General features: G+C 37.8%; 4 protein-coding genes across 5 annotated transcripts in view; 3 read left to right on the top strand and 1 right to left on the bottom strand.

Moving 5' to 3' along the window:
* LOC149847672 (putative prolyl 4-hydroxylase 9) overlaps nucleotides 1-9,971 on the top strand; it is a 16,467-nt gene extending 6,496 nt beyond the window's left edge. For both annotated transcript variants that reach the window (XM_090009178.1, XM_090009179.1), the window contains exons 5-8: nucleotides 1,841-1,936; nucleotides 8,668-8,733; nucleotides 8,843-8,962; nucleotides 9,661-9,971. In XM_090009178.1, the coding sequence (XP_089865304.1) occupies nucleotides 1,841-1,936; nucleotides 8,668-8,733; nucleotides 8,843-8,962; nucleotides 9,661-9,750 (372 nt within the window). In that variant the 3' untranslated portion in view covers nucleotides 9,751-9,971. The remainder of the gene's footprint in view (nucleotides 1-1,840; nucleotides 1,937-8,667; nucleotides 8,734-8,842; nucleotides 8,963-9,660) is intronic.
* A 27,925-nt stretch (nucleotides 9,972-37,896) lies between these two features.
* On the top strand, nucleotides 37,897-48,310 carry LOC149847671 (uncharacterized). The gene is made up of 10 exons (XM_090009171.1): nucleotides 37,897-37,996; nucleotides 38,985-39,137; nucleotides 39,425-39,640; nucleotides 41,724-41,906; nucleotides 44,200-44,421; nucleotides 45,913-46,029; nucleotides 46,130-46,273; nucleotides 46,778-46,879; nucleotides 47,040-47,108; nucleotides 47,840-48,310. Exons 1-10 carry the CDS (start codon nucleotides 37,982-37,984, stop codon nucleotides 48,056-48,058), a joined length of 1,440 nt encoding a protein of 479 aa, XP_089865297.1. The 5' UTR covers nucleotides 37,897-37,981; the 3' UTR covers nucleotides 48,059-48,310.
* A 10,621-nt stretch (nucleotides 48,311-58,931) lies between these two features.
* Nucleotides 58,932-86,208, bottom strand: LOC149847670 (casein kinase II subunit alpha-2-like). The gene is made up of 10 exons (XM_089986778.1): nucleotides 85,952-86,208; nucleotides 85,705-85,834; nucleotides 65,239-65,433; nucleotides 63,859-64,016; nucleotides 62,595-62,685; nucleotides 62,393-62,458; nucleotides 60,730-60,812; nucleotides 60,500-60,563; nucleotides 60,313-60,381; nucleotides 58,932-59,261 (listed from the first exon to the last, which is right to left on the bottom strand). The coding sequence occupies exons 1-10, from the start codon at nucleotides 86,035-86,037 to the stop codon at nucleotides 59,202-59,204; spliced, it is 1,002 nt and encodes a 333-aa protein (XP_089842904.1). The 5' UTR covers nucleotides 86,038-86,208; the 3' UTR covers nucleotides 58,932-59,201.
* A 16,386-nt stretch (nucleotides 86,209-102,594) lies between these two features.
* On the top strand, nucleotides 102,595-134,282 carry LOC149847669 (uncharacterized). The gene is made up of 4 exons (XM_090009157.1): nucleotides 102,595-102,987; nucleotides 119,767-119,986; nucleotides 133,630-133,754; nucleotides 133,844-134,282. Exons 1-4 carry the CDS (start codon nucleotides 102,631-102,633, stop codon nucleotides 133,940-133,942), a joined length of 801 nt encoding a protein of 266 aa, XP_089865283.1. The 5' UTR covers nucleotides 102,595-102,630; the 3' UTR covers nucleotides 133,943-134,282.
* The last annotated feature ends 9,897 nt before the right edge of the window (nucleotides 134,283-144,179 follow it).

Below are 144,179 nucleotides of genomic sequence, written 5' to 3'. Positions count from 1 at the left end.
TGCTCATGCTGACATCGTGGCCATCTGATTTGCATTTTAAAAAGCTCAAAAGTCAACAAAACTACGTGGCATTCATCCAAAATGCAAACAGATGGTCACGATGTCGGCATGAGCAAAAACGCTCATCTTTGGCATGACCTGATCTGCTTCCCTCCCAACGTCTCTCTAAGGAGACCCCTTTTGTGTTTATAAGTAGGGGTGAAACACCCCTCTCAAATGTATTCTTCTAGCATGGTTTTGATCAATAAAATATTATTTTTATTCCTTGTGTTTGCTCCTTTAGTGGGTATTGGTGTGTGAACTCATTTTGTGGCTTGCGAATGTTCTTTTGGTGTATTGGTGAAACTCTTTGAGTGTCCATTTTGTTGTTTTGGTAAATACACTTTGGAGGATCTTGTTTTCTTACATGGTATCAGAGCTTTGAGACCAAGCTGATTTTTTGGTGCATTGGGAAGTGTGTCAATCAATATTTTGAAAAGATAAAGTCTCTTTTGCAAAATTTATTCAAGTACTCGTGTGTCCGTAGTGCTTTCTTGGTGGTGGAGTGCTCATATTCTTTATTGGAGGTGCTCTCTCGGTGGTAGAGTGCTTGTGATACTTTTGTTTATCTGCTCTCTTTCTTACTCCTCTCTATCTTTCTCTCTATCTTCTTTCTCTTAACCCTTTAACATTGATGACAATGATAATATCACCCTAAAACCCATCAAACTCATTGACAAACTTTATAACATGAGTTTCAATCATAAACCACTTCATATGGGAGAAAGGATTGTGGGGATTAGTAAATGAGTCGAATTTGGAAGCCAAACTATTTTTTACTAAGAAGAAGAAAAAGAGGTACCTCTTGCGGAGACAGAAAAAGACTAAGGTTATAACTGCGTATAAGAAAAAATGGAAAGAATGAAGAATGAGGCATGCCAAGATTATATCTTGGCTCATTAGTAGTGTCAATATTATGAAATGGTCGAGTCTAGCTAAGTTTGAACATGCAAATAAATCATGAGAATATCTCAAGAGAATGTATTCTCTTAAAGATATTGCCCGCATTTGCAACTTACAAGACAAAGTGCGTACCATGACTCAAGGAGGAAAAAGTATTAGAGAATACTTTAGTGAGTTGTTTGACCTTTGAAATGAGTTGGCTCTTCTTGAGCCACAATGGCATTGACCCAAAGACACAAAACTCCGTCAAAGGCAAATAACATTTTTATCCATTCATCAATGGTCTAAGGTTGGAGTTTGAGTTTGCAGTATTTTTTTAATTATTGATATTTTGAAACTATCATGGTATTTTCCCTTTCTAATCAAGTTTTCATTATCTTGCAATATTTTCAAAATATTGGTGATGTCTCTGAGGATAGTTCTTATGGGTCACATAGTCTATCCAACCTAATTACCTAACTTACATTGCTAAAATAAAGTTTCTTTGTCATTTCTTGTTTGTGTCAGATTTTATTGTCCTTTTATTTCTTGTAATATTTTACTCTTGTAGTGGCTGTGCTTGATTTAGTTTGTCTTGATTTTACATTTCTTCTTGGATTTCTATACTGTTCAGTGCGATCAGCATTAAACTTGTCTTTTTTGGACATAAATTTGGTCCCATTCTGCTTGTGACTTCATCTGATTGTGTCTTGAGATCTTTCTTATGTGTTTTCAATAGCTTTTGTGGCATTTCTTGTATTACTGTTGTCGTCGACTGGATGACATATAAATGTTGTTAATTCTTACACTTATCAGTGTTTGACAGGCTCGTAACATCTGAAGTTGCTTTTCTTGTGAGTTTGACCACATATAACTTAATATCGCAGTGTTTTGATTGCCGGTATCATTTGTTTTTCAGGCTTTCAATATTTTACGTTATGAAATAGGACAGAAGTACGATTCTCATTATGATGTTTTCAATCCTGCTGAATATGGTCCACAGAAGAGCCAAAGGGTACACATCAACATTATCAACTCAAACATTGTTGAATATGCGTTCTTCTGCATTTACTTTCCATCGCTTTTTGGGCTCCTATATGCCTTTTGATGCCTCTTCTGTATGGCAATTGTTTTCAGTTCTTTTTCTTGTATATTGTATTTTATGCTAAGCATGTTGTTGTACTGGAATAAATTCACATGTTCTATCCTTTATGATTTAGTCACTAAGTTTTTTTATTGTGTGCCATATTCCTTCATATGTTTCTCAAAGGTCTTTACTCAAACGTAAGGAACAAATTGGTCTTGGGCACTCTGAGGCATAATGCAGTAAAACAGGAATTTCAACATGATAAACTGTAAAAATGTCTACAACAAGACAATACTCCTACAAGCACTAATACTTCACAAAAGAAGTGCACAAAGGCACTCAAGCGACACTTGAACAAATACGCACAAAGGCGAAAAATAATGCAAACATGCACAAGTGCATGTAACGAGAATATATTACAAGAGAGGAGCTTGAGACTCTCAAGCAATACAAAATATAAGGGGAAGACCCCTATTTATACACCTTTAGAGGAGCCACATAGGGGGCTCCCAAAGGAGTGGTTGGGAGCCCCCAACGGTCACATTTGTGACCGTTGGGGGCTCCCCAACCACTCTTTTGGGGAGCCTCCCTAGGTGGCGCAAACCACAAAAAGAATAAAAAGAAAAAAAGAAAAGAAAAAATAAAAATAAAAATAAAAATAAAATTACAATCATATTCCAAATGGAATATGTGTAAAAAGTGAATTTATAGAAATACCCTTTTCGGGTATTATAAGCTAAAAATATATATATATATATAGAGAGAGAGAGAGAGAGGTACATATACATAGTATATATGAATATGTATCTCTCTCTCTATATATATATATAACGAAAAGTATGATTACATTTTAACACCCCCTCAAACTTATGGTGTGATGACCGCAAGTTTGCCCAAAAGAAAATTAAATCTGGGGGAGCAAAGGGCCTTGGTGAAGAAATCTGCTAGTTGATATTCAGATGTCACATGTGGAAGATCGATGACCTTCTTCAAATATTCTTCTCGAACATAATGGCAGTTCATTTCTATGTGCTTTGTGCGCTCATGAAAAGTATGATTCTTGGCAATGTATATCGCACTCTTATTGTCACAACATAGCTTTGTTGGTTCTTGAATATGAACTCCCATATCTTCTAGCAGACGCCGAATCCATACTATTTCTATGGTTTTAGATGTCATAGCTCTATACTCAGCTTCGGTAGAGGATAATGATACATTTTGCTGCTTCTTGCACCACCAAGAGACAAACGATTCACCTAAAAAGATACAGAAACCAGGTGGAGTGACGATTATTAGGGTCGCCTCTCCAATCAGAGTCAGTATATGCAATTAAATTTAATTCAGAGGATGAAGAAAGAAATACTTCCTTATTCGTTGTTCCCTTTATATATCGACTGATTCGAAGGACTGCACTCATGTGAACCGATGTAAGAGCATGTTGGAATTGACTTGCAATATGAACTGCATGAGATATATCAGGCCTAGTGATGCTAAGATACATCAATGACCCAGCCAACTGTCTGAAAGGAGTAGCATTATCCAAAATAATTTCATCATCGATCTTCATCTTGGATCCAACAACTTCGGGTGTTTCACAAATTTTGTCATCAATAATGCCTGACATGTCCATTATCTCACAAGAAAGCTTAGTTTGAGATAAAAAATATCCTCTATGAGAGAAAGCAGCTTCAATGCTCAGAAAATATGTCAGAAAACATAAGTATGACATTTCAAACTTTTCAGTTAGCACAGACTTAATTTTTTTAATTCCCTTGATATCATCATCTGTAATTAACATGTCATCAACATATAGCAGCAAGATTACAATTCCTGCATCGGATTTCTTTACAAATAAGGCAGTGTCATTATAGAATGAGAAAAAATCCATTTTCTATCATTAAGTTGTTAAATCGGTCATACCAAGCTTTGAGAGCTTGTTTTAGACCATAAAGAGCTTTTCGTAAACGAAGCTATTTACCATTAGGACAATCCATTCCAAGAGGAGCAGTCATATAAACTTTTCCATTTAAATCTCCATTTAAGAAAACATTTTTAACATCCATTTGATAAATGTTCTATTTTTTAATTGAGGCGATGGTAATAAGGCATCTAACTGTAACCATTTGAGCAACGGGGGCAAACGTTTCATCATAGTCTACCCCATATTTTTGTCTATATCCCTTAGCAACTAGACGCAACTTATATATTTCAAGAGTTCCATCACTTTTGGCCTTGACTTTAAAAACCCACCTACATCCTATACTTTTCTTTCCTTTAGGAAGATCCTGAAACTCCCATGTTCTAGCTTTCTTAAGAGTTCTTAGTTCATTTTTCATGGCTTCTACCCATTCATTCATCTTTTTGGCTTCTTCAAATTTTTTAGGCTCAACGTATGAGTGTATGGCACTAAAGCACACTCTATGTTTGGGAGAAAAAAAGTCATAAGATATGAATCTAGAAGGAGATCTCCTATTTCTCTCAGTTCTTTGAGAACTTTCACCCAAAGTGATTGTTTCACTAGGCTCACTATATTTTTCTATAGCACTTTTAAAACTGCTTTGGTCTCTATGTCTGTATACAACAGGTTCCCTAGAAGATCTATTATCAGCCTCACGATAGATAAAAGGTTGAGGAGGATTGACATTCTCTTCTACTTCATTTTCACTTGGTGTGGATTCCTCATCACTGATGTCATCATCCCTTGACAAAAGATCAAATAAAAAAGAATAATCTATATTTTCCTCATGAGATTCAGATTTTTCAAACCCACTAACATTTTCTAGAAAGCTTGCATTTCTAGACACATAACTTATCATTCTTGATATCGTAGCATCAAAATCCTTTTTGAGTCTCAGAATATCTAAGGAAGGCACATGGAATGGCTTTAGGAGAAAGTTTAGCATTTTTATCTGTCAAAATAAAATATTTGCACCCAAAAACCCTTAACCTACTGTAATCGGGATCTTTTTTATATAAAATTTCAAATGGTGAAATTTTACTCAAGTTTTTGGATGGAAGACGGTTGATAAGATAGACAGATGTAAGGGCAGCTTTGGCCCAAAATCTTTTTGAGATGTTTTGGAAAATGAGCAAGGTTCTGATTGTCTTAATAATGTACCTATGTTTCCTTTCGGCCAAACCATTTTGTTGGGGTGTTTTGGGACATGATTTTTGATGAATTATCCCATATTTCTCAAGATAACTTTTAAAATCATTTGAAAGATATTCTCCCCCAGAATCAGTTCTAAATTTTTGTCAAATTGATTCTTAATCATCATATGATAAGATTTAAATGTTGCAAAAACCTCGTATTTATATTTGAGGAAATATATCCAAGTAAATCTAGAGAAATCATCCACAAATATCACATAATAGGAGAACCCTCCTTTTGAAATAATGGGTGTCGTTCCTCAAACATCTGAATGAACAAGTTCAAAAGGTTTTGAAGTAAACATGGATCTTTGATAATATGGCAAACTTCTCATTTTTCCAAGTGTGCAATCATTACAAACAAAATTTTCTTTACATAAGTGTTTGGCAAACTGAAGATACAAAATTTTTGTGACATTGGGGTGGCCAAGTCTTTTGTGCCATACATTAATGTATTTGTGATGCAGTACATTACAAAAAGAAATCTTTTGGAATTTGAAAAAAGTCCACATAGTAAATATCTCATTTTCTAGAGCCTTCCTCAATCAATTTCCCGGACCGACAATCTTGTATCCAACATTTATCAGATGAGAATTTTATATCACATTCATGGTCCGAGAGTTGAGAGACAGAAAGCAAGTTTAAATTTAGTTTTGGAATAAATCTAATTTTAGGAATAAAAAATTTATTTTTCTTCAAAATTTCTAGTTCCTTTAATTTCAAGAGAAGTGTCATCGGCAGTTGAAACAAAAGATGGTAATCAATTCTTTAAAAAATCGGATAAAGAGCATATGTTGGAGGGCATATGAAAAAAAACACCTGAATCTAAAAGCCAAGAGGTCTTACCAGGAGAAGAGCAGGTAGATGTAGCGGCTCCAGAAACAGCTCCCTTAAGAAGTCGTTGAAGCGCTTCCACGATCTGATATAGAGAAAGAGCTTCATTCGAGGGAGTCACATTTTCTTTCTTTTGAGATGTGGTGGCCATGACAAACAACTTCTTCCATTTTGGGCAAACAGGTTTGATGTGCCCGGGTTCCTTACAAAAATGACACACAATTTTGCTGTAGTCCTTTCTTCCTCCTTGACCACTTGATCTTTGATTTTGATTTTTGAAGTGAGGAGGCTTATAAGTTCGAACATTGTTCCCCGATCTTGAAATGGCATTAACGGCATCACTTTCTTCATTAGTTGAAGTTGCAAGAACACTCAGATTGTTTTTGCAAGTATTCATACGCGTTTTCTCCCCACTAAGCTTTGTAATGACATCTTCAAGCGAGGGGAAAACAAAAGAGAAGAGAAGAGAAGAGCAGACCGAAATTGCTCGAACTCGGGTCTAAGCCTATTAAAAAAAATTAAAAATGGTTCACTTCCAATTGTTTGTACCTAAGCTCAATGGCTTATCCACTCCATTTAGGCTCAAGCATGGCGAGTTCATCCCATATGGATGATAATTACGCAAAATATTCTCTTATAGACATTTCATTTTGTTGAAGGGTCAAAGCCCTTTTTTAGAAATAGTACTTGTGAGACAACTCTCTTGACGTGTATATTTTCTCAAGATAATGCCAAGCTTCTGATGCTTTCTTGAATTTAATAATATTGGCATTGATCTTAGTTTCGACCGATGAAAAAATCTAAGAAAGAATCTTGAAATTTTTCATTTTTCATTTCTCATTCCTCATGTTTCTTGGAATATTCTTCAAGAACTCTACTTCTTTCTTCTCCTTCGAGGATTTTAATTTCACCTTTCTCTACCAAAGTAATCTTTGGTTCGGGTTCCGGTTCCAGTATAGAACCAAGAATGTATCCCCAAAGACCTTTACCTTTTATGTGAGCTTTCTTGTTCCCGGCCCAAACATGATAGTTTGAGTCATTCAACTTGAAGCCAAGAGAGAAGTGAGAGTCTTTTTCGCCCATTGGAGAGAAGAGAATAGATAAAAAATCACGTACCGCAATGAGATTTTAGGTCTTGATGTAGGAAACTTCTAAAATATTGAAGGAAGAGAAGCCCTTACTCCAAACTCCAAGATGCCAAAGGCACGTTTTTCGAGGCACCCAAAAAATGAAGAATCACACGATCTTCAATCTTTGACCAAGCTCTGATACCATGTAAAAATGTCTACAACGAGACAATACACATACAAACACTAATACTTCACAAAAGAAGTGCACAAAGACACTCAAGCAACACTTGAACAAATACGCACAAAGGCGAAAAATAATGCAAACATGCACAAGTGCATGTAACGAGAATATATTAAAAGAGAGGAGCTTGAGACTCTCAAGCAATACAAAATATAAGGGGAAGACCCCTATTTATACACCTTTAGAGGAGCCACATAGGGGGCTCCCCAACGACTCTTTTGGGGAGCCTCCCTAGGTGGCACAAACCACAAAAAGAATAAAAAGAAAAGAAAAAAAGAAAAATAAAAATAAAAGGAAATTACAATCATATTCCAAATGGAATATGCGTAAAAAGTGAATTTACAGAAATACCCTTTTCGGGTATTATAAGCTAAAAAGCTATATATATATATATACAACGAAAAGTATGATTACATTTTAACATAAACATCCTATTCTTGGCAAAACATGGTTCATGGAAGCAGTGTGTCTCAGCATACACTGGAGAAACTGTTACTATAGTTCTGGGGCTTAGCATTTATTTCTAAATGTGAACCCTTAAATGTGCATAGAAGATGCATCTTTTCTCACTGTAGTGGCATGTGTTCACCATTGCAACATCTGACAATGGGAGTGCTCTACTTGCAATATTGAGGTAATAAACTAATGCAACCTGTTGACTCCCCCACTTAAAATTTTACCATTTCTTCATAGACATTGTATCCGAATTCTACCTTAGGTTCCTGTAAATTCTAAAATAGTCTTTGTGATTTGGATGTTTATGGATATGCACATTCTACTTTGCTAGGCCATGTAGCAAATTCAATGTCCACTATGATAGAAGAGAAATTATGTGCATGTGTGTGTGTGTGTGTGTGTGTGTGTGTGGTTTGTGGTTATCTTGAACAATGTCATCAGCTGGACTAAGATCTTTATTCAGTTGCGTAACTGGAAGCCATCATGATATCATTTCCTGCTGTCATAATTTTTAGGAAACTTTATGCGATCCATTTTATAGTTTCCCAACAATATCTAACATACCACATGAAGGATTTCAATATTGTGCCACTCATCAATCTGTTTAGAAGCTATCTGATTTTCTTTTGCATGACTGTGTAATTTGATAGATGCCATGAGAATATGTTGGTGAATGATTAGTTACTCCTTGGAAGTGTCCATTTTTTTATGCATATAATTTGATTAACTGGTCTGATTGTTTGAACTCTTCTATTGGCAAGAGGGGCAATTGATGCAAAGAGTATTGTTCTATTTATTTATGCTGTACGAATTTCTGGATATCATTGCTTTACAAATTACAATTAAAGCCATAGCTAACATGTTGGTCCATTGCTGACAAAGAGTGGAACATTGTTAAATTTGACCAGATGGCTTCTTTTCTGTTGTATCTAACTGACGTTGAGGAAGGTGGAGAAACAATGTTTCCTTTTGAGGTAGTTTTGAATAATTGCTCTCTTTTTTTTATTTAGATTTTATTTTATTGTTCAATTGATTTGTACTGTAAATTCATTCCAGTAATTGCATTGTCTGGTTGTTGTACAGGATGGCAAGAATACTGACATTGGTTATGACTACAAAAGGTGTATCGGTTTGAAAGTAAAGCCCCGACAAGGGGATGGACTTCTTTTCTATTCACTTTTCCCAAATGGCACAATTGATGTGGTAATGTTGCTTTCGTTATTATACTCCATGAGATATTGTTTATGTCCTATGATTGAACTTTAGTTATGGTCAACATCATTTGGAGACACCAGAGACTGAGGTGCATCACCAAACCAGTCATTGGTTGTTAATTAAGTATATCATTGATTTTTATGCAGTATTAGTAGTTGCAATCTCACAGAAGACTGCGTCTCTTTAATTTATGGGTCTCAATTTATATTTGTGGTGTTCTCAGTTAACATAGAATCATGACTGTTGAACTAGACATCTTCACAAGATCCAAGATTTTTTATTTTTGCATTATATCTGATGTTTATATGGTCTAAATGGCATCCGGGATTTCTTATATCTATGATTGTCATTATCGAGTTAGTAGTGCTTCTATTATCTCTTGCACTTTGCGGATGATACATGTTTCCATCAATATGTTGAGGTTTGTGTATAGGCAAACTGGCAGAGTTAGCCGTAACTTGTATCATCTATAGATGCCTTGCAGCACAACCTGCATTCGTGAACATTCTGAACTTCTAACTGTATCATCCTGCGTTTTTGTTATTTGTAAAGTTTCTTATCTGAGATTGTTTTTGTTTTGCTTGCAGCATCATATGTAGAGTTTCTTATATGTGACTAATGATTGAAATGCCTGCATTGTCACATGTAGGTTTCCTTATTTCTCAATTTGCGTGTTATTTTTGCAGACATCTCTACATGGCAGTTGCCCTGTGATTAAAGGAGAAAAATGGGTGGCAACAAAGTGGATCAGAGATGAAATAGACAAAGCAGGTTGAATTTCTATCAGCAATTTTTTGTTTGGTCATGTTTGTAGGCTCTTGCCATTTTAAGGTAGAGAGAAATGATGGTTAGTCTGTAGCCTCTTCATAATTCAGTTTTGTTTGTTATTTGTCATGCATTGTTGTCATCTGTAAATAATAAAAGAATGAGATGATGTGCCGTACACCATCTTTGAAGTACATTTTTCAGAAATGATGACAAGATGAGTTCATACCAATTATGTGATGTTGCCTCTTGGTTGTCAATAAAGTTCTTGATAAACTAGATAACTTAAACAGACTCATAATTGGTCATGTCTCAGGGTGACTTTTGGACTGTTCGTTTTTTGTCTTAAGGTCTTAAATAAACCCGACAAAGCTTTACAAATGCAAGAATATGAACATTTAAAGAGCATTTATACAACTCTATCTACTAACTCAACTTTCTTTATAAAATCCCTACCTTATACCATTTTGCAAATGGGTCCCTACCTTTTTATTAACCCTTGCCCCCTGCCTTTTTATTAACCCTTGCAAATTAGTCCTTTAAAGGGCAGACAAATTGATGACTTTTCCCTTACAAGAGAACCAATTTGCAAAATGCTAATAAGATAGGGACTAATTTGCAAAAAGTTAATACACTAATAACTAATTGATGAAGGGCATCTCGGTGACCAGTTAACCATGGTCAAACTAACAGCTGTTGACAGAAGGGTCAGTTTGTAATAATGGTGGGAAAGGTGAGGACTGATTTGCAAAATGACATAAGGCAGGGGCTATTTTGCAAATAGGCTATAAGGTGGGAACTAATGAGTTTTTTTCGCAAATTGGTCCTCAAGGGTCTTTTGCAAATTAGTCCCCACCTTATAGCCCATTTGCAAGATAGTCTCTGCCTTGTACCATTTTTCACATGGGTTCCTACCTTTTCATTTATCCTTGCAAATCAGTCCTTGAGGTTGTTAGCTTTCCGACGGTAACTGTTAAAGAGCAGACAAATTGATGGTTTTGCCCTTACAAGATGATCAATTTGCAAAATGCAAACAAGTTAAGGATTAATTTGCAAAAAGTTAATACATTAACTCTTTGAAGAAAGGCAACTTGGTGACCAGTTAACCATGGTCAAACTATTAGCTGTTGATATAAGGACCAGTTTGTAATAACAATGAGATAGGCGAGGAATGATTTACAAAATGATATCAGGCGGGGACTATTTTGCAAACGAGTAAAAGTCCGAGACTAATTTCCAAAAAACCCACTTTCCTGTCAAAGGGACATCCATAAGAGAGTGCTTCCAAGTGGGGGAATGTGTGACTTGTCATAAGAAAACAGGGTTTTGGTATTGTGTGACTTGTTTTTTCGACAAGAATTGACTTAATCATCAGGAGCATGCCTATTTGTAGGGACGGTTTGATGTTCCTTATAAACAGGTTGGACAAAAGTGGCCTTAGAACATTCCTCTGTACTTCTTGGTCTGCATCTCCCTTCAGTTAGACTTCTCAGACTTCCCCTGAAATTGTCATTGTAGGTTGTAATCACCACTTTGTTTGCCATTGAGACTGGTTTCCCGAAGGCTTAACTTCAGTAGCTCCATCATTGATTGCATGGGATGGCCCCTCACTTGAATGGCACCTGCTCATTATATAAGTTTCCAAGCTGTCTCGAACAAACACAATAAGCTTGCCTCAAGTAAGGCCCAATCTTCCTCGATGCAATATGCACCTCCACCTCCTGTGGTGCCAACTAGGACCCTGTTCTGATTCACACCTTCAAATGGCGGGCCTGATCAAGAGGCCATTGGAGCTTGAGAAAATTATCCACGAAAGCCTGCCATACCTCTCTTTTCGTTGCTTCCATCTGTTGGGCGATACCCTGTGAAAACAAATAGACAGGGAGCGTACCTGGATTCGCCATTGATCGTGTAGGTGATTCGGCGTTCTCCTCAGCCGGTCGACGCCCACAATGAGCCCAGGCCTTATGTCGACGGTGAGCAGGACCCTGTTCTGCTTAAGCTTGAATGCAGAAGTGAATTTGGGTAGGATATGACTATGAACTCTCACCAACTTCGTAGCCCCTAACCCCATATATATAATGGAGAATCGGGCAGTTACGTGAATGTGGTCTCTCCACATTCACGTAACTCCCACCCACTACCTCCATTATTCAGTCACTTACGTGACCCACTAACATGGTGTCAAACCGGGTCAGACTGCGGGTTGGACCCGTAACCCATAATGTCCAACATTCTCCCACTTGACCCATTGACACCAAAAGTGTACTAAATCGAGGTGTATACCGTTATCTCGATTTAATTCTTCATGTGGGTTCACATGCCACCCTTTATCACAAGGATGAATCGTATGAGTCAAGGATATGAACACCTTTTTATGAAATGTCATATTTCCTTGTACTACACTACAATTCACCTTCAGTGCTTAGGCATGTAAAGAAATTACCTTTATGAATAGGTTGGTCTCTCACCTATTCTATTGGTTCTTTAATATTGTTATTCTGCTATTCTCTCTAACCCATATGAGAGATTCTTTATGCAAAATCAACAATAACTCAAAACTTTAGAGAATCAAAACATAAACACAAATGTGATTACATAATGTATTGTCATACATCAGAAGGAATAAAAAAGACCCATCCCCTTCACATGTTGGGAATACAATCCCGGTGCTAGCCCTTTAGTAAGGGGATCCGCAGTCATTTCTTTCGTCCCAATTGTATCAATACATACCAGATGATTCTCAGTCCTTTCTTTAACAACAAAATATTTTAACTCCATGCGTCGACACGATGTTGAGCTCTTGTTGTTATTTGAAAAGGACACGGCTGCTTCATTATTACAAAAGATCTTTAGTGGTCTCTCAATAGAGTCCACTATACCAAGACCCATAATGAAGTTCCTTATCCAAATGGCCTGTGACGAAGTCTCGTATAGAGCAATAAATTCCGCCTCCATGGTATGAGCAGCAGTGGTAGACTGCTTTCCGCTTCTCCATGAGACAGCACCACCCGCTAGAAGGAAAATGTATCCAGTAGTGGATTTTCTACTGTCAATACATCCTCCTAAGTTTGCATCAGAGTATCCAACGACCTCTAGGTAGTCAGCTTTCCTGTAGGTCAACATATAGTCTTTCGTTCCTTGTAAATAGCGCATGACCTTCTTCGCTGCCTTCCAGTGCGCAATGCCTGGATTTGACTGATATCTACCAAGCATTCCCACAACAAATGCTATATCAGGTCGAGTGCAGGTCTGCGCGTACTGTAAACTCCCAACTGCTGAAGCATATGGGACATCATCCATCTGAGCCTTCGCAATATCATCCTGAGGACAGTCCTTCAAGCTCAATTTATCCCCTTTCACTATAGGTGCCGAACTAGGAGAACAATTCTCCATCCCATATCTTTTAAGAACCTTAAGGATATAGGATTTCTGAGATAGGCCAAGGACACCCTTACTTCTGTTACGACGGATCTCGATTCCAAGGACATAAGTGGCCTCACCCATGTCTTTCATATCGAAATGAGAGGAAAGAAAGTCTTTTGTTTCATGTAAAATACTCAAATCATCAGTTGCAAGAAGAATATCGTCAACATATAAAACCAAAATTATGAACTTACTCCCACTAGTCTTAATGTAAATACACTGATCAACAATGTTTTCAGTGAATCCAAAGTTCATTATTACCTGATTGAACTTCTTATACCATTGGCGGGAGGCCTGTTTAAGTTCATAAATTGACTTATTCAATTTGCAAACTAAGTTATTTGAGTCATCTATACTGAAACCAGGAGGTTGTTGCATGTATACCTCCTCATCCAGATCCCCATTCAGGAAGGCAGTTTTCACATCCATCTGATGTAGCTCTAAATCAAAATGAGCTATGAGGGCCATGATTATCCTTAATGAATCTTTAGTTGAGACAGGAGAAAAAGTCTCATTATAATCAATGCCCTCTATCTGTGTGAAACCTTTTGCAACAAGCCTAGCCTTGTACCTCTCCACATGACCTTTAGAGTCTGTTTTGGTTTTGTAAACCCATTTACAACCAACAGGTCTAACTCCATCAGGTCGAGGTACAAGATCCAACACTTGGTTCTTTGCCATAGAGTCAAGCTCTTCTTTCATGGCATTGATTCAATGTGTTGATCTTTCACTTTCAATGGCTTCTGCAAATGTGAAGGGATCTTCATCAATGTCTATGAAATCATTTCACTCTTGTAAATACACCACATAGTCCGGATGGATAGCAGATTTTTCAAATTTAAACACAAAATCAAACTTATCAAGTTTTGATATTGAAATTAGGCTCCGACTATAAGATGAAACATAAAATGTATCGACCAAATCCAACATGAATCTCGACTCCAACACAATTCTGCAGGTCCCAATGCTCTTGACATGTGAACGCATCTTATTTCCTGAGAAGATGCTTCTTTCATGCTCCGTTGGTTCCCTTTTGTTCAGAAATGCCTGCAAAGAGTTGGCAATGTGCACCGTGGCACCAGAATCAATCCACCAACTATGCAATGGAACATGAATTAGATTGCACTCATGAGAAACAAATGACTTATTACCTTTATTTTTGAGCCATTTCTTGAACTTCAAACAGTCCACCTTCTTATGCCCTTTCTTTTTGCAGAAGAAACACTTTATAGAAGGGCCACCAAACTGGGATTTGGCTTTCGCCTGAGAGTTTGAACTCTCCCCAGTGGCTCTTTTCTGATTCTTCTTTTTGAAGGAGCTTTTCTTTGGCCTCGACCTCTGTTTATCCTTATGAGAGGCCATATGTGCACTTGGCACCCTCTCACCCTTCAACCTCTCCTCTTCCTCAACACACTTACTCAAGAGGTCATTAAAAGACCACTCATCATTATGTGTGTTGTAGGAGATTTTAAAGGGTCCATACTCAGTAGGTAACGAGGTTAAGATCAGATGGACTAAAAACGAGTCAGAGATGGCGAACTTCATGTCATTCAGTTGAGTTGCAATATTCTTCATTTCCAAAATATGCTGTCGGATGTGACTGTCACCAGCATATTTCATAGACACTAATTTGGACATGAGAGTACTGGTCCTTGCCTTATTATAAGTGACGAACTGAGCCTCAATGGCTCCCAGAAATTCCTTCACAGTCCTACAATAAGGAATTGCGTCTCGAATGTTCTTAGCCACCCGAGATTGCAAAAGCAACAGGCTAAGTCTGTTCGAGCGCTCCCACTTCTCAGAGGCAGCCTTCTGATCGGCTGTACTCTGCTCTGTAAGAGTGGGAGGTTCGTCAATTCTAAGGGCCAGATCTAAATCCATATAGCCCAAAGTGAATAACACAATTTCTTTCCAATCAGAAAAATTCGATCCGTCTAAGATAGGGATACTACTAGAACCGTCGATATGGAAGGAACCTGATAAATCAAAGGAACGAAAAAAATGGAAAGATGTTACTATTATTGCTCAAACGAGACTCGTGTTGAAAAGGTAAAAGTGAGACTTTTTATTTTCACCTTTTTTGAGACAAGCATAGTTGAGCCATTATCGTTTCACTTTGGTGAAAACGACAATACTCATAATTGCTCTGTTTCTTCAATTCCCAAGGAATTGACTACAGTTGGTGAAACTAGTAGATCATGAATCCAGAGGCAATTCAGCACTGTACCTTTGGGTACGAACATGCTTCATGGGCTAGAATGCATATCTACTATCACACCCTGTGTAAATTTGGAACACAACGACCTACCTTTGGGTAGAATCGATGTTTCATAAATTCACACACAATCATAATTACGAATCTTAATACGGTCCAACGAATCTTTAATTAACACGACTCAGATCACTTTGGTGATTACATGAATCGGTTAATCAAAATCTTTTACCGAAAAAACTATTCGTATTATGGAGCACACCCATGCACACATTTTAATGCATGTATATTCATGACATAATATCAGTTCATACTACAACACAAATACATAAACTAATTGTCATAAATTTAGTTATAATTCATGCTTGAAATCAGTATGCATAACTTAACCAACGCTAAATACATGAATTAACATGCATAAGTCATGCATTATTCAAAATAAATACTTTATAAAGCATGAAAAATAACAAAAGCATGCTCATATGGGTAAAACCCAGGGTCCACATGTAGGAACCGGTCTAAAAACACTCTTATAACCGGTCTGAAACCGCCCCGAACCGGTCATCTAAGGGTCCGAACTGGTTCTGAACCTTATAAACCGATACATAATATGAACAAAAGTTCATAAAACCCTATAACCGTATACCAAAATCCCTGTATTTCTTTATATCTATGAAAACAGGGTCTCAGCAACCCGAAACCGGTGAAAACTGGAAAGAACCGGTAAAAAATGGCTCCGAACCGGTTCCGGAAGGGGTCGGATCAGGTTCATGATCCAATTCAGTCTCAATAGTGTTTGGATTCTGTTTTTATGGATCCAACTCAGTTTTAAATGGGATCCGGGTCTGACCCGACCCATACTTAATACGGATCAGACCCGGCCCGAACAGAACCTGGGTTAGACCCGGTCTTAAACAGGCCCGGGTCGGACCCGGTCCAAAAACAGACCCAGGTCGGGCCCGGTCCAGAACGGATACCGGGTATGACCCGGTCCTTCATGGACCCGGGTATGACCCGGTCCTACATGGACCCGGGTATGACCCGGTCCTACATGGACCCGGGTATAACCCGATTCTACATGGACCCGGGTATGACCCGGATTAAACTGGGTCCGGATCCGACCCGGTCCTTAATAGTCCCGGATCGGACCCGATTCAAAATGGATCTGGATCAGACCCAGACCCGGTACCTGTATGGGTCTGGGTCAGATCCAAAAGGTAAAAGTGCAGACCCGATCCACCCAAAAGGGTTTGGATCGGATCTGTCCATGGGTCGACTCGCCGGACCCGATCCGATCCAATTTTTAAAACCTAAACAGAAACCCGATGGTTTCTGTTTCTGTTTTAGGGAAACCGAAAAGGGGGTTTTCGGTTTCCCCCTATTTCGGTTTCACGGCGACCCACGTCGCCGTTACGGCGACCCACGTCGCCGTTACGGCGACCCACATCGCCGTTACGGCGACCGGTGCCGGTTGCTGGCGACCTGCGTCACCCCACGGTGACGCCGGTCCGGCGACAGCCCCCTTTCCTCGTCAGACGACGTCGCCCCACGGCGACGATGGAGGTGGAGCCGATAGCTGAGGGGCATGGCAGTGCCTGCCAGTCCGGCGGCAGCCCCGGCGACATCAGCAAGAATGCCGCCGGTCAGTGGCTGCCCCTCCACTGCGAAAACCCACCCCCTCCACGGCGACAGGTAAGGGTTTTATTTTATTTTATTTTTATTGTTATCGCTGGTTTTGCAGGTTCCTCCGACGATAGGGTGGGTGATCCGTGGCACCGACGAGACCGCCGCTGTCACCTGCAGCTTTCCGGCAAAAAGTCCAGACGCCGGCCAACCCGACGGCTCCGGTGATGATCCCGGCGACAGCAAAACCTCCCTGCAGCCCAACAGCCACAGGTATAAAACGCAAAAAAAAAAAAATTAAAGAGTTTTGCCTGAAACCGGGAATGTAATGTCGCCCTTTTTCCGGTGACATTTGCCGGTGATGACTGTCGCCTCATAGCGACAGTCTTCGGCTAATCGGTGGTTGTCGCCCCACGGCAACTCCACTGATGCCAAAACGCCGTAACAGCCTACACGGCCACGCGCAGCGGAAATGCGTGGCTGTGGGCCCATAACCCAATGTTGGGCGATACCCTGTGAAAACAAATAGACAGGGAGCGTACCTGGATTCGCCATTGATCGTGTAGGTGATTCGGTGTTCTCCTCAGCCGGTCGACGCCCACAATGAGCCCAGGCCTTATGTCGACGGTGAGCAAGACCTTGTTCTGCTTAAGCTTGAATGCAGAAGTAAATTTGGGCAGGATATGACTATGAACTCTCATCAACTTCGTAGCCCCTAACCCCATATATATAATGGAGACCACATTCACGTAACTCCCACCCACTACCTCCATTATTCAGTCACTTACGTGACCCACTAACATGGTGTCAAACCGGGTCAGACTGCGGGTTGGACCCGTAACCCATAATGTCCAACACCATCTCCCACAGACAACACCTGCTTCGTAGAGCCCATAACTTCCATATCGTCGTGTGAAAAAACTGCTTCCAGCGGGTAATGAGTCACTCTCTCCTACATTCACAGGTAAACCACCTCAACATTCCTGCATGGGGATCTTCTCTTCCCCTAATTTTGTCACACACATTATCCCTCACTCATCCTACACCCAAATAAGATGGGATGGACATTTTCAGCTTCCTGTTGGCATAAATAACATCTATTGGCTAGAGCAACGTCAAACCTTTGAATTCTTTCCTGCGTTGAGTAGACGAGATCTTCACAGGCCAGTTTAACATATACCATGAAGCCCGGGGGAGTAAGAGCTTACACCAGACCTGTACTTCCCGTTACTCTCTGATTGCTTCCCACATGCTGGATCTTGACGCGATCTTGACACCACCCCTCTCCGATTGTTACTCCACAATATAAGGTCCGGTTTAGAGGTGAAAATGACATCTTGAGTTCGTATATTCTCTGGCAAGGGGATAAGATCTGATCCTTCACCTTGCAGGTATTCAAATGCCTCTTTAACTGAGCACCCGATAAACCTCTCAATGGAACTGTACTCCTCTAATTTCCTGCAATAAAATGCATCTCCCCCAAGGTTCTGACCAAAATTTTGTTGTCTCGCCATTTCCCACCTCCCACCAAAGCTCACCCTTAACTGCTTGCCAGCCCCATCTAATTCCCCTCCATGACCAAGAGTTGTGCCTCCTAGTGTGCATATTCCACAGGCTCTTGTGGTTCAGGTACTTGGCCTTTGTGAAGGAAGCCCATGCTGAACTGGAGTGAGGGAGGGTTCATGTCTGAGAGGCCATGTTGGCTTGATTGGTCTCCCCCAATCTCCTAATACCCACGACCACTTCCACCACCAGTTTCCATAGTTGAGGCCAAGCAATCAAATGGGGGTTGTGATTCGTACCTGTAGAGTTCCATAAGAAGTTGGCAAACAGGCTTTTGATATTGCCTTGGCAACTTGAATGACAACATCCAAAATAGGGGCATTCCCAAGTGGACGTGCTTCACTAAACATAACCTCCCTACATAAGACAAAAACTGGTTCTTTCAACTCTTTATATGGTTAGATATTCTGGAAATAATGTCTTGACAAAGATCAGTGGTAAGATTCCCAACAAACAAAGGTGCCCCCAGGCAGGGGCGTAGCTAGGATTCATGCGAGGGGGGGGGGGGCAAACAGAGGTGTAGAAAAAAAAATTGTGTGATAGTCGGGGGTTCGGGGGCAGCGCCCCCAAAAAAAATTTTTTTGAGATAAAATAAAAAATGGCTACAATTATTAATAAAAATCTATTTCATATAGACAAATCAAACTATTTGCTGCAGTCAGGGCTGGGCTAAAAAATGGATAAAAATCTATTTCATATGGAATCAGGGCTGGGCTAGGACTGGGCTTTTAAAAAAAATAAAAAAAATTAACTGTTTCGGAGCCCAGTCCTGCCCCCCTTAGCTACGCCTCTGCCCCCGGGTACGTGATAGGCAGCCTCCCTACTTTAGGGTTGATTTTCCTACCCGCATGAATTTTGAATCCCTTTAGGATGGAGTTCAATTTTTGAAGGGACTTTTTGGTAGCTTTACAGACCATCATCAACATATCATCGACAAAAAATATTGAACCAACGGCCTCCGTGTTCCTGTACAGCTTTGGAACTCACTTGAACAATATCCACAACATACATAAGTCCTCAGGACAAGCACTCCATAACCACCAAGAACAGATAAGGTGACATGGGGTTACCTTGCCGGCTAACTGTAGAATGTGTTGCCCGGAGATCCATTGACCAAGACTGCGAAGGAAGTGCTCACGCATAGCATGACCTGCTGGACCCACATTGTGTGTAACTCGATATAAAGAAAGGTGTGCTTTAAGAAGTTCCAATGAATCTGTTCCAGACCGCCATGTTTTCACCTTTCTGTTCCTGATGTAAATACCTCTTTGACACTATCGAGTGTCCCCAAAAGGTCTTACAGCTTAAGAACCCCATGAATTGGTCCCTTCTCTTTCTCTCTTTATGTACTTTGCTTTCAAGTATCTATAAAAGAAATTTTATGCATCCTTGCTCACTCTGTGTTTGTGCATGCACGTACTCTTGCTTTCGATATTTGTGATTATCTGAAACTACGTCGTCGGGGCCTTCGCTTCTAAGCATGTAACAAGTTGGTAACAGAGCTTTGTTGACATTGAGATTGACAATAGCATTGAAGAAGAATGTCATGACTCTTTCAGTCTGTATGGTTTCTCCTAAATAAGACTTTAAGATCGATGATCGGGTATCAACCATCTCGCGTAATGTTGTCGAGCTGTCTGGGACAGTGACCAATATGTAGAAGTTGGTCAATGGGATTTGTGTTGCTTTTAAGGATCTCAACACAGAGATCAAGATGGCGGTAGAGGGGGTGAAAGACTTTGTTGAAAGTCTTTCCACTAGATTTGGTTATTCGGTAGATGATCTTGTCACTAAGTTGGATGATTTGTTGAGTCGGTTCAACATCATGGCCGTTGAATTGGATGTTGTCCGATAAAAGAATGATCAGTTGGAGCAACAGTTGAAGACTATCCCAACTGGTGCTGCTGCGACGCACATGGATATGCCACGTTACAGGTTACCTGAGCCCACAAAGTATAAGGGCACTTGGGACTCAAAGGATCTCGAGAACATTATTGACGAAATGGATCAATTTATAGAAGCTATGAGAATAGATGGAGATGCAGATAGATTGTGCACCACAATAATATACTTTACAGATGAAGCGACTCTTTGGTTGTGACATCGCTTAGGTGATGTTCAACGTGGGCTGGACGCCATAGTCTCTTAGGAGGACTTCAAGAGAGAATTATGCGACTACTTTCTGCCTAATAACCAAGAAAAAATGGCCCACAAAATGTTGCTGGCATTGAAGCAGACAGTCAGTTCGTGACTATGTCAAGGCATTTTCTTCGATAATGTTGAAAGTCGAAAGGATGGATGATCAAGATTGGTTGTTTTATTTCAGAAACAAGTTGCAAGGATGGGCAAACACAGAACTCATTCGGCATGATCCTTCAACGCTAGCTGAAGTGCTAGTGGTTGCAGAGAAGCTTGTCGAGCTTGATAGGATCAATGCGGCATTTCAAGGCAAACAATAGGAAAATGATCGTAACAATCAAAAGGATAATCGAAGGAACAATCATGCGCAGAATACTAGCCGTGAAAACCAGCATAATCAAGGCTGACATAATGGCCAAAATAATAATCAGAATAGGAATAACTTTCAGGGCGACAACTATCGTCATTGTGATTGTCGTATCTACCACGGTGATCAATGGGATGATACATGTCCCAACAAGAATGAAGATAATTGTGCACCCCGAACTATGAATGCCGTTCAGGGTGAGAAAGTTCATCAACCTGCAGAGGCATCAACAATTGATGCAATGCAGATGATGAATGCAGTTAATGTGACAACTATTACAGAATCGATCATATGCAAAGAACTGATGTACTTAAAACTTCTACTCAACGAAAGACTCACCAAGGCATTGGTAGACACAGGTGTCATGCATAATTTCATATCGCGTGAAGAGGCAGAACGGTTGGGACTATAGTGAGAAAAGAATGAGAGTCGCATAAAAGTGGTTAACTAGAAAGCTAGGGCCATCTACGGCGTTGTTCGTGATGCGCCAATGTGGATCCATAACTGGTAAGGAGTGATTACATTATCAGTCGCACCTATGGATGATTTCAAAGTCATCATCGAAATAAAATTCTTGAGAAGCAACAAGGCAGTGTTGATGCCTCACCTCAACGCTGTCAGCTTTGAGAGTGAGAATCGGCCCTGCATAGTTACTATGATACCAGTGAAGCCTTGTGAGAGTTTTGTGTCCACGCTCCAATTGAAGAGATGCATGAAAAGTGGTGATGAGACTTTTCTTGTCACAATCTATGTCACAGCTGAAGTGGGAGAAGCCACTGATGTCACAGGGGCCTCGATGCCTGTATTAGAGGAGTTCGATGATGTTATGCCTGCCGAACTGCCGAAGAAGCTACCTCTAAGGCATGAGGTAGACTACCAGATTAAGCTAGTGCCGGATGCACAGCCACCCGCATTGGCTCTCTATTGTATGGCAATTCCTAAGCTATAGGAATTACACAAGAAATTGAATGACATGCTCGAAGCATAATCATCCAACCATCTAAAGCTCCCTTTAGAATGCCCGTGTTGTTTCAAGCAAAGCACAATGGGTCAAAGCATCTGTGCGTCGACTATAAGGCAATGAATAAAATGACTATTAAGAACAAGTATCTGCTTCTTTTGATCACAGACTTGTTTGATCAGCTCGAAAAGGCAAAAGTCTTCTTTAAGTTGGATCTCAGATCAGGCTATTGGAAAGTCAGAGTTGTTGAAGGTGACGAACCAAAGACTACTTGTGTGACATGATATGGGCCATTCAAATTCCTTATTATGCCATTTGGCTTGACGAACACGCCTGTCACCTTCTTAACCCTGATGAACAAGATTTTCTACCTGCACCTTAATAAGTTTGTCGTGGTGTACATGGACGACATAGTGGTGTACAACAATTTTATCGAACAACATGTTTGACACCTTCAGATTGTGTTTCAGACTCTGAAGGACCACGAGTTGTATGTCAAGCGGGAGAATTGCCTATTTGGTTAGAAAGAAATTCACTTTTTTGGCCATATTATGGGAGGAGGCACATTAAAGATGGACCACAATAAGATCGAGGTTATTCAAGCTTGGAAACTGCCTGCTAAGGTTCCTGAATTATGCTCTTTCTTGGGACTTGCCAATTACTATCAGTGGTTCATCAAAGGATATGTGCAGATCGTTGCGACACTCACAGGTCTACTGAAGAAAGACAAACCATGGCTATGGTCTGATGCATGCCAAAAAGCTTTCGATGGGTTAAACTATGCCTTGACAGAAGAACCAGTGCTAAGGTTGCCCGACTGTAAGCAGTCATTTAAAGTGCAGATTGATGTATCTGACTTCGCAATTGGAGGGGTGTTGCTCCAGAAAGGACATCCCATTGTATTTGAGAGTCGAAAGTTGAACGACGTTGAGCGTCGATATACTGTGCATGAGCGCAAGATATTTACGATCGTGCATTATCTCTGCACATAGCGGCACTATCTTTTGAAGCCACAATTCATTATGTGCACTAACAATATTGCGACAAGCTACTTCCAGACTCAAAAGAAGCTGAGTCCAAACAAGCTCGCTGGCAAGATTTCTTGGCAGAATTTGATATGATCCTTGAGTACAAGCCTGGCAGGACCAATGTTGTTTTTGACACCTTGAGTTAGAAGGCGAAGCTTGCGACTTTGATCGCTTAGGACAACAATGTTAGCCAATCGATGAGCGACCTTCTCGAGCAAGTTTGAGAAGCTTTAAAGAGTGATCCAATGACTCAACAACTGATCGTGTTGGTAAAGGAAAGAAAGATGTAGAGATTTTGGTTGGAGGATGATTTGCTCTGCTCAACGAGCGATCATCTATATATCTCTCGACAGGATACTCTATAAAAGCGCTTGATGCACGAGTGCCATGATACCACTTGGGCGGGTCACCCAAGACAACAAAGAACATTGGCGTTGCTAAAATGCGCATTCTATTGGCCGCATATGCACGACGATGTCCATACTTATGTGCAGACTTGCTTGATCTGCCAGTAAGACAAGCCCATCAATGAAAGACCTGGTGGACTACTATAGCACCTACATGTGCCAAGCCATCTATGGGAGTGCATAACCATGGATTTCATCATGAGCTTGCCAAAAGCACAAGGTTGCAGTTCTATTTATGTGGTTGTGGACAGGTTTTTGAAGTATGCTATGTTCATGCCTGCCCCCTGCTCAGTTGCTGATACCGCCAAGTTGTTCGTGCGGAATGTGATTAAGTATTGGGGAATCTCTGAGAGCATCGTTAGTGATCGTGATGCTCGCTTCGCTGGCAAGTTTTGACGAGAAGTATTTTGCTTGATTTGGATAAACTTGCATTTCAGCATAAGTTTTTACTCCCAAACCGACGGGCAAATAGAGAGAATCAATGGCAAGCTGGAGGAATATTTGTGACACTTTGTTAGTTCCAACCAAAGGAATTGAGTCGATTTACTTGATGCGGCTCAATTCTTCTACAACCTCCAAAAGAGTGTGTCATCCGGCCATAGTCCATTCAAAGTTGCAACTAGACAACAGTCGCAGACTCTGCACTTGCTTGCCCTGCGAAGACGTGACAAAGCGCCTTATGCATACCAGTTCATCAAGAACTGTCAGGATTATACAGAGTTAGCAAAGACATATTTGAACAAGGCAACCAAACGCATGAAGAAGTGGGTAGATGAGAAATGCCGACCAACAGAATTTCATGTCGGGGACAAGGTGTTGACGAGGCTTTTTTCCAATCGCACGGCTATTGTTTGAGGCCTCATTCGCAAGTATGACGGCCCCTTCACCATCACCAAGCACGTTGGGAACTTGGCATATCGATTAGACTTACCATCAAACTTTCAGGTGCATCTGGTCTTTCACATATGTGACCTGAAGTCATTCCACGAAGATGAAGAAGACCCTCAACGTATCATGCATCAATGTGTTTCTATTTTATAGCGCACACCATCAACAGTCAGCATCTTAGACAGAGAACCAGAAGTCATCCTCAATCACTCCAACAACTATTTTAGTGAAGTCAAAAAGTACCTAGTGCAATGGAAAGGTCTGCCAGAATGTGAAGTCACCTAAGAGAAAGTTGCCTACATGTTTCAGTATCGTCAGCTTGTGGAGGACTATCATGAACAATTGACATCGAGTACTGTGCCAACTTAGGTGGGGGAGTGTGTTTCAGACCGCCATATTTTTACCTTTTTGTTTCTGATGTATATATCTCTTTGGCACTCTCGAGTGTCCCTGAAAGGCCTTACGATTTAAGAACCCCGTGTATCGGGCTCCTCTCTCTCCCTCTTTATGTACTTTGCTTTCAAGTATCTATAAAAGAAGCTTTATGCATTCTTGCCTCTTTGCTCACTCTGTGTTTGTACATGCGTGTACTCTTGCTTCTGTTCCTACGTGTGTGTTGTAAGTTGCTTATGCACTTAAAAGTCCTGCTTTCAGTATTTGTGATTACCCAAAGCTACGTCGCGGGGGCCTTCGCTTCTAAGCCCGTGACAGAATCTGATCATAAGCCTTTGACAAGTCCATTTTGAGGTAGACGGATGAGACGTGATGTCGAACAAGAGTCTAAAACCTCAGGGGCAAAGAGGATGCTCTCTTGAATATTGTGTCCAGGAAGAAGGGCTCCCTAATTGTTAGATAGGACATGTTAAAATTTCTCTCATATGCATTACCATTGGTTGCACTTTTTTGCAATGGTATTTTTTTTTAAACATATTTTTTGATAAAAACTTTGGAAAATTGACAACCAAATAAATAAAAACTGACTTTCTACTTTCGTGGCGAGTACGGGTCAAATCCTCAGGAAACAAGATGATATTCTATGTAAATCTAAAAATTTCAATTTATTAATATCACAAATATCTACAATGAATTAAAACAACTACACTTAAGTTACACACTATAAATAAAAATCAAAGCAAATCCTAAATTAAGTTGCTCAAGCCTTCTCCAGATCATAGGGGCATTTCTGTTATTTCATTAATTCAAGCTTTCTCGTGCTTGATGAAATTAACCTTTAACAGGTAGCTTGCTTGTCAACCTAAAACACATAAAATAACAAGTCAGTAAATAAAACTGTAATAATTAATTCAAAAATTATACTCAAACTAATTTTAAAAATACTCAGAAAACTAAATTGTAACTAAAATAAAAACAAGCTAAATTATAAATGCTAATTAAACTAACTAATTTATATTAAATCTAACTAAGCTAACTATTGTAATTATACTAACTATTATGCAAAAAAATATAAAGAATTATAGAAAAATAATTAATTAAGAAAATATTTGTTTTGCCCTCATTATAGTGCATAAATTACTTTCTAACATATTTTAAAAAATAGACAGTTTGAAGGAACAAAACAGATCCAAAAATTCTAAAATTTATTTTATTCTATTGCTGACACGTGCAGGAATCAGACCCTTTTTACAGAGTCTAAAAATTCATTTGGAAACTTCAGATATAAGTGTTTCAAAATCGAGAAAATTCTGAAACTTGCCTGTCTCGAAATTCAAAATCTCGAAAAACCAGTTTTTGCAAAATATTTTAAAACCTGACGAAATCAACTCCAATTGAGTTGAAATTTGATCTGTAGACAGATAACATATGGATGTAGAGAATAGAACCAAATTTTTTGAAAAACTTCAAAAATTTATGCATAAAATGATGACTGCTAAATACGGTAAATTAGGGCTTCAAAGTTCAATTCACTTTTAGGCAACTGACAATTAATTCATGCACTATTGGCTTTATGAAGTTGCAAATAACAGACATAACAAACCTATACTCTGCTAAACTAACATCAACAATGCTTAATGATGCTAACAATTAAAACTACAAATAAAACCTAACCTACACAAAGAAATCAATTTTATGAAGCAAATGAGCCAACCGTGAAATGTATTGAACAAACCTAAGTTAATGTTAATAGTGACTAACCCTAAGTACACCTTTATGTTAACTGTCTCATATGTAGGACCTAGTTCAAACTTAAAAGAAATATAATACCGGAAATGTCAAGATGAATGCAAGCAATTTAACTAACTACACAAGATTTACTTAATGTAAATGCATGCTAAAATAAGTCATCCCCTATGTGGGACCTACTTAGTGATTAGGTAAACAACTAATGCACTAAGATACAGTCAACTACTAACCTAACTAACATGCAATGCTAATTATCAAAGACTATGCAATAACAAATCGTCTATGTTAAAATTTCCTAACTTAGAAAATATGTCATCAACTATATTAATCTAAATACTTAAATGAAGGAAGGCATTAGTGTAAATTGGCTACTTTGGAATCAAGTGGGCCCCATTCAATCTTACCTTAAGAAGGAGTCTTGACTTTTCAAAGTCAAAATCGCCAGCCCTATTGGGCCCACACGATTTGGTTAAAGCTTGAATTCAAAATCCTCTAATTATGAGGATATCTTTTTAAAATCAACTTGATTGGAAATTTGGGGCAAGAGATTTAAAAATCAAATCAACTTACCAAAAAAATGCAAAATAGGAAACCTTCTATGGGCTGGGTCTTCAAGGAAGACCCAGACTTTCCAAGTTAATACCCCACAAAATTTGGAATCCCTCTTTTACTACCAAATTGCTACTTGCTTGAAAGACCAAAATAGCCCCCCATTCAAAATTCGAAAATCCTAATTTGTACTAACTAAACTAACTACCACAATACTAATCTAATTAATATTACTATTCCTAGCATGGGTAAACTAGTACTACACAAAGAAAAACATTAGAAGCTCAAAAATTGACAATGAAAAAAAAATCTAATTAGGGTAACTATTAACTAACCTAGATACAATGAACCTAGATTATGAAAATGAACTTTCCTAAATCTAATCAAACCTTCTAAAAGTTAAACACACTCAGTTGAACCATCAATGGCTGCCGTCCTCTTTGAAGAAGACGACAACCCTTGAACTCAAGAACCCGATTTTACCTATACTAAGAAAAATGATTTTTTTAATGAAGAAAAATTTGTAACCAATCAAAAGTTAGTTTTTACTTACCCTAAATCACAACTAAATTCGACCCTAAGTAATTAAAATGGACTGTTAACCTACTGTAACCAACAAAAAAATCAGAATGAACAATTTACTCTAGACTTCAAAAAATGACTAAACCTAATCTATCCGGTTTTCACAATAATTAAGTAAAAGCAAAAATACAAAAAAAAAATTGTTCCCTAAAAATAATACTAAACTCAATCTTAAGGCATGAACAACAAGATTTTTACTTCCTAAATGCTAAAAAAAATGCAGAATGCAAAGTGACAGGAAGATAAAAAATGGCTAGCTATAGGCTAGCCGATTTTGACAAACTAGCAAAAAAAAATCAAAATAAAACAAAATAAAAAGAAGAGGAATGAGATCTTACTGGACGATCGTCATTCGGTACCATATCTGAGGTCTCCCATGACTTCTTCTACCTCTGCTTAAGTTTGCAACTTTCGGCAACTTGATGATGGAGCGGTGATGGTGGTTCGAAGGACGGTAGATGGGAACAAAGCGCTAGCTCGAAAAACTCCTCGGCTCGCGTAAGGGCCCAGAAATCTCCTCGATCGGACAACACCCAGAAAGCTCCTTGATGCGAAGATCAAGCTCCATCAATGGCTGCCATGTTGCTGCACAAAAAAATTCAGAAAGTGAGAAGAAGCTTGACACAAATTAATAAAAATAACACAAAGATAAATGGAAAGGAAGAAGATGATGACGCCCTAAAAATTCCTCGGTAGTGCAACACCTGGAAAACTCCATGGTGTGATGAAACACGGGTGAGAGGTAGAAGATGGAGGTGGTTGTGGTGTGATGGAGATTCTCTAAAAAATCTGGATAAGAATTGCAGCAAGGGGTGTACCCCCCTTTTTATGAAATTTTTACAAAATTCAAAAAGACTCTTATGAAAGAGTATTTAAAAAAACACTAAAAAATTTTCAAAAATTGCTGGGCACCCCTTTTTTAACAAATGAAAATGGATCTTGGGTTGGTTCAATATGATCCAACCCTGATCCAAGATCCAAAAAAATTTTTCTAATATGGGTCTGGATCTGGATCTCGTCGAAATTCGCACGTACCCTTTCACGAAAATGCTCATAACTTCACCAATTTAACTCAAAATTGGAAAAAATTTGAAACGTAGCTTCTTATGACTAGACTCAACATAAACATGGGTTTTAACTCTAAAAATATGAATAATGGCATGCATATTATGTTAATTTTATAATGCATTTCATGCATTATCATCCATCACTTTAGTTAGGGTCTTATATAGGAAATTACATAGTGAAAATGGCTAAAACTCCACTAAGTTGGTCATGCCAATGAGAACAATGTATGTAGCATTAAACCTTACTAACTTCTCTTCATAGAAAAATCTTGCACCACTCTCGTTACATCTCCCTCTCCCGCACCCATCTTGGGAAAAACCAAGAGAGGTAGTTGTCGAGCAGCAGCAGCAGCAGCGCTGGATATAATGTGAAGTTAAAACCAATGGCTACAGTGGCAACGGAGAAGGAGATGGGCGCTGCAGTGGTGATGGAGAGAAAGGGAGAGGGGAGGAGAGAGTTTCAAATAAAAGGGTTGAAAAGGGGCTTTAAATTCCCCTTTTCTTTACCATTGGATCTCATTCAATAACCAAGATCATTATGTTGCATTAAGCACCAACATCATTAGGTACATACTCATTTCTCTCTCTCTTTATATATATATATAGTGGTAGTTGTACTCAGCTACGGGCGGGATGACGTTGAGCGATGGACGCTCAGTGTTTTTTTTCGTCGAAATAACTTTCTAAAAATCTGGGACCTTTAGTGGGGACTTGTCACTGCTAAAATCTTTTAGCAGTGAGAAAAGTCACTGCAAAAGGTCCCCGCAAGACTTTAAGCAGTAACAAATGTAGTCGCTAAAAGTATTTCATAATGGACGCTTCTAATGATTGCACAACTACCACCTACTTTCTCTCTCTCTCTCTCTATATATATATATATATATATGTGTGTGTGTGTGTGTGTGTGTGTGAGTGAGTAATGCGCTCCTCCTGCTCACCTTCTTGTTATGCTCGTTCTGTCCCCTCGAAAAGGTCATTTTTGGGTTTCTTCTCACATCTAACACCATAGATGTGATCTATAGGTTTTGTTTAGTAGGAACTGACTTCTAGATCACCAGAATCTAACCTGTATACAGGTTTTTTTGGTAATCCAAAATCAATGGCTATGAAGGTATCATAAAACACTTGAAAACTATGGGGTAGAACAAAAAATGGGGCCTAACATGTTAAGTTCTCTCTCTCTCTCTCGATATATATATATATATATATATATATATAACGAGAAATGGGTTTTTATGCTCTTTCGGTGTTTTCTTCATAGTTCTAACCCCATAAATGTGTTGGGCATGGTCAATTTATGAGGAATCCACATGTAAGGTTCCCAAAGTTTTTGTGTTTATCTCCAGTATTTTATGAAAAATTCATCGACCATGAATAAATCGATAAGCATTTGGATGTTAAAAAGGTATAGAGCTTAATCAAACCCGTTATGGATCAAGATATCAATAGAGGATCCACACGGATCGACATCCATGAAACCCGATTCTTACAATACATTTGATACTTGTGAGATTCACTGAATCTCTGAATTTATTATGTTCAGATTCAGTATGGATCTGAGCTTATCGAGGATATAACAAGGACTCAAATCCATTTAGTGAACCTGATCTAGTTCAGAGTATTTCAAAAAGTACAGAACTCTGGGAGATCCGGAGCACTTGAAACTATTAAGACATAGGTCTGAATCTATGAGATTGAACCAACCTCAAATTAACTAGGATCCAAACGGAGTTTTATATTAATTTAGAGTCCAGAATTGGATCCAGAAATAGGGATCCATGCTGAAAACACACGAAGACCTATATATATATATATATATATATATCAAAACTACTACATAGATATGTGTGTTTGGATCTAAGATCTAAATGAGGCGATATGGATCTCACATAAAATATTTAGGGTTTGAGTCATTTCGAACCCAAACTGATTAAAAATGCAAACACCATTACATGAGTCGGTATCGAAATCCAATTGTGATCCGATACAACTGCAAACCATTTCTTAAAATTCTCTTTTAAGGTTGTTTTTTATTTGGATCTTTGGAAGATCCAAATCCAAAATACAATCTTTGCCTTTTGTAGATATAATATATAAAAATATATATAGTAGAGTAAGGATTGAGTTGGGTCCCTTTGGACCCAACCCAATCCAAAACTGAACCCTTACCCAAATCTTTGGGGTCGGATCCAGGTTAGATCCAAACAGAGATGTCGACATCCCCTCTCTTTTCCCCCATTTAAACTCCCTACAGGAGGTTTTCCTTTTATGTTGAGCTCTCCCTCTCTTTGAACTCTCACGCTCCCCCCTGTCTCTGATTTCTCTATCCTTGCTCACCTCTCGATGAGCCATGCCGGCCTTTGCAGATGAGCTCTCTCTCTCTCTCCCTCTCTCATCTCTGTTACTAGCAAGAGGGCGCCACCCCTCATGTCTCTCTCTCCTCTTTCCCTCTATTTTCTAGTGGCAGCCTATGGCAGTCACTGCAATGACAACAGGGAGCTATCATTGTTTGCCACTGCCATCAGCTGGGGCCGAGGAAGGGCCCTCCTTTTGATTTTAGGTATGTTCCTGGCCACCCCAACGGTGGTGGCCGGTCATCTTGAGCCCAAGCCAGGCTCATGTTTCGTCTGCTCTGCTGCACCACCAGAGGTGGGCAGGGTCTTTGGTCGTGCTCCACCCCTCTTCTTCTTTCTGTCATGGCTGGCCGCGATAGCCACTACCTCCGACAGTGGCCTAGCCGCTGGCTCGCCCCCCTTCTTGTTCTGGTGACAACAACAACAACATGTTGCTAGTGTCCCTTTGGCTAGCCTATTGAGCTGAGCTCGGTTTCCTTGATATGAGGACCAAGCCCATGATCGATCATGTCTCATCTAGGGACCAAGCATGCTTGGCCTGACCTCCGAGCCCTCCTCCTTCCTCTTTGTTTGCATGAGCAGCAGCAACAACTGCTGATGCTACATGCACAACTCTGCCAAGTTGAGATCGATTGGAACCGAGCTTAGCTCAGTCCATTTTTTGTTTTAAACCAAGCCAGCTCAATTACTAAATTGAGCCCAGCTCGGACTTGCCTTAAGCCCTCCCTTGGCTTGGCTTGGCTGGTCATGCGCAACCGAGTTGAGCTCGGCTAGTACCAAGCCCAGCTCGGTCTTCTTAAATCGAGCTTGGATCAGTCAAACCAAGTTTGTCTTAATCAAACTCTGTTCCTTATCGAACCAAATAGACTCTTTTTATGCCTCATTCTTCGGGCTAGCCATCGAGTTCAACTTGGTCTGGGACCTTGGGTCCCCTATCTCCTTTTTGCTAGCCGAGCCGGCTTGACTTCTTGTACCGAGCTCAACTCGGTCTGGTTGGCTCAAGCTGGGTTTGGTTCGACCCCTGCAACACAATCACCTTTTCTACTAATATAAGATTTTTTAACATTATTCTTTATGCAATGCAATAAAATCCTTTTAGCACATCATATGGGTAAGATGGACGACACACTTATTAAGGCACGAGCTTTTAAGAACCTATGCTCAGAATCGTCAGAGATTCTGACCATCTCCAAGGTAGGAAAAAGTTGCACCCGATGATGATGATGGAACATTTATGATATACACTTTTAACTCAAGAATGCAATTTTGTGTATTATTGTTTTATTTAAATTATGTTATTTACTTTGTCATCGGGCTGTAATGTGCACAGGCTTCTGCTTTATGCAGTTTATTTAGCTTGATGTGTAGTTTCATATACCAAGCCTTGCTTATGTAATTTACTTAGCCCGATGTATAGTTTCACACATTGGGCCTTGCTCTACGTCATTTATTTTGTCATCATGTTGTTATGTGCACATGCATCTGCTTTAATATATATATCCTATATATATATAATTATTCATAGTACACTGTTTTGCATACTCTTGCTCTATTTCAATTACGTACGCATTTATTTAGAGTACACAACTTTGTGTACTCCTGTCTACTTTAAATTATGCCAATATTTATTTAAAGATGCAAATTCGTGCATCCCTGCTTTAACTCAATTTTAAAAGCATCTTCATGCAAGTTTTCAAGTTTGCATGCCCCAATGTCTTGCAAAATAAAATAAGTATTTTACGCTTGCATGTTTGTGATATTCAACATATACATGTGCCACTTATACTACGAACAAAATAAGGCTCTCATGCACGCATTCATCAAGGTTGTTGTGTCTGTTCTTATCAGACATTCTTAAATGTTTTAGTGTTCTTCAAAAACACCTTTCTAACCTAGTTCAAACTTTAACATAAGTGGAGATTGGCATGACTCAGGCATTCACAACTAAGTCTTCTCTTTGAACCAATTTAACCCAAAGACTTCGACGACATAGACTTCGATCGTACTTAAGTCAGGTCCTTCTTTGTTGTATCTAGAATAACCTGGATATGCCCCCAAGCCTAAGGTGCTAGAAATCATGATTTCTAGTGTTATGATTGGTCTTCCTTCTAATAAATCAATATATTTTCATCGTTGTAGTACTACTAGGCGTGCATGATATGCTCGTACATCTTTGAATGATTTTGAGGTTTATGACAAACATCATTCTACGATAACGTATTATTTTATAAAAAAAATCATATAAACTGATATGATTGCCTTCATAGGCAAGATACTCAATTTGGTTTAAAAGACCAAAGTATATTAAATGGGTTGTCAGATAAACAATACCTAACGAACTCATTCATCATTTGGTTCTATTAAGAAAGAGGATGAGAGATACAAACTTCGATGAACAAATTGTTAACAACTATACTCATCGAGTGACAATAGCTCGACATCCCCGGTCATCAGAGTTAGGAGACTAGGCTACCAATTATTATCCTAGGTAGTAGATCCCATAACATCTGTAGAAGTTCGAATGCATCCTTCATTTACAAGTGGCCTCCGGAGAAATTTTTTCAGTCATTATACTGTCCACTTTGGAGCAAATTCAACTAGTTATCTAGGATATTAAAATACATAGAATAATAAACCTCTGAATGGTCTCAGTTGTTTATGCATTTTGTCCTTTGAGTACCCACATGGCGTTAATTATCGAAACAAGATTATGATCACTTATTTTCCCTTAAAACCAAATATTGTGAAATATGATAATGCATATATTAGTCTTATTCTAATGTCTGATATCGATGCACCTACCAAGCTTTCATGAGTCTGGCCTATTTTATGGGATACATGTGACAAATAAGTTGATGTTGTAGGTGATGCCACGATGATATCAAAAATCTACTTTCTCTCTTATTCGCTCTTGAGCATAATTTTGTATAAGGGCTTTTATAATAACTCTTTCTATCTAAAATCTTATTTTAAGTCTTCATAGTTTTGAATGAATGTATGAAAATGTGGACCCAAAGCAAAGACATTTGGTGACTCAATTTGCTGAATAAAAATTTTGCTTGTAATCCACCCAAGGTTCGTCGGCTTATTCTTTTCAAACATTGTCTTCGATTGAACTATCATTTTCAATTCTGAATAATGATTGATTGTTAAAATTTTAAAAAATTTCTAAAATTATAAGATCGGGATTTTAGGGTGTTACAGTTTTGGTATTAGAGCGACAGAGAATACCATGATTCTTGATCATCCGACATCCACATCACACTATGAGTATGTATTCTAAATTATTATCTATGTGATAACACAATGAAACCTATTATGACTTAGAAATGCTAAAAAATGTTATATTCTTTCAAGTAGATATATGACAACAAGTCTGTTGAGACACATGCGACAACCATGTGAGGCATGAGTTCATATGCCTATATTGAAAGAGATAACCTCAAAGCAATCCATGGAGAAATGACTAGTACGGGTGGAGCATATATGACCCATGGCCGCTCAATGAGGGGTAGAGGGTCTATTATGGAAAATCAAGGATGCTCGATGTGTTGGTCAGACTATTGGGCCATCAGACTGCCTCCACATTTCTTTAGGGATCCTTATAGACTCATACTCTCTTTTCCTTATCAAGCACCGCTAGCTGCGGCATGGGCTGCAGTGCACTTTAGGAAAGGTGGTTCAATCCCGTCCCAAGTGCTGATGGATCAAGAAAATGCTATAGGTGCACAAGAGGATGAAGGTTCCACTTACACTCAAGATTAGTGTCTCTACTATAGAGAGTTAAGGCATTTTTTCAAGGCATGTCAGCTAAAGGAAGGTCATGATAAGAGGCAATTGGTCGTACAAGGCCTTGAGGACGAAGCTTCCTCAATATGAGGTTCTTCTGATATACTCAGATTTGTTGAGATCTCATCAAACTCAATAGGTACATGAGGCATCACATCACCCAGCTACTCGTCGGACTCACCACATTATATGCCAACAATTCCCCCTATATGCCTGGATCACCTATTGGCACTCTGACTATACCCCCCCTCTCCTCCACATAAGGTTAGGCGCATGAGTATTGTGAGGAGTTGTGTTAAGCAGTACTTGAACTGTACTTAGAGGAGAGTAGAGAATGTTAGGGTTTTGGTTTTGTTTACGAAGTCAGTGAACTCTTATCTGGCAGGTTTCCCCTTTATAAAGCATTTTATTATAGATAATAATATGGTCTTAATTGTTTGCTATAAATGCTTTATCGAATTCTGACTTAATCATCCTTTGATGCAAATAAAGGATGATATGATATATAAATGGCAAATCACCTGACAAATGGTCCAAACAATGGGGATTCATCATTGATTCCCTCAACACCTTGACCAATGTTATTAAGAGCTAACTATGTGCCCAACGGAAACCTGTTGCACCCGTAGGAATGAACCATCACAAGGGTGTGATCAGATTCGAGAAATTTCTAAAACTATATCCCTCGACCTTCGCAGAAAAGGTCGATGCAGAGCTCGCTAAGAGTTGGATCGAAAAGATTGAACGAGCATTACAAGTATTGTTCATAATGAAAGATAAAAAGATCGATTTTGGCACATACCAGTTAAAGGACAATGCCTGAAAATGGTGGGATACAACTTGAGAAGTCTATTTTCCTAGAGCAAAAGTTATTCCCTAGAAGGCATTTCGGAGAGCCTTCTTAGAAAACTATTTTTTCTTATATGCCCGAGACAAGAAAAATATTGAATTCTTGAAACAGTGCCAAGGAAACCTTACTTTGGTAGATTATACTACCAAATTTCAGAACTTGGAGCAATATTGCTCCAGTCTCTTCACTGGTGACCAGGAAAGATCAAACAAGTACATATAGAGACTTAAAGAAGGGCTCAGTTACCTAGTCATGACTAGCATGCCCTCGACCTTCCTCGATGACATAGCAACAATAACCTTGTTGAGCAAGGAATGAGAGCGAGTCAAGGGAGGATGAGATAAAAAGTTTGTTGAGAATAGTGGAGGAAACAAACGACAGCTTGTTGATGACAAGATACAAAGACCCCTATTCAAGAAGCAAAATCAAGATAGAGGAAACATGCCACAATAGTGACCAAATCAAATATGTCTTAAGTACAACTACATTCATCGTGGACAATCATGCCCCCGTGACACTGGAGGTTGTCTCTGTTATGGAAAGATGGGGCATTACGCCCACAAATATCACAAGAATACAACAGATTGGCAGAGGTGAACCGCAAGAGAAAGTCAACAACATCAACCCCCAACAACCACAAAAAGTGGTGGCAGGCCGTGTCTATATCACCATGATCGAATAAATGAAAAATAATGAATAGATACTCTAATAATCGTAGGTTAAGACTTTTTGTAATATGATAAAATTGTAAATTTTGCCTAACAAAATTAAATCAATGGAATCACATATATATTTTGTTTCACTAAGTGGCTAGCTCAAAACCTTTCTCAAGAACTCATTGTGAGTTGTTTTGATCGTTATAAGGGCTTATGGGTTTGGGTTTGGATATACAGAGTGTGTGTATCCTCATTGACCCTGATTAGCTTAGATTACGATCTTTACGGATGACCCTTAGAAGAAAATTTCGAGGACAAAATCTTTTTTTGACGGGTAAGATGTAAGGTCCACAAAATTTCTATGTTTATCTCTATTATTTTATGGAAAATTCATCAACCATTAATAAATCGATGAACTTTTGGGTGTTAAAAAGGTATAGATCTTAATCAAACTCGTTATAAATTTAGATATCAATAGAGGATACACACGGATCGACATCCATGAAACCTAATTCTGATGGTACATTTGACACTTGTAAGATTCACTGAATTTCTGAATTTATTATGTTCGGATCCAATATGGATATGAGCTTATAGAGGATATAATAAGGACTCGAATCCATTTAGTAAACTCGATCCAAGTTTAAAGTATTTCAGAAAATAAAGAACTTTAGGGAGATCCGGAGCACTTGAAACCTTCCATAAGATTGATCCAACCTCAAATCAACTAAGATCCAAAAGGAGATCCATATTGATTTGGAGTCCAAGATTGGATCCAAAAATAGAGATCCATGCTCAAAACATGCCAAGACCTAGTTTTATTTTTATATATATATCAAAACTAATACATAAATAACCAATTAAAAACGCAAACACCAATACATGAATTGGTATCGGAATCCAATCGTGATCAGATCCAACTATAAATCATTTCTTAAAAGGATTGAGTTGGGTCCCATTGAACCCAACCCAATCTAAAACCGGACCCTTACCCAAATCTTTTGGGTTGGATCCAACCCGGATCCAAACAGCATCCCCTCTCTTCTCCCCTGTTTAAACCTCCTACGGAGGGTTTCCTTTTAGGTTGAGCTCTCTCTCTCTCTCTCTCTCTCTCTGATTTCTCTCTCTCCTCTCTCCCTGCTCACCTCCCGGCGAGCCACTCCAGCCTCCTCAGGTGAGCTCTCCCTCTCTCGTCTCTCTTCTCTGTTACCAGCAGGAGGGCGCCACCCCTCCTGCCTCTCTCTCGTCTCACTCTGTTTTCCGGCAGCCACCGCAACGACGGCAGGGAGCTTCCGTTGCTGTCCACTGCCGCATGCAGTGGCCCAGCTTGGGGGGGGGGAGGGGGTGGAGCCCTTCCCTCCTTTTGATTTTAGGTATTTTTTGGTTTGTGGAAACTAAATTTGGTAAAGCGCCCTTGTACATTACAAACGTGTGCAGAATATTGGTGTTGTATAAAATGGAACTTGGAGCTGGGGCTACTCTTAGAATGCATAGTAATAGTATTCAAGTGTCCCACTTCAGAACAAGAATAGATTGCTTCAAGGGGATACCATTTTCATCATCGAATGTTGCTTTCCTGGAGTCTACGAAGCATCTTCAACGACACCAACGTTTCAGAATCAGCACAAATGATGCGCCAATGCCTGAATCAGAGGTACTTGTTCGCCTACGTTCTGTGTTTCTGTGTGTGTGCGTTATGTGCATGCGTGCGTTTGTATGTGTGAGTTCAAATTCTAAAAAGAGTAATATTTTGGCAATGGTTTTTGGTAAGCTGTGAGGTTTTTTGGTGGTTCTCATAGCTTAATGATTTCAAGCAGTTGATTTGAGGGCTGTAGTTGTGGCTTTCCTGCATGCACATGCTACTAGTTAACGAGATTAGCATAAGGGTTATTGGGCTTCTTCTTATTTTACAAGTCTCAACTTTTTTTTTCTTTTAAAGGGGAATGCTTCCCCTATGAATCTTATTGATATAAAAGTCGGTTATAAAACATTGGTGAACGAACATAATCTGGAGGTTTTTCCTTCAATATGTATGATGTGCCAAAAAAACAGATTTCTACTTATTTCTGAGAATATAGAGCATTGAAAATGCTTTTAACAGAATGTGCTTCTTTCATGATTGTTAGCCTTTAGAATGATGTTATGACAACTTAGTTGGCGCAAGTATACATCTAAATTTTTTTGCTTCAAATACGGAATATACCTGCTAATGATTGCGTAAGATATGAGAGGAGCCAGCTTTCTCGACAAGGTACCTACATGATCTAGTCAATGAAGTTGCAATCCTTTTTCTTATGGAGTTGAAATTGGACCTGCAGTTTCTACACTATAAGAATATTCTCAGCTAAATGGTTCATGTTATTAGTCGATTTTTTTAAGATATGTTTGTCCATATCAGTTGGCATTTAAGTATGAGACCACAACTAGTTTCAGGCATTCTTGGGTTGCTCCTGCAAATGATTGATATTTCTTTTTTTGGGTATTATGATGATGAATTGGCAATTATCTTGGTTGACAAACCATCCAATGCAAGGTTCTGTTCTTATTTACTGGTAGGGATAGTGCACATTTACATTTCTTTGACTTTATGGGTTGAATGATGTTTATATTCTTTCTTGCAATTTTTCTTCCTTTTTCTCCAGATGAGGAAGTTGTCTGTTGAATACCTTGATGACCTCAGCTTATCTAGCTTGACAGCAATTTCTCCTTTGGATGGGAGATACTCCGAGAAAGTTAAGGAGCTGCGCCTCTTTTTTAGTGAATATGGTCTAATCCGTTACCGTGTATTGGTTGAGGTAAACACTCATTTCTTATATGCTGATGTACACGATTTTCTTACAAATTTATGGTTAATGATATAGTGGTTATAGTTTTCCTTTTGTTTTGATTTCTTTTATTAGACATGACAGTGCATTTCTTTATGGTATGTTTTTGTGTAACTGGTACGTAAACATACCCATATACTCTGTCATGTCTTGTAAAAGGCCATATATAGCTTCTTCTTGTTCTAATCATGATAATATTGTCATCGTTGTTTTCTTTAACTTGGCTAATGAGTGATGACATGGTCGCTCTTGTCAAGGTCAAATGGTTGCTAAAACTTTCAGAAATACCTGAGGTTATCGAGGTTCCCAACTTCAGTGAGGAGGCTAAATTATATTTGGAAAGTCTAATTAAAAATTTCAATACAAATGATGCCTTGGAGGTGAAGAAGATAGAGAAAGTGACTAACCATGATGTCAAGGCTGTGGAGTATTTCCTGAAGCAAAGATGTAGTTCTCATCAAGAATTTGGAAAGGTGAGTATCTGGTGTTTTCTTGGATATAAAGTTGGAAATAAGGCTGTTTTCTTGGATATAAAGTTGAAAATGAGGCTTACCTTATTTTCCTCCAGTGGGTTATATTTGTTGTATGAAGTCTTCATGTTAAATTGTCCTCTGTAGTTTAATCATTTTTTATTTACTATTTTGCTTGTGGAATTTATGTAATAGTTCATAAGCCTATACCTAATGATGTTGAACCATAAAGATAAAAAATAGTCCTTATGCAGTTCAATAATTTTTTCTTTAACTCCTTTGCTAGTAGAATTTCATTTATTAGCTCATGTGACATGCTGACCCTTTCTTGCGAAAGTGGCCTGGGCAATCCGTCAACTGCCTTGGCAATCACAGATCCATTTCATAACGATTGCCTGCTGCTCTTTTCCATCTTTATGTCTGTAATATTTTAAACTGTTTTTTTTCTGTACCACCAGATGTTTTAGGTGTGATACCTCATCACACTCACACATCTCATGAGTTCTTTAACGCTATATCAATGGAAATTTTTATTCTCTCAAAAAAAAAAACATTTATGCATGAAGATATTATTTCTTTTCCCGTTCTAACCTTTTCTGATAATGATTTCACAAGATTTTTATTTCTATCGAAAGGTGTGCAAAGGTGTCATGATGGAAAAAACAATCTGGGGAGAATGGGCTGTGAGGGGGTTTGAAGGTGAGAATTTGTGAACCTAGCAAGTACAAAGATAGGATCTTATACTAGGTTTGTCTTTCATTGATGGTAAGATCTTGATCATAGTTCACAAGGTCATGGTTTGTACATTGCTGATTAATATGATCTATGCCGCATAATGACAAATGACTTCTATTGACTGATTTGGATCATTATGTGTTAGTGTAAAACACTAAAACATACCACAATATCATTCCTGTTAGAACTCCTTTACAAATATGAAAATTTAAGAATATGAATACAAAAGAGAGGAATAAAGCATCTTCTTTACAAGTTAAGAAAAGAAGCTAACATTGAATCACTATATACAAGAAAAAGGCAAAATATTTTCCACGAGCAAATAAAAATATAAAAGATAGACAAAGTGGGTTAACTATGGGAAATCTGTGTATTATAAGAGCGTGTATACACGTGGAATAATTAACAGGGGGTGTGGGGTGTGCTATGAAATAGTCTTTCTGAAGAATTTAGCTAGCTGCAAATTAGTTTGAGCTTAGGGTCAAGAAGCTACTCTCTACAAGTGGCAATCCATGTTTAACACTTTCTGTATTTTTTTTGTGTGCTCAACAAAGTCATTCTTGCTGGCAAGATGAATGGTGCTCTTATTATCACAGAACAACTGACTGGAGAAGGAAGAGAGGCCAAATGTTGGCAACATGTCACTGCAACCACGCAATGAAAATGTTTTTCCATCAGGTACAACCAAATGCTTAGTAAGAGTGCATCTAGCACAATAACTTATTGCCTTTTATGGCTTTGACTATGTACACATTGTTAGGATTTCTTCATTTTCTCGTTCTCCTTGTGACCCACATTAAACTATGTTAATTTCTGCACTTCATATAAACAAATTTCTAATCATTTTATATCCTCAAAAAAAAAAAAGGAAAGGAATTTCTTAGTTGACTGAGAAGCCAAACTGCTCTGGTTTGGTTGGAGTCAGGCCCTTGATTTAGTTCCCTTTCTAGTCTGATCCAGTCTCGTGTTTGAGTCCCTCTTCTCATTGCTCCCAGGGACCCAGCCAGAGCTGTGCATGCTATTATTTACAGAATGCTCTGAGTTTGCTTCCCTTTTGTGACTCTTAGTAGCTTCTATTTGCATGTTCTCCAGTCAAATCTTTTGATGGTTTTGAAGTTGATACATTGTATTTCATGAATATTTGTGTATAAGTTGCAATATGTGCATTTTGTGAATGCTGCTATACTTGTTTCTTTAATTATATCATTTTTCTATTTGTCCTCTCAAGTAATAGCAAATATTTTTTGACATTTGATATACTTTTGTATGATGTATATGTTCTTGTTCAAAACTTTCATCTGGTTTGATATCCTGTCCAATGTAAGTGTCAAAACTTCTTTCTATGCTCCAGGTACTTGAGTTTTTCCATTTTGCTTGCACATCAGAGGACATTAATAATTTGGCCCATGCATTGATGCTGCGTGATGCATTTAATCTCGTGATATTGCCTACAATTGATGAGCTGATACATGTTGTATGTGAAATGGCTAAAAGGATTTCCAGTATTTCAATGCTGTCTCGCACCCATGGGCAGGTAAATGAACTTAAATTCAATGATGGAAAATTTAATGAGCTTTAGATTGTTGATTTACTTAAATATGCTATAAAATTTAAATGTGATTGCCTTGGATTGGGATAAACATTATGATATGTGGTATTTGGTGCTTCCACGTAGGATTGCTAGAAATATTTGAATCTGGTAGAAATCAATTTCATTGTAACTCCAACAAATGCTGAGTAATAATTAGCACTTGAACATGTTGGCAGCTTCAACCTTTTGAATTTATTGATTAAAATATGCATTTAAATACCCCTTGTCTTTTAAAAATTTATCTATTATCTTATTATTTTCTGAATAATCCATGGGCAAAAGGTTGGCCTGGCCCATAAGTTTGAAGGGTGAGTAGTCATGTGATGGACCATGGCTTGGTTAGTCATAGCCCACCAAGGGCCAGGTTAGGTTTAGATGTTGACCCAAATGTCAGCCCATGGTTGGGCCAGGTGGACTTGGGCCCTTAAAATTTTCAGTATAATTCTAAGGGTAGGAATGAGCTGCTCATCTTGGTCTGTAGTTTGGACAAGCAGGTGGAGTGTGTGACAAGCTGTGACTTGGTCAAACCCATCTTGCCAAAGGGCAGGCTTGGGCCCAATCTTGTCAGACCCAGACTCAAAAACTAGGTCCTAACCCGTCCAAACGTAGTTAGACTGCCCATCGTTTTTTAATTTCATTGGGAGATTACTTTTATTAAGAAGATACCAATATTGATGATGATAACCCTATTATCTGGAGTTGATTTCTTGATTGGAGTATTATGTTTGACTTTGAAGCATATTATGATAGAGAGGAATGATGTAGCCAACTTCATTTCCAGCTTTTATGAAATAAATAAAGGGTTGGCATCAGAGATACCGGAAGCTTCATAGATATGTGGGAAGTGCGCTTTTCAGAAACTCACTTCGGAAGCGTGATACTCTTTGCTTTCGAAACTTGATGGGAATCTCGATTCTCCCATGCTTCTCACACGTTTCTTCCCTACTTCCTATGTGCTTCTCTCATGCTTCTTTTCATGTTTTCCATGTGCTTCCCCACTCACTTCCCGTGCACTTTATCTAAATTGGTAAAAGACGCTTTTAGATTTTGATAAGAATTTAATTTTTATACTATAAAATCATGAAATTTAAAGTCATTTTTATTTTAGTTTTTATTCTTTTCCCATTCAATTAGTATTCACTTCCCATTTGATCCCATATCCCTTCCTTTTTTATTCTTAGTTTGCTTTTAAATTGATTTCCCGCTTCCTACTTCTTATGAATTTTAAAATACTTCGCTTCCGCTTCTCATTTTGTTTCCCGCTTCCACTTCTGAATCTGGTAACCATGGTTAGCATACATGAGAAATCATTATTGAGGAAACGAAAGTGCTCGTACTTATGTAGAATTCATATGAGTAAAAACTTATTTATTGGTGAAAACAGCCTTACAAGCTAAATGATTACAATGTTTGATATTCTCTGTCACATAGGTACAGTACAGGGTATGACATAAAGGGTACGACTCAGGAATTTTGAACACACACACACACACACATATATATATGTGTGTGTGTGTGTGTGTGTGTGTGTGTGCATAGGCATATGCAAACACATGCAAAAATACACAATTATGCCACATGTTACCAAATGCTTTACATATGAGGTTATATACTTCCAGTTACGAACAAAAAGTCTAAAGCATCAAGCATATATAGTTAAGGGTCGACACTTTTGATGTCAAGCTTTGACTACAAAATGAGTGGATCATAAGATGGATAAAAATGAGTCCAAGTTAAATTTCAAACCTAGTTGGCCTGTGCATAATACCAGTAAGGGTACAAGATAGGTATAGGGTCCTTGTAGAAATACCCATTACATAGTTAATATTTATATGAGACATCATATTGAATCTTGCATTGTTATAGGACTCACTGTATGAAATTTTGGTAAAGATAAAATGTTGAACGTGTAGGTTAATAATTTCAAGGAAAAATCTGATCATGAGTGAATATGGCTGTATGATCTTGTAGGTTAAGGATCATGGTTTTTGAGGGCCTGAGAATAAAATGCTTATGAGAGGACTCACCTGATAGTAGCTTAAATAGGATAAGTTGAAACAAGTAGACATGCTCTAATGAAAATGTAGTAGGTAACATTTCTTTTCCAATGATAGAAGCAAATTATCTGCTGCATTAGCGCTATTGGGTTTTGCCAGTTTGTTTTGGTTCTCTTCTATAATATATCTACTCCCGGTTTATGTGTTTACACATTGTCTGTCTAACTATGTTATTACAGATAGCTTCACCAACTACACTCGGGAAGGAATTGGCTGTTTTCTGTTTTAGACTTAGCAAACAAAAGGAGAAGATTTCTCAAATAAAACCATTGGGGAAGTTTGCTGGTGCTGTTGGAAACTATAATGCCCATCTTGTTGCTTATCCTAACATCAACTGGCCGAGAGTTGCAGAAGAGTTTGTGAAGTCTCTAGGGATAAGCTTCAACCCTTATGTGACACAAGTAAGTTTATAACTTTATAGTTCTTTTATGATAATTTGGTTTCTATTTACTCCTTTTGTTTTGCTTTGCTTTTTTTCCGGTCATATCATGCAGCTTCTCTTAAGCTATTATTACTTTGCCATGTTTGTTGACACAGTTAACTGGGTTGACAACTAAGTTAACTTGGTTAGCAACATCCCAGTGACATGTGCACACACACACACACACAAAGGTAGGGCATCTCATGACTGGAAATTCGATAGAACAAGCTGGAAATGTTTATTGAACTAGATATAGACTGAAGTTATCTCGGAAAAGGATAACCTTAGCAGCAGTTCATGTTATCTGATGATAATAATGTTAAACCGATATATAGTCATTGCCCAATAGGCATAGATCCGATGTATGGTCTGCTTCCTTAAAGATGCAAACCATTATTTGCAATAACAAAAAGCGAATATCATATTCTGAGCTTTTCTTTGTTTTTACTTTTTTTTTCCTGTACTGCTTATTCGCGCAATGAGGCAAAAGCTTAAAGAAATAAAGATATTTGTGGTAGAAATTTTGTTGGAATCAGATTCTTGATAACGATTTCCATTGGAGCATCCCATCCCCCCTAGTAAGTGACTCCAAGTGATTTCTATGTTATTTAGTTGAAATATAAAAAACATGATTTAACTGGTGCCTATCTACAGAGTCAGCTTTGGGTCGCCAATATTACATTAATTTATAGCTGGGTTCTACTCAACTATGTTGCTTGTACTTGGTTACTATGTAACTGAGCTGACAAGTTTCATACTTTCATCCAATCAGGGCCTGAAAGAGCTTGTCAGCTTTCTGTATGTGTGTGCTTAGGGTTTCTTTTGCAGATGCATTTTCTTTCCTTGGTGAGGCAACTTCCATATGTGTGCTTAGGGTTTCTTTTTCAGATGTATTTTCTTTCCTTGGTGAGGCAGCTTCCATATGTGTGCTTAGGGTTTCTTTTTCAGATGTATTTTCTTTCCTTGGTGAGGCAGCTTCCATATGTGTGCTTTTGGGTTGTGTTCATGGTTGTTCTTGTTTCCCTTGGTAAATGTAGCCTTGAATCCAGCAAGAACTGCTCCCAAGATTCTTGTTTCGTATTTGCCATCCAATTGGAACTACCTACCTTTGCCCCTTGATCCCATTTTGGCTGCTTCTGGCAGGTAGGGCAAAAGAAAAATGTGAAGTCTGAAAAACTGTGCTGTGCTTGATTTTCTCTCGTTTGTGTTCCCTAATGTAGTGTTGCTGGTGGTATTACCAGTTTTGAACAATAGTATGCTTGGAAATGAATTGGCTGGATAAATAATTTACAAAATGAAGAAATTGATGCCAAGACAAGATAATCCCCATGTGTGTGCATTAATAGTGCTTAGATGAGAAAATTCTCCCAACTTTTTTTACTACTCTTTACATCTCATTGGCGTTGTTCCTAGTAGAATTCAAAATGCCTGCATTTAAATGGATGTGATGATCATGGGTCAATATTTGCAGATTGAGCCACATGATTATATTGCAGAGCTTTTCCATGCCATAGTCAGACTCAACAACATCTTGATAGACTTTGACCGAGATATTTGGGGATACATATCATTAGGCTACTTTAAGCAGGTGACTATACTTGTGTACACACACAGAGAGATGAATTTTGTTTAGTTTTTGTGTTTTGCTTATCAGAATGCTATTCTGTTTGTGAAACTATGTTTTCCAGATTACAAGGGCAGGAGAGGTTGGATCTTCAACTATGCCTCACAAAGTCAATCCTATAGATTTTGAGAACAGTGAAGGTAATCTGGGTTTGGCTAATGCAGCTCTCAACCATCTGAGTATGAAGCTGCCTATTTCACGTTGGCAGGTACTATTTTGAGTTATTTGATATATCTTTGGAATGGTCATTATCTGTGATGAAACTGATGTAGACCTATTTATTTTGGACTAGGTTTGATTTTCTAGCTGGAGCTAGGCTATTATCTATGTTGGAGTCGGACAGATTACTTCATGTTGACTCCTGAACCAGTTTCTTGTCAAGTTCTATTCGTTTTGGATAATTCCATTTAACCATTTCCTACAGTTGTATCTGTGCGGCAATGGCTATTGGTGTTAACATATCCCTTGCCTTTTTGGGGATTGATTTCTCAAATGTTATATTGTGCTGCCTGTAAATGTTTAGTGGCCATATAACAGTTTCCACGTCTCCTTTTCTGGTCCCCAGCTTTTGAAAATAAAGTCTAGCATGTTAGGAAATGATGCTGGCCTCTCTCTCTCTCTCTCTCTCCACACAGGCACACACGGGGAATAAGCTAGCTGAAGCTTGTCATTGATTTAAATTATTTTCTTATACTACATTCTTTAATGGCAGCGAGATTTGACTGATTCAACTGTTCTGAGAAATTTTGGTGTGGGACTAGGTTACTCTCTTCTTGCCTACAAGAGTGCTCTACAAGGTATTAGGAAGCTTCAGGTATGCTTGGTGATAAAAAAATTTAAATAATCCCCATTTTTCAATTGTTTCTGTTCAACAGTTATTTTCCCAGTTCAAATTGTTTGCTTTTCATATATTGTTGTTTTCTCTGCTATCACTCGATATGCTGTTGAATCTGATTAGGATGTCTACATTGCAGGTAAATGAAACTCAATTATGCAAGGACTTGGAGCAGTCATGGGAGGTACTTGCAGAACCGATACAGACTGTAAGTTTCTAGTTCTACTCTAATTTGATGGCCATCTTGTTTTCTTAATTATGAGATAAATATGATTATTTAGTTGAAGGATAACAGACGTCACAATTTCGAATTGATGAATCATCTAACTAAACAAGCATGATATCCAGAAAGAGTAAAATTTCTTTGAAAAGGTTAATACGTTCAAGGAAATTCCATTGTATTGATAATCATTTACCTGCTTCTGTTTTGTTCTTGTGAAAGTGAATGGCAGAAGGAATTTTTGTTAATGATACTAGTTCTGATCATCAGTTACTGCTTTGGAGGGGATTCACTCTGACACTGGATTGGGTCTTACCCAACCAAATCCGATGCCAACCCGGCAGTATTAGGGGCTGATCCTACTAAAACAGGTCCAGATCTGATTAGGTTTGACTCAAGTTTTTAGAAATACATGGACCTGAGTTTGGTTTATAAGTTCATAGATCAGATGGAAGCTGATCTGAGAATTGATTAACTTTTGTCAGGTCTGGCTCTTACCATCCATACCTCGATCTGAATTTGTTCTTTACTAATCTAGGTTTGATCAGACCTGGGCCAGACCCAGTATCAGCTCCTCAAAGCCAAATCTGATAGGGCCCAGCCTACCTGTTTGTTGATGGTTCTACCCATGCATATCAGAATGTGCATTTGAATGTTGCTCAAATATAGACGTGGTTGTCATTCATTGAAGTTGGCACCATCTGCTTTGTGGTTTTCAGGTGATGCGGAGGTATGATATTCCAGAGCCTTATGAGAAACTGAAGGAGTTGACAAGGGGGAGGGCTGTTACCAAAGAAAGCATTCAAGAGTTTGTTCAACAACTAGAATTGCCGGAGGAAGCCAAGTCCAGACTCCTCAATCTGACACCCCAATCATACGTTGGTGCAGCAGCAGAACTGGCGAAGTCTGTTGATGTTGCCATAGGTTCTTTGGAATGATGAGTGTCTGTGTGGTAGCATTGGTCTTTCATCAGTCATCTGATCTCCTTCATACCTGTAATGGATCTGCTCATCATTGTGGATTTTGTAGCTGGTCACTCAAATTTTACTACATACATCCATTGGTTACACTGATTCTGATTTAAAATAGAGCATTTCTTCTGCCTCTTGAGAGGTGGTATTTTGATCGCTGTTCTATTTATGACATCAAATGATTTTAATGGAACAGCAATAGCAGTCCTTTTGAAGAAATTTAATGAGGTCTTGTGCTTGAATCAATGTTATCAAATTGATCTGACGGTCTGAATTGGCTGGCTGATTCAGATCAAGATCACAAAAAGAACAGGGGCTGAATCAGCCATTTCAAAGAATCGGCTGATTTTGATGGGGAAGTTGATTTTGAGGAGAGCTTTGATGCAAAGAAGTGGGAGCAAATGGCTATCCAAACTTTTTCATGAAATTCAGCAATAGGTCGAAGCATAAAATCCACAATTAAAACATCTACTTCAATTGTTTTCATGCAAGTCCACTTGCTTCATCATCGTGATCATCATCAAGCATTATCTCAACTATATAAGGTCTGTTTTACAAGTCCTGTTTCTCCATTCATGTCTATTTAGAGTTAAAACTTCGATCACTTTACAATCTTTCATGTCACTTCTAACTGCCTCTTTCAAAGTCCTCGTCTTTTTCAAGTTTCTTATACTTGTATCATGTCAACCTTTCTCATAAGCGCCTTAAGAGGTCTTCGTGCCACATGTCCAAACCATCTTAGATGGTATTCACTATTTTCTTATTGTTTTTCAGTTGCCCAACATTTAGCTTCATATAATAGTGTTGGTCTTATTGCAGGTATAAACGTCATTTCAGTCATAAAGTTACTCTTTTATTACATAACACGTCACTATCTTATATCCACTTAACCCAACCAGCATTGATCCTATTAGAGATATCTTTTTCGAATCCCTCATTTTGTTGTAGGCCTTGAATACTGAAATTTATGACATTGTTGAAGAGGCATATCGTGTATTCTTATGACATTGTTTTCACTAGCTTATGTAATAAATTTGCACTTCATATATTCAGTTTTTATTCTACTAATTGGTAAACTATTTTTTCAGTATGTACATCCAAAGTTCTAGTTCCTTCAAAGAGCATACAAACTTTAGCTTGGATACAAGATGTTAATTGATATATAATTAAAGCGAAAAGGTATGGGCTTAAAGCGGACCCTTGGTGTAACCCCCTAATCGAAAACAACCTTGTCACACCACACATAGTTCTAACTAAAGCAAGTCCACCTACTTATGTAAATCAAATACTTATGTCTCTTTAAACAAAACTTCCCATAGAACATGATGGTTCCCACAAGCAAAGCATCATAGCCTAATCTTCCCTTGTGATCTCCTTGGTGGGAGACTGAATAAAATCAGCTGGAGGGTTCTGGCCGTCCTTTTCGCTTAGGCAGTCTGGGTCCAAAGGATTCTCATCCTTGGTAGATCCTTCTGACCTTGAGCTCCTCCGAGATCTGGGGTTGTAGGACAAACTAAAACCAGTGTCAAGTAGTGGATTAGTTGTTTCACAAATATCTGTGATATTTTGAAAATATCATTGATTTTATTGCAATATATTCAAAAAATGATAAAATCCTAATAAATTGCAACACCTTTTCAAAACATTGTTCTCTTATTGCAGTTGAACACTATTTATTTTTTTATTTGTTCTTTATGTTTATTTTTTTTAATTATTCAAATCTTACTGCCAATATTTTCCCAAGATTTCCTTAAAAATCCTAATTTATTGCAACATTTTCCCTTTCTGAGAAAGTCCTGAGGTCAAAATTTGTGAGGTTGGATCACCACTGAATGGATTTAAACCTTCTGTGGGCTTCCATATGCTCGACCATTACAAGTAACACTGGGAAAATGTTTTGAGCAGGGAAAAGAAAACAAGGAGAAATGCCTGGCACTCTATGTGCATGTATGGGTGTGGGAAATGATGGAAAAAATGCAAGTAGGAAAGAAAGAAGTCAAGACTTTCCAATTGAACCAAGCTAGAAAAATTTTTCATGTGAAAAAAAAATCTAAAAATCCAAGCTTTTCATACCAAAGATTTCTCCATATCCGGAGATAAAATCTTTTCATGTGACCAGCTGCTCTCTCTCCCTCTCTCATGGCACACAAAAGAAAAGTTTTCATATGAGAACTCTATGCAAAATTTTCTTTTCTTATGAGACTTTTTCTCACTTCCAAGCGTGGCCTAGAAGAGTTCACAACTCAGCCAAGAACCCAAAATCTTCAAAGAGTATCTAAAGTCTTTGCAAGGCTATCCTTGGCCTACAAAGACATTGACCAACACGGCATTTCATTTAGCTCATGGGCAGCATTAATGTATCAAGCTGTGAATTCATCAAATATACCTAGAACCATAATAAAACGCCTTGGCTACAAAATGTTGTCCTACCATTTTTTATTGAAGTAAGAAGTCTGATTCATGTTACCCAAGCCATCACGTATAAGTCATATAGGAGTGATCCTACATTCAATCCAGCCAAACCAATCGTGGGTTCACCTATGAACGACTTTCGAATTTGAAACAATGTTTTGGCTTTTTTTTTCTTGTTTGGATCATACCCAAGTCCTGGATATTTGAATTAAACAAACGTTTTAAACAAAACCATCTTTTTGAAATCGTATTCGAGTGCATCCAACCCATTAAACAGAACTAGTTGGGGGGCTGTCATAACTCCTCACACGAGGTTGATGTCAGAAAGACTATCTCTCAAGAGCCACAACCAGATTTGTAGAAGTTGAACGTTAAGTTCTACCTAAATCGTGAGTAGGGTGCGTTTGGATGTAAGAACATGAGAGAAAAAATGTCTGAAAAATAAAAAGGTATAATTTTTTTAATTGATCCAAACAAGAAAAAAAAACTTTTCACATGATTTTTTTTTAGTGTGAAAATGTCTCCATCTCGGAGAAATTGTTCATATGACAAGCTGCTCTTTCTCTCTCTCTGTCAATTCAATCTTCACGTCACACGAAAATTTTTCATACAAGAGTTTTGTTTTCTTCCAAACGTCACCTAAATGCAAACAGAAATGATCTTTCTCCAAGGGTGAAATCCTTAAAAAAAAAAAGGAGACTTAAGGTCTACAAACGAAAAAAATAAATAAATTTAAGACGTGCATGATATATTAGTGAATTTCCTAGAAGAACCATATTTACTTTTATTGAGACGAGAAAAGATTGCAAAGGATATATTCGTGATATATACATGAGCTTAAACAGAAAGCCAAAAGAACCAGACGACAAAATGGACCACATCATAATTACTTTTCCTGACTGAGATGCGTGGTGGTGATTGAATATAACCTGACCATCGATCATATACCATATGACCGTAACTGCTCTCTATGGTAACTGGATTTATGCCGCATTTCCAGCTCTTGCACTTTTTCTTGTAATCGACTTTCTCTTGGGTGCACCTGCATCATGATCATTTTCATGATACTTCAATAGCGAAATCTTGCGATAAATTAAAAAATTTGTTTTTTCAAACAAAAATTATTGAGAAATATCAGCATGTATTAAAAAATTAAGGGATACAAAGAATGTAATGCAAAAAATACGAAACATGTTATTACCACATCAATGTCCAGAAAGAAAAAAAAAACAAAAGATATTATCAAAATAGGCAATATTGTTAAAATGTCCTGTATTTTCAAGAATGTATCATGATATCATCTGAAAACATCGCATCAGGTTGCAGCAGAAATGGAAGAAATTGATGGAGCGTAAGCAGAGCAAACAGATGATCTTTCCTATATTTTGATTATTGGAAGCATGGTCATCAGGTTTTGGCTACATGCCAATCAAATCACTATTCGAAAACTGTTTTCATAATTCTGTCATCAGCAAGAAGCTATTTTGCCACCACCAATCGTCATCTGACTCCTCTTTGGTCTCAACTCTCGAGTCGCTAAAGTTCTTATCTGACATATTAAAGCCAGGTTATGCAGAACACAATTACAGCAAGCATAGACAAAATCAGTACAGTTGTTTCTTTCACTTCCACACCACTCAATAATACCACCTTCAGAAGCAAAATTTTCATCATCTGCCTGGGTCCTCACCGATTAAAAAGAAATGACAATTTCAACTTCTATAGATAAAAGGGTGGCATTCCCAGCTTAAACGACACTGACAAATCAGATGTTGGTAATATTCTCTACGGAAGAAATAGAAAGGAAGGCCGCACGTCCAACAAATCCAAAAATCCCAATGAACCAATTTCTTGAAAGACAGAAACATTTATAAGTGCAAAAGCAAGGCCCAGATCCACGTTCTGCATTATGAGAGGTAATTAGGTAGTTTAAAGAGAACGGGACAAGAAAGAGAGGAAGAACATTGTCGGATGTTTGGTTAGCCAATGCCAATGAGATTCATGCTCTCGTTTGTGTGAGAGTCTGAATCTGGTGAGATTCTGCAAATGAAGAGCATTCACGGCTGAGAAAAAGGCCAACCTTGTGACCAACTTTCACAAAATTTAAGGCCAAACCAGTCACATGTAGCGATCACAATCACAACTTTTGTCATGTTTCACTGACATTGAGAAACTGTTGTGATTGTAATTTATGATCATAGAATCTTCAGAAAATTCAAGAATCACAAGGCATTGGAAACTTGCTCCATTTTCCTTAAGAATCACAATCTGAGCAGAAACATGCCCAAGGATTCACACTGTTATGGGATAAAAGCGAAGGCCCCCGTGATGTGCCCCGATGTACCTCAACACTGGAATGGCCTTTCAAACGCACAATGAAACTTGAACTAAACATCGCTTGTCAAGCTCACGGGCACAATATTACAAACACATGCACACACAATCACATAAAGAGAGCATAGAATAAGGCAAAAATGTAGAGACTTCTATTAGCAAGTTAACGAGTACAGAGGAACTCCAAAATCACTTTGCATCAGGGTTCTTAGTCCAAAGGCTATTACATGCACCACAAGAAAGCAAAAGAGGTAACTACATCGAGCAACAAAAGCAAAGAACTTGACGGTCCGAAATACTCTCTCGTGCCTAAGTTGGCGCCATCTTCAGTGACAATCGTGAGTGGTACTCCTCCACAAGTTGATGGTGCTTTTCACATGCTAACAACTTTCTCTAAAGTAGCTTCACTCTTTGGTAGACTTTTTTATTGCACTAGGTACTTCTTCACATCACCAAGATAATTGTTGGAGTGATTGAAGATGACTTCTGGTTCTCTATCTCGAATGTTGGTTGTTGAAGGAGTGCACTGCGGGATCGGAGCATGCTAAGATATGCTCTATTATGGATCTCAGTCATCTTCGTGGAATGACTTCAGGTTGGACACATAAAAGACTGGATGAACTTGAAAGTCGGATGACAAATCCAACTTGTAAGCCAAGTTTCCAACTCGCCTCATGATGGTAAAGGGGTCATCATATTTGCAAATGTAACCTCGATGGCGACCCCGAAAGATAGCAGTGCACTTATGGTAGAACTTTACCAACACTTTATCTCTAACGCTGAACTCTGCAAGTCGACGCTTTTCATTCGCCCATTTCTTTATGTGCTTCGCAACCTTGTTCAAATAGACCTTCACCAACTCTGTCAGTTTCTGACAAACTGGTATGTGTATGGCACTTTCTCATGTCCACGTGCAGCAAGAGAGTGAGGAGTCTGCGGTTATTGCTCCGTTGCAATTTTAAACAGACTATGGTTTGATGACTCACTCTTTTGAAGGTTGTAGAAAAATTGGGCGACATCAAACAAGTTCGCCCGATCCCTCTAGTTAGCACTCACAAAGTGTCGAACATACTCTTCCAGGATGCCATTAATTCACTTCGTCTGCCCATAAGTCTAGGGATGAAGGTTGGTGCTAAAATGCAAATCTATCCCCAGCAATCAGAATACCTCATGTCAAAACTTTCCAGTGAAGCAAGCATCTGGATCACTACAATACTCTTTGAGATTCTTCAATATTTCACTATATTCTGCACAAACTTTATAGTATCGACAACAGGTGGCAGGGGTAGGCACGAAGATAGCATACTTCAAGAACCAATTCATAACCATAAGAATTGAACTGAAACTCTATGTCTTTGGCATACTAACAATGAAGTCATGGTGATGCACTCCCATAGACGGCTCAACACAAGGAATGGATCCAACAATCCTCCCAATCTCTAGTTCACGACTTTATCGAATTGGCAAATCAAGTAGGTTTGCACATAGGCATCTACGTCATCATGCATCTATGGCCAATAATATGCACACTCCAATAATGTGAACGTCATTTGTTGTTCTGGGTGACTAGCCCAATGTGTGTCATGGCACTTCTACATCAAGCATCTTCGCAAAGTTTTCCACTGTGGGATATACAGACGATCTCCAGTGGTGTAGAACAAATCATCCTCAAACCAGAATCTCTGAGTCTTCCCTTCCTTTGCCAATGTGATAATTTGTTGGGCTATCGGATCATTCTTCAATCCTTCTCGAACCTGCTAGAGAAGATCACTTATCGGTTAGCTAGTGTTACATTCCTCCTAGTGCAATGTTGTGAATTTTGCCCTTCAACTTAGGGCATCAACAACAACATTGGTCCTATCAGGCTTATACTCAAGGACTATGTCAAATTTTACAAGGAATTCCTGCCAATGAGCTTGCTTCAGACTCATTTTCTTCTGAGTCTAAAAATAACTTGTCACCACATTGCCAGTGTGCACAATGAACTGCGACCCCAAAAGATAGTGTCTTCACACATTGAGGTAATACACGATAGTCAACATTTATCGCTCGTGTATAGTGTATCATCACTCGATATCCTTCAGTTTGTGGCTCTCAAAGGCAATGGATTGTCCTTGCAGCAACACTTCTCCAATCGTGAAGTCAAATAGATCAGTCTGCACTTCGAATGGTTTGTGACAGTTAGGCAACTTCAGCACAAGCTCCTTAGTCAATACACGCTTTATCTTGTCAAAAGCTTCTTGACAAGAATGAGACCACGCCCATGGCCTATCCTTCTTCAACAGACCAATGAGTAGGGTGACGATCAAAGAATATCCCTGAATGAATCACTGATAATAATTGGTAAGCCTCAAGAAATAACGCAACTTTGGGACCTTAGCAAGTGGCTCCCATTCTTGAATTACCTTGACCTTGTGGTGGTTTATCCTCAACATGCCTCCTCTTATAATGTGGCCAAAAAAATACACTTTATTTTGATCGAATAAGCACTTTTGCTTCACATATATCTTATTATCCTTCAGAGTCTAAAACACAATCTGAAGGCATTAAATATGCTCCTCCATAGAATTGTTGTACACCACTATGTCATCTAGGTAAACCACGATGAACTTGTCAAGGTAAGAGTAAAATAACTTATTCATCAATGTAGAGAAGGTTATGGGTGTGTTCGTGAAGCTAAATGACATAACAACAAACTCGAATGCCCTATATCGTGTCACGCATGTGGTCTTGGCTTCATCCCCTTCGACAATTCTAACCTGCTAATAATCTGATCACATATTCAACTTTGAGAAAACACAAGATTTACCCAACTGATCAAACAAATCCATGATCAAAGAAAGTGGATATTTATTCTTCACAGCCAATCTATTTAATGCTTAGTAATCCACACACAAGTGCTTCGACCCATCAAATGATCATAGCTTTTACCATGTTATCTAATTGTGCTTTGGACGGTCAAATGATCTTGGCTTCTACTATGTTATCTAATTGTTTATACAACTCTGCTAGTTCGACAGTCACCATGTGATATAGTGCCATAGCAGGTGATTGCACACCCGACACCAACTCAATCTCATGATCTACTTTTCTCCGTGAAGGTCGCTTCTTCGATCACTCGATGGGTATAACATTATTGAACTCCTTCAATACTGGTGCTAAGGTCATTGGGATGCCAACAATGCTCTCTTATTCCTCAATCTCGTGAATCGTCATCAAGGAAGGTCTCATCCCCTTTCTTAATACCCTTCTTCAACTGGAGTCTGGACACTAAGTACTCACAAGGCTTCACCATAGGTTGTGCGATAATCCTGCAAGGTTGTTTCTCGTCTTCAAAACTAACAACATTCAGATAAGGCATCGGCACAACCTTGTTGCTTCGAAAGAACTCCATACCTACGATGCCCCTGAAATCATCTATTGGTACTATAGAAAATGTGGCCCTTCTAGACCAGCTCAGGATTCTCACTGATACATCGCGAACAACTCTATAAATAAGTTTGGCTTTAGAGTTTCACCTTCATCTATCTCTCTTACTTTTTCCATTGTAGCCTCAATTGATTTGCTTCTTCAAGAAAAATGAAGTTGTGTGTGGCACCCGTGTCAACCAATGCCTTGGCGAGTCATTCATTCAGAAGGACTTCCAAGTACATCAACTCTTTGCTCATGGATAGTCTGACAATAGGTGTCACCTTTATCACATTTATTTGCATAGCCTCAACAGTCGACTGCTCTTCAGCGGCACGCCCAGCTTCAAGTTGGATGACATTCACAACTCTAGGCTTGCGGTTATCTTCGTTCCATAGACTAGGATTTATGTTCGGATAACGGTTTGCCCAGTGATCACCATGACAGATGTAACAATCTCAACTATGATAATTTTTTTTCTCAGTAGTTGTTTTTTGTTGGTTTTTATGTTGTCCCTTCAGTTGGCCACGATTCTGCTGGTTATCATCTTTTTGGTTTCCATTACCAGCATTGTTCCCTCTATCATTCTACTGATTATCCCTTTTATTATTGTTATGATCATTCTCGAATTGTCTTCCTTGAGATGTCATATTTTGCCTATCAATTTTAGCGAGCTTCTCAGCAATAGCAAGTGTCACATCAAGAGTTTGAGGGTATTGTCAATTAAGCTATATAGCTGCCCACCCGTGCAGTCCATGCATGAAGTGAAACAACTAGTTTGGATCGCCCATGTTATTAATGTCTATCATTAGTGAGGTGAATGCTTTGACATACTCATGAATTAACCTAATCAGCTTCAGAGCCAACATCTTATTGCGGGCAATTCTACTCTTATTCTTGGGCAAAAAGAAGTCACACATTTTCTTCTTGAGGTATGTCCATGAGTTTTATAGCAGGATGCCTATGCTCAACATTGCCTTTATAGCGTCTTTACCAAAGCATAACATCATCAATAAGATACATAGTTGCAGTGTGCAATAAATCTGCACCTTCTGTCATACCTCCAACATCGAGATACTAGTCTATCAAGTAAATAAAGTTATCGAGATCTCTCAAGTTTCGAGTATCTTTGTACTTTGTAGGCTCAGACAACTTAATATGTGACCCCACGTGCCACTGCTCCACTAGCTGAGGCATTTCTTAACTGGTCATTCTTTCATCGGACAATATCCAATTTATTAGTCAAAATGTTAAACATTTTCTTCATATCATCAAACTTGCTATTAAGACTACCAATAGAGTCTTCATATCTAGTGGCAAGATATTCCACATAATCTTTTGCTCCATCTACTATAGTCTTGATCTCTTGAACAACCACCCCAAAAGCAATATTAGTATCATTAACCAACCTTTCCATGTTGATCATGGTCTTTGTCAACTCGACGACATCATGCACAAAAGTTGTCACACGGTTATCAATCATAAACTCATCTTTAGGAAGAACCTGATTACCCGAAGGAATATCCTTATGCTTCTTCGAAGACATTCTCAACGAAAAATATTGAATCCTTGTCTCAAACTTCAACAAAGTTTTGATACCAACTTACCATGGGCTAAAAGTGAAGGCCCCTATGACGTGTCCCAATGTAACCCAACATTGAAACAACCTTTCAAACGCATGGCAAAAATAAAGCTAAATATCGTTCCTTAGGCACAGATGCAATAATACAAGCATGCACGCACACAATCACATAAAAAAAAACATAGAAGAAAAAAAACAAAGACTTATATTAACAAGTACATAAGGACCCCAAAATCACCTTGTACCCTAAAGTTCTTAGGCCAAAGGCCATTGCATTTACTACAAGAAAGCAAAAAAGATAACTACATCAAGCAATAAAAGCAAAAAACTTGGCAGTCCGAAACACGCACCATCATTGAACATATTTTTACCGGCATATTACCACTTTCGCAAAAAAGTTTTTATTTTCCCCACCTGGCCATTTGACACGGCCTCCAACCCCAAAGGTAAGGAAAGAAGAACTAAATTCAAGGTTAAATAAGCATATGTTTGTAGAACTCCAAAAGCGTTGTTGCGTTGGTACCAAATAGGCACATAGACCCTTATGTATCTAAACATCGTTTATCAAGCCTATCAGTATCAGATGCCAGTAATAAACGTGTTTCAAAACCATAAATAAAAGTATCAAATGTTTAATAAACTCAAGCCGATTACTTGAGAAACTCAGCGTCTTTAGTAGAAATGTGTTTCTACCACAATATAAGTATCAAATTGGTATCTATCAACATTCACAAATAATTACAGAGTATTTTCATTGAGAATTTCAAATATTACAACTTATAAAAAAATAGAAAATGATGATCAAATGAGCAAGTTTAACTAATTTAATTTGTCGGTATCTTTATGAAAAATTATACAGTATCAATTGTTTAAAAACTCAATACAAATTCTTTTCAAAATCGTACCAATATTTACTAGAGAATTGTATCCAAATCTTCTGAAAGTATGCGAGCAAAAACATATCTGAAATTTTTGAAATCCTCACCAGTACCAGTACCCATCCCATTACCTGTACCCGTTTCCTGCAACTATGTCCAAAAGTGCATCTGCTGCATTTGCACCTAAAATTGCACCAATCCAAGAAAAAGAAGAATTCCAAACGGACATATATGTTTATTTAATTTGATCACGTATGATAAGGGCTGCCTAATACACCTGTGAAACAATTTTTAGGTATCGCATATTCAAGCATACCATCCCTGATGTACAGCAGACCCTTAAATAGACAATATGCTAGCACTGCTTTACTGGAATACATATCAGGGAAACAAACGCCCAACAGTTGGCAGTTCAATTAAAATCTATAGTAGGATAAATCATACACAAGATTGTGAATCTAAAAAATTGACTCCAGTGAATCTTCAAATGACACAATCATTGTGTGCGAGTTCTGCTGTTCTCTGCAGCCCTAACTTGAATAAAATAGGGGTGTGCCTGCAAAGGATGGAAGCCAAACATCATCATTCAGGATGCAAATATCCTTAACAAAGTACCACGAGGCTAAAGTTACTCCTATTAGAGACAGAGAAAGTGAATTAGTTCTACAGTGCATGGCTAAGCCACATCCAACTGTAGGAAACAGAGAGCAGTGCATGTCAGATCTTACAAACTGATTTGCAAAATCGAACCAGGTTATGTCGACTCCACTGTGAGTTATCAGGTGATGGATCAAACACCAACGCATAAACAGATTTTTCATATGCAGTAGCCAACTGGCATGGCCCAGTCACATTAGCTGTATTGAACTTGGACGTAAATACTGATTCTCTATCCTCCAGAAAATGATCCATATGTTTTTGCTGTTCGCAACTTGGCAGGAAATAATAAAATAGAAATAGATGAATGATAGACTCTTGAAAGTACTCTTGAAAGTAGAAATGATGAAAGCACCCAAAAACCACATTAAACCCATGTGAGAAGGCTGCATAGTTTCTTATATAAAAAAAGGTATAAAAAAATTAAAGCACTTTTAAACATTTAACATTAGTAATGAAAAGAACTCTTACTGGTATTTGACCATTGAAGCAACAAAAGAACAAATATTTTTAATGGTGGTCCTGCAAAATCCATAATAGGGAAAGAAAGAAGTTAAGAGTAAAGCTATTTTACACAAACGTGCATGTGGTAGTGATAGCACAAATTCAATTTTGTACATCACCAAAGTTTTCAAGTAAAAAAGGGACTTGTCATGTCCAGGAACTGGTTTCAAGCAAGGATACTATCAAACCCTCTATCATAATCCAAAACTAAGCCTCAAAAGGGTACAACTGAAACAAGAAGGGCCTCAAAAGGCATCCAAGAAGGTTATTATATTGAATATGCATGAAAGGGTAGCTCAAATAGCAGAGAACAGGTGCAAATCAGAAAGAGGAAAAAGGATTTCAACCGGCTGATAATGGAGAAAATGAATGAAATTTGAAACATAACCAACTCAGCATTAATATAAATCAGTCAGAACTCAGAAGTCACAGTCAACTAGAATTACCATTGCTTCCCGTGCTGCCAGTCTATCTTGCTGATCATAACGAAGAAGTTTATCAAGAAAATCAATAGCCTGTATGTCAGAAGCCGTTAAGTTAGCTGACAGAAGCAAAGGACAAGATTATCTCAACCTGAACGGATCAAATATGAAGGAAGAAATAAAAAACGTGACTCTGAGAAAACAATACAACCTCTGGGGAAACCAAATGCTGATTATCCACATTGATAAATTTAGACCAGGGCTTTCGGCTGTGCCTGAAAAGTGTGCAGAAAGGAAGAAACATGGTCACAAATTTAGCAGTTTTTTTCATAAGGTAATAGAAAAGCGCTATCCTATTCTGTGCAACTACTTTAGATTATCAGGTAAAATTAGAACATTCTGTACAACAGAAAGCAGCTACATCTCTTGTGCAAATGATACCTGCCAACTAGGGCATCCAGTTGAGGATCAAGTTCCAAGCGGTATTTGTTTAGGTAAGCATTTAATTCATCTGTACCAAGTACCTGAAAGGAATTAAACAAAAGAAACAAAATTTCCGACTGCAATAAAAACAGCTAGTAGCTAACCCCAAATCTTAGGTGGTGAAAGAGTTGTGCAATATTATTAATGCTAAATGTCATTTAACAGGATGTATATCAGTCCTGCAGCAGAGGAAAAATTTAGAATAACATGCGAATAAGATTGCAAAAAAGCATCAAAATTAATCATTTAAAATATTTAGATTTTTCCCTAATATTTCCACCCAATGAAAAATGAACCACTTTGAGTCTTTGACATTACAACAAACCAAAAAAGTAGCAGCACTTGCAAATTTGGGAAAAATAAGATGTTATTACATTAAAATCCAGCATTCTTATGCAGTTGCTTGTGCTTTCAAATGGAATCTTCATACATGTCGCTAACTATTTCTGCTAAAGAGGGAGCATTTGAGTTAGGGATGTAAATGGGTCGGACTCGGGTTGGATATAGGGAATACCAAGTTCGATCTAATCGGATTTGGATTCTCGATTCAGAGTCAGATGGGATCAGTTAAAACTTAAAACCGAATCTGGATCCGACTAACTCAAAACCCAACAATTAAATGTATTTGGATTCGGTTTTTAGTCAAATTCTGAGCTTAGTCAAAGTCAGACTCGGATTCGGATGAGAAAACCAATACTGAGTCTGGATGCAATTATCAATGGGCTCCTACTTTGGCTACTGGATCCGACTAATCAGATTTGGATTCAGGTCAGATGTTGGATAATATCCAACCCATTGACATCCCTAATAGGAGTAAAAAATGTGGTATTTGAAAAAAAAAACAGTTCTTATCTGGGGTAAGAATTCCAGTCGGTCACTAGGAAGGTCATGGAAACGGTTTGTAATCAAACCCAAAAAGGTCTTAGGCTCTTAGCCCAAATCCAGCCCAGCAGCTTACTGGGATGGGCATTGTCAGGTTCAAGCCTCTCCAAAAGCTCATTAGGTTGAACCCTAGTCTCCAAGCTTGACTCTTGTTGACAAGATAAAATAGTGGCTAGATGGAGTAAATAAGTTTGTGTATGTGTGTATTGAAGTGAGATTAGGCCACAATAACCACGAGAACTCTTTATTCACCACATCCCCCATGGTGACCTCCATCAAATCACAAAATAGTCTAACTGCGTGGCACTTCTTACAACCATGATCATTCAACAGGCAACCAGGAAACAAAACCTGGAGAGGGAAGCATTGTTTAGAACACAAATGACTAACCTAGTCCTAGCACACTCCCCCTTTATCTTCTCTGCCTACTGGCATATTGCAATGACTCGTTCTGGAGGGAAAAGTGAGTGAGAGACCTTTTTTCCAAATCGCAGCAGCCACCACTGAAGGCTGATGGCTGGAAATGTCATGAAGGGGGAGATGGGATTCGGCATAGGTGTGGTGGACATTTCTAATTAAACCAATATATAATATTATAGATTTGGAATAATTCCTGAACACATGCAACATTATGATGTTTCCAACCATGAAGGGTCCATTATGAACATAAGTATAGCAATGCCCCAAGAAGAAACAAATATCTGTGTGGATAAGAATGGGATTTTCCTTTCAGAAGTACCTTCGCAATCTTAACAAGCTGATCATGGTTATCATGGCCGTAGAAGAAGGGCTCTTTTCGAAAGATCTGCAAGTTATTAGAAAAGCTCGTTAATTACCCAACAAGAATGCAAGAGACAGTGTGAATATCATATTAAAACAAGATCATGTCCTTCAAGAATTGTAAATTGGCAGATGTAGACCAATGGAAGAAAGACACTGACCATTCCTGCAAACATGCAACCAAGGCTCCACATGTCCAAAGAATAATCATAATCTTGCAAGTCGACCAATAGTTCAGGGCCCTTAAAGTATCTGCAAAGTAACAAGGTAAAGAAAATGGAAAAAACATTAAGTATATAACGTACTTACAATAATGCCTAACCAAGTAAACATACAATGCAGCAACACTCAATGATTACCAATGCTTTCAAAATATATAAAGCAGTTGCACTTGTGAAAGTCTTAAATTACTTGAACATATGCAAGTACTAGATTCATAATAAAAACAAAAACAGAAACTTGCAAGTTATATGCAGGTAATGGTAAAAACAAAAACACACTTGCACTGTACAAGTCCCAAAATCCAACCCCCGCTTGAAAGTACCTACCTACTACTAGCCTTCAGTTATACATTCTTCCATAATAATATCTACATCCTAGCAAGTTCCTTTGAATGAAGACTTCAAGAGAAGCATGAAGGAGGATGACAGTAGAGATAGAGACAATCACGTTTGTCAGATGACAACCTAACAAACAAAATTGTACCAACTATGAAAGGTATCTCCTCATAGTGGCAGTACTAAACTTGAAGAGCATGTACTCTGAACTCCTATATACAAGGGACCATAACTAGATGAAGGCATCAACATAAAATCACATACCAAGATTAAAAAATGAAAGATCAAAATCATAAGGAGAGAATCTGATCAAGAGAAACTGGTGGCTACAAGAGAGCTGAAAGCCCAGAGATTCAAAGAATCCTTTTGTCTTCTTTCCCCCTCTCTCTTCCTCTTTCTCTTCTTACCTTATGAAAAATCATAGCTACATGCTCTCAGAATCAACAGTCATCCAAAGACGGGTCTTTAAATAACATTTTTGAAGGTTCCCCACTTTGTCTCTGCTCTCTTTCTTTGAGCGGAGATAATACAAAAGTTTTCAACAACCAATAGCAAAATTTTAAGGAGAGAACAAGAAGGAAACGAAAAAATATTGAAGCTAATCTTGATTGTCCAAAAAGATTTGATCATTCCCATGAACATCACGTCATGGCCTATGTCCATGTTAGTGTCTCGGCATGTTGAAATAGGACATGAAGTCTAAGCAAAGTATCCACATAGACAGCATCCTTAGCTAGAACTTAGAACATATAGCCACATGCTACAACACGAGGCTACAAGATTTGAAAAAATACAGGACAATATTTGCCAGCAGATTCAATAATAAACACAAAATGAGATAAGTAGATGGATTAAGTTTAAGCATTACCTTGAAGCAACGCGCACATTGTACTCCTTGCCAGGATGATAAAATTCAGCAAGTCCCCAATCTATCAAGCGAAGCTTTCGCAGTTCATGATCTATCATAACATTGTGAGGTTTAACATCTCGATGCATTATTCCTTGTGAATGACAATAATCCAGTGCCTGTGAATATAGAAGCTAATGAGTAATACAGAGGTAGAATATTTTACAATTGTAGTAATAATATTCCAACAGGGACATATCTCAAGTAAAGAGTACAAGTGGTGCCAGCTAGCATAGATCCATAATCATGAAATACCAGCTCCAAGGGCAGGAAAGCTTGCCCAACTGTTTATTCTAGATATAAAATATAGTGGAAATGAACAGAATTCATACATGCATTTTCAAATCACTTTCAGAATTTAAGAAAGAAACTACAAAGAGTCAAAATGCAATGAGATATGCAAGGGAAAAAGAAAACCACCCACCAAAACCAAATAAACCCAATCCCTCCAGATATTCACTTGTTTCAAATCCTGATTACCAACACGCTGGATGATGAAACCAGCTCTTGCGAAACATGGCCATCATGTTAAAGGATTTACCAGATTATAGAACTTATATTTCTACCGTCAATCTGACTAAATGAACAAAAGAGAAATTCCTGATTTGTTCATGTGACTCTAGAAAACAATCCAATTTTGAAAAGTTTTAAAAAATCGCAGTCCACAAAAAAGGTTTTATGGTCAATCTTCTCTAGAGCATACTGATATAACACGTCAATCACTATTTTTGAAAGTCTGAATACAAACAAGATCCAGTCAAATGACTAATATGAGAAGCCAGATCAATGTCAGTTAAGAAACAGAAATAAATAAGACAAACCATGAGAGAGAGGAGACGACAAAAGAAACAAAACAAGCATATGCTTCTCAAGTTAAATGGGGCATTATTAACATCCAAAAATATTTCAATGAGGTATTTAGCCAAAAAAAAGTATGAAAACCTTCAAATTGACATGTTCAAATAACAGAAACACTTCTTGATATAATAAATACCCCAACAATGGAAACAAAGCAGATTTGATATTGTTCTTTCCTTTCAAAAGGTAAAACTTCATTTAAAATAAGATAGAAAAAGGTGACAACAAGGAGGTTAGACATAGCCACAAGCAAATCTACAGAAAAGGTTGAGAGCCACTGACGATCTGAGAAAACAAGCTGCATCGAAATAGAGATAAAAAAGCTAGTTGTCTAAATAGCCAGAAGTATATTCTTAGTCAGCAAGCAATTTAGTCTGCATGGGAAGGGTCCACTCCTCATCGAAGAAGGATGCGATAGAAAATAAAAACTAAAAGGGAAAAGACAATCCAAACAAAATAATCAAGATGTACAAAGTTACAAACCTTAAGAAGCTCATATATATAATACCGTATGTCATAATCTGTCAATGTTGGGTATAGGATTTTGAAGTCTGTACTGTTCACATATTCAAAAATCAGGCTAGGAGTTTTTGAGTGCTGATCACGGACAATATCAAGTAGCTTCACAATGTTTGGACCTCCACAAAGGTTTTGAAGTATCTTGATCTCCCTCTTTATCTGCACCAACAACAGAATTTTCACATGTATCTGGCAAGTGGTAACATATAAAACAAAATATAAGCAAATATCACATTAGACATCAAATCCTGGGAAGACGGAACACTGAAGAAAAGTAATGGGAAACCATGAAACTTTAGATATTCCCATTACAAACTAGAATGGGTAAACAATAAAAAAAAGCTTATACAATTTGACCTACCTTTTCAAGTAATTGCAGGGCATACCTATGTTGTAAATATTTTATTTATCACACAATATGATACAAGAAATCATAGCATTGTATCACCTTACAATAGAACAAACCCTTCCATATTGAAATATGGATACATCAACGGTTTTTTACCTTATCGTAAATACAATATTGTATCACGTTATGTCATACGTTACTGTATAAGTCAGCATCTTGCTAATATCATGTGTTCTGGGTTGACATTTTTTCATTTTCCATTTCTGCTAGATCTTTAAGATCAAATAAGATCAGTTGACTCCTTTTTGTTTATATATATATATATATATATATATATATATATATATATATATATATATATATATATATATACACCCACTAGGGGTAAATCAGTCTTTTCACTTGTAAATACGCATAGCCATCGGGGATATGTTTTTCTCTTCTTATTTTTGTATTTCTTTCTTTTTCTTTTTGTAAGATGGGTTCCACCATAGTCATTGGACCCCTCAAGGCTCCCAACGACTCTATGGGAGCCCCTTTTTGGTTCTTTTTTGTTTATAAACAAGGGGCTTTCCACCCACCTCAATTTAAGTTTGTTTAAGCTTTTCTCAATAAAATTACTATCTGTTTTTTAGAGCTCTCTCTCTCTCTCATATTGTGTGTTTGTCAATTGCCACTTTGTGGCCTATTGTATTTTTTCCCATTAGTGGCATTTTGCTTGTATGCTTGTGCATCTCTTAATCACTTAGTGACATTACCACTTTTCATTAGTATGTCATTTCATGGTATCATGAGCTTGGTTGTGAAAGCATCATTGGGATACTCTTTCTTAAGTTTGAGTAAGTTCTAAGTATCGTACTTTTGTCCTACAATTCCCTACATAATGGCCAACAAAGATACAAAGATTGATCTTTCATTCAAATTAAATGGAACCAACTATAGAATGTAGGAGGCCGCCATGAAAAACAACCTCAAAGGTAAGAGACTTTGAGGATGTATATGTGGATTAAAGAATACCAATCTAAAGTTGAAGATTGGGAAAGTGAGCATGCCAAAATATTGTCATGATTCGTGGAACTCAAAATTTATGCCAGTCTTACCAAATTCAAGAAGGCAAACGAAGCATGGTTCTGTAAAAATGTCTTCAAAGAGACAATATTCATACAAGCACTAATTTCTCACAAGAAATGTGCACAAAGGCACCCAAACAACACTTGAATAATTATGCACAAAGGCATAAAAATAGCACACATGCACAAAGGGATAAAAATAAATATCTTTATTGAAATGCAAAGGAGCTTGAGCTCTCAAGCTTAAAATGTATAAGGGGAGAACCCCTATTTATAAGGACCAAAAGAGGGACCCTTGGAGGGGATCCAATCTAGTCGTTGGAGCCCCTCCAACGGTCACTATTGTGACCGTTGGAGCCCCGGTCACTATTGTGACCGTTGGAGGGGCCCAACGACTAGATTGGCCCCTCCAAGGCAAGTACAAGGTACAAATATAAAAAAGAAAATAAAAAATACAAACATATTCCTATTGGAATATGCGTAAAATGTGAAAAGCCTAAATTACCTTTTATTGGGTATTACAAACAAAGTAGATTATATATATGTATATATGCATAGAGATACGTATACATATATATATATAATATATATATGTATCTTCTATGTATATATATACACAATAGGAATACATTTTAACACCCCCCCTCAAACTTACAGTGTGATAACCGCAAGTTTGCCAAGAAGAAAATTAAATCTAGGAGAGCAGAGCGCCTTAGTGAAGAAGTCAGTCAGTTGATATTCGGATGTCACATATGGGAGATTGATGACCTTCTTCAAGTATTCTTCTCAGACATAGTGGCAGTCCATCTCAATATGCTTCGTGCGCTCATGAAAAATGTGGTTCTTGGCAATATATATCGCACTCTTGTTGTCGCAACATAACTTTATTGGTTCTTGAATGCAAACTCTCATATCTTTTAGTAAGCGGTGAATCCATACTATTTCCATGGTTGTAGATGTCATGGCTCCATACTCGGCTTCGGTAAAAGATAGAGACACCTTTTGTTGTTTTTTGCATTTCCAAGAAACCAATGATCCTCTTAAAAAAATATAAAAACCAGTGGTGGAGTGACGATTATTAGGGTCACCTCCCCAATCAAAGTCAGTATATGCAATTAAATTTAACTCAGAAGATGAAGAAAGAAGGACTCATTTATTTATTGTCCTCTTTATAAATCTGATGATGCAAAGAACTGCACTCATGTGAACCGATGTAGGGGCATGTTGGAATTGACTGGCGATATGAACTGCGTGAGACATATCGAGCCTGGTGATACTAAGATACATCAATGATCCAACCAGTTGTCTGTAAGGAGTGGGGTTATCTAGAGGAATCCCATCATCAATTTTCATCTTTGATCCAACTACCTCTGGTGTTTCACAAATTTTGTCATCAGTAATACCTGACCTGTCAATGACCTCACAAGCAAGTTTAGTTTGGGATAGGAAATATCCTCTATGAGAAAAGACAGCTTCAATGCCTAAAAAATATGTCAGAAATCCTAAGTCTTGTGAAAATCTCTATAAAAAAAGATTTTGTGTATAAACACAATACTACAAACACAAAGTGTGCACAAAGGCATAAAAGGAGAACTCTCATAAGTGCACAAAGGCACGGATACAAATGCACAAATGTAAAAAAATATCAACTTCAATATCTTGGGTCCCAAAAGGGGGCTTTACAAAAGTGTATTGTTACAAGGGGGTAACACCCCATATTTATAATACAAGGGAGAGAGGGAATGAGGGAGTGTTGGGCTCCCAACGGCTCTAAATAGAGTTGTTGGGAGTCCAACAACTCTCTCTACTTTATGCTTTTTGACTTTGGTCAAAAAAGCATAAAGCCAAATAAGTCCAAAAATAAACTAAAAAAGAAAAAGAAACCTAACCTAGTTAAATAAACTAACCCAATCCTAACTAAACTTAAAAGTAAACTAAAACTATGAGATTACATATTAAATTATGTTACATTATTTAAGAAGTCTGACATCTCAAATCTCTCTGTGAAAGCATGCTTAATTCTTTTTATTCTCTTGACATCATCGCCTGTAATTAACATATCATCAACATATAATAGCAAGATTACAATTCCTGCATCAGATCTTTTCACAAACAGGGCAATGTCAGTATAGCATGAGATAAATCCATTTTTTGTCATTAAGTTGTTAAAACAGTCATATCAAGCCTTGGGAGCTTGTTTTAAACCATAGAGCGTTTTTCGTAAACGAAGAACATTTTCGTTAGGACAGTTCATTCTAGGAGAAGCATCCATGTAAACTTCTTCATTTAAATCCTTATTTAAAAATGCATTTTTAACATTCATTTGGTATATGTTTTACTTTTTAATTGACGTAATGATAATAAGACGTCTAATTGTAACCATTCGTGCAACTGGAGCAAATGTTTCATCATAGTCTATCCCATATTCTTGACCATAACCCTTAGCAACTAGACGAGCTTTATATCGCTCAAGAGTCCCATCACTCTTGGTTTTAACCTTAAAAACCCATTTACATCCTATAGTTTTTTTCCCTTTTGGAAGATCTTGAAATTCTCATGTCTTAGCCTTTCTAAGGGCTTTAAGTTCATTTTCCATAGCCTCTATCAATTCATCACTCTTTTTAGCCTCTTCGAAAAAAAATTGGTTATGTGTATGAGTGAATGGCACTAAGGCAAAGGCTTTATGTTTAGGAGAGAATGAGTCATAGGATATGAACCTAGAAGGGGGTTTCCTATTTCTCTTTGTTCTTTGCGAACTTTCATTACTTGATATAGTGGTTTCATTAAGCTCATTATATTTTTCTATAGCACTTCTAAAACTGTTTTTATCTCTATGTGTATAGGTAATAGGCTCCTTGTATGTTTTATCATCAATCTCTTGATAAATAGATGGATGAGGAAAGTTGTTATTTTCCTCAACTTTATTATTATTAGGGTAATTTTGAGGGGACTCATCATCACTAATGTCATCATCTCCAGATAATAGATCGAATAGGAAAGAGTAATCTACATTTTTCTCATGAGATTCATGTCTTTCAAACCCACTAACATTTTCTAGAAAACTTACATTTCTAGACACACAATTTATCATTTTCAACAGCATAGCATCGAAACCCTTTTTGAGTTTCGGAGTATCCAAGAAAAGCACATGGAATGACCTTTGGTGAGTGTTTATCGTTCTTATATGTAAGAACAAAACACTTGCACCCAAAAATTCTTAACCCGGTATAATCAGGTTCTCTCTTATATAAAATTTCAAAGGGTGAAACCTTATTTAAATGTGGATGGAAGACGATTGATGAGATAGACGGACGCAAGAGCCGCCTAGCCCCAAAATCTTTTCGGAATGTTTTGAGAAATAAGTAAGGTTCTCTATGTTTTCTTTCGACCAAACCGTTTTGTTGAGGTGTTTTGGGACATGATTTTTTATGGATTATCCCATGTTTTTCAAGATAATTCTTAAATTCATTTCAGAGATATTCTCCTCCGTCATCGGTTCTAAAAATTTTCAAGTTTTCGTCAAATTGATTTTTAATCATCATATGATAGTTTTTAAAACTCCGCCTGTGTAGTTATACACTGCCGGTCCCAAGCCCGGATAAAGGAGGAGGGTTGCGGTAGGCCTGTGACAGCCAGCATAAAAACTTTGTCATATCCTATGAAAATGAACCAATATGAGAATTTCGTTGGGGCGTTCCCTACTGAGCGATGCGCTGTACTCTCTAGGCCCGGAGGCAGTGATAAATGTGCAAGGGTTGCTAGGTAGTCGCCCAGAAGCGACGCGTCACACCGGCGCCCGGGTGTGGTGTCAAATAGGCAAGGGTTCCCTCACTTTGTTGGACGGGTGGGGGTAAAGAAGTTAGTCCAAGACCATAAAATTAGGTTAGCCACTTGGAACATAGGGTCTTTAACTGGTAAGTTGGTAGAGTTAGTAGATGTTATGTGTAGGAGAAAGATTGATATTTTATGTCTTCAAGAGACCAAATGGGTAGGTGAGAAAGCTAAAGTGATAGAACCTTGGGGATATAAGATTTGGTATACAGGAATAAATAGGAATAGGAATGGAGTAGGGATTGTTATGAGTCGTCAGTTTATAGATAATGTAGTTGAGGTCCGTAGGAAGGGTGATAGAATTTTACTTATTAAATTAGTATTAGGTACGGATATTATTAATATTATTAGTGTTTATGCACCTCAAGTAGGTTTAGATGATTCCATTAAGCATCAATTTTGGGAAGATTTAGATGGAGTAGTACAAGAGACATCTTATGGAGAAAAGCTTTTCATCGGCGGTGACCTTAATGAACATGTAGGCATTAGTAGGGATGGATTTGAGAATATCCATGGAGGCTATGGTATAGGAGAAAGAAATGAAAGTGGAGAAAGGATTTTAGATTTTTGTTTGTCCTATGATATGATCTTAGCAAACACTTGGTTTAGGAAGAGGGAGTCTCACCTAGTAACATTTAAAAGTGGGGTTAATACGAGTCAGATAGATTTTTTCCTACTTAGAAAGAGAGATAGGGGTTGTTGCATCGATTGTAAGGTTATACCAGGAGAAAGTGTAGCTACACAACATAGAGTCTTAATTTTAGATCTTAGAATTAGACAATGCCGCAAAAGGGATAGACATAGGATAGATCCTAGAATTAAGTGGTGGGCACTGAAAGGAGCTAAACAAGAAATGTTTGTAGAGCAGGTAGTTAAGGAAGTTGATTGGTGTCTCGAGGAGGATTCAGAATCAATGTGGAATAAGATAGCGGGTGGTATGAGAAAAGTAGCTAAGGAGGTATTGGGTGAGTCTAAAGGCGGTGCACCACTAGGTAAGGATACATCATGGTGGAACGAGGATGTCAAATTAGCTATTAAGGTTAAAAGAGAGTGTTATAGAAATCTAAGTAAGAGTCGTGATAATGAGAATTTGGAGAAGTATATGATAGCAAAGAAGGAAGCTAAAAAAGTTGTTCGAAACGCGAGGGCTAAGGTATATAAGGAGGTTTATGACAAGTTGGATACCAAAGAAGGCGAGAAGGATATTTATAGGCTTGCAAAGATGAGAGATAGGAAATCAAAGGATTTGGGTATGGTTAGATGTATCAAAGATGAAACGCAAAGGGTTTTAGTCAAAGATGAGGAGATTAAGGAGAGATGGAAAGATTATTTTGATAAGCTATTTAATGATAGTCATGCTCAAGATCTTGGAGACTTCTCCATTCCTTTTCATGAGATAAATCGTGACTTCATGCGCAAGATTCAAAAGAAAGAAATTGCAGAGGCTTTGAAGAAAATGAAATCAAGAAGGGCAGTTGGCCCAGATGGTATACCTATCGAGGCTTGGAAATGCTTGGGAGAGAAAGGTTTAGAATGGTTGACAAATCTTTTTAACTTGATTTGGCGAACAAATAAGATGCCTAATGAGTGGAGGAAGAGTACTTTGGTGCCTTTATATAAGAATAAGGGTGATATACAAGATTGCACAAACTATCGTGGTATAAAACTCATGAGTCATACTATGAAACTTTGGGAGAGGGTGATTAAGTCTAGGTTGAGGAAGGTTGTCATGATATCGGAGAATCAATTTGGTTTTATGCCTGGAAGATCAACTATGGAAGCTATACATCTTCTTAGACAACTTATTGAAAGATATAGAGAGAGAAACAAAGATTTGCATATGGTTTTTATTGATTTAGAGAAGGCATACGATAGAGTACCTAGGGACGTTCTCTGGTGGACAATGATGAAGAAAGGTGTTTCTCTCAAGTACATTAGTATAATTAAAGATATGTATGAAGGAGTAGTAACCAATGTCCGCACTTGTGGAGGGGTGACAACCAATTTCCCGATAACGGTTGGGTTACATCAAGGATCTGCTTTAAGCCCTTTCCTATTTGCGATAGTGATGGATGAGCTTACGAGATCAATTCAAGAAAATGTACCGTGGTGTATGTTGTTTGCTGATGATATTGTTTTGATTGATGAGTCTAGAGCTGGGGTTAATGCTAAGTTAGAATTATGGAGACAGACATTGGAAGCTAGAGGTTTTAAGTTGAGTAAGAGTAAGACTGAATATATGGAATGTCGGTTTAGTAAGCAACGAAGTAGTGATGGGAGTGTAGTGAAGCTTGGTGAGCAAGATATACCGGTGAATGATTATTTCAAATATTTGGGATCCATCATTCAAAAGTATGGAGAAATTGATGGAGATGTAAATCATAGGATAAAGGTTGGGTGGATGAAATGGAAAAGTGCTACTGGAGTGCTGTGCGATCGTAGAATGCCATTGCGGTTGAAGGGAAAGTTTTATAGGACGACTATTAGACCTGCTTTACTATATGGTACAGAATGTTGGGCTGCCAAGAGACATCATATTCAAAAAATGAGTGTAGCTGAGATGCGGATGCTTAGATGGATGTGTGGAAATACAATAAAAGATAAGATTCAGAACGAAGAGATACGTAAGAAGGTAGGTGTTGCACCCATTGAAAATAAGATGCGAGAGAATCGTTTACGGTGGTTTGGACATATTCGGCGAAGGCCTAATGATGCTCCAGTTAGAAGGTTGGAGAAATGGGAAAATATATTAGTTAAAAGAGGTCGGGGTAGGCCTAGGAAGACTTGGATGGAGATGATAGGAAAGGATATGAATGCTTTGAACCTCACCGAGGACATGGCGTTGGATAGAAATGATTGGAGGAAAAGGATTCATGTGGAAGACCCAAAATGAATTTCTTTTTTGGTTCATATCGCTGACCCCAATTGTTTTGGGATGAAGGCGTAGTTGTTGTTGTTGTTGTTGTTGTTGTATATGATAGTTTTTAAATGTTGTGAAAACCTCATGTTTATGCTTGAGAAAGTATATCCAAGAATATCTAGAATAATCATCCACAAAGATCACATACTATGCAAACCCTCCTTTTGAGATAACGGGTGTCGATCCCCAAACATCTGAATGAACAAGTTGAAATGATTTTGTAGTAAACATAGATCTTTGACAAAAATGCAAACTTCTCATTTTTCCAAGAGTGCAATCATTACAAGTGAAATCATTCTTAAATAGATGTTTGGCAAAAGGTAAGAAAGAAATCTTGGTGACATTGGGATGCCCAAGTCTTTTGTGCCATACATTAATGTCTTTATGTTGCACAACATTACAAAAAGGATTCTTTGGAATACGAAGAAAGTCCACATAGTATAGATCTTCCTTCTTAGAGTCTTCCCCAATTAACTTCTCAGACTGGCAATCCTGTATCCAACATTTATTAGATGAAAATTTTACATCACATTCATGGTCCGAGAGTTGAGAGACTGAAAGCAAATTTAAATTCAATTTTGGTATAAATCTAATTTTAGGGATAAGAAAACTTTGTTCTTCAAAATTTTTGATTCCTTTGATTTCAAGAGAAGTGCCCTCCGCATTTGAAACAAAAGTTGGAGAAGAATTTTTTAAATATTTGGAAAGAGAACAAATATTTGGAGACATATGAAAAGAAGCACCCGAATCCAAAAGCCAAGAAGTCTTACCGAGAGGAGAGAAGGTGGATGTGGCCGCTCCGAAAATTGCTCCCTTTACAAGTGATTAAAGTGCTTCTACAATTTGATGTAAAGAAAGAGTGCCATTTGAAGAAGATGAACTTTCTTCCTTTTTGAAGTTGAGATGTGGTAGCCATAGCTAGCAACTTCTTCCATTTTGGGCAAACCGGTTTGATATGTCCCGGTTCCTTACAAAAGTGACACACAATCTTGCTATAGTCTCTTTTACCTCCTTAACCAATTGATCCTTGATTTTGATTTTTGAAGTGGAGAGGTTTGTAAGTTCTCAAATTGTCCCCCGGTCTTGAGACGACATTTACACCATCACTATCTTCTTGGTTGGAGGGTGTTGCAAGAACACTTGGGTTATTTTTGCTTATACCCATACGGGTCTCTTCCCCACTCAGTATTGTAATAACATCCTCAAGAGAAGGGGAAGTAAAGGAGGAAAGAAGGGAGGATCGTATTTGTTTAAATTCAGGTCTAAGCCCAATTAAAAAAATGAAAAAATGATAGTCCTTCAATTGCTTATGCCTAAGCTCAATGGCTTCACCACTGTATTTGGGCTCAAGCATGGCAAGTTCATCCCAAATGGATGATAATTCCGCAAAATATTCTCTAATAATCATTTCATTTTGTCGGAGGGTCAAGGCCCTTTTTTTTAAGATAATACTTGTGAGATAAATCTCTTGAAGTATATATCTTTTCAAGATATTGCCATGCTTGAAAAGTTTTTTTTGAATTTTATAATGCTGGCATTGATCCTTGTCTCAACGGATGAGAAAATCCATGATAGGATTTTAAAATTTCTCATTTCCCATTCCTCATGCTTCTTGGAATAGAATTCAAGAGCTTTATTTCTTTCTTCACCTTCAAGAATTTTTATTTCTCCTTTTTCAACCGAAGTAATCTTTGGTTCCGATTCCCGTATTGAGCCTTGGACATATCCCCAAAGCCCTTTACCCTTGACATGGGCTTCCATATTTCTGGCCCAAACATGATAATTTAAGTCATTCAATTTGAACCCAAGTGAGAAGTGTGAATCTTTTTCCCCCATTTGAGAAGAGGAGAGAAGAAATTCTTACCACAAGATGAGTTTCTTGGAGCTTACTTGGCGAAGTATGCTTCTTGATACAAAAGGCAAGAGGTCTTCACATCAAAATCCAAGGAGAGGTGTACACGACTTTCGAGGTGCACGATGAAATGAAGTGTCACACTATTCACTTCTATAGTAACCAAGCTCCGATACCATGTAAAAATGTCTTCAAAGAGACAATATGCATACAAGCACTAATTTCTCACAAAGAGATGTGCACAAAGGCACCCAAACAACACTTGAATAATTATGCACAAAGGCATAAAAATAGCACACATATGCACAAAGGCATAAAAATAAATATTTCTATTGAAATGCAAAGGAGCTTGAGCTCTCAAACTTAAAATGTATAAGGGGAGAACCCCTATTTATAAGGACCAAAAGAGGGACCCTTCAGGGGCTCCAATCTAGTCGTTGGAGCCCCTCCAACGGTCACTATTGTGCAAGTACAAGGTACAAAAATAAAAAATAAAAATAAAGAAAATAAAAAAGATAAAAAATTAAAAAACATATTCCTATTGGAATATGCGTAAAATGTGAAAAGCCTAAATTACCCTTTATCGAGTATTACAAACAAAGTAGATTATATATATATATATATATACACACACTAGGAATACATTTTAACAAGTTCTTCATGAAAGGTATGTACACTTTCTATGAGCATTAGAGACTATTATAGTATTTTATCCCCCTTATAGGCTGAACTAGCTCTTCTCGAACCACAATGGGAAGGAAGCATTATTGTCGTGAGGCAAGAGCAAATAGAGAGAGAGAGAGAGAGAGAAAAGTTTTTTCAATTTATCCACGGGCTTCGTCCTTGTTAAAATGTAAAACTGTACATATATGTATATATAATAATATTATATTATTATATATATATAAATACATTTTTAATTTCTTTCTTTTCTGTATTTTTTTTCCTTTATTTTTATTTTTTGTCTTTATGTCATCTAGTTCAGTTTGAACTAGAATGACTGTTGCTAGTCAAGTCCTGTCCAGACTTGACTAGCAATAGAGCTGTTGGACTGACACAGTCCAACAGCTCTTAATAGAGCTGTTGGACTGACACATTCCAACAGCTCTAAATAGAGCTGTTGGACTGTGCCCAACAGCTCTATTGAGTCCTCTTTCAGCTGTGTATATAAAGGGGTGCAGCCCCTCTTGTATTTTACTTCAATGCTTCTTAAGCAATTGGTTTTTCATATCAATAAAGAATACATTTTTATTTTTATTTTGTTTCCAGTTATACCCTTTTTAAGGGTTATGCTTTAGTGTCATTCTTGACACTTGCTCTTGTTAATCAAAGCTCGTGTTTCGAAGATCCCCATTTCATTTCATGGTATCAGAGCCGCGGAAGTACTAAATCTTGAGGAAAAGCTGCCTCGGTTTCCGTGCCCGTTTGCAAAAGTGTTCGCCACTTGAAGAGAAGTGTTTTATCACTTCATTGGAGAAGATTTCACATCTTGTTGTATTGTTTTTTTTTTTCTTTCTTTCTCATTTTCCTTCTTGTTTCTCTTCTATCCCTATTCTTTCTCTCCTTGTAATCGATGGATGACAATGATAAAGTCACCATCATGCCTATGAAACTAAGCAATACGAACTATGTAACATGGGCTTCAATCATGAAGCACCATATATGGGGAAAAGGCTTATGGGGGATTGTGGATGGTTCCGATTCGGAACCTAAGCTATCTCTTACTAAAAAGGAGGGAGATAAAGACGTCCCTCTATCGGAAGAAGAGAAAATCAAGGCTATTGCCTCATACGAGAAGAAATGGAAAGAATGGAGAATATCTCATGCGAAGATAATGTCATGGCTTATCAATAGCGTTGACATTAAAAAATGCTCAAGTCTTGCCAAATTTGATCATGCCGATAAGGCATGGGAATACCTTAAGAATATGTATTCCCTTAAAGATATTGCACACGTGTGCAACCTCCAAGAAAAAGTTCGAATGATGACACAAGGAGACAAAACTATTCGTGAATATTACAATGGGTTGTCCGAACTTTGGGAAGAACTTTCCCTTTTAGAACCAAAGTGGCATTGTGCCGAAGACATCGAGCTTCGTCAGAAACAACTCAATGTTGAACATTTTTACCAGTTTATCACTGGATTAAGGCCGGAATTTGAAACCACTAAATCGGCCCTACTTCACCGGGGAAAAATTACTTCTATTGTTGAAACTATTGAAGAGTTAACAATGGAAGAAAATCGTCTCCGGAAAGGTTCTTTAAAAATTGAAGATGATTCCGTTTTAGTCGTGTCTAGACCAGGGAATCATGTTCGATCATATAGGCCTCCTCACTTTAACCGACAAAATGGTGACTATGATAAGAAGAAAGTTATTTGTCATCACTGTCATGAACCGGGACACTACAGGCCACAATGTCCCAAACTTAAGGAGCTGAGAGAAAAAAGAGCTGCAATTGCTGGATCGGAGCCTAAAGATCAGGATGCACCAGTTTCCCTGGCAACCACGACCATGGAAGTAGTTTGGCTCCGACGACTGCTTGCTGACATGGGAGTTGAAGCAACAAAGGCTTCACAAATGTGTTGTGACAACAAAAGTGCGATCTACATTGCCAGTAACAGAACATTCCACGAACGCACCAAACACATCGAAATGGATTGTCACTACGTCAGAGAGGAATATCTACACGGGATAATTGATCTGCCATATGTCACTTCAGAATATCAGTTAGCAGACCTCTTTACAAAGCCTCTCGCTGCTCCCCGATTTCACTTTCTCTTAGACAAACTTTCGCTCATTGTACCGTAAGTTTGAGGGGGAGTGTTAAAATGTAAAATTGTACATATATGTATATATAATAATATTATATTATTATATATATATATATATAAATACATTTTTAATTTCTTTCTTTTCTGTATTTTTTTTCCTTTATTTTTATTTTTTGTCTTTATGTCATCTAGTTCAGTTTGAACTAGAATGACTGTTGCTAGTCAAGTCCTGTCCAGACTTGACTAGCAATAGAGCTGTTGGACTGACACATTCCAACAGCTCTAAATAGAGCTGTTGGACTGTGCCCAACAGCTCTATTGAGTCCTCTTTCAGCTGTGTATATAAAGGGGTGCAGCCCCTCTTGTATTTTACTTCAATGCTTCTTAAGCAATTGGTTTTTCATATCAATAAAGAATACATTTTTATTTTTATTTTGTTTTCAGTTATACCCTTTTTAAGGGTTATGCTTTAGTGTCATTCTTGACACTTGCTCTTGTTAATCAAAGCTCGTGTTTCGAAGATCCCCATTTCATTTCAGTCCTGAATTTGAATTAAGATGGTCCCTTCTTCAATGGGCTTCTACCTCTCTTAGTGAAATCCTAGCCTATTTATGCCAAGAAGAAACTCGCTTGGCTCTTAAAAACACATTGATGAGGTCCATGCGATATCTAGACCGAGAAATAACATGAACACATATAAACCTCCCCATTTTTTTAAAAATAACAATGGTGAAGGAAGAAAAATTATTTGTCACCATTATAATGAACCGGGTCATCTTCGAACGGATTGTCCTAAACTTAAAAGAAATGTTGCTTCCATAGAAGATTGTCCAAGCAATTCAAGTGAAGATTCAAAGAGAGATGGAGACATAAAGGACTCTATTGCTCAACTTACGGAAACTCTTCAACAATTCATGAAAATCAATTCTTCCACACATTCCACATTCGGTGTTGCGATCTCATCAACTCTCGGTGTGTCCTCTTGGATCTTTGATTCGAGTGCCTCTTTTCACATGACTTTGAATGCAACTCTTTTATCCAAAGCAACTCTTAATTCTTTTAAATCATTCATTTTCACGGCCGATGGAACATCATTACATGTTGAAGGAACGAAAAGTCTTAAAAAAGTTTTTGGTCAAGACAAAGAATTTCATGTTCCAAAAATTAGAATCATTCCAAAACTTAATTTAAATCTTTTCTCCGTTTCTCAAATTACTAATTTTAAATATAGTGTCTCTTTTTCACCAACCAGTTGTTATGTGCAGGATCTTCAGTCCGAGAAGCGAATTGGGCAAGGCCATAGAAGAGGAGACCTATACTACATGAATTTTTTGTCTTTGCCATCCAAATATTTTTGTAATATCGCTCAATCTAAAGATCTTGGGACTTGACACAAAAGGCTTGGTCGCCCTAGTATTTTCAAATTGTATCTTTTTCCTTTTTTGGAAAATTTTTGTAATGAAAAAGCATTTACTTGCAATGATTGTATCCTTTGAAAAATACATTCGCTTACTTTATCCACAAAGCAATTTTATTTCCAAAAGGCCATTTGAACTAGGGCATTCGGATGTATGCAGACCGACACCCGTTATGGAGGATATTCATATTATGTTGTCTTTATTGATGATTTTACTAGATACACATGGGTTTACTTTATCAAAAATAAATCCGATGTCTTTTTTATCTTTAAAGAATTTCATGTTCTTATTCAAAATCAATTTTAAAACAACATAGCCATTTTTAGATCCGATTCTGAAGGATAATACATGTCAAAAGAATTTTAAAACTATCTTAAACTAAATGACATTATTCATCAAAGATCTTGTCCAAAAACTCCCCAACAAAATGGTCTTACCGAAAGAAAACAGAAGCACCTCATTGAAACAACAAAGACTCTTCTTGTCTCTAAGAATGTTCCAAAGAACTTTTGGGCCGAAGTCGCTCTTACCGCAACTTATCTCATAAATAGAATGCCTTCCTCATCCTTAAAAAATGTTTCTCCCTTTGAAAAAATGTTCAAAATATCACCAAATTTTAAGAGATTGAGGATTTTTTGTTGTAAATGCTTTGTTCTTTTTTAAGGACAAGATAAACTTTGACCAAACGCTCTTGAATATGCTTTTATTGGTTATAGTAAAAATAAAAAAGGTTCCAGATGTTATGATATTCAAAATAACAAACTTTATGTTTCAAGAAATGTGACCTTTCTTGAAAAGCAAAATGGTTTTAAAATTCAAAAATCTAAAGAAGAAATTGACTATTATTTCCTTTATAACTTATTGCCTAGAAATAAGTCTAAAAGTGATTAAATTTGTGATAACAATTCTTATCAAAATGATGCTTTATTGCATCAAAATGATGATTTTTGCAATGAGAATCCCAATAATATACATGTGTATACTCGGCGTGAGGGCAATGAACATCAAAATACTTTCAATATATACTCTGAAGGCATCTCTTTAGAAGATTAAGTTGAAGAATCCCTACCTAGGCGATCTTCTAGAAATAGTAGACCGCCTCAAAAATTTGTGTCATATGATTCCTTTTCCTCAAATTATAAAACTTGTCTAATGATGATTCATTCCTATCATGAGCCTTCCAATTTTAAAGAAGCTAAGCAACATCCACATTTTATTGATGCTATGAAACTTGAACCAGAAGCACTCAACAAAGCTAACACTTGAACAGTTGTAAGTCTACTTTTAGGAGAAAGGGCTATTGGATGTATATGGGTTTATAAAGTCAAAACAAAGAGTGATGGGACATTAGAAAGATACAAAGCTAGGTTAGTTGCTAAAGGATACGCACAAGAATATATAATATATTATGAGGAAACCTTTGCCCCAGTTGCTAGGATGACCAGTTTAAGAACCTTAATAACTTTAGCATCTATTAAACACTGGCCTAACTATCAATTAGATGTTAAAAATGCATTTTTAAATGAGAATCTTTGTGAAGAAATCTTTATGGATCCTCCACCGGGTCTTGAGATTGAAAAAGGGAAAATTCTTAAACTTAACAAAGCTCTTTATGGTCTCAAACAAGCTCCAGAAGCTTGGTATGATCTTTTTAGTAAAGTTGTTCTTGCTAATGATTTTACCTCTTGTTATTCTGATATCGCTCTATTTGTTAAGTCTGCAGAAGATCACATAACTATCTTATTATTATATGTTGATGATATAATCATCACTGGGAGTGATAAAAGGGTATTGAGCTTATTAAAAATATTCTTAAAAACAATTTTGATATGTCTGACCTTGGTTTTCTAAGGTATTTTTTAGGGATCAAAGTTGCATATTCTCCTCGGGGATATGTTTTGTCCCAAAGAAAGCTTGCATCAGACATTATTGTTAAGTCTGGATTAAATGATGAAATGAAAGTGGAGACTCCAGAAGTAATCAACGTTAAGAAGAGAGTCAATGATGGAACTCCCTTAGAAGATCTCACTCCTTATCGTCAACTGATTGGATCACTAACATATTTGTCTATTACCAGGCCAGATATTGCTCATGTTGTTCACAGTGCAAGCCAATTTCAGAATGATCCTGCTTCTATTCACATGGTTGCGGTCATGAGAATTATCAGATATTTAAAGGAAACTATAACCAAAAGACTATTCTTATCTTCCTCTTCATCTCCTAATTTAATTGCTTATACTGACTCTAATTGAGGTGGTAACCCCAATGATCGTATTTCTACAATAGGTTGTTGTGTTTTTCTTGGAGAATCATTAATCTCTTGGAGATATAAGAAACAACAAAAAGTGTCTCTTTTTTCCACAGAAGCTGAGTATAAGGCGATGGCCACTACTACCACTGAACTTGTCTGGTTGAGAAGTTTGCTCAACGATATGGGCGTTATTATCTCTATCCCTTCAAAGTTGTGTTGCGACAATAAGAGTGATATCTACATTGCTAGCAACCACACCTTCCATGAAGGAACAAAACATATAGAGATGGATTGCCACTATATTCAAGATGAATTTTTACGAAAGACCATTCAACTACCTTATGTTACTTCAAAGTATCAGCTAGCAGACTTCTTCACCAAGGCCTTGCCATCGCCTCGTTTCTACTTTCTCCTCAACTCTCGGTGAACTCACTGTGTTTGAGGGGGGGTGTTAAAATATACAGATGTTATACACATATATATTATATATATATATATATATATATATATATATATATATATATATATGTCTATGTGTCTATCTATATATATATATAGATATATAGATATATTTTTTGTAATACCTAATAGGGGTAAATTGGTCTTTTCACTTGTAAATACGCATATCCATTAGGGATATGTTTTTCTCTTTCTTCTTATTTTGTATTTTTTTTATTTCTTTCTTTTTCTTTTTATAAAATGGGGTCTACTATAGAGTAGTTGGACCCCCCCAACAATCATAAATATGACCATTAGAGGGGGCTCCCAACAACTCTATGGGAGCCCCTTTTGGTTTCTTTTTGTGTATAAATAAAGGCCTTTCCCCCACCTCAATTTAAGCTTGTTTAAGCTTTTCTCAATAAGATTACTATCTACTTTTTAGAGCTCTCTCTCTCTCTCTCTCATATTGTGTGTTAGTCAATTTCCACTTTGTGGCCTATTGTATTTTTGCCCATTAGTGGCCTTTTGCTTGTATGCTTGTGCATCTCTTAGTCACTTAGTGACATTGCCTCTTTTCATTAGTGTTTCACTATGTCACAGGGACTCTTCAACTAGGTGCCGCACCCTCATCGCACTCACGTCTGCACCTGATGCGGTCAACCTGACCTTGGGTGCAGTCAATGCACCCAGGGTCATTTATGTCCAACTTTTAGACTTTATATATATACATATATTATATATTTTTGCCGCATCCCTGCACCGCCGCACCCAAGTTTTCTGAAAGTGCCGCACCCCCGCACCTGCACCCGCACCCATGTGACATAGGTGTTTCATTTCACTTTTTTCACACCTAAAAAAATAGTGACTTTCACCACTTATTACAAGGTTTTTCAACACAAGTTATGGAATTTTCCTTTGCACAATCTGACCTTGAAATCTCTCAGGTTGAACAGGAAGCTCTATCCATATCATAATTCAAATTCAAACCTCGTTGGGAAGCACCATCTAAATTGGGAGATGAGGAAGCTAGATCCATATCCTAATCCAAACTCAAACCTTCTAACTCATGCCAGGAAGCCTGATCTATGCTGGGGAAATTAGATCTGCACATTTGAGGAAGACTGATTTGCAACAGTCATATTTTGGCCACATTTTTACACTCAAGCCCTTGAAACCAAAATTCACCCCCAGTTTCTGGTCATCAAGATCTCCAAATTTAGGATTCTTATTATTTCCACAATCCGCCCATGTGATCATCAAAACTATGTGGGGAAGTTTACTCATCATTTGACGAAGACAGAATAACCTATTGGCAAAGAGAAAAAGAAATGACCCAACATGAGGCATTTTAAGGATAGGTTAGCATTGATGACATATATTAACCTTTGTGTTTCACTTCAACTAAGGGTGGAATATAATCGTCTAAATATCATCTTGTAGGTGAGTATGGATTCATAAGGTCAGGTTTATCTCCTCAACTTTCAAAAGAGGTATGAGAAAAAATGACACAATCCTGCAAGAAAAGGTCGAGAAGAAGGGTGAAAATGATACTAGAAGCTAGAGGAAAATGAAGCCCAATCACCATCACCACTAAAAGATACATAGCCAACAACACAACTAGAAATTAGGCAAGGTTTTTGAAATATGAAGTGGGAGGAAGTTCTCAAGCATGTAATGAAGTGGTGCAGAGAATCATTGACAAGTGGGAGGTCAAACTTGGCAAATATGGAAAATGTAGAAAAGCTTTAAGATGTTCTGGAAGATACTATGCTTTCAAGTTACATATTACATAATATTTTATGTATGCCTCATCCATTCTCATTTATGCTATCATGTGATGAGCTACGACTGCTAAGATTGTGCTCAAGTTCATTAATTATTTATTATGATAGAATTTCACCATTTTACACTCATATTATAACGTGAATTCACTCCATATTCTCTGTTATAGGCACTTAATTATAAACTCTGTTTGTGCTTCAATGTTTCTAATATTTTGTTTTCTTCAATGTGCTCCATTCATTGTCAGTCATGACTCATGATCCTCTTCTTTTTGGCATTTTTATTTGTTACATTTTTTAACATAGGCTCTATCATATCATATTATAACATGAATTCACTCCATATTCTTTGTTATAGGCACTTAATTATAAACTCTGTTTGCGCTTCAATGTTTCTAATATTTTGTTTTCTTCAATGTGCTCTATTCATTGTCAGTCATGATCCTCTTCTTTTTGGCATTTTTATTTGTTACATTTTTTAACATAGGTTCTATCATATCATATAAGACAATAAGGTACTGTATGATAAATTTTCACCTCAAGATCATTCTTATAGATCTCAAGGTACATTTTTTACAACATTGGATGATGCATGATAGTTACAAACTTATTCAACCCAAACAACCAAAGCTAAACAAAATAAAATTACAATGCTTACTAGCTTTTGTAAGCTTAAATTTCAGAAAACCTCCTTAATTAGCAAAGGTCTCATGACAAAAAAGAAGAGCTCAGCAATCCTGGTCAAAAAACTAGCAAAAATGTTTACGTTACCCATGTTCACTGCAAGTCCACCAAGTAGGAGTGTTATGAATGGGTAACAAAAAAAAAGGAAAATGCTTATGACTTTTGAATAAGGCTACCTAGCCAAATTGGTTCTAAAATTGGAAAGACATGACAATTAAGCAGAAGTATTACCAATGACGTAAGTTGCTTATGGACTAATATCACTCAAACCAAGTAATTTGAGTAATCTTAAATACATACCAAGTGACCTAGAATTTGAGTAAAGCACTATCATGATCCTGACTCTCGAGGCTATGAGTTCAACATTTTTCTTTTATAGAAGGCCTTCCATACATCAGACATTAGTGCTAGCTTATGTTTTCTTTCCAATTGGCTTATGTAATACCTTGGCCAAAATCACCAAACACTGGCCCACTGGGATTATGGACAAGCTAAAACACCACAATTTCTCAAGTTGCAATGATGTGAAAAAAACAAACCTCTACCTTCACAAATGCCCAAAAAACAAAAGTAGAAAGCAAGCAATAAAAAAGAAAAAGAATACATGAACATAGTTCGCAAAAAAACCCCACCAAATTGCAACGATGAACCTGGATGGCGTTTTATGACTCATAACTCAGACATGTGACTGAAGATCAAAATTACACCTGGTATTACTAAAGCTCCCTTCAAAATGGGGTCCTCATGAGACCGGATAGAGGATGTCCTTTTACATCCTTTCTGCCTCATCTCATGTTTTGGTATTCAAAACTGCCTTCCCCTAACTAGGGCACACCCAAATCATTCCACCAATCCCATTACCACTTTGTAAACGAAAGAGAAAATATTTTCTCTTTCAATTGGTGTTGTTTCTATACGAATCGAGTTAGTATCTGATCTCCGCCTAAATTCCGACATCGTTTGCGAGTGTCGTAGAATTCACAAATTAATCTATAATTAAAAGAAAATGTTAAAAAACGAAAATCGCGATCCCAAGGGGGGGCTGAACTGAAGAACCCCACCTTCTTCTTCTTGACAGGCTTGAGGATCTTGATGATGCACCGCTCGGAGTTGGTGGTGTTGATCCCCTCAAACACCTCGCTGTATTTCCCCCTGCCCACCTTCCGAACCACCTCGTAATTGTCTTGCTCCCTGCATTCTCCACACCAAAAAAGAAGAATCAAACCCTACGAACCAAAACCCTTTAACCCCACCTTCTTCCTCCATCGAAACAACCCAAACAGAGAGAGAGAGAGTCTGAATAGGTACCCCCACTGAACGGTGAGGGACTCGTAGTCCCAGTAGTCCTTCGGGCGGATGACGTTAACGTCGGCGTAGACGCGAGCTTTGGACATGGCTCTTCCTCCTCAGGGATCTCCCTCCGACGTCTCTGGTTCTGTTGATATTCGTCGAGAAGCAAGATGGGGAAGAAGAAGATGGTGATGATGGTGGGCGATGATGATGATATCAAATGATGATGATGGTGGTGGTGCACCAGGATCAGTAGGAGGTATTGGAGGGCGCCGACGTACCCTACACATCTCAACTATTTATCGTGTCACATCGATATAGGTAGGGATGTCAGCGGCTCGTATGTAACCCGATATCCGACCCGAATCCGATAATCGGATTTTTGCGGTAGCCAAATCCGGATTCGATTAAAAATTGTATTCGGATTCAATATTAATTTTGCATTGAAATCCGATTAAAACTATCAAGTGTAAATATCAGATTTTAGACTAGTCAGATCCGGATTTCATTTATTTCTTTCCATGTGACTCTGGATCTGAATCTAAATCTGATTAAGTCAGATTCAATAATGCCTAGATCCGACCTGAATCCGACCGATTGACAGAAAACTGATTGGAATTTGGATCAGGTGTGGACAATACCATATTCGACTAATTAGATGTTGACTAAACGGATTGGAATTTGGATGGTGAAAAGCTCATACCATATCATCTTTTTTACATGTAAACAGATATTTGTTCAGAGGTAATGTGGATTTTTCTTATGATCCATATCCAGTGAAATATAAAATCTCGTGGTAGGATGCCCGACAGTATCCGATCCGTTTGCACCGCTCTACACATTTATCAATCTTGGGTTCCTCTCACAGAGCCTTTCGTGTCAGTGTGTGAGAAACCCTTTTTCTTTTCTTTTTTTTGGGCAACTATTTCCACATTTTACACTGAAGAAAGAAGGTTCGGATCTAATCTGGATACCGTCAGGTCCAATTACTAGGTCACTATGTCGAATCTGGCTGGACTCTGGCCAAGAATGGCTAGCAGACTCGGATTTCGACTGTCATGACATGGACCATACCTATTAGAAGGTGAGGACAAGAACGGATCTGATATGGATCGGATCATGGTTGACTTAGAGCCAGATCTTTTCGAAGGGTGGGGCCCAAAGTGGTTCCATTATAGATTACTTGGATCTTGCGGTTGAGTTTCAGACCTAGTGACCATGTAGAACCAGGTTGTACTGGACCCATTGAAAATGGGTAAAATATATTGATTTCGTGTGGAAAACATAAAACGAGTCAGATTAGACCCATTATGATCCAGATTCAAACATAGTGATTTACTCAATGACAACCTGGACCTAATTACACTCGATCATCACATGTTTTCAACCTTCTTTTACCACATCTAGTATTACCAAAACAAAGTTTGGATCTGGATTCAACTCCACTTCATCATGTCCAGATTGTAATGAGATTTTTGTACTTAATTTTTTCTTTTTGAGGTGTTTCTTTTAAGCATACATGCAATTACTTTCTATTGTCGACATCACGTTTGGTTGCTCCTTTAAGAATGATTCAGAATCGCGTGATTCACAATCACATACGGTCTCAACCAAACATAATAAAAAAAGTAACCAGGTGAAGATTGCACAAATATTTGTGCATTAATCACCATCCATCTTGGGGACAGGCCAGTCAGTTGTGGGCCCAAGGCCTGACGGAAGGCAATTAGGTGCTTAATGCACAAATTTTGTGCCATGTGATTGCACCCTATAGGGACTCATCGAAGTCCTGATCACGCTGGAGTCTGTGCTGTGCTTTCACCGTCCCAATGACTTGAAACTGAGGCGCCCCTCTCCCTCTAGGCTCCCAGAAAGCTTCCAGGCTTGACTTATCAAAGAGATGCCCATAAGGATTGCAAATTCCAATCCCAATGGTATAACTGGTAGGGGCCAGCTTTCTCTGTAAAAAAATTAAGAATGCCTGTAAAGAACTTTCACGGGAGATATTTCCCTCAAGACCATGTGAGCAACCCCTTGGGGTCTAGTTTGATGTCAGAATAGTAATGACGTATATTTTCATAATCATTTCAACAAAATGATATCTTTTGAAAAGTTTCATAAAGTTTTTTGGTGGATTTTTTTTTTTTTTGAAAGGCAAGCTGAAGTTAGGCAGACCAAACTGTACCATTGGGTTTTGAACTTGCAACATCCCAACACAAGGCGACTTGCACTAACTGCTCCTACCAGACAAGTGGAGCCCCCCATCCCACCACCGTTAGATGGTCAAAGGAAAAAACCACCCATCACCATTCCTACATTTGCTGGCCTCCAGTTGGTAAAAACCTTGAGGTCCCTCTGCCCACCAGAGAATACACTCAGTTTTGACCTTTTAGTAAGGATTGCCACCAGTGGCTTTGGAACTTGTGACATCCTGTCAACTTGGTGGCATTTAAGAGTTGTCCCTACCAGATAAGGGAGAGCCCTTTTGGGCAAGAGTTCCTTAAAGTTGAGATGTGAGCAAGTTGCGATTAGACTACAAATATCAGGATAGTCCTGATATGCACCAAACTACAAGAAATGACAGAGACCAAACAAAAAGTATGAAAACTGATTACCTGAACAAGCAAGAAGGGCCATCAAGAAAGCACCTCATATATACAGTGAAGCACATAATTGCCCAGAAAAAAACACGTCATTCAAACCCATCTGTTTGAGTATGTGCATTGAATTTGGCACTTCTTTTTCATAAAACATTGAATTTGGCACTCTAAGCTAGGACTGGGAAACTAGCCGATCTGCTCATGGCTTAACTTATGATCGGCTCTAAAAGAGCTTGTTCAAACTCGTAAAATAAGCTCGGCGAGCTGAACGCTGAACGTGAACAATAGGTAATCGGCTTGGTTGGACTCATACCAACTCATTCCATAGTAAAAGAATATATTTTAGGTATATTTTACATCATATAATATATGCAGATCATATGATTGAACTATTTTGTTTGCAGAAAATAGGTTTATTGGTAAAATCTTATTACTTTTAGCTGTCAAACAGTTAATTTCTTTGTGTTCCTTCAAGCTCTAATTAAAACCACGTATTTTTTTCTCTTCATTTAACTCGATCTCATTATGAGTTCGAACTGGTCTTGGCTCCACAAGAATGAACAAAGCTTGAACACTTCAAACTCGTCTCATTCAGTTTATTTGTCAGCCCTAGTAAATGAGCAAAATAAATTGAATAAAGGGTGTTCAAACTTTGGCTCATTCTTGCAGCTAGTCGAGTGGAGTTCGAGCTCACAATGAGCTTGAAGCCAAGTTGAGCTGGCTTGTTAACTGAAAGAAATATGCTACTCACACAACACACGATCACACATAGGGATGGCAGTGGTCCGGGGCGGGGGACAAGGTCTCCACCCCCGCCCCGCCTCAAGATTTTATCCTCCACCCCCGCCTCCATCCCCGGCGGGGAATGGATTTTATCCTCCATCCCCACCTTCATCCTCGTTTCATGTCCTCCATCCCCGGTTCAAACGGGGATGAGGCGGGGCGGGGATATTGCTGGGAAAAGTGGTCGGGTGGGGATGAGGCGGGTACGGGGTGGGGCGGGGAAAAGTGCACGTCCATCCCTGCCTCCACCCCCGGACGGGGATGGATTTTAACCTTCGTCCCCGCCTCCATCCCCGTTTCATACCCTTCATCCCCGGTCCAAACAGGGTGATGCGGGCCGGGGCCCCGCTTTCCCCCGATCCACTGCCATCCCTAATCACACACACAAACTCAAGGTTTAACGTGGTTCGGCTGCACAGGCCTACGTCCACGGTCCCAACTCTCTCTCTCTCTCTCTCTCTTTATATATATATATATATATATATATATATATATATATATATATATATATATATATATATTTCTCTATGATTTCTTGAGGTGAGAGGTTCTTGTTATTATCAATATGTATGCATGAGTTTGAGTTGCATGACTCCATAACGTCTTGGAGTTCTTTTGATTATAACTTTCTTACTTGGATCAATTATATCTTGAATCCCATTTGGATTAGTCTTCTTACATGATCTTAAACCTTCTTTACCATGACAAGTTGTATTTCTTTTTTAACCTTCTTCCATGTCTTCAATTATAGTGGGTCCCACTTGTGATGTGGTGTCCATGAACAAGCTATCCTTAACAGCTCCTTTAAGCTCAACGGCTTAGGAAGGATGTTGAGTTTGCCTTTGAGGATGCCAAACCGAGCGGAAAGGAGGGTCTTGATCATGATATCTGCAAGCTGACACATAGAGGAGACATAACATACCTCAAAATGCTTCTTGAGAACATGGTCTTGAACAAAATGAACATCAATCTCTATATGTTTTGTGTGATTATGGAACACAGGATTAGCAGACAAGTGGCACCAATATTGTCACATAGGAGACGAGGAGGAGAGGCCAGAGGCACACAGAGTTCTTTCAACCAATAAGTGAGGGACATAACTTTAGCAGTAGTATTGGTAAGGGCTCAATATTCAGCTTCAGTGCTAAAGCGAGTTACTGTATTTTCTTGCGGGTAGACTAGTATACAAGAGACATGCCCAAAAATACAGCATAATCTCGGTGGATTTTCGATCATCAATGTCGTATGCCCAGTCACCATCTATATAAACAGTAAGTGCTAATTACTGAGATGAGTGAATCATAAAACCAAGGTGTAGAGTATGCTTTACATAATAGAGGATACGCTTAACTGTCATCCAATGACTAACAGTTGGAGCATGCATAAACTGACAGATCTTATTAACAAAAATGGTCAAATTAGTTCTTGTGAGGGTGAGGTATTGTAAATCTCCAACCACTTGTCGATAGAGAGTAGGATTATAGAGAAGCTCGCCATCCTGGGAAGATAATTGCTTATTCACTGCAAGAGTAGTAGAAATGGGTTTGACCCCAGTCATATGAGCCCATTCCAGAAGATCCAACCTGTATTTTTGCTAAGTCAATATGAGGTCACCAGGAACAATTGATGCTTCAATGCCAAGAAAATAGTGCAAAGACCCTAAATCTTTGATAGAGAATTCACGCCCCATAAGTTGAATCACCTCATAAACCATGGATACTGAACTCTCCGTAATAATAATATCATCGACACAAATTAATAAATAGGGTACATGAGAATTGAAGAAGCACATAAATAAAGATGTATCCACACGTGACTTAGAAAAAAACACTATTGAGAAGAAAAGTGCTAAGCCTTTGGAACTAAGCCGGAGGGAGGTTGTTTACTCTCATAAATGGCCTTGTGAAGTTTACACATATAGTCAGGGTATTTGAGATCAACAAACTCTTGGGGTTGAATCACATAGACCTCTTCAGAGAGATATTCATGAAGAAAGGTATTGTGAACATTCAGTTGGTGAATAGGCCACCCTGCAAAGACAACAATGGTTAACACATGAATTGGAGGGGGCTTGACCACTGGACTGAATGTGTCAAAGTAGTCAATGCCCTATTCTTGGGTACAAGCTTTTGTGACCAGACGAGCCTTACACCATTCAAGTCTACCATTGGCCTTTCTCTTGACTTTAAAAATCCATCTGCTACCAACTACATTGTAAGAAGGAGAGGGTGGTATCAACACCCAAGTACCATTTTTCAAGAGAGCATGAAACTCCTCATTCATGGCATGTCGTCATTGCTCATGTTTGAAAACTTGTGTAAAACTGGATAGTTTCCGATGTTGCTCAAGTTCAAAAAGCAAAATTATAGGGATAGGATAATGGGTTACTAAAAAAAATTTAGGTTTCAAGGAGCCTATCCGAGAACAGGTAACCATAGGGTAAAACCTAGGAGGAGGAAATGGTGTAGGGTCGTGGGTGTGGGATGATGACTCAGGTATGGACGGAGAGAGAGGGGTGGTGGTAGGGTTGGATGACACATGACAGGACTCAAGTGCAGGAGAAGCGATTGGCAGGATCGAGTCAATAGGGAAGGATATAGGGGGAGGAATATATATGATTATCGACTGTGGCCAATCAGTAGGAGGGGAGGGGTTAGGCTTGGATTTATATGGGAAGACACTTTCATAAAAAATAATGTTTCTACTAATTAGAATTTTATCATGAGTGTTGTCAAAACAGATATGCCCTTTATGTTGACCATTGTATCCTAAAAAAATACATTTATTGCTGCAAAATTAAAGCTTGTGAGCATTGTAAGGTCTCATACATGGGTAGCATCGTGCACATCCAAAATTTTTAGAAATTTATAATCAGGGGCCTTGTTGTACAAAATTTGAAATGGGGACTTCATTTTAAGAACAGGTGTGGACACTCTATTAATCAAGTACACTACTGTCATAAAGGAATAATCCCAAAACTTATAGGGCAGACCATAGTGGGCTAAAAGGGTCAGCCCGGTTTTTACAACACGCCTATGTTTACGTTTAACATACCCACATGTTTGCACACAAGAAGAAATAGATCTATATTCACCACCCCAGTCACTTTGTAGTGACTTAATATGTCTGCCTAACTGATTTTCCACAAGTTTCCAAAAATTTTGAAATATTGAAAGAACCTCTGATGTATACTTGATATTAAAAATCCAGATAAATCTAAAAAAAGTATTCACAAAAGTAACATAGTAATAATGTCCATGCGGACAGAAGCAGGTCCCCACACATTTGCGAAAATCAAATCTAAAGGTTCATCCACTTTGTGAGTTGATGCCTCAAAGGGTAAAGAATGACTTTTACCCTGTTAGGGTGACTTATATATTATTCGTTAGTTTATGAAAAAAAGGCAAACCATGTTTACTAATAACATGTCTAACTATCTTGTCTCATGAGTGTCCCAAATGCCCATGCCATTGATAAACAAAGGCCTTCTCACCAACACACGCGATAGCATGACGAGCCTGAATGGGCTGCAATCCAAGAGTGTAGATTTGTGGTGTATTTTCATCTTCATGACTGAGAGCAACAACAATATCATTTCGTTCAACACCTTCTCGAGTGTTTAATGAGGTTCAGAAGAAGCCCAACAATTATACTTATTATGAGATCATCATCATCAAATAGTTTGGAGGCCATGGTTAGTTGATGCGTAATTGTAAAATCCAAAAAAAAAAAAACTTGAATTCGGGTTAGATCCAGACCTAGACCCAACCCGGAGCCACCTGCGACGCCCCAAGAATTTTTGACTTGTAAAATCCTTTGAATTTTTGGGTAAACTTTTTTTTTTTTTTTGAAAACAAATGCGCAAGTGCAGAAGTACCAAAACAAGGAGAAAACAAGCAGCGAACTCCGGGGCGGGTCGCAGGAGTGAAACAACAAGGTTTTGAAACAACTTTTATTAAATACATTTTACAAATAATACAACAATCTCTCTTTTACAAAACAGCAACTGCCAAGATCTCAAAGTTTCCAGAAGTGTGGGTTCAGAGTACGCTGCCACACATCGAGCTTCATCGCACGCCCAACAAACACCAGTATCCCCATAAAACGGGTCAGTACTCTTTCGAGTTGGTGAGACAAACCAAACCACAATATATTCACGTGTGGAAAACGAAAGCAGGCTTATCATACAACCCATAACATGCTTAACTAATTGACCAGTTACATCCTAAGCAAGTGTACAAAGCTACACATGAAGCAACAAGAGAATATAACTAGCAGGAGTTAATGCGATTAAGCAAAGCATGACATTTCATTTCACAATTCACATCAAGTAGTAAAGTATGCATCAAGGAACATAACCAACTAATATAATAACACAATTCGTATCATTTGTAACATGGTATACATCACAAAACATAAGTAATTAATGTAACAATACAAAAAACTATGACATGCAAACAGATGTGTCATCATGAACTGTGCACAGATACAAGTGGACAAGTATGTGCATCGTACCATAAGTGCAAAAACTAGCCAAGTGACAATACAAAGCATTGCACATTATGATGAGGCAGTTAGAAGCATTTTTCCACGGTAAGGCGTCTCTAGAACGAGTCACGACACATGAAAATGCGTATAAGCCATGTATCTCGACCAAAAGCAAGCTCTTCTCACAAAGTGGGTCCATCGCCCAAAACAAAACTCGCCAAGGAGTTCCAATAATCACACAAGTCTCAAAAGGCTAATAATTTCCATACGAAGTGCCTCGAGTCCCTTCACACTTAGGGAACCATTCAATTTCCAATGGGATGTGTACATTCAAGTATCACTAGCAAGAACATGTGAGTACATTCATTCATGGAATAGCTTTCGTGCTAGGGTGTGTGGCCGTGAAACTATCATTTTGAACACCTTCAAAAATGCCACTTTTTATAACACGTGATGATACTCTTACATCAATACTTAAGTTGTGCCATGTCGTAAATGGCAAGGGGACGGCCATCAACCTCTTAATTTCATAAAAGCCTTATCTTACTTAAACGCATTGGGTAAGGTGTCATAGCAAAGCAGTTTGCGTTCTTTTACAAAAGCAGACATGCGTGCAAAAATGGCTAAGTCCATACAACATCACATTGATAAATTTACCATTTTATTATGCGTACAAAAATCTATATTTAAATATTTTGCTTTGGAACAACACGTGCGCTCATGTTGTGACATGTTCGATCCTTGGAATTATCGGGTTAATTGGACCTGTGCCGCAACCACGCATGCAGCCCCATGGGATGCAGTCCGAAGCCTACTAAGACAATCCATAAGGCATGGCAAAACAGGAAAAGACCCCACAACTGGTTGGAGTCTGTCCAAAACACACCTACAACAAGGTTGACACTCGGTGCCATGGGGCAAACACGCACACAAAGCATAATTTGTATCTAGTCATAATACTTAACATATTCATTAAGACATTGGATCCCGCGCCAAACACACTTGCAGCCCCATAGGCTGCAGCTCGGAGGTCCGCTAACAACGCTAAAAGTGTGGCAAAAAGAAAGAAATCCAGCTGCGAGCTGGAGTTGACCAACACAGGCGCACCAACCTAACAACTACATCGGCGCCATGGGGCACCACACACATGCAGCAGGCCTGACTTGGGGCTGTGCTGCTAAACTGTGGCAGCACCCACAACGAGGTGACAACAAGCTACTTGTTGCTGGTGCTGCACCACCGGGACCAAAAGAGGTGGTCAAGGGAAACTACAACGCGCGGGTTGCAGACAACGAGAAGACCCAGGTCTGAACCGATTGGTCTAGACCCCCACATGATTGCACTCGGTCTTGACAAGGTCTGGACCGTGTGTCCAGACCCCACGTGGTTCGGCTACCAACGAGTGAAGGGGCGCAGGCCTACCAGCCTGCACACGGTTGCAGCCCAACTGGTGCAACGCTGCAGCAGGTCCGTGAGGCACCAACCAACACCGAGGGGAGGGGTGTAGGCCCAGCTGCATGCACCCAGCTGCAGCTCATAATATGAATCAACTAAACATCAACATATATAATTCATACGTAGTTTAATAAATTTACAAAGGATTCAAGTTATATATGCATGTAAGACAATTCAGATCATTGCATCATCATATGCATTCATAATTTTTAACTCAAAGCACATCGCATTCAACCTTGCTAGTGTGTAACTCACACACATATCTTCAAGACATTTTAATCAAATTCAATATACTTATCAATCATGTTATGCATGTATGCTATATTCACTTAGGCAATCATAACACAATTCTCTGCAATAAAACTATGTAGGTGTGATGTGTTATTCACCTAAATAGTCTAAATTAGTCATTTGTCGGTGTGACATATATCATCCACCTATATGCTAACATAAGCATCATAATCATAAGAGGCTCAGGGACACACAAAGTTATACGTAATTTCATCGATAAGCTTTTACTTGACAAAAAATATGTAACCAAAGCACACGAAAGTCTTATGACCCATAAACCAGTTATGTTTCGATATTACTGGCTTGCGGGTATGCACTGCCAAAACGTAGAAACAACTGAGACTAATTTGGACGTCTCTTATTCTATGTATTTTCAATAACCCGAATAGTTAGTTGAATCCCCTCCTAAGGGGGACGACTTTCAATCGAGAGTGAATTCTCTAAAGGCACATAAGCAGTGTTCTGGATGCATCCAACTTTTGCAGAAGTCAATGGGATCTACCACATAGGATAATGTCTGGTAGTCCCTTTCCCTAACTCCAATGATTGAGGAGACCGGATCTTTGCCCGTGGGGTGGTTGTTAACAACCTTTCCATTGGAGTTTTTGTGCTGCTCTGTCCTCTTCCTTGACAAACAATAAGAAGCGAATGGGTGCGTTAGGGGTTGCTTAACTAACGATCCATTCTAATGTTGTGGTCTTTCAACCACTCAAGCATCTTGCCTGTAAAGGCAGATCATTCACCATCTGATGTGATTATAGCATTGTGCATTTAACACTATTCAAGGTCGCACGACCGTCTCATCTGATCATCGCAGTACTAGCTCGTAGTGCATGACTACAAGTACTCTAGGATAAAAAGGGTGTAGTTTCTCAATAGGAACATCAACAAAAGTGTTTCACAAAGATGTAATATTTCTGAAGCTCTACTTTTGACATTCTTTATCTTTTGAAACAACCAACAGTTTGTGCCAACATTTGGCATAAGATTTTCTAGAATCTCATTTGCTACCGTGGTATCAACATGTCTCATATGACTCAATACCGACCTCGATAGACGATGTACGAGTTTCTCAACAGAACCCTCACTAAGAAGTTTGCTCAAGTCAACTTTGCAGGACTGCTCGCTCGAAAAGCTAGGATCCCTGATAGGGATCTCTCTCTTTAGACGAGGATGTTTCGCTAAACTCCCAACTCAACTCTTGTCATAAGAGGGTGAGCGATAAATGTCGCTTGCATCCTCCACGAGGATGCCTTTATAGAGCATGCAATGAGCAAAAACCTGAGCATCATCTGCAATAGCAAGACAGTAACAAAACATTTGCAAAAAATGGAAGCTTGGGCACATAGCGCAATGGCAAGTTAAAGACTGTGAGCAGGAGTGCACACGCAAAGCCTGGGCACAGAGCATGACGACAAAGTAAAAATTGTGAGCAGGAGTGCAAATATAAAGCCTAGGCACAAAGCGCGGCGACAAACGAAAGATTATAAGCAGGAGTATAAATGCAAAGCCTAGGCGCAAAGTGCGGTGACAAACAGAAGACTGTAAGCAGGAGTACAAACGCAAAGCCTAGGCACAAAGCACGGTGGCAAACGAAAGATATGACATAAAGTAAAGGACAAGGATCGCGAAACTAGGTCCTTGAGTTAAATGCGTACTCGTATAAACATATATATATATATTTCTTTATTTAATTATCCTTTTTAGTTAATTGAACTCAATTCAATTGTCCAAGTCCTCCATGCAATCTTTCCCTACCTTGAGAGGTTGCGGTCCTTGTACGCCAGCGGCGTAGACAAGCATGAGCTTGAGCCACGAAGGGTGAGCAAGATCCACCATTCAACCTGCGATGCTTAGAACCTTAGTATGCTAAACAAAAAAAATAACAAAAGGTGGGTCCGACAAGACCCGATGCGAAGCAAAACAAGGGACTTCGCTCCCTGCAGACAAGCTGTAGAGGCAAAGGTTAGGGACCAAAAGCACGAGCCCTGCTTAGCAGAGTGCAGCAGAAACAAAGGATGAGAGCTCTTGCTTTCTGCCAACGAAAAGAGGCAGAGAGGCCTGCTCCCTGCCAGCCAAAACAGCAGAAGTAGGGGGGCAACCCCTGCCAGAACCAAAAAGACAGAGGCAGGGAGCTGTCGCTCCCTGTCTATAGAAGACTCAGGCAACAAAGATCCAACCCCTGTCGACCTGCCAGAGGACAAGGGAGGCCTCGCCCTCCCTAGTCGAAACGAGGAGACAGAGAGGGCGTAATATTATATGCTTTTGTATGATGTGATTGAAATGCCATGTGATAAGAAATGTTGAAAGCATGTGATAAATGTTCATGGTTCATGAAACCTTATTGGAGGAATGTGTGATCTTGTGATTTATTTTACCATGTGAAGTAATACGATGCACATTGCTGATATACATGCTTGTGCCCATATTTGTGGCTATTGACCTCAAGAGCGATCTATTTTTCGGAGAAGTCGATTGTATTGATGCATGTATCACTGTGTATGGTATCTATTAAGGACCTGATCTCCAAAGAATTATCTGAGGGTATGTATGATCAAGATCTAGTAACCGGTTAGAGTGGTAGATTCTTTGTGAGGATATACATTGTCCACAAGTGGGTAGTCGCAAAGATGATGAACTCTTGTGAGAAAATGTATGGTCAAAAACCAAGTATACCATCTAGAGGGTAATTCCTTGTGAGGTCGTGCATTTCTCAGACCAGGTGATCCGACGTTGATCTTGTTAATTATAATAGTGGCTATCGACCCTGAGAGTGGTAATTTGTGTTGATGCGTGTATCACAATGATTTTAATTGAATACGACTTTTGTTGAGGATTGGGTTTCTAAAAGAATCTTTGTGAGGATGTACATTGTCCACGAGCGGGTAGCCGCAAAGACAGTGAACTCCTGTGAGGAAGTGTATGGTTTAAGACCATGTATACCATCTAGGGCAGTAATTCCTTCTGACGTCGTACATTTCTCAGACCAAGCGATCCGATGTGGATCTTGTAAATTTTTATTATCATAAAAAGTTATGGTGAGTTGTGATGATCTTTTGAGAATGATTGAGATAGTCAGTTATGAATCTATAGTTTTGTCTTTCTGTTTTAGCATGATTATATGTTGAACCCAGATGTGTGAATCAAATCTTTATTGATTTTAGATCGTGATTATGTTTTGTACCTTCTATAGAAGGGTAAGTTTTTTTTGAGAAATTATGACGCCTTAAGCGAGTCATAACAGGTGACAGTTGGTTGCGTAAGACCTTGAGAGATAGAAATAAATTAAGGTTGCTCAGGACAAGGAGTTTGTTAGAAATAGTGAGAGCGACAAACAATGACTTGATAATGATTAAATGCAGAGACCCTGTTCTGGAAACGAAAACAAGCTTGTTGCGTGGTAGTTCATAGCTTACGATGAAATGAATCGCCATGTTGTGTTTGACAGTTGCACTGCTTACTCATTTTGAACTGCTTTTTTGTTTTGATACAACTTACCTGTTTAACTGCTGATATGCTTTAAACTGTTTAGCATGCCGAATTAAATTTGCTTAATTAAGCTTCCTGTAGTTTCTCTTGTGCACCTACTAGTTTTTCAAGAAACTAACCCATTCTATGGGTTCAGGTGATGATTAGGTACACCACAGGCGATGACGCGATTGCAAGATTTCATTTTTCCTGCTCTTAGCTCGCGTCCTGGTTGTTTTGGGGTTTTGTAACGGATTTTCCTTTGGATATCCAAATTTTGTACAATTTGAGAACTCCTTTATATGAAAGTGACATTTCCAAGTATTTTGCATGTAACATGTGTAGTGAGTTTTGGTTCTTTTAGCTAACGTGCCCAAAGTTGTCAGCTTGCTTTTCTGATTTTTGACAAAAGAATAGTCTTCTGTTGATTTTATAAACAAACTCTGAAAGGTTCAAAAGTTTAAAATTTTGGGGCGTTACAGTAATGGCTTGGGCTTTATTGAAATACTCAATTATGGAGTCGGAACCCTTCCTTAGATTGCGAAGCTGAGATTTCAACTGTTGTATTTTGGCTCGTGTCTGAGCAACATACATGTTTTTTAGTGATGGCCACACACTAAAAGAGGTTCTTAGGCCAATGACCTGCCTGTGAACTTTGTTCGTCGAAGATGATAGGATCCAACTATGAAAAAGTTGATCCATCCTTTGCCATTCCAAGAAACCAGGGTTTATGACCGGATCCTTCCTTGGCTCAACATTGATAAATTCACTTGAGCATGAATTAGAGCCATACACATAGTCCATGAGGTTATAACTTTACAAAAGCTAAGCAAGGAAAAATTCACTCGGGCATGAATTAGAGCCATCCACATAGCCCATGAGGTTATAACTTTTCAAAAGTGAGATAAACTAGGATTCCCATAAAAAATAGTTGTGGGATGATAGTTTAACATAAAATATTGGAGATTAGTCGATGCATGAATTAAGCATAGGGAAGGAACTTGTCATACTGCTTGAACCAATCGACATGTTCGTGTTGGACGAGATGATGTTGCTGCTGCTATCAGTTATGAAGATGAAAATACACCACAAATCTATACTCTTAGGTTGCAGGATTGCAACTTTGATACCATGCAAGAAATATGCCACTCACACAACACACAATCACACACAGAAACTCAAGGATTAACGTGGTTCGTCTGCACAAGCTTACGTCCACGGTTTCAACTCTCTCTATCTCTCTATGATTTCTTGAGATGAGAGGTTCGTGTTATTATCAATATGTATATATGAGTTTGAGATACAGGACTCCATAATGTGTTTGAGTTCTTTTGATTTAAACAACTTCTTACTTGGATGAATCTTATATTGAAACCCATTTGGATTAGTCTTCTCATATCTTCTTAAACCTTCTTTATCGTGATCAGTTGTGTTTCTTCTTGAACCTTCTTTATCGTGATCAGCTGTGTTTCTTCTTGAACCTATGTTTATGTTTGTTTTTACGCGAGGGTTGAAGCCCACACTATGTTTATGTTTGTTTTTATAAGATCACATCCTCATATATGATATTACAAAAATAATAACAGGTTAGTGAATTTCTGGCACCGAAAGTTCAATGTTGCATGAATTTGGTATTAATGTTTCTCTTCCCCTCTCTCCCCAAGTCTCCAATCTCGCAAAACACTCGTCAACCGTTGGATTTTAGGTCCAGTTTAAAATCTCACTTCACCTAGGATATGACATCCAAAACAGCCAACAATGGGGGCTCTGCATGGTTGGTAGGAGCTGTCAGTGAGTCTCCTTGTGGTGGGAAGTTGCAGGTTCAAACCCCAGTGGTAGGTAGAATAATAACGGGTGGGGGGTCGGCCTAACCCAGCTCGCCTTAAAATAAAATGACACCCAAAATACTCAAATGCGCCAGTGTCTCTGGCTCAGCCCCTCTCCCCCTTATTTGGGTCAGAGATTTAAATCCAAGAGAGTTTTGAAGATTCAAGATCTCGTGCTTGCAAAATCAGGGATTTGGCCCAAGTTCCACAGTATGTTTGCTATGCCCTGTGGTTATTGGATTTTCTCAAGATGCTGTCATTGTCACCATACTTTCTAAAGGTTAGTGAAACAAGAGAAAAATGCAAGTGTAATCACCAGTTGCCATTGCTTTTGCCTTAATCTTGTAAAAGTTTGTTTCAAGATTGAACTTGTGACCAACAATTACAGCTTTTTTACTTCACTACATCTTTCTTCTTGGGCCTCCGTTTCATAGGAAGGAGGGGCCTCTTTCCTACATTTTGGGTAAGTCCTCTAAAAGGTTAAAAAGCCTGTCTTTTTTTTTATAATACTGTGAGAAAAGGCTTGTATTGAGACGTTGGAAATTCGAATCCCAATGGTATGATTGTATAATTGGTAGGGTCTCTGTCTAGACTCTAACCCCAGCTTTCTCTGTCAAAAAAAAAAAGAACAAATGATTTTGGGGCCACAACTGCACGCCCTTCAAAATACTCCTGAGACGTGGGAAAGGAGGAAGATGTGAATGAATTTTCACTTGGACCAGTGACGGTTGAGAAAAAATCTGAAAGCCTCACCCGTCAGCGTGGGCTTCACGTTCCTCATTACCCAGTATTTGTTTCTCATGCTAACAATATAGCCTGTATATAGCGATAATATCATCATTTGCTTTACATGTAAATATCTCAAAAAACAGCAAAAAAATAGGTATGGCGATATATCACGATAAGTTTTGATTAAAAAACATGATATTTTTTCGGGTTCTGTCTTCCAAAATGAAGTGGGTTTAGGAAGAAACTAAATTTTAAGGTATTTATTTGAGTGAGTTCATGATTCCTTAATTTAACTAAGTTCACATGGGTTTATATATCTAAGTTCACATGGCTTATCAAGCATGAGACAACGTCCAGACAGGGACTGATCGTTCCTTGCATGGGTATGTCCCGCATATCAAACATACTTTTAGAGGGCGTTTGTTTTATGCTCATTCCTATCAAAGAGGTTTTCTTTCATAAGAAACATGACCACTTTCTTAGAGGGGATGAAACAAGCATGTCCATGAAAAATATGTGGTAAGACTCACGTAATAAATGCAAACCAACATTCTTGTCAAAATGAGTTCATACCTCTAGGTGTGGACATTGTTCTGAGCAGTCCCGAGAGCCCGATAAGGGCTCAACCCAGTTACAATCGGGCTCGGGCGCAGGTTGGACCTACCACTTTATTCGGGCTGGGTACACAAAGCTCGTCGGGCAGCTCGCCCTCATGGCCACACTTACTTACCTCCCTTTCCCTCCAAAATTTCCCTTTCAAAGGAAATACGCCCCTTCAAGGTGGAAAAAAAAATGCCCATTTTCACGTGAAAGTGAGTTATGTTCCCACCTTTTTCACGGGCGCAAGTCCTCTATCCACGTAGACCTAAAGCTAGAAAAAGCGCAAAGCCCTTTTAGTTTTATAACTGTTCAATAAACAGATACGCACGCGACACTCTCCCCAAAATATAGCGCGCCGTCTCCCTCCCCCATTCGAAAACTCCCAGCAGCAGCAGCAGCTCCTCTTCCTCTCCTCCTCCTGCAAGAGAGAGAAGGAAGGATAAGAGGACTCAGAAAGATGAGCGCGATGCTATCCCTCCGGCGCACCGGCAGATGTCTTCTCCTTCGCCGGCATTCCCTCCGTCTCCTCTTCGACGACTCTTCCGCCGCCTCCTCCTCGACTAAAACGACGACGATCTCTTCGGTCTACGGCTGCAACGCCTCCTTTCCGTTCATCTCCAGGCAGTGGTGGTGTAGGCGTTACGGGGCGCATTCGCGCCGCCTGCATAAGAAGTCCGGCGACTCCTCCGGCTACGCCTCCTCGTCTCCCGTCGGGTGGGTGAGGTGGTATCTCGGGATGATCGAGAGGCACCCTGTTCTCACCAAGAGCGTCACCGCTTCCTTCATCTTCACCGCTGCGGACGTCACCTCTCAGGCGAGAAACAATTCCTTTCTTCTTGAATCCTTTTTTTCGGTTCCTTTTTCCTTTTCTCGTTTTGGGCTTTGTATTCGATTATTGTTATCTTTCTTTCTTGGGTGTTTCATGTTCTTTTACCGCTTCCCTGTTGAAAGAAGACGATGGTTTTAGCGATACATCGGTGCCGACCCTGAATTCTTATTGCACTTAATGGTTGTAAACGAGACGATGGTTTGATCTTGACGGTCGGAACTACCACGGATTGTATTCCAAGAATCATGAAGTGCATGACAAGAATGTATAACTGCAATCTTTTGTGTTGTGGGAACCTTTAATCGACACCACCAATTGATGTACTGGAAAAACCTCCAAGTGAAAATGCCAACGAATGCATTAAAAGAACATCTAAATATCATATTAGAATTTCAGGATTTCGGTGTTATACGTGCTTAGTGTGGATATATCTATACCAGATCTTGGTGGTTGCCTTGCCAGAGTGGAAATCTTGCCTTTTATATAATACCAACTGTTTCAAACTTTTAGTTGTGTAAACATGCGTTTATTCTCAAACAGCCATACAATATCATCTGATTGAATGGACACCCACCACTTTTTGAATCAAAACTTATACGTTCAGTAGCCTTCTACTCTCTCACAATTGCCACTGTTCTGAGCATATAATCCTACAAGTTTCTTTTCTTCCTTTTTTCACTCCTACAGTCTCACAGCTGTGTATGTTCAGTACAGAGATCATTCTTTGTATAATAAACTACCTCCTGAAAGTAAAGAAATATTCATAATTTGTATTTTGCAAAACTTTTGACTGGTCACACCCATGCTTATCAGTCGTGCATTGTTCATTTGACAGCCATAAAGCACAACCACGAGGGACAATGGAGTAGTAAGGATATCGACCTCTGTTGCTTCATCTGATCCTTGCTCTTTTCATAATTGCATGAGTGTAGTACAGAATGTCTCTCTAACTTGGATATCTTAAAGTTTGAGTGGTTTGATTTGTCCGATTTCAGACACTTGAAGCAAGAGGCACCTGAGATAGCTTGGTTCTGTTCAGGATAAAGATGTTTTAGGGCCAGGAAGCTTCATTAGTATTTAGGAAGTTCCATGATTGTCAATCATGATAGAGACAGAACCTTCTCGTTTCTTGTGGGGATGAGTTTGGAAAGTTTAAATTTATCTAGTATTTATGGACTTCAAATCGTGGCATATGTGGCACATAAACTCTTGCCCTATTATGGAGTAGCGGGCTTTGAGTTTGAAGCATTCTCCTACACTTTGGTCTCTTCTTGATGCATGTGGGGCTATCTTGAAGAACATAGTTTTCTTTGTCAACTCCATGAACCTGCTATTATCAGAACACTTTCTCCTAACCTATGTACAACTGGCTTACTCTTCATGTCAAATGCTCTCCATCTGTTAAGTATGGTCCAATCAGATTAGAGACTGGAAGAATGCTGTTTGCTGCGATGGTTTTATATGAAAAATTTGCACAATTAATGCCTTGATGAATGCTCTTTTTCTGCCCTATTTGATGCCAATGAGCACAAAAGAGCTGTATTATGTGTTGAATACTACCTCTTGATTCATTTTTAAACAAACTGAATCATGCTTTTTGTATACGGATGGCAGAAGCACAGAATCATTCAATATGAGCCAGTGTATTGGTCTTCTTGTGAAACTGTTAGCAAAGGAAAATGTTGACATGTCCTCCCAGAAGATTTATACTTCAGAGATTAGTTTTGAATGTTTTATATATTGAAGATGAAATTGTTTATTAATCTATGTCAACCTATACTCCTCAAGCCAATGGAAATAAATAGCATACTCATAAAGTTGGTGAAATGCTTTACAGGCAAACAAATTTTAATTATTGCCAGATTTGCTGATTTCAGCCGTTTGACTGAATTTTGCCTGTATTTGCATGATATAGTCTTTTGGTACCTGTATTCACTTTTTCACAGCCGCACATGTTTTATATTGGATCTTAATTCAACTATCCATCATGACTCCCTCTCTCGTGCCGTTATTGCTACTGTTGTTATTTTTGCTGTTGTTTTTATCATTATTGTCTTTGTTACTGCTATATTTGGTTTAGCTAATATGCACAACTCCCTTTAAGCTTGGAGATTTTTCCTTGTGTAATTTTCAACCAAGGTTTTAAAACTCGCCGAGTCAACTCGTTGACTCGGCTCGGCTCGGCTCGGTCCTCCAGCGAGTCAACCCGGCAAGGCAAACTCGGTTTGCCAAGACTCGGCCTTGACTCGGCCTGACTCGGGCGAGTTCTGGGATGTTTGAAATTTGATTTTTGAGTTTCAAATTACAATTTCGAAATATATAAGTACATATATTTTAACAAGGGTTACCCCGAGATTTTGTATAAAAAAGAAAATAAAAATCATTTAAAGATAAAAAATCATTTAAATCCATAGAATAAAATCGCCATGCTGTTGGAACTACTTTTCACCCAGTGCTATCAACTTATTCTAGCAAAACATTTTAAAGAAATGATTCTCACTATATATGGAGGGTCAAATGTGCCTATAGGAAGTCACATTTAGGTTTCATCATCCATTTGTTATGTGAACAAGCATTGTACAGATTCAAATATTAGTAGTCTTTTTATAGTTGTGCCATTAATATATTTCCTGCATAGTTTTCATACATGAGAAAATTGCTTATTTATGTTGATATTGGGCATTCTGTAAACTTTCAATATGCACATATATCCCTATTTTACATTTATGGATTTGTTAGAGAGGGAATTGAAACTTTTAAAAAAGCTAGCATATATGATTGGCCATTTTAGGAACCGTAGGTAGTAGCAGACTGAATTCATGGTGACCACATCCTCTAATTCAAGTCATGAATTAGTCAAAGTGCTTGTATAGATATCAAATTCAAGCAAACCTCTATAGCTCTTTGCAGTTGTTTTTATATTCTTATAGACATTTGGACAGTAGTGATACTGTCTCTTAGAACATTAGCAAGTGGGAAAAATGTAGTGCCGTGTTGATTACAGTTATGGCAAAGAAATAGAAAACTAGAATTGCCTCCTTGCCTATTCCTTTGCTATTCAAAGTACATTTCCAGAATGTGGCTAAGAAATGGACTTAATGATTATCCACTCCATTGATATTCCATGATGTGCCTTATGTAGAGGTTATAAAATGAATATCATTATATCAGGGCACATATTTGTCCATATCTCCTTTCTGCATGCCATATTAAGTCATTCTGCAAACCTTTATATGTTTAAATGACAATTTATATATTGTTTTTCTTTTAAAATCAAAAGTTAACAAAACCCGGTCCGAGTCACCGAGTTGACCCGCCGAGTCACAAGTCAATAAAGAACGAGTCGAGTCCCGAGTCACGGGTTTTAAAACCTTGTTTCAACAAGGCCTTTCTTGCCACAATGTTTTCACCTTTTTGAATTTTTTTGTACTTTCTAAAATATATAAAGGTAGAAGTGAGGGTAGTTATGTCAAAAATGTATTCATCATACAAAATGAAATTTGTAGGATTTTAAAATCTTCTAGTTCTTACTAATGTTTGGCAAAAATGTCTATTCACATTCATAAATGTTGCATAACCAAATGGTATTTAAACAACCATTTATTATCTCCTTTTCTTATTTAAAGGTAACAATTTAATGGTTAACTCAAATTTGAATTTGGAAATCACTGCTCCCATGCTCCCACAACATCCCTTTCTCCAATAGGAAAAGCTGGAAAATCGTACCTTTCATCAATTCCCTCGTGTAGTTTCCCTTCCTCTCTATTGGAAAAGAGTCAAAAGATAGGTTCCAAAACCAGCCCACCATTTTACATGACTCTTCATGAAAAGATACAATTGTTCTAAAAAGTTATATTCTACATTTGTTTCCCACCTGCTATTCTGTGCATTACGGTATCAAGAGCAAGAAAATCTTAAAGAGAGAAGATAACAATGGAGAGAAATATGGCTAACTTCATTACCAAGAAAATAAGAGTTACAACAATAAAAAGGGTCGACCCTTCACCCTAACATTATAACAATACAGTTCCTAAAATGCCTTTACAACTTTGATAGAATACAGTAACATGAAAAAGTACATGAATACCCTTACAAATTAGAGAGATGTATAATAATGATACACATGATAAATTTCACTGTTTAACACTTCCCCTTACACTTGAGATGATGCAAGAGGAATCATTCCAAGTTTGAAAAGGAAGGATTTAAAGTGTAATGGGGGCTAAGCTCTTAGTAAAAACATATGTAATTTGCTCTTTTGAACCAACATACGCTAGAGCTATGACTCCATATTCATAGGCTCTTATGGTGAAGTGACGATCAATCTCAATATGTTTCATTCTCTCATGAAATTCAGGATTCTTGTCAATACGAATAGCACTCATAGTCACAATATTGAGGTGTCTTTTAAGAAATCGTCATTCCCCGCTCCTCTAAGAGTCATATGATCTATATGACCTCATCAATAGCCTGATCCATAGCCCTATATTCTACCTCTACAGTAGACAAGGCAACTCACTCTGTGTTGCTTTTTACTCTTTCATGAGATTAAAGAGCTCCTGTTAATAAACACACAAATGCCAGTAGTAGAGAGGCGAACTTTAGTCAATCCTCCAAAGTCCGAATCATAAAAGGCTCCAACATCTATAGAGGATGAGGAAGAGAAAAATATCCCAACATGTATAGTTTCCCTCACATATCGGATAATCCTAAGCACAACAACCAGATGCACTGACATAGATTAACTCATGAACTGACCGACAACATGCATTGCATGGGTAATGTCTGGTCTAATGATAGTCAAATATATCAAGCTGCCCACCAATTGAATTTATACTACAAGACCCTTAAGCTTCTCACCATCTGAACTTCCGAGCTTGATATTTGTTTCCATAGGGGTGGAAACCTTTTTGGAATCATCGATTAGCCTGGCTTTAGACATAAGATTTGTTGCATACTTGTGCTGAGATAAAAAGAGACCTCTTCTAGAGTGAACAACCCCAAGACCCAAAAAATACTTCAAATATCCTAGGTCTTTCATCTCAAAGATGTTAACTAGTTTGCTCTTGGTATCAATTATTTTCTGCACATCTCCTTTTATAATCATCTCATTTACATATAGGAGCAATATATATTTTCCTTGAGCAGAATAAGCCACAAACAAAGCAGGGTCGTGATGGCTGCTAAAACCCAAGGGATTTCACAACAGGGCTGAACTTCTTAAACCAGGCACGAGGTGCGTGCTTGAGCCCATACAAAGCTCACCTCAGCCTGCACACCCTGCCTTGAGAATCTGAGTAGCCATGTGGTAGTTCCATATACACTTCTTCCTCCATATCTCTATTCAAGAATGCATTCTTGACATGCAACTGTTAGAGACTCAATTGCCTTATTGCAGCCACAACAAGTAATGTTCTTATACTAGTCATATGAGCAACGTGAGCAAATGTGTTAGCAAAATCAATCCCGAATTGTTGATTATATCCCTTGGCTACCAGTCTGGCCTTATACCTTTTAACAAACTCATTTGCATTACGCTTGATCTTATAGACCCATTTACACCTAACAACAATTTTTTCTCATGGAAGTTCTATAAGATCCCAAACATGCATCCTCTCCAAAGCACTCAACTCCTCAACCATAGCATGTTGCCACTCCTCTTTAGAGGAGGTCTCTCCATAAGAGTTAGGCTTGACATAGAAAAATATTAGAGCTAAATAGGCATGATGTTGAGGAGAGAATGAATCATAGGATACAAAACGAGTGGGAGGTGTTAAAATTGTAATCTCATAGTTAATCTCATATGTCTGATTAACTCTATCATATGTAATCTTATCCTTTAGTTTAGCTTCTTAGTTTAGTTAGAATTAGGCTAGTTAGAATAACTTTTATTTTTTGTTTTAGGACATTGAAATAGGCTTATGCCTTTATTGACTGAAAAGTCAATAAAGCATAGAGCATTAATTGAAGTTGTTGGACTTCCAACAACTCTAATTTGAGCCGTTGGGAGCCCAACGGCTCTCCCTCTCTAAGCTCCTTTTCAGCCCTATAAATATGGGCTTTTACTTCTTGTTTACATAATTTTTTATGTGGGTTTATCCCATTTTAATGAGATATATTTTTCTCTTGGTGTGTGCACTCTTTTGAATATTTCGGTTCTTGTGATGTGTTGAATGAACCTTTGTGTTCATTGAGAAAGATCTTTTGTGAGTTTCTTTTTGAAGTTTCGTTTGGGGTTCTATTTCCTTACATGGTATCAGAGCGATGGTTGTGATCAAGCTACTTATCTCGGTGCATTGGAAAGCATGCCACTCAAGTTTTAAAGGAGAAGAGGCGTTCTTCTTCAAGTATATATAAAAGAGTGATCAACAAGCTTGGAGGTATGTTCATATCTACCATTCGTGGTAGAGTACATCTTTCTTCTCTACTCTCATTGAGTTTCTTTCTTCTTCTCCTTATTAAGCCTTGTAAAATGGATGACAATGATAACGTCACCATTAAACCCATTAAGCTTAATGATTCAAACTACGTCACATGGGCTTCAATTATGAAGTACCTTACGTGGGGAAAGAGATTATGGGGATTAGTAGACGGAACTGATATGGAACCCACATTAATCCTCACCAAGCAAGAAGGGGAAAAAAAATACCTCTCACGGAGGTAGAAAGGATCAGGGCCATTTCCACTTATGAAAAAAATGGAAGGAATGGCGAATGTGTCGTGCCAAAATTATGTCTTGGCTTATTACAAGTGTTGACATAAAGAAATGCTCGAGTCTTGCAAAATTTGAGCATGCTAATGATGCATGAGATTACCTTAAGAGAATGTATTCTCTTAAGGATATTGCACATGCGTGCAATTTACAAATTAAAGTTCAGAATATGGTTCAAGGAGACAAGAGCATTAGAGAATACTACAATGGCTTGTCTGAATTGTGGGAAGAGTTAGCTCTTCTTCAACCAAAGTGACATTGTTCACAAGATATTGAACTCCGCCAAAACCAAATCAATGCGGAACATTTTTTTCATTTTATTAGTGGATTACGATCAGAATTTGAATCCACTAAGTCTATTCTTCTCCATCATGGAAAGGTGCCGTCAATAGAAGATACAATAGAGGATTTGAGAATGGAAGAAAATAGACTAAAAAGTAGAATTTTCAAAAACGATGACGACTCAGTTCTAGCCATCTCTAAACCTATAAACTTTGTTAGGACTTACAAGCATCCCAACTATGGAAGAGGAAATGTTGATTTTGAGAAAAAATAAAATTATTTACTACTATTGCCGTGAACCTGGACATGTGAAAACTCACTCTTCAAAATTAAAGCGACCTTATGAGAAAAAAGTTGCTTCCGTCGGACCACTACAAGAATCAAGCGAAACTTTTATTGGGAGTATGTCTCTTGTACAATTGGTGGAAGCACTCGAACCACTACTCAAGGGAGCATCTTCATCTACGGGAGCTGTTGTCTCTTCTGTGAGCACCTCCGATCCAGGTAAAACTCTATGGCTTCTTGACTCAGGTGCTTCTTTTGATATGACTCTGAATGTTGAAATATTATCTGAATGTCATAACTCAAATGGATCTAATATTTTTACTGCCGATGGAACATCATTAAAAATCGGAGAAATAAAAAAATTTGAAAAAAATTCTCAAAACTTAAAAGGATTTCATATTTCACAAATTAGATATATTCTCAAATTAAATCTCAATCTCTTGTCTGTTTCTGAACTATCTGACTATAGATATAACATTTTCTTCTCCTCTCGTTGTTGTCGAGTGCAGGATCACCAGTCAGGGAAGCTGATTGGGTAAGGCCATAGAGAAGGAGTTTTAGAAATTCTCTAGAATAGGCTTTGTTGTAATGTTCAAAAAATGAACTTGAATCTATGTCACAGGAGACTTGGTCATCCTAGTGTATCCAATATCCATTTTCTTTCAAATATGAAAAACTTTTGTAATTCTGAAACATTTAAATGCGAAAAATGTATTTTGGAAAAAATGAAGAAATTACCCTTTCAAGAAAGAAATTTTGTCTCCTCTCGGCCTTTTGAGTTAGTGCATTCGGATGTATGGGGTCCTGCACTTGTTATATTCGAAGGATTTTTTTCATATTATGTCATTTTTGTAGATGATTTTACACGAAATACTTGGATTTATTTTCTAAAACATAAATCTGAAGTATTTTTTCATTTTCAAATATTTCATAAACCGGTTAAGAATCAATTTAAGAATGATATCTCTATTTTTTGCACTGATTCAAGGGGAGAGTTTTTGTCAAAAGAATTTAATGATTACTTAAATTTACATGGTATTTCAAATCAAAGTTCATGCCCATATACTCCACAACAAAATGGCCTAGTAGAAAGAAAACATAGGCATATTTTAGAAACAACAAGAACCCTACTCGTCACTCATCTAGTTCCAATTTTTTTTGGGTCGAAGCCACTTTAACCGTGGTATATCTCATTAATAGAATGCCATCCTTTGTTTTAAACAATATTTCACCTGTTGAAAAACTCTTCAAACAGATCCCAGATTATTCAAGGTTAAGGGTATTTGGTTGTAAATGTTTTGTTTTCTTCAACAAAAATGGAAAACTCTCACCTCATGCTATTCCATGTGTGTTTCTTGGTTATGCAAGCAATCAAAAGGGTTATAGATGCCTTGATCTCAAAACTAGAAAGCTATATGTGTCACAAAATATATCCTTCTTAGAAAATGAAAGTTTCTTTGAAATTAAAAACTCTACATAAATCGATGAATATTCCTTTTTACTGGACTTAGTTTCAGAGATTGATAAGGAAGATGTTGATCAAGAAGATCAAAATGTGATAAGTACTGAATCATCTCATCCAGAATGTATTCAATACTTCAGACGGGGTAACCTAGAGCAACCTTGTGCTCTAGAAAAATATACGAAAACACAAGATCATATAGAAGCAATAAGATCATCTAGGGTGTCAAAAGTTCCTGAAAAATTTGTATCCTATGAGTCTTTTTCACCAAAGTACCAAGCATATATTGCTCTGTTACATTCCTACATAGAACCTTCTAATTATGATACTACAAAAGAACATCCCGAATGGGTTGAAGCCATGTCATCAGAGTTAAGTGCCTTAGAAAAGGCGAATACGTGGACTATTCAAGATATTCCATCAGGAAAGAAACCTATAAGATGTCGTTGGGTATACAAAGTCAAAACCAAGAGTGATGACACTCTTGAATGTTTTAAGGCTCGGCTACTTGTTAAAGGCTATTCTCAGGAATATGGAATAAACTATGAGGGAACTTTTACACCTGTCGCTAGAATGACTACTGTAAGAACTTTGATTGCTCTTGCCTCTATAAAGAAATGACATATCTTTCAGATGGATGTCAAGAATGCATTTCTTAATGGTAGTCTAGCTGAAGAAGTTTATATGGAACCTCCACCTGGTATTAAGATTCCTCAAGGAAAAACTCTTCGTTTACACAAGGCCTTATATGGACTTAAACAAGCCCCACAGGCTTGGTATGATAAATTTAGTCAAGTTATGTTTGCTTTTGGTTTTCGATTTTGTCATACTGACACAACTTTGTTTATTAAGAAATCTAATGCAGGTATTATTATTCTTATACTTTATGTGGACGACATGATCATCACAGAAAGTGATAAACAGGGAGTTGACAACATCAAAAAATTTCTCAAAAACAATTTTGAAATGAATGACTTGGGTTTCTTAAATTTTTTTCTTGGAATCGAAGTGACCTATTCTCCTAGAGATTATTTACTAACTCAATCGAAATTTGCTATTGATATTATTGACAGGTCTGAAATCACAGATGAAAAACATGTTAACACTTCTGAAGTCGTAAATGCCAAAATGAAGATTGATGATGGAGAACCACTTGAGAACCCAACACCTTACAAACAGCTTGTTAGGACATTGTCTTAGCTTTCCATCACATAACCGGACATAGCACATGCTGTCCACACAACAAGTTAATTTCAGTATGCTCTCACTACTGTTCATATGGGAGCAGTATTACGAATTATCAGATATCTTAAAACCTCCGTTTATAGAGGACTTTTTTTGTCTGCTTCTTTTTCATTATAACTAACTGCTTATACTGATGCAGATCGGGGGGTGATCTTAATGATCGACACTCAACTACTGATCTTTGTGTGTTTTTAGGAGAATCTTTGATTTCTTGGCGGTGCAAGAAGCAAAAAAAAGTCTCTCTTTCATCAATTGAAGCTGAGTACAGAGTCATGGCTACAACCGCTATGGAAGTAGTATGGTTAAGAAGTCTGCTTTAAGACATGGGTGTAGGGATGGCAATGGACCGGAGTGGGCGGGCCCCGCTTTCCCCCGGTTCACTGCCATCCCTACATGGGTGTTATGACTACGTGACCATCACAACTATGCTGCGACAACAAAAGCTCTATTTACATTGCCAACAATCGGACATTCCACGAACGAACGAAGCATGTCGAGATGGATTGCCACTATTTACGAGAGGAATTTCTACACGGCACCATTGATCTCCCGTATGTCTCCTCAGAATATCAGCTGACCGACTTCTTTACCAAACCCCTTGCTGCTCTTCGGTTCCATTTTCTCTTAGACAAACTTTCGGTTGTCCAACCATAAATTTGATGGGGAGTGTTAAAATTGTAATCTCATACGTGAGATTAACTCTATCATATGTAATCTTATTCTTTAGTTTAGCTTCTTAGTTTAGATAGAATTAGGCTAGTTAGAATAACTTTTATTTTTTGTTTTAGGACATTGAAATAGGCTTATGCCTTTATTGACTGAAAAGTCAATAAAGCATACAACATTAATTGGAGTTCTACTCCCAACAACTCTAATTTGAGCTGTTGGGAGCCCAACAACTCCCCCTCTCTAAGCTCTTTTTCAGCCCTATAAATATGGGCTTTTACTTCTTGTTTACATAATTTTTTGTGTGGGTTTAAACTTTATCCCATTTTAATGAGGTATATATTTTCTCTTGGTGTGTGCACTCTTTTGAATATTTTGGTTCTTGTGAGTGTGTTGAATGAACCTTTGTGTTCATTGAGAAAGATCTTTTGTGAGTTTCTTTTTGAAGTTTCGTTTGGGGTTCTATTTCCTTACATGAGGTACAAATACTTTGGAGCTTCTACGTACCAGAGACAAGGGAGTTGAAGCTGTCTTTAGACCATAGTGACAAATATCAGCGATATTTTGAAAACATCACGAAAAAATGTGATATATTAGCTTACCATTTTAAATATTAAAATCTTGCGATATTTTTCAAAATATCGTGATATTTTTGACAAAACCAAAATATCACCTTTTTATCATGATATTTACGTTTTTATCATGGGATTTAAAATAAAAAAGTCTCTTGCTTTAAATTCATTTAAAATGCATTGAACAACATTATTTCCAAGTGAATAAATTCTCATTAAACTATCTTTTAATTCATCTTTCTCTCTCTCATTTAATAGCAATAAAACCTTCTCTCATCCACCAAAAACATAAAACGAGTTTCTCAACAAGGCAACTTTGGAAAGTGTTCATGATAGAGAACGATTTCCTAAAATCTATCTTGAAAATAAAAACTTTAAATGCATTGAAAATAGGAAAGGTCTCCTAAAGTCTAACATGTAAATTAAACCCATATTTTGAAGTTTTAAATGATTTTATTTAGAAGTTTCAATTTTGGACAGGACCTTGAACCCATATCATTTTCTAAAATTTTATTTTGCCCCATATTTATTGAAATATTTATTTCTTTATTTTTAGCTGATATTTTTTTCAGAAAAAACCCGAGATAAATAAAAAATTTCAAAATCTCACGAAAAATATTGGTGATAATTTTTTGTTTTAAACTTTTGTCACTATGATATAGACTCATGTGCTCTGGGTTAGCTGAGAACGAATCAAAATTGGCTTCTAAGTTTCCTACCTCCTCTAACTCCATCTGATCAAGGAAATGTATTTCTACTACATTTTCTTGCCTTCTAACATAAGTCTGTCCAAATCTGTTATTCGTATTAACCACTTCCTCCCCCTGAACCTCCACACTCTTTTCAACTACTTTTTCTTTAGGAAATGGAACCAATAAAGAGAAGTCAACACCCTCTTTTCCTTCATGCTATTTTTTACTAAAAATAGGTGTCCTCATGAAAAACTTGCCTTGATATCCAAACCCTTTGCTCAATCAGGTCATCGCATTTATACCCTTTCTGTACATGAGAAAATCCTAAGAAACAACACTGCATTGATCATGGTGAGAGCTTATCCCTATATCTGCCAGCTATGTAACAAGGACTCTTCTAAAAGGGAAATGCACCCGCGTCGCACCCGCACCCATGCGGGTGTGATACTTGGACATAACTTCCTTTGTGTCAGGTGAAGTGAACCACACCGAGGTCCATTTCTTTTCCAAAAGTAGATTCGGTTAACCCTAACCAAGTCTAGTTTTATCTAATATTATATATAAATAAATATGTGCACACACACATATATATATCTTATCATGATGCTTTTGTATTTCATTAGTGTTAACTTAAAACTGTTAAAATTATATATATATATATATATATATATATATATATAGTAGCATGTATCTTTAAACACTTAAAGTGTTTGAAGATTGTTTGGATGAAGTGTCGCCATTGATCGTGCACGATCAAACGGCGACACTGTCGTCTATTTTTTTTACGTTCCAGACTTTTAGAAGTGGTCTTGACTGTTGCTAAAAGTCTGGGCGGAAAAAACACACATTTAGCAGCGGTTCAAAAATTGCCACTAAATTGTTTTCTTTAAAAAAAAAAGATGCGTGACATTACACCGTGCCTTCGAATAAGTTTGAGGGAAAACCCGTCTGAAGATACATGTTTTCCTATATATATATATATATATATATATATATATATATATATATATATATATATATATATATATATATATATATATATAAAACCTACCGGCACCCAAGTTTTTTTAAAGTGCCGCATCGCAACATCCACACCTATGTGTAGGGATGGCAGTGGATCGGGGTGGATGCGGGGGACAATGTCTCCACCCCCGCCCCATCTCAAAATTCTGCCCTCCATCCTTGCTTTCATCCCGACACGAGTTTTGATTTTAACCTCCATCCCTGCCTCCATCCTCAGTCCAAACGGGGCGAGGCGGGGCCCCGTTTCTCCCCTGTCCACTGCCATCCCTAAAGAAGAAGTTGGAACCGTTGAAGGGTCAACCACGCTGACCAGAAGGAGGGGAAAGGAGAGCTTATTGGAGAAGTGGCGACCCAAAGAAGGAGAAGGTCGTTTTAGCTTTAGGGTTAGAAATTAGAAATATATAAGGGAATTATATGAAATTTTATTAAATCATTAAAGGTATTTTAGTTATTTTACTAACGGGGATCATGGGCGGGGCGGGGTGGGGGAAAGCGTAAGTCCACCCCTGCCTCCATCCCCTCACGGGTTTTGATTTTAACTTCCATCCCCAGTCCATACGGGGGGAGGCGGGGCCCCGTTTTCCCCTGGTCCACTGCAATCCCTACCTATGTGACATAGTCTGCCAGACAATAATACAAAGCAAGTACAACCAAAGACTTTCATTATCTCATAGTTTGGAGCAGTCCCATATAGCTTTTGGAATGAAAATATATCTTTAAGTACCCTTGATGGCATTCGATTGATCTGATATATTGCCATACACACCACATTTTCCCAAAGATCTCTAGGTACACATCCACCAAAGAGCAGTTCTCTTGTAGTCTTTAAGATGTGTCTGATTTTCTTTTTCTCTATACCATTTTGCTCAAGGTTATATGGACACATTTTTTGATGTTTAATTTTTTTCATGCCAAAAATTTTGAACACACCATTAACATATTTACCACCCAAATCAGTACGAAGCACTTTAATTTTAATCTATGTCACACGGACTCGGCTAAGGAGGTGCCGCACCCGAGTCGACACGCCCCAACACGGGTGCGGACTCGGGTGCGGCTTCGGACTCGGCCCGGACTCGGTCAACGCCGAGTCGGACTCGGTCAACGAGTCCAGGCCGAGTCCGTCCACATTTTGGACTCGGTCAACTTTGACCGAGTCCAAAAATGTCCCTAAAAAACCATTTTTTTATATTTTTTATTTAAAAATATATATATAAAAAGAGGCACAGTGCTGTGACAGTGCTGCAGTCACAGACTGTGACTATGCACAGTCTGTGCAGTGTGCACAGTCTGTGCAGTGTGCAGAGTCACAGACTGTGCACAGTCACACAGACTGTGCTGTGGCATTTTAAAAACAAAATAAAATTATATATATATATATATATATATATATATATATATATATATATATATATATATATATATATATATATATATATATATATATATATTGCCGAGTCCCCATGTCCAAAAATTTTAAAATTGTGCCGCACCCGTGTCACACCCTCACCCTCACCCATGTGACATAGATTTTAATAGAAAATTGAGTCTCAATCATTGCACACAATTTATTGAAAATAACAAAAAGTTCACTTCTATTCTTCATGAAATATGCCCAAGTAAACCTTGTAGAATCATTTATAAAAGTGACAAAATATGAAGAACCATCCTTAGACAAAATGGGTGAAGGACCCCACTCATCTGAAATGTACAAACTCAAAGAGATTCTCGGACTCTCTATTTCTCAACTCAAATGACAAGGCATTACCTTTGCTAACCTACATGTTTCACACTCTTGGATACACTTAGACACTACTAACTCTGGTTTACCAAAACCCCTCAAGGTAACCAAATGTTGCAACCTAGAGCTGAAAATATGCCCAAACCTCTGGTACCACAAAACTGACTCATCTACCACAACTCCACTCAAACTAGCTCCATAATTCCTCCGCGTTTTCATGTTTAGCCAATCCAAGTAATATAAATCTCTTCTTCTATGGCCAATCTCAATTCTCTTCTCGGATAGCTGATCCTGCACAACATGGTCAACATTAGAAAATATGTCATTGCAATTATACTTAGTGATTTGCCCAACAAAAATAAGATTCATGGCTAAAGATGGTACATGGTAAACTTGAGAAATGTTCAATTTGTAACCAGGATATGAGTTAGAAGAAATGCATCCTAATTTGAATACTAATATAGATGAACTATCGGTAGTGCAAAAAACACCACTACAAGGTTGACAATTGGTCAAAATAGACTCATGAATTGTCATATTACATGAGTCATATAAGTTTATTAACCATCCAAAAGCAAAATCTGAAATACCTGCAAAAGCAATACAAGAGGAAGAGGAAGAAGTAACAATAGCTGACTGAGCAAGGAGCTGCAACTGAAGAATCTGCTGCTGCATCTTCTCTAATAGCTGGAGCTGACCACCACATGACTTTTAAGATCTCTCAGCTAATGAATCAACAAGCTTACCACCAATATTAGTGTGGTCATCCTTGGGATTAGTGCCCTCACCATCATAAGATACTGCATAAGCTTCACTTTTCTTTTTCTTGAGAGCTGGCAAGAGTTTTTCATGTGACCAAAGCCCTTACAATAGTGACACTGAATATAGCTCAAGTCACCTCTTCCTACAAATCTTCCACCACCTCTACCACCAAATTTGCCACAGACTGTCGAGGGACTACCATAATAGTGTCACAAGATGAATAAGTTCTATGCGACCTTATCTTTTTAGTCATTTTTGCAATCAATTCAGCTAGAACATTAGTGATCGAGGGAAAAAGTGGACGATGCAGTATGACACTCTTCACCTTGTCAAAATTTGGTCGAAGTGCCATAAGAAACTCAATAACCCTAGTTGTTTCCTTGTGTTGATCAAGAAGCCCCATAAAAGTTTGGCATGAGGTGCACCTCTCACACTTTGCACACCTCTCACACTTGGTTTGACCCTCCATGAGTGTAAGTGCATCCCAAACTCTTTGCATATCAGAATAAAATTTCTCAACTGAATTGTTTCCCTGATTCATACCCCTCAATTCTTGAGGTTGGAGCTGAACCAGCAGCAATGAAGTCTTCCTTCTCCCTTGCCTCAGCAACAATCTCCTCTCGTGAGATGTTGGGTCTGATACCATATCAAGAGCAAGAAAATCTATAAGAGAGAAGATAACAATGGAGAAAAATATGGCTAACTTCATTACCAAGAAAGCAAGAGTTACAACAATAAAAAAGATTGACCCTTCACCCTAACATTATAACAATACAGTTCCTAAAATGCCTTTACAACTTTGATAAAATACAGTAACATGAAAAAGTACATGAATACCCTTACAGGATAAAGATATGTACACTAAGTGATACACATGATAAATTTCACCATTCAACAGATGGCATCCATTCTTGTGTGATTTTAAATATTTCAATAGACAAGTTGTTGGCTTGACTTCTGGAGGGGTTGGCATTTTATGGACTATTACGGCCAATTCCTGATGGACTTAGTGGATTCTATGTAATATCTCTTGTATTTATCGATGTATATTCCTTATCTCTTCAGCATGGTTAAATGCCAGGTCTATTTGAGTTTTCAATCCTGTTGATGATTGTGGTCTCACATGCATTTATTATGACTGTGACTTGGGTCATGTAATCTTGTTGAAACCTTTGAGTGTGGTGCATTCAGCAAAAAAGTTATTTATGTAATCTAGTCCATGTCAATCTATGGGCATGAAAACATCTAGCTTTTTATATAATCTTCTAGGGCTATTTTTGGGAATACTCTGCTAACTTTATTCTGATGAACTGTTCTATCAGATTCTTACTCCTGCATCATTTGATCAAACAAGGACATTGAGGATGGCGGGATATGGATTATTGGTTTCAGGGCCATCACTGCATCTGTGGTTTAATTTTGTGTCCAGGATTCTACCGAAGAGTGACATGCTTAGTACTTTAAAGAAAATGGTTCTTGGGCAAATTACTTATGGGCCTTTCATAACATCTGTTTTCTTTTCTTTGAATGCTGCTGTACAAGGTATTTTGATTTTCCTTTTTAATTTAATTGTTCCTGCTCTTATTCATAGAGAAATTGATGAAGAGTTGGAATTTGGGCACTTTTGAATTAAGTGCTTTGGTTCATCTTGGAAAATGCGCTTATATTTTCCCTGCTGTGCAAGCTGGACAGGCCCCTATCAGTGTGTTTATCAGCCAAATATATGTATGCGGTGTTCCATAAAAAATAAACTGCATTAAATAAGTGATCTGTTTGCCAACCCCATCCGGACTGGAGGCTTATCCTCTGAAACAAGAAAAGCTACAGATCCTAATAGCTAGACTTCAGGGAAAAAATAAATCCTAAGAGCTTGGTTTGGCATGACAACAGTTGATTTGGATACCAAATCTGAGGCAATTTTTTTAAACTTCGCAACTATGCTCTGTTGAGTGTTAACTTAGCAACTATGCTCTCTTGAGGCTAACTTATGATGAGAAATTTAGAGCCAAACGTGCACCAAATGAAGAGTGAGAAAGACATTTTACTATTCTTTTTAGTTATTGGAATTAGGGGTGGCAAAACCTGACACGACCCGCCTCTTAGGCGGGTTCGGGTTTGGAAAAAACGAACCCGTTTAATAAACGGGTCGACCCGCCTAACCTGTTTATTAAACGGGTCGGGTTCGTGTTAGGGGTATGCCAACCCGCCTGACCCGTTTAATAAACGGGTTAGGCGGGTGGGTCAACCCGCCAACCCGACCCGCGAACCTGAGAACCCGTTTACCCGACCCAACCCATTTATTAAATGGGTTGGCGGGTCGTGTCGGGTTACCCGTTTATTAAACAGGCCGGGTTCGTGTTTGCCACAGCCGACCTGTTTAATAAACGGGTCGGGTTCGGGTTGAGGTATGCTGACCCGCCAACCCGACACGATTGCCACCCCTAATTGGAATGCATGATCCATTAGCAATATGAACATTATCATTTCTTTTTGGGTTATTTTCAAAAGCATACCTGGTATTTTTTTATAATTCAATTTCATATATTAGTTGTTTCTTTCCTAAATGTCTTGGACCTCTTGATTTTACACATTAAGTTTTTCAGAAATAATGATTTTACCTTTTGCACTAAGAATTCATTCCTTTCTTCCCTGACCACCCATCTTTGAAGGACATGGAATTAAGCATTGTGGTTCATCTCCGAAAATGCACTTAAAAGCAATCGCACTAGAAACTGACTTGCGGCATGAACGACATGAGCGATATCAGGTCGGGTGATGAAGAGGTAGGTGAGAGATCCAATCAATTGACGATATGGAGTAGGATCTTTAAGCAATACTCCATCTTCAAGTCTTAATTTTGCATTTATAACTTCTAGGGTCTCCACTTCTTTTAATATGAAACTTCTGATCTAGCACATATATCAGTAGTCAATTTCATCTGAGAGAGAATATATCCTTTAGGAGAGTAGGCAACCTCAGTCTCTAAAAAATATCTCAAAAACCCCAAGTCAGATGTATCAAAAGTTTTCTTTAAAACTGATTTAATTTCAATAACTTCTTCGTTGTTATTTCCTGTAATGATCATATCATCAACATATAAAAGAAGAATTATAATGGTAGTACTTGTTTTGTTGACAAAAAGAGCAATGTCAGTATAATAAGAGATAAATCTTAAATTAATCAAAACATTACTAAATTTATCATACCAAGCCTTATGAGCTTGTTTAAGACCATACAGGGCCTTTTTAAGTTTTAAATTTTTTTCATTTAAATTAACCCCTGGAGGAGGGTCCATGTAAACTTTCTCACCAAGTTCTCGATTTAAAACGGTATTTTTAACATCTAATTGAAAAATGAGCTATTTTTTAATAAAGGCAATGGCAATGCGGGTTTGAATGCTAGTCATTTTTGTGACAGAATCAAAGGTTTCTTCATAATCTATTCTATATTCTTAGGCATACCTTTTAGGGACTAATCTTGCTTTTTATCTTTCTAATGAGCTGTCACTTTTGGTTTTAAATTTAAACACTCATCTACATCCTATATGTTTCTTGCTTAAAGGAGGATCAACTATTTTCCATGTGTTGGCTTTCCTAAGAGCATTAGGTTCTATTTCCTTTGCTTTATTCCAATGAGGGTATTGTTTGCCATCATTAAAGTGAGATGACTCATTATAAGAGTGAAGGGTTATTAAACATGCTCTAAAGTTTTAAGACAATAAGTCATATGACACAAATCCATTTGGATCACTAAAGATTCAATTTATTCTCCTAATTTGGGATTCCCCTAAGGATATGTTTTGAGAAAACTTGTCAAAGGGCACATGGGTGATTACCTTCCCCTTGTCGAGTATATACATATATATCACTTTCATTCAAACTTTTGTGTTGATGACTAACTTCATCAACAATCAGATGATCAATACTAGAGTCATTGTCCAAGTAAGAATCAAATATTTCAATAAAATTAAACTCATCATGTCTTGGCAATAGATCAAATAGAAATGAATAATCAATTTCTTCTTTAGGTTCTTTGCTATCAAACCCATTTTCATTTTCATGAAATGTGACATTTTTTGAAACATAGAGATTGTTATTTATTGTATCAACACATCAATACCCTTTTTTATTTTCACCATAGCCCAAGAAAACACATTCAATGGCTTTGAGAGATATTTTATCATTTTTATGGGAGAAGCACATAATACTTACAACCAAAGATTCTTAGTCTTTTAAAATCGGGAGTCATTTTAAAAAGTTATTCAAATGAAGAGAGATTTTGTAATGAAGACGAAGGAGTTCTATTTATTAAGTAGGTTGAAGTTAAAACAACTTTGGCCCAATTTTTTTTTGGAATGTCCCTTGAAATCAAAAGAGTTCTAGTGGTTTCTATTATATGTTTATGCTTTTTTTTTATGATAACCCATTTTGTTGCGGAGTTTTAGGACAAGATCTTTGATGACAAATTCCATTTTGTTTCAAGTAGTTTTGAAATTCATTTGACATGTACTCACCTCCCGAATCTGATCTAAGAATGAATATGTTTCTAAGAAATTGATTTTTAACCATTGAATAAAATTTCTTAAAGAAAGAGAACACATCAAATTTAAGATTTAGAAAATAAATCCATGTATATCTAGTAAAATCATAAACGAAAATAACATAATAGGAGTAACTTCGTTTTGATATGACCGGTGAAGGACCCCATACATTCGAATGCACTAATTCAAAAGGTCGAGTAGAAATAAAAGTTCTATGAGGAAAGGGAATAACTTTCATTTTTAAAAAAATTTAATCTTTACAAGACATATCTTTTTCATTACAAATATTTTTCAAGAGAGGAAAAAGATACATCTTCGAAAAACTAGGATACCCAAGTCTCTTATGCCAACTGTCAATACTTATTGTCTTGTACATAATTACAAAATGACTTGGGTGGAAAAGATAAAAAAATCATAAAGTAAATATCGCTTCTTCTATGACCTTGCCTAATCAGCTTCCCTGACTGGAGATCCTGCAGGGTGATGAGAAAAAAAATTTGCAACAATGATCATAAATTTGAGAGACGAAAAAAATATTTAAATTTAACTTTGGAACAACTCTTATTTTTGGAACAAGGAATTTTTGAGTCAAGAGTTCCAATACTATTTACTTTTAAGGAAGTTTCATCGGCCGTTGAAACGTAAGATGAAGTGGAATTAGTGCGAACCAATGTTGTGAGAGGCGTACGCCTCAGTACCTGAAGCGTACGCCTCAGAGGCGAAGCGCACGCTCAAGGTACTGAGGCGTTGTACCGAGGCGTTTGAGCCTTGAAGCTTACACTTCACATGGGTGAAGCACACGCCTCTCATCGAGGCGCGCTTCACCTCTGAGGCTAACGCATCATGTAAAGCAAAAAAAACAACTCCCGTCTCCTCCCCTTTCTCTGCAGCCGATGACCATCACCCGCAGCATCCCCTTTCTCGGCGCTTTAAAAATTCTCAAAACAAACGAATCCCCACAATAAACTGTCTCACCTGCTAATCAAGTTGAAAATAAGTCTCTGAACCTTGTTGACACCTGCTAATCAAGTTGAAAAACTGTCTCACCTCAGAGAGCTCGCCACCATCTGGGCCACCATCACCCACCTTGCCCGCCGCCGATCTTCCGCCACCTCCACCACCGTCAACGCCACCATCCCCTCGGAGCTCATCCGCTTCACCATCGCCCGCCGCCTCCCGCTCGGCCGGTCACCCGCCACTGAGCAGGACGAGTTTCCCTCCCCGATCGGCACGGCCTGCCAGAGCCAACGAGAGCTCCTTCACCGCTTCATGAGCTACACCCCCTTCAAGCCCTGCCCCGACGATGCCGATCTTGCCGAGCGCCTCATCGTCCACGGCTGCTTCCCTCTTCCCCGCCGCCGCTGCTTCTCCCTCACGTCCCCCAAACCCCCCGCCGCCCTACCCACCACCCCCTTTCCCTCCTCCCTCCCCGCCGCCGCCATCCGGTGGTCGCGCTTCTCCTGCAAATCCTTCGATTGCCTCACCCGATTCAGCCGCCCGGGATTCGATCTCTCCCTCGAGGCCCTCAAAATGGGTGGAGCAATCCGGCGCCACTGGCAATCCCGTCTCCTCCCCTTTCTTTCTTTTGTTCTGTGTAAACTGTAAAGCCCCCTTTTATTACTGGCCGTATTTCCACCGGTGATCAAAATATTTTATTTTATTATTTTGATCATGAAGCGTACGCTTCAACGCCTTGAGGCGTACGCCTCGCTTCATAACATGCTCAACGCCTCGCTTCGCCTTATCGCATTTAACAACCTTGGTGCGAACTTCAGAGAGGGCATTCTCATGAGGGGTCATATGAAAGGAAGCATTCGAGTCAAGAATCCACATACCTGGAGGAGATGAAGAAGATACAATAGCGGCACCTGACATAGGAGAGGATTTGAGAAGTTGTTGAAGTGCTTCCGATATTTTGGCTAAGCGTGTCTTTGATATCTCCATCATTTTTGCTTGATTCTTCTTCCGTGGGTGTGATTTCTTCAATGAAAGCGATTTTGCATTTAAGCTTTGGACATACCAGTCTAATGTGTCCTGGTTCATTACAATAATGGCAAATAGTACACTTCCTATACTCACTATTATAGTTGGACCCTCCATTATAGTTATTTTGTTTTACAAAGGGGCCTTATAGGCCCTTACATTAGAACCCGGCTTAGTAACGGCCAAGACATCATAATTCTTATTTGTCATTCCAAGGCAGATTTCCTCTTGACACACCTTGACAAGAGCATCTTCAAGAGGCATAACTTTGGTTCTATGAAAAAGAGAAGACCTCACTTGTTCAAGTTCTGGTCTTAGAACATGAAGAAATTGAAAAAAGTGTTTCTTCTCAATTTACTCTCTTCTAATCTCAACATCTTCGGAAACCACCCATTTTTGGATCAAGGAGTATTAATTCATCCCAAAGAGGATACAAAATACTAAAATAATCTCGAATAAACATGTCCCCTTGCTTAGTAGATTTAATCTTGTTTTAACAAAAATATTGTTTAGCAAGATCCTTTTGGGTATACATACCCTTAATAAAGAACCAAACTTCATTGGCTCTTCTAAATTTGTTGATGTTTGCATATATTTTATGTCAACATTGTTTATAAACCATGTCAAAAATTTTGCATGGTTATTTTTTCAATCCTCTACCTTTATTTGATTTCTTTGATGGCTTTATCATAATCATCTCCAACAAGAGCTTTCTCAACACCTCCTTTGACTTTGGTAAGCTTTAATGATGGTTAGGGGTAGTAATTACCCATCACAAAGCCCCAAATTTTCTTTCTTCTAAAATGATTTTCCGAAGCCCACATCAAGTAATTGCTTATATTGAGTTTGAAGGAGAGCTCTACTCTTGGTTCATACTCTATGACGAAAAGAGAGAGGTAAAGAGGAAGATAAGACTGAAATGAAATGGGGATCTTCGAAACACGAGCTTTGATTAACAAGAGCAAGTGTCAAGAATGACACTAAAGCATAACCCTTAAAAAGGGTATAACTGGAAACAAAATAAAAATAAAAATGTATTCTTTATTGATATGAAAAACCAATTGCTTAAGAAGCATTGGAGTGAAATACAAGAGGGGCTGCACCCCTTTATATACACAGCTGAAAGAGGACTCAATAGAGCTGTTGGGCACAGTCCAACAGCTCTATTTAGAGCTGTTGGAATGTGTCAGTCCAACAGCTCTATTAAGAGCTGTTGGACTGTGTCAGTCCAACAGCTCTATTGCTAGTCAAGTCTGGACAGGACTTGACTAGCAACAGTCATTCTAGTTCAAACTGAACTAGATGACATAAAGACAAAAAATAAAAATAAAGGAAAAAAAATACAGAAAAAAAAGAAATTAAAAATGTATTTATATATATATAATAATATAATATTATTATATATACATATATGTACAGTTTTACATTTTAACACTCCCCCTCAAACTTACGGTACAATGAGCGAAAGTTTGTCTAAGAGAAAGTGAAATCGGGGAGCAGCGAGAGGCTTTGTAAAGAGGTCTGCTAACTGATATTCTGAAGTGACATATGGCAGATCAATTATCCCGTGTAGATATTCCTCTCTGACGTGACAATCCATTTCGATGTGTTTGGTCCGTTCGTGGAATGTTCTATTACTGGCAATGTAGATCGCACTTTTGTTGTCACAACACATTTGTGAAGCCTTTGTTGCTTCAACTCCCATGTCAGCAAGCAGTCGTCGGAGCCAAACTACTTCCATGGTCGTGGTTGCCATGGCTCTGTATTCAGCTTCGGTGGATGAGAGAGATACCTTCTGCTGCTTTTTACACCTCCACGAGATTAATGATTCCCCTAAAAAGACACAAAAGCCAGTGGTTGAGTGTCTGTTATTAGGATCACCTCTCCAATCAGCATCAGTATATGCAATTAAATCAAGAGAAGAGGAGGAAGATAAGAAAAGTCCTCGTGAAAGAGATGACTTGATGTATCTGATAATACGCATGACTGCTCCCATATGAACAGAAGTAGGAGCATGTTGAAATTGACTTGCTGTATGAACAACATGTGCTATATCTGGTCTGGTAATGGATAGATAGGAAAGTGCCCCGACAAGCTGTCTGTAAGGAGTAGGGTCTGCAAGAAGTTCTCCATCATCAATCTTCATTTTAACATTAACAACTTCTGGAGTGTCAACTTTCTTATCATCAGTAATACCAGACCTGAAAACAATATAAAAAGCAAATTTAGTCTGAGATAATAAATATCCTCTAGGAGAATAAGCAACTTCAATGCCTAAAAAATATCTCAACAAGCCCAAATCAGTCATTTCAAAATGAGATTTAAGAAGTGTTTTGATTGTTTCAACTCCCTGTTTATCGCTTCCGGTGATGATCATATCATCCACATAGAGAAGAAGCACAATGATCCCTGCATCAGAATTCTTAATAAACAAAGCAGTGTCAGTTAAACAGAATTGAAAACCAATATCAATCATAACACGACTAAACCTATCATACCAAGCTTTTGGTGCTTGTTTAAGTCCATAAAGAGCTTTTTCTAAGCGAAGGACTTTACCCTTAGGAATACTTAGACCAGGAGGGGGTTCCATATATACTTCTTCAACTAGCTTTCCATTTAAAAAAGCATTTTTGACATCCATTTGAAAAATAGACCATTTTTTGATAGAAGCTAAGGCAATTAAGGTTCAGACAGTAGTCATACGAGCCACCGGAGCAAATGTTTCTTCATAATCAATCCCATATTCTTGGGCATAACCTTTGGCTACTAAACGGGCTTTATATCTTTCAAGAGTACCATCACTCTTGGTTTTAATTTTATAAACCCATCGACATCCTATAGTTTTCTTCCCTGGAGGAAGATCTTGAATATTCCATGTAGAAGCCTTTTCAAGTGCATCTAATTCAACTTTCATGGCTTCTATCCATTTGATATCATTTTTTGCTTGAAAATATGTGGATGGTTCTTCATATGAGTGAATTAATGCAATAACTGCCCTATATGTGGGTGAGAAAGACTCGTATGATACAAACTTTTCTGGAGGCCTCGAGATCCGGGATGATTGTCTAGTTGGAATGTTAGAATATTTCTCAAGTGCACATGGAGTATTAGACTCTTGTCGCCTGGAATATTGAATACTAGTATCTCTATGAACTTCTTCATTTTCAACATTAAGATCAATAATTCTTGGATCATCATCAAAGTTACAATCAAGGTCATATTCATCAGATGTTGATGTTAGATCTAGCAAAAAGGAGTACTCAGTGACGTCTTTTAATTTTCTAAAATCAAAGAAGCTCTCCTTTTCAAAAAAGGAAACATTTCTAGACACATATAGTTTATTATTTTTGAAGTCAAAACATCTATAACCTTTCTGGTTTTCAGCATATCCTAAAAAGGCACAGGGAATCGCACGAGGGGAAAGTTTATCATTTTTGTCAGTAAATATGAAACATTTGCACCCAAATATTCTTAATCTAGAGTAGTCTGGAGAAATGTTCATAAGTTTTTCAATGGGAGTGATATTTTGTAACGAAGAAGATGGCATCCTATTAATGAGATAGGTGGCAGTTAAGGCAGCTTCTGCCCAAAAGTCTTTAGGGACTTGATTTGCTATTAATAAAGTTCTAGTGGTTTCTATAATATGGCGATGTTTTCGTTCTGCCAGTCCATTTTGTTGAGGTGTATAAGGACAAGATCTTTGATGTGTGATGCCATGCAATTTAAGATAATTTTGAAAATCTGTGGATAAAAACTCTCCCTTTGAATCTGTGCGAAAAATAGTAATATCATTTTGAAATTTGTTTTTAACCATATTATGAAAAGTTTGAAAGTATGAAAATACTTCAGACTTATGTTTGAGAAAGTACATCCACGTATGTCGGGAGAAATCATCGACAAAAATAACATAGTAAACAAATCCTCCTTTAGAAATTACTGGTGCAGGACCCCAAACATCCGAGTGTATTAATTCAAGTGGTCTTGAAGAGAAAAAGGTTCTGTTCTGAAATGGTAATCTTTTCATTTTGCCGAGAATACAATCTTTACAATCAAATGATTCAGAGTTACAAAATTTCCCTAGATTTGGAAAATGTTGGATTTTGGCTATATGTGGGTGACCAAGTCTCTTATGCCACAGTTCCAACTCTATTTTTTGAATATTATAACAAAAAGCTTTCTTCGGCATTTCCAAAAAATCCATGTAATAGAGTCCTCCTTCTCTATGGCCTTCCCCAATCAGCTTGCCTGACTGGCGATCCTGTACCCAACAACCATGAGAAGAAAAAGAAATATTACACCCATAATCAGAAATTTGAGATACAGATAAAAGATTTAAATTTAATTTGGGAACATGTCTAATTTCTGGAATAAAAATTTTTTTTGTTTTATAAATTTTTTCAAAATCTCCTATTCCTTCTATTTCAAGAGAAGTCCCATCAGCAGTAAAGACCTTTGACACACTTGTTTTATTTTTAACACATTTGGATAGACTTTGATTATTTGGGGTCATATGAAAAGATGCACCAGAGTCAAGAAGCCAAGAAATTTTACCTAAATCAGAAAAAGATGAGGCTGCTGCGCCGGTTGAAGCTTCAGATGAGGAAGATGCACCTTTGATGAGAGGCTGAAGGATCTCCATTAGTTGGGCCAGGGAAACTGGTGCATCCTGATCTTTAGGCTCCGATCCAACAATTGCAGCTCTTTTTTCTCTCAGCTTCTTAAGTTTGGGACATTGTGGCCTGTAGTGTCCCGGTTCATGACAGTGATGACAAATAACTTTCTTCTTATCATAGTCACCATTTTGTCGGTTAAAGTGAGGAGGCCTATATGATCGAACATGATTCCCTGGTCTAGACACGGCTAAAACGGAATCATCTTCAATTTTTAAAGAACCTTTCCGGAGACGATTTTCTTCCATTGTTAACTCTTCAACAGTTTCAACAATAGAAGGAATTTTTCCCCGGTGAAGTAGGGCCGATTTAGTGGTTTCAAATTTCGGCCTTAATCCAGTGATAAACTGGTAAAAATGTTCAACATCGAGTTGTTTCTGACGAAGCTCGAAGTCTTCGGCACAATGCCACTTTGGTTCTAAAAGAGAAAGTTCTTCCCAAAGTTCGGACAACCCATTGTAATATTCACGAATAGTTTTGTCTCCTTGTGTCATCATTCGAACTTTTTCTTGGAGGTTGCACACGTGTGCAATATCTTTAAGGGAATACATATTCTTAAGGTATTCCCATGCCTTATCGGCATGATCAAATTTGGCAAGACTTGAGCATTTTTTAATGTCAACGCTATTGATAAGCCATGACATTATCTTCGCATGAGATATTCTCCATTCTTTCCATTTCTTCTCGTATGAGGCAATAGCCTTGATTTTCTCTTCTTTCGATAGAGGGACGTCTTTATCTCCCTCCTTTTTAGTAAGAGATAGCTTAGGTTCCGAATCGGAACCATCCACAATCCCCCATAAGCCTTTTCCCCATATATGGTGCTTCATGATTGAAGCCCATGTTACATAGTTCGTATCGCTTAGTTTCATAGGCATGATGGTGACTTTATCATTGTCATCCATCGATTACAAGGATAGAAAGAATAGGGATAGAAGAGAAACAAGAAGGAAAATGAGAAAGAAAGAAAAAAAAACAATACAACAAGATGTGAAATCTTCTCCAATGAAGTGATAAAACACTTCTCTTCAAGTGGCGAACACTTTTGCAAACGGGCACGGAAACCGAGGCAGCTTTTCCTCAAGATTTAGTACTTCCGCGGCTCTGATACCATGAAATGAAATGGGGATCTTCGAAACACGAGCTTTGATTAACAAGAGCAAGTGTCAAGAATGACACTAAAGCATAACCCTTAAAAAGGGTATAACTGGAAACAAAATAAAAATAAAAATGTATTCTTTATTGATATGAAAAACCAATTGCTTAAGAAGCATTGGAGTGAAATACAAGAGGGGCTGCACCCCTTTATATACACAGCTGAAAGAGGACTCAATAGAGCTGTTGGGCACAGTCCAACAGCTCTATTTAGAGCTGTTGGAATGTGTCAGTCCAACAACTCAACAGCTCTATTGCTAGTCAAATCTGGACAGGACTTGACTAGCAACAGTCATTCTAGTTCAAACTGAACTAGATGACATAAAGACAAAAAATAAAAATAAAGAAAAAAAAATACAGAAAAGAAAGAAATTAAAAATGTATTTATATATATATATAATATAATATTATTATATATACATATATGTACAGTTTTACATTTTAACAAAGACAACACACCTTAGTCACGAACTTCACTCCTCCAAAAGTAAGGCCTCCAAGATCAAGAGAACCCTATGGGCTCTGATATCATGTAATGAAATGAGGGATCACAAGTGATATCTCTTAACACACAATAACAAGCCACTAATAGGCAAGATACATAAAGTCACAAGGCTACTAAGGGGCAAAAAACATAATCACAAGATGCCTAGGCACAATAGCACAAGAGAGCACAAGATAACATAAAATAAATAAGATATTTTATTGATAAAATGCTCTAAAGAACAATACAATAAAGAGGAGAGAAGGTCCCTTATTTATACAACAAAGAGGAGCTCAATAGAGCTGTTGGGAGCTCCACTTGGGAGGATCCCAACAGTCTTATAATACAGACAGTTTTGTCCATGGTCAAAACAATAAAAAAAGTTTAAAGGAAAAAGTAAAAAAATAAAAGAAAGAAAAGTCCCTAGTGGACTGTGCTAAGTACATATGATAAAAAGACAAAAATGCCCCTGAGGATTATGATAATATATATATATATATATATATATATATATATATATATATATATAATACATTTTAACATGTACCTCTTCCTTGTATACCCATTCACGCTCATCTGACTTCTTTCCATGAGGAGGAAACACTCCAGGTGTATGTTTTCTGTGGCTTAGGCAACCCCTTAACCATAGTTTGCACCTGCTCTAATTTAAATATCAATGAATTTATCTTGTTCATGGGTGATATTTCTTGCACTTCCTCATATTCATTGACTTCTGTTTTTTGTAGTGTCTGCGATGTATCTTGGCTGCGGAATTCATTGATTGTTAGTTGCTCCACTTGGTTGGTCAAGTATGGTAGCCTATGGCATGGACTGAGTAGAATTTTTTTATGAATATCTGCCCTTTTTCATAGACTTGATATGTATTGATGATGCCCCGTATAAGAGACATTCTTGGTGGGAATTAACCCGCCCTCCTACTGTATTGGACATGAGGCTGCATCCCTCTCACGTGGAGTTTTAATCTCTCCTTGTCCTATGGAAGGCTACTGTTTTGGAGCTTCTACTAGCAACTGTAAAATATGTGGATATTTATAGGATTAAAAATGTAGTATCCATGTGAAGTAGCTTCTTCTGTACACAGTTACTCCTTTACATGGTGGCAGTAGCATACACGGTCACAAACCCCCAAATTTTCTGGGGTGGATTCACAGTGACTCCTTACCCTGAAATTTCTCTTTGATGTCCCCAGCAATTCAGCTGTGGTTTGTAATAACTTATATCATCTTCACGTCTATCTGTTCAAGGCTTCAAACTGTTGAGGATTGGGGAGTTCACAAATTTAATAAAAAATTAGAAGCCAGAAATTGGATGTGCACTGGGAAGTTATTGAACTAATGATTCCGAGGTCCCATGATCATTTTAAAGTAGATAATGTTCAAAATATTGAGAAACTTATTTACTGCTGTTGCAGTGGAACACCACTGTCCACATTCATACATATGAATGCATTTGCATGCCATTGTGCGTATATTGTTGTATAGTCACAAATATCGGTCTCGGCAAGGCAATTTCTTGCGATAATATAGGTTTAGTTGATACATCTTGAGAAAAAATCATTGCTGAAAAAATATCAAAATAGTAGAAATAAGTCAGGAAAATAACATGATTAGATAATAAAATACACATATAATAAAAGGAATACATAAAAAATATAAAAGAAAGAAGAAAAACATAGTTAAGATATAGAAAAGAAATAAAAAAGTAAAAGGTAACTCGTAATATTGTGATATTATTATGATAATATCATGACATATAAATTATTTCATATTTTTCAAAAATATTATAATATTTTGCCTTTAATATCGTTTTATGAATTTACAGCTATATTATCACTATAATTTCAGAATATCACCTATATTTGTGACTATGGTTGTACCACACAGAGACACATGTATACATTCATGTGTCTGTAAAAGATGCATTTATTTTGTAAGATGAAAGTGCTAGTGAATGGGCATGCTATCTTAGAAATAGAAGATATGCATTCCAAGATAACAAAAGCTCGTCTTCAAAAAAGAAACAAGGAAACAAGAGCTGGTTAAAAGTTTGTACAGTACCATCTCTGGACGTTATTTACCATGTATATTGAGGTTAATAGCTGAGCCAACATCTTGATTGCATCCGTTTAGAATACCAATCAACACATCAATATCTTTCATATTACTATTTTTTAGTTGCCCTGGTATTTTTCCTGCTAATTGATGCTTGAATTGGCCATCCAGCATCGTAATGTCCTTTCCCCTAAAAAACCATGTTTGTTGAACCTTCACTATTAAATTCATCTACACGTGCTTGCATATTATTAATACTTGTTTTTCCTGGGTTAAAAAAGGTGAAAGTGGTGCTGAAATAGTGCAGAGGCTAAAGCGAGATCTAATTCCTACTCTTCTAAACGGACTTGTATACTGGCCAATGTGTGATTTTATCACTTTCAAGTTTATCCCTGTCCGGCTACAGGTGAGTTGTCTGACTTCTTTTTTTCAATTAATTTATGTGGATCTGTTTCCATGGTATTATCTGATTTTATTATTGTTGTGTTGTTGTAGCCCTTGGTAAGCAATTCTTTTGCATTTGTTTGGACGGTTTACCTCACATATATGGCTAATCTCAAGAAAGCAAGTGCAAACAAGAATCCAGCTAATTGATCTAAGGCTCACAAGTCTCATACTTCAAGGACATTCTTCTTATTGTCTTCTGTTAGGTTTTTGGAAATGTGACTTTTTTTCTAACCCTGCTCCTATTCCACTTGGATTATGATTCACATTCTTTATGAATGGACAAATTGTTCGATGACGTCCAAAAGATATGCAGTTGAGAGGAGCTGCTGAGTAGAGAGGATTTGTTGAGAAGTGTAATAAGTATTCTTTCTGTTGCAAATTGTATAACTTGAACAGTTCCATTACTCTGCCATTATGTTGTTTCTCATTGTATACTGCTGCTAAAAACCACAGTTCCATTACTCTATCAATTAAAAGATTTTATGTTTTTTGGATATAGCTGTTAATTTGTTGGTATGGTGATGCTCTTTAATTGAGAGAGAGAGAGAGAGCGAGAGAGAGAGAGCTCAAGTAGGTTGAGAATGGTTTTAGTACGTCGTGCTGTGGTCGTCCACATTATGATTTTAAATTTCATAACCTCAAATGCAGTGTAAACACGTGGCATGGGTGCTTTGTGTCACCTAGGGAAAGGACTATAAATGGGAGAGTTTTGGAGTCCCAACTATGAGGCTAAACACGATCACAAGATTCACATGGTTTTCAAGAAAACAAGATGAGGTACTTTTCAGTATACAAAATAATTTACTAAAATGACTAGAAGCGATGCCTATTCAACAAGATAACTAAATATTTTCCTAAGCTAAATATGCATCAAGTCTTTCAATGAAGGATGAGGTTCATAGGTTTTGAATTAGAGAATTCTTTGGTACTTTTTGGTTCATGAATTCTATTATTTACTTTCACCCATTTCTCTTGTTGGAACTCTGCTTTACATTGCTAACGCTATGCATTTGTCTCCATTGCCAACTCTTACCTAACATGAATACTTGTATACTTTTCCATCTAATCTTGCTTGCTGCATTTACAACATACTTGATTACTGTACTAAACCAAATATATGGTGGGCCATCCAGGTTTGTCTGCATTGTTGGACCCTGAGCGATCTCCAAATTGATTAGACCTGGACTGAATCTACCTACTGTGTCCAGTAAGTTTACCAAGTTGCTCCATATGGGAGCCTAATCCCACCTGTTTACTGATCTTTTTTTGATAATCAAGAAAAAACTGCCTCGCTCACTGAGTTCATTGTGCACCCACTTGCCCACGAAGAAATACACCCAGATTTGACCTTGTGCCAAAGCTCATCTGTTTATTGATCTGCCATATTCGATCATGCCATTTGGCACAAGAACAATGTAAGGGTGGTCCTTATGGCTTGATCCATCTATACCAAGTAGGCAGAGTTTTTCACTATAACATTATCAACTGGCAGTTGTTTGATTCCTTGGGCGGGCTTCTTTGGATGGACAATGCTTGCACCTTTCCATGGTTGGTCCCCCCAGAATAATATAAAGGAAGAATCTGTTGGAGCCATAGCAATTTCTTAAAAATTCCATCTTATGTTGGTTTTGTTAATTTCTAAATTATTCTTGTTTTTGGATGCAGTCGGTGATATACATGAAGACGGTTTGAAAAAAAAAACAGAAAAATCATGGTAGCTGAGGTTAGAGCTCCAGGGATCAGATAAGCATTTTGTTCTAAACTTACTGGGATTGTTTTCCTCATGCTAAATGCATTCTGACTAAAAAGAAGGTTGGATCTAGACTGAACAAAGAAGAATTGGATCAGTACATCTGGTTTTCTAATGTGATTTTCATCTGAAATTGGGTCCGATGCACAAAGAGACACATAAGCCATTGATGCAACCATTTTTCTCAACTAGTGACAGGCTGACTATCAATAGGGCCCAAAGTCAAGGTTTCATCATGTTATCCTGTCAATTGCACAAAATTGAGGTACAACTTTATAGGTACCAGGCTGCCAGGTGATTATGAGGACCTAAATTTTCAAACTCAAACTGCATCGAAATACCAATTTTCAAACTCTTTCTTATATAATTCACATTCATATAGGGAGAGGATGGTGAGTCTTCCTTGCTTGGCTTTAGAGTGCATTATTTGATTTCAGAGAAATATTGTTATTTCTTGTGCAGACTTCATAGTAGTTTGAAAGAAATAAACAGGAGAGGGTACCCCTATAATCAAGACAAGGTAAGCCCGACGGGGGATTGTCAAAACGCAAATAGTTCAATGAAAAGTCTTAGTACTAAATGGCGCCTATAATCAAGAAAAACAGACACTTCAAATGGCTAGTTATGGCTATTGATCCACAACCATAGATGCCATAATTTCAGAAAATATTTGGGGAATTTTCAAAATATAGAGAATAAAAAGCTGTTATAAATGAAATACAAAAAAGGTGTCAAGTAACATATTTTCATTAACTGAGGGAAAGCAACCTCGCTCACTGAGTTCATTGGTGTAAAACCCTAGTTCCTCAGACCCAACTTCAGCCTCTCAGTAAGGGGCACATGAAACCGTGGGTTTCAAACTTGACATCCTGTCAACTTGGTGATGTTCACAAATTGTGTTACGAAACCACGAGCAAAATGAAATCAGAACACAACAATAAAGAGGATAGCAAACAAGAGAAACACAGAATATATATGGTTCGGTCTATGACCTATGTTCACGGGCAAAATAGGAGCTAAGATTTACTATGCTCTGGTTACGGAGGTGTCACAAGCTCTCTCTTAAGAACCTTTTGAGAAAAACCAATACACCCAAAACTCTCATAACCCTCTCCAAGAAGAAAACAATTGTCCAATTACACAAGAAAATTCCTACTTACTAATTGAAAGAAATTGCAAAATTAGAAAGGATCTAACGACCCTATCCCTCCGTTGCCATCACAAACCTCCATTTTTGCTCCCAAATTATATCCAAATGGGTTATGGAGAGAAGCATGTCCAAATTTCAAAGCACATGTAACAAATTGCCCCTACAAAATGAGCCGAGCCCTTATGGGCTGCTTTCATTATATTTAACATGACCTTACATGAAAGATAATTTTAACCATCAAAGTTGACAGTAGTATGGTGCACCTTGGTGAATATATCTGTTTTCACAAAAGAAATGGCCACGGGCAAATCATTTTTAACTTGGTGCAAATGGCCCATAGTGATTCACTTAGAGAGGATATGCTGTTGTATGTGGGATGGAGTTTAGAAAGAGTTTGTATGAAAAAAACAATGTTATTGCAGGAAAACTTCCCAATGGGAGCAGAGAATCAACACCGTAACCAGATTAAAAGGGACAAATGGGGTAAATCATGCTGCAATCCACCTGTGTACTTTATTATCTATTGATGACACAAATGAGTTAAATGGCTGGGGTCATCTTAATCTCGTGCTTCTTGAGAAATTATAGACCTTTGGGAGAAGCAGCGACCTCAAGCTTGAACTGGCTTATTTAGTAGATAAGAAGAGGTTGAGCTCAATTTGGAGGCTCATTTAATCTACCAAAAATGATTGTACTGTCCTTGCAAAATCTCTGGCATATCCAAAATCATCGATGCCTGGCTTTTTTAAGATATTTTTTTCTTTCACACATGCGACTTGCTGATGTCCATGCAATATATAGGTACACTATAGAAAGTTCGCAATGTTTCAATAAAAAAAAGATTATGTAAAATTTTATAAATACAGTACGACATTTGCAAATATAGTATGATCTTCGCAAATATATCCAGAGAACCTTAAGTAAATACTCTTCAAGAAACTCCACAAATGCGTGTGACATTCACAAATACCTATTGCGCATGTCCTCAACTTCTGCACTCTAATGAAACATTTGCAAATATAATATGACATTTGCAAATACAGTGCGACATTCACGAATATAACCTACAAACCTTCTTTAAGTAAATACTAATAGAAGAGCTTCACAAATGTTTACTAACATTTGTAAATACCTGACCTTCGGAAATATAGTACACCCTTCATAAATACGATACAACATTCACGAATATAACCTGCAAACCTCCTTTAACTAAATATTTTTTGAGGAGGTCAATGAATGTTTGCTAATATTCGCAAATACCTGTGGCGAATGTCCCCGACTTTCACATGTTTGCTGATTCATATATAAAATCATTGCAATATTTTTTTTATTTTTTTTCGCTTATTTTTCGTTATAACCCTAACCCTTTTCTCTAAAAAACCGTAACCCTTTTTCCTCTCCACCTCTCCCCTTTGCGGTGATTCTTATGAAATCATTTTATAGCATTTTGATGAAGTCTTAAAGCACATTTCATATATATATATATATATATATATATAATATTGTATTATTTGTGTTTGGTTGTTGCTGTGAAAGATTTATGTATGTTTGTCTGTGTTTTATTTAATATTTGATACTAGATTTTTTGTTTAGGTTTTTTTTTATAAATATATAAATATATATATATATATTTATTTATTAGTGTTATAGATGATTTATATTTATTTTTTTTCTTTATTTAATATTTGATGATTTTGTCTTAGAGTAAAAGGATTAGGGTTGATCATGCACAAGCATTTAATTAGTGTGATGTGGTTGGAGTTTGAGTGTGCACAAGCATTCAATAGGGGTATAATTGCGAAACTCCTTAGATATTTACTTAAGTGAGGTTTACATGTTATATTTGCGAAGGTTGTAATGTATTTGAGAATATTATACTGTATTTGTGGATTTTTGTAGAATCTTCTTTTATTAAAATGTTGCGAACTTTCTACATCGTACCTATATATCATGCGAACCTTAGCAGGTTCGCATGTACGAAAGACAAAAATGTCCTAAAAGAGTTTGGCATCTACTATTTTGAATATATGAGAAAATTTGTCAAATTGCTAGGTATTTTGAGAACCACACCATTTTGCAAGGACACACCAATTTGGTGGCATGTCCCCAGTAACACTATGGATAATGTTTTAATAATATTTTGCTAAAAATGCATTTTTATGTATTAAAATATTAAAAATAGTTTTTATTGCTTAAAAAAAAAGACTTTGTCTTCACGTCCTTCAAAAAAGATGTATTCGTGCATCTCGCATGTTGGGTCACACCTGTATCCTTTTTTTTTTGGAAAGGCAAGCTGGGGTTAGGCAAACCCCTACCAATTATACAACTAAGCCATTGGGTTTTGAACCTGCAACGTCCCAACACAAGGTGACGTGCACTCGCATGTTGGATCATACCTTCAGCATTTATTGAATGGCCTGAGCCAGGGATTGTTAGGAAGATCGTACAGGCCAAGCTTGGTCTTAGATGGGATTGTGTACCCTATCTTTATACAAATAGTTTGCTTTAGAAAATTGCATCTGAGTCATTTATGGGGAAGAAAAAATATCTAACAAAATTATCTCTATTACATGTTTTGCTTCTCTCTCTCTAGAAGAAAAGTATTTGAGAAATTATGTCCATCACTTCTTTCATTCTTTTTCTCTTAAAAAAAATGGGTAAACAAGAATATTAATTATACTGCAAATTGTTTTGGATAAGGTACCGTTCAGTCATTTTATAAACATACATTAAGCATGTTCTTTAAAATATTATGCGGTTACCAGGAAGCCCAGAAATTATCACTTGAGGCAAGCCCAGAAATAATGCTCGTATTTTGAAAATGTGGCGATCTCATTGTCATATGTTTAGATACCAATATGATCTTGAAAATATCATGGTATTTTCAAAATAATGGATATTTTAAAATAACATGATATCAATCAGTATTTAATTACCAATAAAAAGCACATTTGATATAAAAAAAATTATATAGGACTTACACATTATTTATATATTATTATTTTTTTTATATTTGCTGATATTTTTTGAGGGTTTCCTAAGTAAAACAAAAAATTTACTTTTTCATGAGTTTTTCCCTTGGTGAGAAAAACCCGATACTGAAATTTGTGACGTTTTTTCTTTTTATTTTACTTGGAGAAACCTGTCCCAGGTGCAGAGACCTAAGCGTGCTGTACTTACAGTCACTATCCTGTCAGCATAAAACTCTTGAGACTTATTCCTCGACCCTAAGGAGTCGCCAAGCTTTGGCTTGTGCAGGGGGTGATGCCCACGGGATTTGAACCTAGGCTGCTTGCCAAACGGCCTGGGCCCCCATCCCATTAGGCCAAACCCCTTGTGACATTGCTCTTGGTAATCTCTGACACACTAAGCCTTAAGCCGTAGACGAGAGTTCTAATTTTTGGAGTCTTCGGTTCCCATTAATATTCTACGCATTTGAGAAAGTGGCTGCTGCCAGCTCTTGGATTTGGCAGCTACCAAATCCAGTTTTTAATTCTACTCTGTTTGGGACCCGGCGTTGGAGAGGAGATGTGAAGGGTGATGGGAGTGAAGATGAAAATGGGAGATGAGGCTGGAGTTATCAACGTCGTCTTTGTGAGGATGTAGATGAAAATGACCTATCTCCACCCCTATCTCTACTCTCAACACCATTCTCATCTCCCAAAACAGACTCCCCAAACACCTCTGAAGAGAAATGACATTAATTACACCCTCATTAAATCCCATCTCCGGCTCACAAACAGAGCCTAAACGAGATATCATCTCATCTCCTTTTTCCAAATGCCTAAACATGCTTACTCAACGTCATTCCTCCAAACAGCCACTTCAGAGGAAGTTCGACTAAGTTTCCACCAGATGCATAAACTCCCGTCCCAGCTACCAGTTTCCAAACAGAGTAGTTGATGTTCATCCATCATCCTCATATCAAAATTTTTCCACTATAATAATCATCATCATCAACCCTTATCCCATCTGCACGCAGTTGCTTTTGCAAGTCCGAATTCCCCCTTCATTTCCAGTTGTAAGGTTAAATTAATTATGTGAGCCCAAATTCGTTCCTCTCCCATACCCAGTTTGGCCATTAGTGCTTAAAATAGTTTAGTTTATTGTATTGAATAAAGCTTCAAGTGGACCAAGGTAACCACCCCCCAAGCGTGAACCTTGTTCAACCACATGTAGGACCATCAACAACATCAGTAGGGCATTTTGTCAGTTGTTGGCAGGGGACCTCATCTAGGGATGGCAGTGGACCAGGGGAAAACTGGGCCCCGCCCTGCCTCATCCCGTTTGGATCGGGGATGGAGGACATTAAACCGGGATGGAGGCAGAGATGAAGGTTAAAATCAAAACCTGTGAGGGGACCTGTCCCGTTCGCGATCTCCGTTAGTAAAATAACTAAAATACTTTTAGGGATGGCAGTGAACCGGAGAGAAACGGAGCCTCGCCCCGATTAGACCGGGGATAAAGAACATGAAACAGGGATTGTAGGTTAAAATCAAAACCCGTGCAGGAATGAAGGCAGGAATGGAGGTCTGAGTTTTAAGATGGAGCGGGGGTGAAGACCTTGTCCCCCACCTCGGCCGGGTCCACTACCATCCCCAAACCTCAGCTTGGGGACTAAAGGTGGAAAAGGACCTTGTGAGGTTGAGCCATTATTGCTAGCAATTCTTCCCGTTCAAGAAAGGTTTTAAGAAGGGCCCACCGTTCTATTAATTCTATTAATATATCCACACGTACATGAATACTCATAACTCTTACTAGTGTCTGAATGATTTTCAATAATGCAATAACGACTGTGGGTATGTAAATCATTTAAAATTGGTCGGATTTCTATTTATGATATGTGCTCCATAATGCAAGATCACACCTTTGGACGAGAATAAAAGGAGCAGAAATATAACAAAAAACAACAGTTTTATAGAACACAACAGTATGAGACTCTTTTATAGGTGAATTTATTAGTATAGACTGTGGATTTTGCAAAGACTAATGTTAAACATGACTTAAATATAGCCCATATTTTGAAACTATCGTTAATTTGTGATGGCATTTTTAAAGGCTAATATAATGACAAAAAAAGGTGATATTTTTAAAATAGAACCTATTCTGAACAGAAAAACTTTTTTGTCGGGATATTAATGTGATAACAACAGTTTTTTTCTGATCATTTTTGTATCATTTATATTTAATTCATATTTTACAATATTATATATACCAGTACATTTCCGAGATTTTCTGGAGAAAAACCAAATAATTTGAAACTTTCGTGGGTATGATTAATTAAGAACAGTACTCAAGTCCCATCCATCACAACCGTTAAGATTTACATGTCAACTTTTTGAACTCCAATCCATTTTTTTTTAGAGAAGAACTCCAATCCATTCAATTCCATTAGTTCATAATCATTTCATTACATTACCTAACATCAAAGCCACTAAACGCCACTAAAACTATATTTTTTTATAAGAGAAAAAAAAACAAAGAAAAACCCTCACCACCAAAATAGTTTCTACATTAATCACAAAGAAAGAAAATGAACAAGGAATTCTGAGTTGTTCCACGTGAAACATATCCCCACTCTCTACTCACTACGTATAGTCAATTTTCCATCAATTTATTTGCCAGGACCAACTTGTAGATGATTGCCACACAATTGACGTTCTTTTCAATCAAGCTCATGACCTTCATCTTTACCTCCACAAGGACCATACATCTCTCAGAGAAGGGGATGGTCCTATTTTTTTTCTTTAGGTCTCGTTAGGACCCTCCAAAAATCGTATTTTCAAAATTTCAAGTGTGTTTTGCTTGATCTGAACCGTTAGATGTGTTCATCATTGTTTACTTAATAGAGAACATGTATTGGATTAAAAAATTTTAGTCTTAGATGTATATTCTAAAGTGGTAAAAAATCAATTATTGATATTATACTAAAATTTGATGATAAAATATTTATTTACATTTTTTACATCAAATAAAATTTAAAGAAACTTGCTTCTTAATAAACAAGCAATGATAAACACAACTAGCGGTCCATATTGAGTAAAAAAAATACTTGAAAATATGATTTTTAAGAGGCCCTAACCGGACCTAACCAAAAGTGGGGCAGGACATCTCCCCATCTCCATCTCTCAAATCTGAACTTGCTAATCAGGTAATTTAAGTATAGGCACTTAACATATGGCTAATTCATATTTAGTTGTCGCTGACAAATATTGCGAGATTTATGAAAATCATGAGAAATTGCTTGAAAGTTTCAAACAGCAATTTCTCGTGAGATTTTAAAAATATTGCAAGATTTATGAAAAAACATAAATACCATGATTTAAACACAATATTTATGTTTTAAACGGCTATTTATCACGAAAAAACCATATATTTTTTATTTTTAAATAATTTTTATTAATATTTTCTTATAAAAAATATATTATATATTTTTTAATTTGTTTTTTTATTACCAAGATTTTGCTAAAAAAGCAAGATTTATGAAAAATTTTCAATTTCTCACGAGTTTTTGAAAAATGAGATTTTGCCCATAAAAACGTTTCACTATGACCGCAGGTTTCAAACATAAAAAATAGACACCTAACTTTTTTATAATGACCCCTTGCTTTTATTCACCTGACTTTGATTAATTAGCTCTTGAAAATGATGATTCTAACCTTTTTCCTTTCCATTTAATTACTGAATGTCACTTTTGTAGTTCTCCATCTTTTGTAGCTACAACTAAGGTTAAATAAGTAATTTCAGGTAGAAAAGTAGCATGGGCAACCAACAGTGTTGATGTTTTAAAAAAGTTAAGCGTTTATCTTAAATGTTTGAAGAAACACGAGGTGGTTATACATAAATTTGCTATACGATTAGGTGCCTATATGTAAACCATTGGTTGCCAATCACTCAAGTGAAGGCTGGCAAGAGCTTGGCACACTTGGTTAGGTGGATCGGATTAAGACGTTCAAGCTTAATGACATCAAGAGTTCGTGTGTCCATTGTTGCAAGGACGAAACATCGGAGAGACATTTTCGGTGGGTAGGGACCAGTGTTGTTAGTATCGGCCTGAATTGAATTGGCAGATGCGTATCTTATCGCAAGAAAATACGATACGATACGATACTGACCTGAATAAGTTATTTTTTAATAAATGTAAATCCTAGATTCAGTTAGACTGACCTATTCTAGATCTGATTTGATTAGTCCTAGATTCATATTAGAGCTGGGTCTAGATAAGACTGTTTAGGATCCAGTCAGACTGTTCTGGATCCAGTTAAATTATCTTAGATCCAGCCAAACTATTCTGGATTCAGTTAGAATGTTCTCGATCCAGTCAGATCATTCTGAATCCAGTCAGTCTGTTCTGGATCCAGATGAGTAATGAATCTGGATCCAAGCAGACAGGATTGGACCCATATCATAAATGAACTTGGATCGGATCATAAGATAGTCTTGAATTATACCAAAATCCAAAATAACCATAATACCCTTTTGGG

Source organism: Nuphar pumila, chromosome 1 (genome assembly GCF_984573655.1).
Source record: "Nuphar pumila chromosome 1, dmNupPumi1.hap1.1, whole genome shotgun sequence".
NCBI lineage: Eukaryota > Viridiplantae > Streptophyta > Magnoliopsida > Nymphaeales > Nymphaeaceae > Nuphar > Nuphar pumila.
This window is presented reverse-complemented; position numbering and strand designations above follow the sequence as displayed.

What these genes read in the sequence shown, in the direction of transcription:
- LOC149847671 (XM_090009171.1), top strand. An exon ending in GTTACCGTGTATTGGTTGAG is followed by an intron (nt 39,138 to 39,424) that starts GTAAACACTCAT and finishes GCTCTTGTCAAG; the next exon opens with GTCAAATGGTTGCTAAAACT. An exon ending in TGTCTCGCACCCATGGGCAG is followed by an intron (nt 41,907 to 44,199) that starts GTAAATGAACTT and finishes ATGTTATTACAG; the next exon opens with ATAGCTTCACCAACTACACT.
- LOC149847670 (XM_089986778.1), bottom strand. Translation starts at nt 86,037, where the DNA reads ATGTCCAAAGCTCGCGTCTACGCCGACGTTAACGTCATCCGCCCGAAG. An exon ending in AGCCTGTCAAGAAGAAGAAG is followed by an intron (nt 65,434 to 85,704) that starts GTGGGGTTCTTC and finishes TTGTTGGTGCAG; the next exon opens with ATAAAGAGGGAGATCAAGAT. An exon ending in AGCATTTGGTTTCCCCAGAG is followed by an intron (nt 60,382 to 60,499) that starts GTTGTATTGTTT and finishes TCTGACATACAG; the next exon opens with GCTATTGATTTTCTTGATAA.
- LOC149847669 (XM_090009157.1), top strand. Translation starts at nt 102,631, where the DNA reads ATGAGCGCGATGCTATCCCTCCGGCGCACCGGCAGATGTCTTCTCCTT. An exon ending in CTGCGGACGTCACCTCTCAG is followed by an intron (nt 102,988 to 119,766) that starts GCGAGAAACAAT and finishes CTGTTCTATCAG; the next exon opens with ATTCTTACTCCTGCATCATT. An exon ending in TTTGAATGCTGCTGTACAAG is followed by an intron (nt 119,987 to 133,629) that starts GTATTTTGATTT and finishes GGGTTAAAAAAG; the next exon opens with GTGAAAGTGGTGCTGAAATA.